We start from the raw sequence: 107262 nt of genomic DNA, 5'->3' as shown, positions 1-107262 counted from the left end.
ACTTCGATGACGCTATACGTGACATTTGACAGAATTGTTATGATGAGCCTTTTAATAGGCAATACATGAACAATTAGATGAAAGATTTTACAGATATACTCCAGTTTGATCATTATGAGATGGTTACTAGGTTCCTAATAGTCTAGTAATGTTAATATTAACCAGTCTCGTATAATGCCAGTCATTGAGGTTAACAGCAGATTTGTTTTCAACCATTAATGTATATTTCAGGTGTTCCCTGCAGAAGTGCTGTTATATATTACAATGTAGGAGCCCGGTGTCCAAATCAAGCAGTGTGTCGTGTGTTTGCAGGCAGCAACTACAGTGAGAAATGTGACGTGTTCAGCTGGGGGATCATACTTTGGGAGGTTATCACCCGTAAGAAGCCCTTTGATGAGATCGGTGGCCCCGCCTTCCGCATCATTGTGGGCAAGTTCACAATGGTGAGATTCAGGTGTTTAATTATTTGGCATTTTTATATTTGTAGGCACCAACATTGCAGATCTTTGAAAGCTCAAACATTGAAGTCTTCAAAGCTCAACTTCTTGGGTCAGATTCAAATTCAGGAATCAAATTCAAAAGCCCTGGAATGAACCCCAGGAATGGGTGGAGAGCTTTCATGTGCTGCAAATGATTCTCAAGTAATCTCACTCAGGTACAAGGCCTCCCTTGATCAAGAATCTCCCAAACCCATTGAGAGTCTGATGACACGTTGTTGGTCAAAAGACCCATCGCAGCGCCCTGCCATGGAGGAGATTGTGAAGATCATGATCCACCTAATGAAGGTAGCATCACTGAATCAAGCGGTATAAATTGATAAGCTTTGAAATATGGATTCTGTTTGTCATGTATCTGGTGGGAAAATTTAAGCACAGATAGTTTGGCAGTTGTTGGAGGGGTAACTGTTTTTCCTTTTGTTCAAGTACTTTCAGGATCTGATGAACCCCTACAGTACCCATACCAGTATTCAGATGAGGGACAGTGTAATTCAGCCACCAGCACAGGTATGTATGAGGAATCTTCAGTTAAACATTGTACATATTTCAGCTTTCTTTTTCATCATTAATATATTTGTCAATTGTTTCGGAACATCCTCTTTAATCCCTGAAGGTATCGCCCCATTTCTTGACACAAGCTTGAAACTGACATACCCGAAATAGAATGGTTACTATTCTTTAACCGTTTTGACTACAGGCATAATCCTGGTGTTCTTCTAAAAGGTAACCCTTTGGAGCTTGTTTTCTAAGAGGCAGAATTACTCTGCATATTACTGAAGCATTGTTACAGAGGCCCAAACACAGTGAAAGAGGGAAGCTTTTATTCTCACCTGAACGTTTTTTCTGTTTTTGAATGGATACAGATAATTGTGGCTCTGGCTGATGTGGTTAGAAACACAATGGAGCCACAGCCACAACACTAGCCAAATCCTGTTTTAAATCTGATGACAAATTTCACCAAAAATGTTTTTCGAAGCTATGTCTAGGTAGTTTTACAAAAAAAAAAGGAGACTCATGGAAACTAAATTGTAAACTACATTTTGCTGACTAACGATACACAAAAAAGTGTTCACACTTCCCCCTTTGCCTGTCACCTCACCCTATCTCTCAGGCTCAACTTCCCCTCTCCTTGCACTCTCATCAGACAGCATCAGGTCGAGAAGATCATAAAAATAAGTGCAATAATAACAGACAATAATATCATGCTACTAACATATTCATTCATTCATACTATACGTCCATTGATTGAAGTTTTTGTCAAATTCCAGCCCCCATCGAAAAAGTCAAACACTTTCCGCAATTTCACATGCGATTTATTATTCAGAGCAGGCTCACTCAGCAAGCTTACTGAATAATACTCAAATATTTTGAGAATGTATTAGATTGCTCTATGTAAAATGGGTTCACATCACTGAAAATGCCCTCTTTTGTGGAGTCAATGGTGTTTACACTGTCTTCCTCAGAAACATTCACTCAGACGAGACAGTCCTTAGCAAGTCCTTTATTTAGACATAGGCACCGCAAAATAATTTGTATGTGGTAAAACGTCAACCTTTTTGGCATACAATCTCAAGGAACTGTTGTTGCCAAATCGTAATAGTCTCCGTTTGCGTATTGAAATTGCTACAATGTTGTTACCCAGGCAGAAAGAATGTTGTGTGTTTATGCACATTGGACAGTAGCTAAAATGGTTTTCAGTTGTCACTTCAGTAACATGCACATAGTCAGTTCTTTACTTGACAGAAGCGTTATACTGTAGTTGATTACGCATGGATGGTGAGAACGCCTATACTCAGCATTACGGTTACTGGTTAGAGAAGCTTGTATGTGAGCTCACGGTGCTCCAGAACACCTATATAAAATCTAGATAATACATTATTTACATTTGTACATTTGTTGAACTATGCAACAGCGAAACGGACAACCGTCATAATAAGTAAACAATGTATATTCTATCTAGAAACTATTATGCATTTGGTTCGCTGCCTTGCCATGAAAAGGACACTGACATTAACATATTTATTGTAGTGTGGATTTCCAAATTGCAGAGAAGGCAATTTCCCCCCACACTTGTTTTGCCACCCTCATGTTACAAAATAAGGTTCTGCTGTCGCTAAAACAATGGTGTGAGTTTTAACACTTTCAAACGGTTTATCCTGTTACCATTGTGATTGAAAATTTCACCGTGAAAAAAGGAATGAATACAAAAAAACCTGCCCCAGCCCAGCCCAGAGCTGGTGAGACTTGAGGGGTTAAGAACGACTGGAAGTGACAAGAGGGACCATTATAGTTACTGTGTTCTGTATTTAAAGTACTACATATCTGCCATGTTCATGTCTGTTGCTCTACTTCGTTAGTTTTAACTTTCCTATTTTATCGAACCACTACCAAACATTTTGCAGAGAGCTCCATGTAATGGGTTCCCTTTCACAGGTTCCTACTTGGACTACACCTGCAACAGCAACAAAAGTGATGGAAACCTGGACCAGGGGAGAAATGACACCATCAAGACCATTGAGACTAAGTTTGCACCTCACTTCAAACCGAAGGTACAACCACTTATGTAGCTTCTATTTCCAAGGCCACATGTCCGGCCGTGAAAGTGATACTCTTGACATAGGTCAACCAGCTGAAATCTTTTAATTATTAAAAGAGACCTGCAATTCATCTCAGTCTGGCAAAAGTTTTTTCTTTGTTTCAATGGCACTTAAAGGCAATCTAAGGCTAAGTGCTAAAAAATTTTTTACTAAATGCAGCGGATAATAGATAAGTTGGAAAAGAAAAGGACAAAAATGTATAGTAAAAAAAATGAGCAGCAAGAGTTTGATGACTTCCCCCTGACCCCATTATGGATAAAGGTTCACTGTGCTGGCAATCACTGATCTACAGGAATCAATCATCATTGCTCTCCATAGAGAAATATGTGAAAGCCCAGAAATTAGCAATATGCCATAGACTGGGCTGCGACTTGTGCATTAGACCTGGGTTGAGCAGGCGGGTGGCAAAAGGGTGAAATGCGGACCTGTCTGACGGGAAAATTGCATGAAGCTGAACCAGAATGGAAACGGAGCTGCTCACTCTTGACTGACACTCCCCGAGCAGCGGCTCTCCTCCCACTTCGGTGCATGTCAATTCCCAAATTCCCAAATGGCATCTGGATCGTCCAGAAAATTCTAAAGTAACAGCTTGCCAGCTCGCGACATGCCAGACGCGACCGGAAAATAGGGCCCAATGAGTCGATTCCCGTTTTAATAATGGAGGCTCTTCCATTGCAGCTTCCGAGCATTATTCTGTCATTTGCAGGGGGAAACAGTGCGTGCAGGCCTCCCTTTGTCCAGAGGGAGTAGTGTGGAGAGCCTGTCGGCACGGACGCTGGTCCTGGCCCCTTGTGAGGGCAAGCGGATGAGTGCTGATCTGTCGGAGCTGGAGTACCGGGGCACCTTAGGACCCGCAGGTAACACTAGGGCAACCTTTGAATGCACACACACCAACACAACAGGGATGGTTAGGTCATGTCTAATGACCCACAGGTAACACTAGGGCAACCTTAGAATGCACATGCACCAACACAACAGGGATGGTTAGGTCATGTCTAATGACCTGCAGGTAACAATAGGGCAACCTTATATATGGAGGAGTAGGGCATCTTTACGACCCATAGGTACAGTAACACTTTCAGGAGGATTAGAGCATCTTTACAGATAACACTATGGAGAGGATTAGGGCATTTATACAACCTACAGATATCACTACAGAGGATTATGGCATTTTAACAACTCACAAGTACCACTTCTGGGAGGATTAGGGTATCTTCAGGACAGGCAAATAACACCATAGAGAGCATTAGGGCATTTACACAAGAGAGGATTAGGACATCTTTAGGACCCACATGTAACAGTATAGACAGGATTAGGGAATCTTTAGGACCCACAGATAACACTACAGAGAGAATTAGGGCATCTTTACAACTCACAAGTAACACTACAGAGAGAATTAGGGCATCTTTTGGACCCACAAGTAACACTAGAGAGGTTTAGAGCGTCTTTCGGATTCACAGTCAGCTCAACATTTTCCTTCCTTTCACTGTGGTCAATCTTTAATGTTATAAAGTTCAAATTAGATGGAGAACTGAGAGAACATCTAAGGTTTACATTACTGTGACCACAACTGCTCTGCTCGACCGCCAACACAGTTGTGCCTGCTGTACGGGGCTGACACGATTAGATTACGTTCAGCTTGCCCGCGCATTTCCGGCAGTTCCGTCCTCATGCTGTAGTACGAGAGGAGCGCCCTCCTGTGGACATCCTTATAAGCCACCTCTGCGTCCTGCTTTAATTGAACGTACTGTAGCCGCCTTTAGCCCACTACAGACTGCATGTGTGTTTTCCACAGCACGACCCCCAAACAAACAGGGGCATCGTAAAACCGCCTCGTTTGGCACCATACCTGAGGTCCCCAAGTTCCTGTTCACAGGTACCAGTGCTGGCAGGCGGTATCGGTGCTGGAGGGTGGTATCCATGCTGTTTGCTGGCTGCTCTGCTTCTGCTAAGTTCTGGCATGCAACTCTCCTGTCTGATGCTCGAGGTCTCCAACATTTGGCACTCCTTAATGTAGAGAACATCCAGTAACCTCCTCAGTGTGTACCTGTAGTACTTAATGTCATGACACAGAGTAAGATGATGATGTCTTGATATTCCGTACTCCTTCCTCTAACAATGACATTTGGCTCTCTGAAGCCCCCCCCCCCCCCTACCGCAAACAAGCTATGTGACAGAATCTATTCATATAGTTGGAGTGGTCAGTATCAGTGCGAATACTGTGTGTCTGCTGGTCTCTGTATGTAAAGGTGTGTGGACTTCAGCTGGTGTTTCTGGGCATTTTTTGGTGTGCGTGTGTGTGCATGCGTGTGTGCATGTGGCTACATAATTGTTTTGGATTCAAATACTTTTCTGTGCTTGATCGGTCTTGCCTAGTGCAGTCGAGCCAAGAAAGAAGACCAGAAGGCTGGGTTTGCAACTTTTTAGGAGTATTCCATAGGTTTGAATACACCGGACAAGCCTTGTAATGCGTTCAGAATTACATGAATTCAGAACAATTACATATTTGACCCAGGTGTGGTGTGCTTGCTCGTGTGTGGGTTGCGTGTGTGGGTGCGCACGCGTGTGCGGGTGTGTGTGTGCGGCACATGTTGACATGCCTGTGAGTTTTGAGTTTTGACTGAAAACTCTGCAGCTGTCCCTCTGCCCCCCGTCCCTCTCCCCTCCAGCAGTGCCACTCTTACCCCTGTGCTCTCTCTTCCTCAGGGGGCTGTGAGAGGCGCAGATCTGTGCAGGATCTGCCAGGGCTCGGGGCCGAATCCAGTCAGGTACGGTATGCGCGCGCGTGTGTGTATGCATGTATGCATGCGGCTTCGTGTGTGTGTGTGGTGTGCACTCGTGTGGCGTGCGCTCGTGTGGCTTTCTGCTTGCGTGTTGTATGCATGTGCATGTATGTTTGTGTGTCTGTATATACATCAGCAGTTCACCCAAATCGGAGCTGCTTCCTCCTTTCATTTCTGCTTGTTGGCATGTAGCGCCATTTGTAACAAATGGCAGCACGTGGTCACTTGGTCTGCTTCCATAAATAGGTTTGAATGAGCATTAAGAGGATACCGATTCTGAATCTCTGTATAACATGCAGTAAGTTCTTTGACAGAAATATATTGCGTAAAGGTATGTTATTTTTTCTCTATAGACCCTTGGAGGCACCTGTGTGAGACAGTTTTAAGCTCAGTTAAATTTTCTTTGTCTCTATCATTGATAAACAAATTCTATTTCGTCATCAAAACTGAACACGTGTCTGCTTTCCATGGCACCCCCAATGAAGTTGTGCTGCTGTTTTGGTTGTGGTTGCTTTGGCTGAGATGTGGTCTGCTCCCCACACCCATGTGCTTTACAGCATTCCTGAGGGTGTGTGTCACCCAGCTGTCTTTACAGGGTTGTCACCCCCCTGTTGTCCTCAGAGTGACACAAGCGTCTCGGCATGTGCATGACAAATGGGGTCATGGCAAGTTCGGCAAGACACAAAGGAAGTAGAACCTTTGCTACAATTTGTGGAAATGGGTGTATTTGTCGGAATGGTGATATGCCAAACATTCCATGGCGAAATAACGAGCAGGTTCTTGAAAGAGCGTGTTTGCTTCCACGACTTGTTCATTGAATAGACAGGGATCAGACTAGGTTAGGAAAGGTTATAGTCCCAGTAAGGAAATGCATCACATTTGATAGAATGTGTATTACATACAAAGAAATATGTAGCATTTCATATTGGTTCCTATATGGCATATTGACATTAAATATTATAATAATATTTAAATAATTACATTTGACTGTTGAGATTTTGTGACATCAGATGCAGCTCCTGAGCTTCATCTGGGTACTTTAGCATTTTGCTCCTTTTTCACTGTTTTCTGAGAATACCAATAGCTTCTACTTAATAATAAATTATGTTGAATCTTATTCCAACCTTCAGTAGGAAAGACCGCAAATCTCCCATGGCCCCTGCAAAACCTATGAAATACAGATAAATATGAGTATTGCAAGTATTGGTGGCGGTCTCAAAAAAGCTACAGTACTTTTTGAAGTGTTCATAATTACTGAAGAACACAGCTGAGGCTTATTTTGAAATTGTAAACAGGGGTGCAATCTAGTCGCCTTTCAGAAAAATCTGCCATTTTGAAACCAATATATTGTATGTACGTGAATTGTGTAGCTCCAATGAAAGAAGTTTTGAGGATAATCGGGCAGGCCATGGTTTGGAGAGGGAGAAGGAAAACTGACCATTATGGGAGGATTTGGTTTTGGTCTTTGTGTAAGACCATGTTGCTTACACAAGCCAGTTTTTACCAGTCTATGATGATCTCTGTGGGCTGCCAATGAGAAGTGAACTTGAAGTGAATATGTTTGCAGTTACCACATGTCAGATCACGTTTAGAAGCGACACACGTTATTGAAATGATTTTTTCCCCCCCGCTTATACATTTTAAAAGAATGCATTCATATTTAACTTTTAGCTTAACCGACACTTTAAATATCTGTCTCCTTCATCACCCTCCATGAGTTTGGTTCCTTGGTTATACAGTGTAAGGCAGTCATCATCAAATTACGGTCCTTGAGGGCTGAGAGCTACTGGTTTTCCGCCCTCCATTTACCTTGGAGTCAGGTGAAGAGACTGTAGCACTAATTGTTCAGTTAATTACCCGGGAGTAAAGAAAACCAGGGCTGGATCTGGAGTGATTTGATGATCTCTGGTGTAATCCTCTTTTCTCTCTCAGGGAAGCAGAGGCAGCAGCAGGTCCTCCAGCCCGAGTTCCAGGATGATCGCTGCAGACAAGGCCGGCCGTGGCTACAGCTTCTCCCCAGACGACCCCACAGGTAGGGCCTGTAGCTCGCGAGAGGGAGAGGACTGCATTAGGTATTATTTTGTGGTAGAAAAAGCCAATCCGTCATTATGTTATGTTGTGTAAATTGATAGGAGAATTAAGTCCATGCGTGGATCCATTGTAGTCATACAGTATTCTCCAGAATTATTGGCTCAAGTAATCTGAGCAAAAAATGCTGAATAAGAGTCTTTTCTTATAAGCAAAGCAAGGACTCTGTCACCTCTGATTCATTTGGCAGACGCTCTTATCCAGAGCGACATACAGTCGATTAGACTAAGCAGGAGACAATCATCCCCTGGAGCAATGGGTTAAGGGCCTTGCTCAAGGGCCCAACGGCTGTGCGGGTCTTATTGTGGCTACACCGGGATTAGAACCACCGACCTTGCGTGTCCCAGTCCTTTACCTTAACCACTACACTACAAGCCGCCCCATGCAGAGATGGAACCCTCTCAGTATGTAGCCTAACGTTTTACAAGAAGTAGGTACATGTACTGCCTGTTGGAATGGAATGGCTCAGCCTATTACCGTATTGGGAGTGTTGGTTCTAGTCCTCTTGTGCCACTGTTGAACCTCTTGTTTGTCTGCCTCCAGATACCAGTGGTTCAGACAACTCTATTCCCATGGCTTACCTGACCCTTGACCACCAGCTGCAGGTAAGTGAGCTCTTGGCCCTCTCTGTCCCTCAAAATCAAGGCTTTAGGAAATAAGCTCATTGGTCCTCAATCCTCATCTTAGAGAGCGACATGGTCTGCTGGATTTTGTTGTTGCTTGGGATTTAATGGATCCATTAAAGAAGTTTATTGCACAGGTAACTCACCTCAGTCGGTTTCTTGGACTTGAATTGTTTGCTGATTTAATAAAAATGAGCTGACCCTCCAAGACCACTACTGAGGAAAAGTACTGCAGAGCACTGGGTCACAGCCCATCCTGATTTCTGTGGCAGAGTGACTTCATGCACAAGCATTACACCGGCCATTACCTAGAGTGTAGCCTGCTTCTGGGTACTGGGGATACACACAGCTGTGCTGGGCAGTGAATACAGGGGCAGCCTGTAGCGTAGTGGTTAAGGTACTGGTGCATGCAAGGTCGGTGGTTCTAATCCCAGTGTAGCCACAGTAAGATCCACTCAGCCGTTGGGCCCTTGAGCAAGGCCCTTAACCCTGCATTGCTCCAGGGGAGGATTGTCTCCTGCTTAGTCTAATCAACTGTACGTCGCTCTGGATAAGAGCGTCTGCCAAAATGCCAATATGTACATTCACCACCTTTTGGACTTCAGTGTTAATTGATTTTCTTGCATCCTCACAAAAATCCTACAGAACCGTAACAGTTTTTTTAAATCTATGATTGACATATTGCTTAGTATATAAGTATGTCTTTCCTCATGCATTTGTGTTCCTGAAGGTTTGTTTGGCTGTTGAATAGGGGTAAACTAAATCTATAGTGCTCCCAACGAACCAACTACCAAACTCGAGGTGGTGTTTCTCACTCACTTGAGCAACGTAGCTGTGATTTAGCTATAAGCTCGCCGTAACGTCACCTGTGTAAATCACTGGATTTTTTATTTAAGGCAATGCGATTTTAACTGATCTTTGTATTTCTTGTATTATATGGCATAAAATAAAAATAGCCAATATGTTATTGTGTTATTTGACGCACTTTTAAAAAGAACTGCCTATTGCTAAATCATGGATAGACATAAAATGACTTTTTAAAGTAATCAAAACAAACCAAATGCATGCAAACTTAACTTAAAAATAAAAAATAAAAAAAATAATATGAAAATACATTTCAGTAAATCTGCCGGAAGGTGAATGCATCGCAGCACAATATATCAACAGATTTACTTGACATGGATTATAGCTGCAAATGGATTATAGCTGTTTTGTATAAATCAGATTTTTTTCAGTTATGTCGGTCTCAAAGCTGTCTTTTCCGCTTGTGTAAAAGATTCTTCTCAGATTTATCTTAATTAAACGCTCAAAAGTGTTTTTTGTTATTTTGTTGCTATGGGGACCATGAACTTGTGCAGTAATTGCGTTCACACTTCGCCTTTTTCTGGCAGACTTGCAAATGACTCCTCAAAATTGTTGATCTGTTTTATGCAGTTCTGTGTGTTTTTAAACAATACATTTAATTTTCTCAGCCCATCATCACAATTTCTACTTGAAAATGCCTTTTTTATATTAGTTTTTGTAATCACAAACAATGTAATGTAATGAGGTATTAATGTCTAATTAATGGTATCAGAGGTATAATTGTAATGTCATTCATGTAATAATGTTTTGTAATGTAATTATAATGTATGGAATGTTTGACAAACTATTTTTTAGCCCCTAGCTCCCTGTCCCAACTCCAAAGAGTCCATGGCTGTGTTTGAACAGCACTGCAAAATGGCACAGGAGTACCTGAAAGTACAGACTGAAATCGCCTTGCTCTTCCAGAGAAAGTAAGTGAGGAAACAAGCCTCCAAAGGCTCTGCTCTTTCCTCTCCTTATTGTAAGTGTTCTGGGAAGAAAATATATTTTTCTTGGAAGCATTTTAATATCCGTCTGTGTCCCCTGGTGAAAGGAAGGAGGGATAATGACGGTAATCAGGAGGGTGGATTCGTGAAATGCTTTTCAGACAAATCAAGCCCCTGTCTTCTGTTTTTTTTCGCCCTCAATCTGTGATACTTTCTCTGTTGTAATTGTCCCTCTCTCCCTCTCATTTTCTACAGACCGTCCCTCTCTCCTGATCTCCTCTCCTCTAGTCTTCCCTGTCTGTCCCTCTCCCTTTTGTTATATCCTTTCCCTTATCCCTCCTTCTTTCTATATTCTCCCCTTCTCCCTTCATCCTCTTCACCACCTGCGTCCATCATCTCCCTCTCTCTTTCCACTCCCCCTCCCACTTCAATCATGCTTTATTGGATGACTGTATATGACAGCATTTCCAAAGCATTACATTCAAATTAGACCAGTGAAATTGCAGTTAAATAAATGAATAACTTATGGGAGGTCAATTGGCAAGTTATATGTAACAATAATAATAATTATAATTATAATTATAATAATAAACAAATGATAATACCAATAAATTATCTGCATGACTTGTTGTTTCTCACCTTGTGACAGGAGGACACATCACCTCCCCCACTATGTATTTTAGGAGTTCTGTAATTCTGAAACTCAGGGAAGCTGGCTTCAGTTTTTGAATGTAATCTCCCTGTCTCTCATTCCTTCCCTCCCTCCCTCCTGCATCTGCAGGAAAGAGCTGATCGCAGAGTTGGACCGGGACGAGAAGGACCAGCAGAACACATCCCGCCTGGTTCAGGAGCACAAGAAACTGACGGAGGAGAACAAAAGCCTGTCCACCTGCTTCCACGAGTGCAAGAAACGGCTGGAGCTGATCCGCACCCAACAGCAGAAGAGACAGGGCACCTCCTGATGGAGATGGGGCACCTCCTCACAGTGGTGTGGGTGTGATAGGGCACCTCACAATCAGGCCAGGCCTGCAGACCTGCAAGCCATGCCCACGTCTGTTTATGAATCTCACAAAACTATGCCAGTAACTCCTGCCTATTTCCTTTTTTATTTTACACCACCCAGTCTCTTGACAGAAACTTATTTAGGTGCACTATTGGTCCTGTATTTTCGAGGTTTTATTGGGCACAGACATGGCAAATTGAGGATGGAATGGTTGGCAGCGGGGGGTGGGGTTTTGATTGCTATTGCTTGGGGCTGTAATGCACAAAAGACACACCTGTCAAAATTTGAGGGTTTTTTGGGTCCACCGCCCCATGTCTCCTTTTGCCTTCACTGTTCCCAAAAATCCTGTGCGACGTACCAGGTAAGTCTCTGTTTCTCTGAAAAGTTGGTGTAAGATGCTCTTTAATTCTATGGTATTTTTTAAAGAATTGTTAGGCCTTGGAAAATTCAAGAACCGCAACCTTTGTAGTGGCACCACTGACATCCATAAGTAGCCAGCTTTGTAATGTGGCCAAAACTACCAAATTTGTATTCAGGCTGCTTAACGTGTGATTAAGAGGGATGCATTTTTAAACTTGCCTTATGTGTGTATGTGTCCACTAGGAAGAAATGGACTGTAACTTGTATGCTAACCTGGCGAATAATCCCAGTTGAAGATGCAGTATTCATTATTCATTTCAATTCCATTACGTATTGGCATACCATTGAAATCGTAAAGTTGTTCAGGTCAATTGCTTAAGACCCCTCTGGTTACCTTTTTTGCTTTCTTATTTCTTGTTTATCTTTTTCCATTATTCCATTCATATTGTTGTATTTATTTGGTATTTTTAATTGCATTTATATTACGTGACTCTGTATGCACAGTTGTAATATGAGTGTTGACTCATATGGGAAGCTGAAATGGAAAATGCTGTTGATATTTCCTGCCGTTCTTTGCATTTGGTTTTCTTTTTACACACTGTTCGCAGTATTGGGCCATTCATTTATTGTATTCACTTTGATGCTGTAGTACAAAAAACTTTAGGTTGTTATGTAATAATATTTGAAAATATCACTCCAGAACATGATGTTTGCTAATATTTTGGTTGTCGCCGGTACTGTAATATTCTAGGTATTATTATTATTATTATTATTATTATTATTATTATTATTATTGGGCGAATAGCCACAGGTGCATAGGCATCCTGTTTGTCCTGATTTTATTTTTATGTTTGGACATAAAGGGATATAATATCATCAAACATTGACAAAAGTTCACCAAGTCCGGAAATGACCTCTATTGCTCAAAAATGGGAATGTTTTATTCTTTTACACTAATACGATTGCTCACTTACTTTTTTAAAATAAATATAATATTTCATATGGATGAATATACTGAGTTGTCTTCTGTAATGTTTATAAGATTGGGAAATGTATTGGGGGGGACCTTTGGCCATTCCTTTATCCAGTGTTTTTCAACATACTTAAGAAGATGCTTTGCTAGTGGACGGCTACCCGGTTAAACCCGCAAATTATCAACCAGTCTTTTCTGGAGCTCAAGATTATAATGACTATAACAAGAACAAAACAACCACATAACATTAAAAACCAATAACCATATTTCACCATAAACATCAAACACAAATGTCCTCCTTCCATTAAATTCACAACTGAGCTGTAGTTTTATATCATCTGATCATAACAGCCAGTTCCAACTGGCTTCATTGTGGCTATGACAGCTGAGCCCAGTTATTGCCTGTTTGCCCTCAATCAACAGAAAAACCTTTTGCCCCAAACACCTCCCCCTATTATTTTATTTTATGACATCTGCAATCTAGTCCAATGAGATTCTAAAGTGGGTATGATGTAACCAACTTTATTTCAGGTAGCAGCATGGCAGGATCACATGGCCAAGTGAAAGTCATTTGTTGCCAGTTTAGATGAAAATAACAATATGTTATTTAAATATGCATATTTTTTGTTTAGCTATATATTGGAAAAAGGCAGTTGGCAGCCATAATTGTCTCAGAGGTACTGTAGGTTGTGCAGCGAGGGGTACCTATCAGGTATCAGGGCAAATGTCAGAAAGGGGAAGAAATGTGATCTAAGTGACTTTGACTGTGGAATGATTGTTGGTACCAGACAGGGTGGTTTGAGTATCTCAGATACTGCTGACCTCTTGGGAATTTGGGAACAGTCTCTACAGTTCGCAGAGAATGGCGCAACAAACAAAAACCATCCAGTGAGCAGCAGTTCTGCGGGCACAAACGCATTGTTAAAGAGAGATCAGAGGAGAAGGGCCAGACTGACAGCAACGCAAATAACCACACAGTCGTATGCAGAAGAGCATCTCTGAACACGCAACACATAAAACCTCAAAGTGGATAGGCTACAGCAGCAGAAGACTTAATAAGTCTAAAAAAGAAGTATAATAAATACCTAATAAAGTAGTCACTGTTTATCTTTAGGGCAGGGAGGACATGCCTAAATCAAAAAATCATGAATCTTCTAAATGCAGGAACGAAGCAGGGAACACAATCCTGCATAGTATGCCTTTAACAAACACAAAGGAATCTATGGGTTTTGAGCATGGTGCCCCTTTTCAAGAAGTTGGTTTCAAATGGGTAGTTCTTCTAACCAGATGTTCAGCCCTTGGATTTCTTCTGTGCTTACTCTCTTAAAACTTGGTCAATCACATACATTGTGTGTGTCGGGAAAAAAGTACTGTGCCCTGTTGTGTTAAGTTTAATGAAGAGTCATACCCAAAGAGAATGCCAGTCACCCATGTCCCCATGCTAAGTATTTACGGTACTGTATAGACCTAGAGAAATAAAATTGGGTTTTCACCAGATACTCTTGAGAAAAGCCTTGTGTTGCAAGAACATTTAGAAAATAAAATATGTTTTTTTTGCAAGAGCTTCCTACTACATTCTGTCTCATTTGCTGATAGAATTTTCAGTTTTAAGAATGCAAAGCTAGCCACCTGTTTTGTCTCTAGGGAAAATGTAGTGTTGCTTTTTTTCCCGCACATACAACCCACACTTTAGCACTTGGCAATTAGTGGTCCAAGCTGCACTAGGTCCAGTTGGCGTATTGCATATGAGGAAATATACTTTTCAAAATTATCTGACACCTTTTCACATATTTTGTGTAAAGTGCTGCATGTGAACTACGTATTATGTGATATTATTTTGTCATATTATTTTCAGGTCCATGTGGCACAGAAAATGTGCCTATGCTTATTTTCTCACAATAAAAACATAGCATGAATTAATGCATATTACATTAATTCATATAAAATATACATATGCATATTTTTTCATTAAGTTGGTAGGTAGGTAGTTTCAGCTGAGGTTTACTGACTGGCAGTTTCAACTCAATCCCACAAGGTGATTAATGATCAAAGCATATGTGGGCCACTAGGTGGCGATCATGGAACATTTCATATGCTCCTGAAGTCAAAACAAAAACACAGCCACAGTTGGAAAAACTGCTCCCTGTGGGACATGTTTGCACATTGTGTATACCTGTGATATGGAAACTGCATATCACAGGTATATACCTGGTAAATTACTGAGCTTGACAATTTTGTCTCAGAACAGGTGTGGGTGCCCCAAACGTTTCCTCTTTTCAAATGTATGTTAAATGTAATATTTATCCATTTTGTTTGCATATAAAACATTCCTGGATCATCACATAAGTATTGGCCTGACTGTAATTTATTTATTTTTGTTGAACTCATTTTCCCAAGTTGATATCGCACCCTGCATTTATTTTTGCCTTGATGACGAATGCCAGCTTTTTTGTCTGTTGTCTGGAAATGACAGCTGAAAGTGAATTATTTTTGTCTGTGGTAGGTGATATCATTGGATCCGTATGTAAGACAGGAGTTGTCTTTGCTCACTGCAGTGTGTAGTGTCCTGGGCTTATTGTTGGACTCACTGTCAGCTGTGATCCTTTGCTATTTTGCTCTGAATGAGCTCAGACTGTTCTGGTCTGACGCAGTGATGACAGAAAGGATGACTTCAGCAGGCTTTGCCTAAGGGTTGTGTCTTCTTACTCACACTGTCTGTGTGTACTTGTGTGCATGCTCGCATGATTGCGTGTGCGTGTAGGCACAAGAGTGTGTCAAGAGTGTGACAATTTTTTATCAATTTTTGTTTTACCAGTGTGTGTCCATGTGATGTGTTCAGATCTTGTTGCCTTGCATGTTGCTTCAAAAAATGACGCATTTACAGAACATTATGAGGACAAATATTTTAATAGGTAAAATGCTGTTATTGATAAGTACAAGCCTTGCCTATTATGTGAGCCAAAGAAATATCTAAAATTTTCAACATTATTACTTTAATACTGTAGATGGAAGTATCTTTGCCAATGAGAAGTCTTTAACAACACATCATAGCTGATTCCCATCCAATCAAATACTTCAAATTAAATAACAATTTTTTTTAAACTTGAGTAGTGATGATATATCTATTGATCTTTGAGGAAGTCAAAGATTGATACAGTATTACAGGTTAATAGCGGTGGTGTCTATTAAAAGTTTCACAATTTGGATTTCTGTTTTGTGAAACAATTCAAGATTGTTGTAATGATTGAAAATTGGGTACTAATTTGGAACATCAAAACATGTTAAAGTCAACTGTTCAAATTCATTTTGAGAGAGAGAGACACTGCAGTACAAACAGAGATTACCCCAGTTTTGCTCTGACTACAGTTTTGATAATTTGTCATATTTAAAATAATTGCATAACTACTCTGCCACATCAGACATCACTTTCACTTTTGTTGAAGAAAATGATAAAGCACAATGAATTAAACTACTTGAACCTGGAATTCCGTAGTATAATTGAGTGGAGACCTTCCCACCTGTCTTCTGAACTTTTGACTTGTATGGTTGACATACCTGTCGAAATGACAAATTCCTCATAATATTATCTTCAGTGTGCTGACTTTCCCTATTTCTTCATTGCTGTAACATGATATCACAGACATACAATAGACATTGGTGACCCTTTCTGGGGGAAAAACAGTGGTGTCGAGTTTGTGACCAACTCTTGAACCCAGGTTCTTTACAGCTTCTTTCTTTCACTCAGGAAATTGTGAGGTCCAATTGATTACAACAAATATGTGTTAATTTCAAGGACCGAGAGGAACAAAGCTTACAAGAACAACCTTAAGGTAAATGAGTCTTAAAATAACATTAAAATGGCTACCTCACTCTTCAATGAGTAGATCAGGTGCATTGGCAGACAGAACACTGAACACTAGTCACTTGATTTTAGCTGTACAGGATGTATGCACTATGGAAAAAAGATAATTTTGTATAATATATACAGAAAGAGAAAACAATATTAGAACCTATGTAAGCACTTTCTCCCATATTCAAAAACGAAGTACAAGGGATTCACAAGTTTTTCATTCCAGGTAAGGATGGCTCGGCTGCAGAGTTGTAATTCATATAAAATGTACTGAGAAAGACATATAAGTTATGTGGATACTTGTAACCAAGCCAGACAGTAAATGTCAGAGAAATATATTACACAGTAGACAAACACATAACTGATGTGGATACCGGTAACCAAGCTAGACAGTAAATGGCAGATAAATATACTCAGCAGTAATTACCAGTGTGCAGTGCACTAGTGTAATGCAATCATAAGGGTGGTGAGCTTGTAAAGATGTTGCTGTGTCAACTTCCATTGGGGGCACTGCTGTTATACTTTGAATTTACATAGGTATCATAAACCTTTTCTAGAAGCAAGGTATTTATGTAGAATTCAATGCTTTAAGGGCTACATACTGCACCACAACAATGCCATAAGCCTAGGCCTACAGCACATATTAAATATTAATATGTATGGTATTCATGGGATATTACATTACATTATTGGCATTTGGCAGACACTCTTATCCAGAGCAACGTACAGTTGATTAGACTAAGCAGGAGACAATCCTACCCTGGAGCAATGCAGGGTTAAGGGCCTTGCTCAAGGGCCCAATGGCTGTGCGGATCTTATTGTGGCTACACCGGGATTAGGACCACCGACCTTTCAAGTCCCAGTCATTTACCTTAACCACTACGCCACAGGCCACCCATATATATATATATATATATAAATATTAAATATTAAAACCACAAATGGTATTCATGGGATGTGTCAGTAATGTCTTTATGGTCCTATTCATGTGCTTCATAGCCTTAGGTCCACGGGTATAAGCTAGCCCTAATATTTATGTCTGAATAATGACATGGGTTATGGCCTTTACTCAGGGCTTGTCATGATACTTTTTGAAGAGTAACAACTCACTTCACGAACAATATTGCCAACTAAACAGACTGTATAAACATTCAACTATGTAAGTGGACAATGGCTGTAAAAAATGCTTTGTAAATGTACACAATCCTCAATAAATATGCCAACCAAATAGCACATGGTATAATATAATTGGAAAGGCCAGCTTCAGTAGCATGAGGCTACTGAGACAAATGGCTTGTCCTTCCACATGCACACAAGAGGCTTGACGACAGCTAATAAATTAATACAATAATTCCAGCAGTGTTGTGCTGTATTCTCTTGCGACAGAGGGGTTCCTTTTGAAGTGATTCATTGTCAGTGTAAAATAAAAACTCAATGGCGGCAAAGGGTTTTGGCGAGACGGAATTATTAATATAAACCGTATGAGCCAAAAGCTCTAAATATGGTAAAAATTTAAATAAAAGAATTTCCCTAAAAATAATTTAAATACGGTATGTATTTAGCATACCCTGGTATGATAGCAACTAGCAAGATTAGGTGATTATCCCTTCTAGGAATGGAAACTGATCATTACAATACAAAATAGGAGTAAAAATGCTCACGGTGCCTTGCAGCTTAGCTAAAATAAAGTAGCATTTACTGCAGCTTGTTGTAGGTTAAGAGGAAATGTGTGTATGGCTGAAGGAAATGGGAAGGGCGAGGTTCTGGTGACCACAGCCAGTCAACTGGGTTGTGGCAGTTGCTGACAGTTAAAAACACAAATTGCTCCTACCCTGATGTGCATCTTCCCTGTAACAGGAGCTTTAAACAAAACCATTTTAATTTAATTAATTTCAATGTCAACAAATGTATGAGTTAATATTGAGTTCAAGAATAAATGGATATTTCAGCTGTCTACAGATGGTGCTGCAGTACAGTCTTGCATATGATCATTATGGACCACAAAGTAAAAAACCTTGGAAATGGAGCTACAAACTGCAGGAAGTGATGTAAAGATAAAACACAAATTTAATTCAAAATGATGGTTATGTCACAATAACATAGTCTCTCACCTTTGCATTGAACCAGTATAAACAGGAAGCCATTTCCCCTTTTAAACAGGCTTATGACACGTATGTCACTGATGGAGCATATGGCAATTGCAATACTATGCAAGGTGCCCATCAAGCTGTTTATTATTATGAGGTTGTAGATTGACTGTATGTGGGTGAAAGGTAATAAATGCCAAACGCTTTAAGGAACAGTAGGTGTCAAGAAAAGGGAAGTATGTTAGACTGACCAGCTAAGAATGACTCATAAAACTTTTTAATTCACTTTTGTTTCCAGTTTCAGGTTGAAGAAGTAAAATCAGTTTAAGGCATTATGCTGCTTTTTCTTCTTTTTTACAAGGTCTCATATTCATATGTTAATTTGTCTCAAATATTGAAATGGAGAACTAGATATAAAAAGTACTGTAATTACTACATGATGAAACAAAAATGTATAAAAAATACTCTTTAATAAAAGCTCTGAGTCTGCGCTTTGACCACATATGAATGGTTTGATTGCAAACACACAAAGTAAAATATTAAATCAAAAAAAGACATGGCAACCCCAAACCTTTGAACGGTACTGTATGTATTAATGTTTATGGACATTATTGGGAAAGACGCCCATTGAGCATTTTATTAGGAACACCCATACACCTACTTATTCATGCAATTATCTATCCAATCATGTGGCAGCAGTGCAATGCATAACATCATGCAGATATGGGTCAGGAGCTTCAGTTACTGTTCACATCAACCATCAGAATGGGGAGAAAATTAGATCTCAGTGATTTCAACTGTGGCATGATTGTTGGAGTCTGATGGCCTGGTTTGAGTATTTCTGTAACTACTGATCTTCTGGGATTTTCACACACAACAGTCTCTAGAGTTTACTCAGAATGGTGTGAAAAACAAAAAAACATCCAGTGAGTTGAATTTCTGCTGGCAGAAAGGCCTTGTTAATGAGAGAGGTGCAGTGCCAGATTAGTCAAAGCTGATAGGAAGGTGAGAGTAAAGCAAATAACCATGCAATACAACAGTGGCATGCAGAAAAGCATCTCAGAATGCACAACATGTCAAACCATGAGTTGGATGGGCTACAACAGCAGAAGACCACACTAACCTGCATTGTGTCAACAGTCGAGACTGGTGGCGGTGGGGTAATGGTGTGGGGAATGTTTTCTTGGCACCCTTTGTTGCTTGAATGCCACAGCCTATTTGAGTATTGTTCCTCACCATGGCCATCCTTTCATGGCCACAATGTACCCATTTTCTAATGGCTACTTCCAACATGATAATGCACCATGTCACAAAGGAAAAGTCATCTCAAACTAGTTTCATGAACATGACAATGAGTCAAATGTTCTTCAATTGCCTTCCTGCTCACTGGATCTGAATCCAATAGAATACCTTTGGGATGTGGTAGGACAGGAGATTTGCAGCATGAATGTGCAGCTGTTAAATCTGCAGAAATTGTGTGATGCATTCAACATGGAACAAAAGAATGTTTTGACATCTTGTGGAATCCATGCTATGAAGAATTGAGGCTATTTTGAGAGCAACGGGAGGCACTACCCAGTGTTAGTATAGTGTTCCTAATAAAGTGCTCAGTGAGCATATGTAGTAAGTATTAGTAGTAGTCCCAAGGAAATGTTTAGTTGGACATACCAAGAGCATGCCACTTATTTGATGCAGGTGGAAAACTATAACATACCTACAAAGTACAAGATACCCTTCCTGAAATGTGGAGGTAATATTTGCATACTTATTTTATAACTTAATTTTATAGTTGTTATGATCAAACTAGAAAGTACAACACATTCTTGAACTGTATTTTCTCACATTCATGATGTACTATTGTTTACGATGTTGCACTTCCCACGGTTGAATGCGGGAATTCATCTTTTGTGCATTCTTCGTTCTTACAAGTCCTTTTGGCAACTCTTCAGAACCCGCCGCCTCCTCTCCCGTACCTAGTGTGCCAAGAATCTGTGAATTCGGAGTTGAGTCTGTCAACAAACATTCGGCTGCTGTTGTTTGCCCTGTTTAATTCCGTGCATGTTACATGGGTGTGTCCACTGAGTCATGTCATCACTGGCCAGACCAAAACCCAAATTTCAGAGCATGCTGGGAACTTTTGGAAGCTCAAACTGAACACATGCCCACTCCCATGTGCCCGCATGAGCTTGTGTATTTCCAGTAACCAGACCAAGTGCCGGTTAGTATTTCCCCAAGTTCTGGATTGGAGGACAGGACGAGCACATTGGGGGCCTAGATTTCACTGCACGGGTGGAGAGCACTTGTAACACACCTTGATATACAAGTTATTGCATGCCTAGACAAAACCGTGTTATGTTTAATGAGAAAAAAAGCCACCCTTCTGCAGACTGTCCTCTGGCTTTGTCACTCTGCTGTTCCTTGAGAAGATTGAGGCCACCTCTCATTTTGGGCTCCAACTAATCCAGCTGCAATGCGTTCTTTCCTAGAATTTGAAGAAAATACCTTGCTGCAGGTATTACTTACACAATGCTTCAGTGATTCCCAACATCAAATACAAATATTTATGGATGTAATGGAAACAAAATATTTTATTGCTCATTTGTATTTGCCCGTTTTTGGGCGCGTGCAGGTTTTTGGGAGCGAGCATGTGTCCTTGTATCTGCGTATGTCTACGAATCTGTGTGTACATGTTTGTGTGTCTTCATCTATCTGTCATCTACGGTTACATGCTTGTTTGTGTGCCCATACACATTTGTGTATTTTTCTTTGTATGTATGTGTATGTATATGCATGTTTTTGTTAGTTTCTTTCTGAAATGATGTCTGTCTGAAAAGAAATGTGAGAAGGCGAGGCTGTGTCTGAGGAGGGCCAGGTTATGAATGGTGGTTGAAACCGTCCCCAAGGCACTGTCAACACCGGGATAATTGACGCGACTGAACCGTTTGGCGTTCTCCCACGCTGACGGTCATCGAAGCGGAGGAACGCACTCGCATCTGTGCACTCCTGCCCGGGCTTGTCTGCTTAGACATTCGGCAGACTATCTCTGCCGCAAATGGGATGAATGACTGTGGAGTGAGTCACCCCTGCACAGGTGCAGACTTTAACTCTCGGCGCTCGGCTCTCTGGTGATGACTCATGCACTGTAGGGAAAGCAGCGCTGTGATTACCTCGTTACTTCGTTACTTAAGAAAGGATCAATTGGATTTTGGGGCCAAAAATGACAGCTGGAGAGAAGATTGTTGCCCGACAGAGAGCCTTGCCCCATGCAAATAGAGGATCACTAGTGCTGGAAGCAGCCTTCCATACATGGACCTTTCATCCTGTAAGTGGTTGGAAACCAAGTCCACCCCTCACCCTCCCCGTGAAAAAATGCAGTCTGACTTCGTCATTCACCCTGGTTAGCCCCACAAAAAGGTCACAGGGTACAGGAAAGGCATTTTGGCCTGCTTCATTTTGTCTGGCTCTCATGCTGCTAACCAAATCTCCCTGGGGAGTCATCGCTACTCACATGCATGCTGCTTTCTAGACACAGTCTTGAACAAAAGACCTACTACCATAGCTGGCTGTGTTTTTAGAAGACGAAGATATACCAAAATTGTTTTTATTAAATGGTCAATTGATGTGAGTGAATATAAAGGACTCAAGAGATGGATCCCCCCCCCCCCCTTTGGACTATGCCAGTTTTCATGTCTGCGATTCTACAGATGTTATTAACATTTCTAAATGTTCTATTCTTCATCACTGCTTTTACCCAGAGAAGATATTGAAGGTGTTTTTTTACTATAACGGACTGATTAGATAGAAAACTATTTATGTCAAAATTAAGTATTAATTTCTATATTTTTAGCTTGTGTGATCCTGATGTAAACAGCTGCTGCACAGGTATACCTAATAAAGTGCTCAGTGAATGTAGTATGTAACATCTAAAGCACTAATGCAAATTAACTATGTTAAGCAAGAACCAGAATACAAATCCTGAATACATACCACAGATTACATGCATAACAAGCCCTAAAATGAAAATCCTAAAACCATAAAATATGCCATGACCTGAACTAGTACGAAAGGTAGTAGTGTTAGTTGGTGCAGCTAGGACAGTACTCAGTCTTTGGTCTGCATTTGAAGATGGAAAATAATTCTGCTGTCTTGCAAAAGTTATTTTACTTTTCATCTTTGCAGTGAGTTTTAGAGTCGTATAGTATATAGTGGAGTGTATCCATAATTGTGCATGTGCCAGATGGGACAATGCTGTTGATCAAGGTAACTTTATTTTCTTGTAACATGCATGTTAAATATGTAATTAAATTGACATATTTCCTTAGTGTAGCACACTGTTGAATGATATTTACTATTATTAACTCTTGCTATCACTGAATACAGATATCACCATTTTCAACACCAGGAGGAATGTTTTGCGTAGCCTTAATGCAATAAATATAGAGTACATATTTTACCAGTGTAAATGTTTATTATTATAATAATAATAATAATAATTATTATTATTATTATTATTATTAGTAGTAGTAGTAGTAGTAGTAGTAGTAGTAGTAGTAGTAGTAGTAGTCATAATAGTAGTAGCAGTAGTAAGAGTACTGTAGATAAATCAATCATTCATGGGCAAAGCAATAAGAAAAAATGAATAAGCAAAATGTTCAATTGCTTGATGTGTCTTAAGTGTGTGTGTGTGTGTGTGTGTGTGTGTGTGTGTGTGTGTGTGTGTGTGTGTGTGTGCGTGTGTGTGTGCGTGTGTATGTGTGTGTGTATGTGTAAAAGGATCAATGAACCAGACACTGTAGGGGTGAATGAGATTGCAGCTAAAACATGTTCTTGTTTGCTGATATCAGTGCAGATGCCAAGGCTCACTGTGTATAACTTGTCCTGTCATGTCCTGGTGAGAGAGCAGGATTACATTAGAGAATCATCTTGACCAGCAAAGATTTCTGGCCACTGCCAAAAGTTAATTGACTTGTAACAAAACTTCACAGAAGTAGGAAACAAGACATCCGGAATGACTAACAATTATCAATGTGAAATTTGCCAATTACTACAGCATGCGAGATAATCAAGAACCTTAATTTTATTTGTGTATTTATTTGTTTATTTATTTATAGTTATAGGAAGTATGTTTTATTAGTGATGTTTCATAGGTGGCTATATATCAAACAATAACTTTATGCACGTTGCCGAGGTTCACGAATTGGGTGGAACTGCGACCAGTGTGCAAAATAATCAGTGGTCAACATACCATAAAGATCTTGGAATTTGCGCAGATTATGCCAAGAATTGATTCTCGTGAAGTATTTTTGATTCCCGTTAATAAAAACTGACTGCCTCATTACTCATTGCGCGGGCACTTCTGCTCATAGAAAATTCTCCTACCCGCGATGTTGCTATAAAGATTGGTGGTAGCGCGCTGCGCGTACTCGTTATGGCGATTCGCTAACTCCTACTGCGGATATTTCTTTGAGTAAGTGCCGAATCGTTTGGGGGGCCAACGCAATCTACGTCGCGTATTGTTGTGAATGAGAGTTAGAATGACGTCAGTGCTCGAATGTCAACAATGTAGCGATTGAGAGTAGGCGTTCCATTAGACTAGTGTAGCAAACAGCAGAGACCAGCAGCATGCGGCATTGGACCGAAAGGAAACCTGAACAATTACAACAACAAAAATAATAATAATAATACCGACTTTCAGTGTTTGTTTTTTTTTAACGAAAAACATAATAGTGTATTGAGATCTTCCAGCATCATGGAGGCTATGAGGAACTCTGGAAGTCGCTTACCATGTGAAAAAAATCAAATTTGGTAATCACGGACAATAAGGCTGGATTGCACGGGAAAAGCGAAAGTTGAAAGGTAAACCCTACGTAAACTATTTTTCTGAAAATCCTTTGTTCAACAACGTTCATGCTAGCGCGTTTCGTCTTTCCATTGTTTTAAATAGCATTTGAAGCGAAATCTGGCTAGCCAAATGTATGACGGTTTATGCCGTTCAAAAGTAGCTGGTGCTTTGGGTGGGCTCTAAATCTCTAAATGCCAGAGATTGCGTCCGGTGATGAGACAAGACGTCGTGAAATGCATGCATGTAGCTCTGAATTTGCAGTGAGTGTTGTGAGTGCCGATTACCTATTATACTGGCCAACGCTGCTTTAGTCACGTTGAGAGAATTTACTGAATTGACTGAAAGACTGAAAATATTAGGATTCCACATCCTGTCGCGCGGCTAGTTCGGTGGCAGGGCGCTTGGGGTTTGTGTTTTGCTTGTTGTTGGATGCAGCGCGTTGAGAGGGGAGGAGGTGCAGACTGCGTAGGCTAGTACCGGGGGAGGGCAGGCATGGACTCTTGTTTTCGTTGAGAGAAAAGAAGCTGTCAGTTGCAGGCGGCCTTGACCGATCACTCGACCGTGGTTAAGGCAAAGCGCCCCCCACCCCCCGATCGCATTCCCGCCCTCGTCTTCACTGCAAGGGTTTTCTTCGGTGAACTTGGGAAGAAAATTAAATGTGTATCATTATATTAATCACATGAAATAAATAAAATCAATGAAAGTATATTGTGTTCGTGCTTTGAGATACGCTCGGGAATTTAAAATCATTGATGTATTTGTAACCTAGGCTATATATTAGCCACCATTGTTTCATAGCCGCCTTTGATCTTCGTTGCATGTTGGAAAAATAACAAAAACGTTTGTCAGATATGTACAGGCGCCACGTCTTGCTGATGTAAATTGATTGCATTAAATTCACTAACAGTCTAAATTTGATTAGAAAAATATTTGCTCGTAAAGGGCACCGTGTATCCTTGTTTTGAAATTGAGTGAGGTAGCCTATTCTACTAATACGTCTCTTTGGATGTGGCTACTGTTGGATTTTAAAGTGTAATTGTGTAAACTTGTAATGTTTACAGTAGTGTAGCTATAATTAAACGCATGCTTATAAGTTAAGTTGAATCAACGTATTTGGTGCTGTCGTGAAATCGAGATGTATATATGTTTAATGCTTGTTGTGGGCAGGCTATTATAAAATTGTCTGTGCATCAATTGTTCTGCAGCCGCTCTCAGTGCATGGTAGAAATAGAAATTTCATATGAACTCCTATGAATGAGTTTGCACCGTCCTTAACTCTTCTTAGCGTCTGTTTGTGTTGCATCTGCTAAGACACACTGTCATCTGATAAAATTCGCACACGAGCATCAGCCAGAGTCGCTTATAAAGCGATATGTTAGCGCATTTAATGTAAACAGTTTGGAATGTTGGCTAGTTTCATTGTTTCCATGCATTCAGAGACTCGGGCATTAAAGCTACCGGCTACTAAAGCCAATACAATTGATTGTAACGAAGACGGGGTTGAAATGCATAGCTTCATAGAGCCTCGCGGATGACCTAGCGTAATTATCTATTTTTAATTTACTGTTTCATGAATCGTATTTATTTGTTTTCTTCAAATGTAGGGGAGAAGCAGTTTGCGTGGGAATATCAATATAATCTCATATAATTAAAACATCCCTTTGTCTGTACCTGATAGTGTAACTGCATGTGTACGAACACACATAGCTGGATTGTGTCACTGAAAGTGAATGCTGTGGCTTAATTTTCAATCACTATTAAAAGCTGTGGTGGCGGCATCAGGGAGCATATCAAGCTGCCATGAGAGTTTGGAACAAGTAGCCTCTCCTGCACGCTATCCTATTTTAAAATGATAGTGACATGCTTCTAAAAATAAATAGTCACCGAATGCTCTTAGCCTGATTGGAAGAATAAGAAAACGAGGACAAAATCGGATACGAATAGGCTATTTGGGTTTGTGTTCACAGTGGGACATGCCTGAGTGAGCCAATGCTCACACAAATATATATATTTAAAATGTGCAAAACCAATTTTGGCTGCAGTGCCAAACCAAGAATACGTAATATGCTTACTATAGCTATCAGGAATATATAGATCAGTAAGCATGTTTTTTTTGTAGCCTGTTTTCCAAAGATCTATGTGGTTCAAGAATTTATTTTAATAATTTTTCAATGGCATTTCATCTAAGCTATGATAAGACACATTGGATATAGAAAATACTATGTGCTTTTGAATTACAGTTATTCCTGTATCGTAGTGGTTAAGGTACATGACTGGGACCAGCAAGGTCGTTGGTTTGAATTCCAGTGTAACCACAATAAGATCCGCCCAGCCTTTGGGCCCTTGAGCAAGGCCCTTTACCCTACATTGCTCCAGGGGAGGATTGTCTCCTGCTTTGTCTAATCAACTGTACGTCGCTCTGGATAAGAGCGTCTGCCAAATGCCATTAATTTAATGTAATGTATTGCAAATTAATTACAGTATCGTATGGTTAGAGAATGACAATAACAATGACAGAGACACTGACTTGTAGCGTACACATAGTGTAGGAATATCCGTTTTTTCAGTTTAATTTCACATTGCTTACAAATATCCCATGGACACTAATATAGTCTACATTCTAACAACATACAGTGCCCTCCATAATGTTTGGGAAAAAGCCCCATTATGTCTGTATTTGCCACAATTTTATATTTGGAATCACACAACTAACATAAAATTTGGTTTCACCATGTAGAAATGACAGCAGTTTTTTATACATAGTCCCTAAATTTCAGGGCATCATAATGTTTAGGACACATGGCTTCAGAGGTGTTTGTAATTGCTCAGGTATATTCAATTGCCTCCTTAATGCAGCACCTAGTCTCTGGATCACCTTTGGAAACTATTATTGCTGATGGTAGTAGCAAAATTAATTCTGAAGTGTAAAGACACGTTTTCTCCGCTCAAGTTCAAGTGAATGCTTGAAGACTCATTGGCTGGCAGTGCATTTGCCAGCAAGACAATGATCCCGAATATGCTGCTAAAGCAACAGTTTTCAAAGCTAAAAAGATGGTCAGTTCGTGAGTGGCCAAGTCAATCACCCGGTCTGAACGCAATTGAGCATGCCTTTCATATGTTGAAGAGAAAACTTTTTTGGACTAGCCCCCTAAACAAGCATGAGCTGCAATACAGGCCTGCCAGAGCATCACCAGAGACACCCAGCAACTGGTGATGTCCATGAATCGCAAAATACAAAATTATTATTAAAATCTGACAATGTGCAATGTAACCACATGTGATTTTTTGAAAAACATGCTTTTTTCATATCAATAAATAATTTCGCTCAGATGCAATGTTTGTCAAAATAATAATGGCCCAGAAAATATAAACAATTAATGTTGCTCCCCACACAATCACACATGTAAAGTCTATATAAGGAACTTTGTTCAATAATCAAAACAGTTTCAGTAATAGACTCTGCTGAATGAAAACATTCTTTGCTTTCTAAAGTTGAGGTCGGAAGGATGTTATGGAGGATCTTGCTTGGAGACACAAGACGATATTGTAGGTGACTTTCTTATGGTAGTGCTTTCTTTAATGATAATGACAATGCCTTTGATAAGGGCTTTTACTGACTTTCATAATCTTCCTTATGTTTTGACAAAATATTCCTGATGATGAAGCCTAGGTGAGAATTGCTGTTTAACAGAAAAAGTAGGTGAACATTGGCACTCATGTTTTTGACTCCTTATGTTTACAATTTCAAAATCAATCATTTAAACATGCTTGGTTACTTATCCTCTGTCAATAAAGCAATTTGCTTTCCAATACAATGTTCCTGTCTTATACACTTTATCTTGAAAGAGTGTACACAACTATTTCTGTCTTTGTCTATTGTATGAAATGGTGATGAACACTTGATGGGAATTGAAAGACTGGTTTTGCTGTGAGTGACAGTTTTGAAAAAGTAAGTCTTATAACATTATAAAATGAGTTCATCTATCTTTTTCAATTACTACTTTAATGAACATATGTAGCAGAATATTAATTCCTCTGAAAATCCAGTTGTTTTTTCCCCTTTAAAGCACTTTTAAAACAGTATTTTCCTATTGGTTATTACTGTTCTGAAACAGAAATAAATTCTCCATCCAGAAATAGCTTAACGTCATTATTTATAAGCAATCTGGTTTGTCCTATAGCAGCATAGGTAGCCGGTATGGATGTTGCCATTCATTTAAATGCTGCACTAAAGCTGATATTGGTGTTATAGCTAACTTGTGTTTTGTGTTTGTTGGTTTATGTTAGCGAGTTAACATAATGGTTCATTAACAGCACTCAAGCTGACAAACATTTGTCGTCTTATCATGCATATTGGAGTCCAGAATTATTAATAAAAATAGATTAAAAAAAACAATTAATATAATAAACAACATGGATAATATATCTATATATTATATGTTCAAATGCATGGGAAAACTATCAACTTTTATTTCAATATATTTACACTCATGTTTCAATGTTTCTCATTTAGTAATCTATTTTTTTCTGAAAACCACAGGTGCCAAAATTATTGCCACCCGTAACAATTATTGTAAATAAAATCAAACCATACAATTTTATTTTAATTAATTTAAGCTCAGTCTCAAGGAACAATATTGTGTCATTCCATCAATTCCTTTTTCACTTGAACCAGCAGCCATCATGCACCCAGCTGCCAGATGGCTGAAGCTAAGCAGGTGTGGGCTTGGTTAGTACAAACCTAAGTTTCTGCTGAAAGTGGTATTGGTGGGCCAGTAGGGGTGTGATCTTCCCTCTGGTCAAATTATCCCTAATGCCCCAGTGCAGTGATGGGGACACTGTGCTGTAGGAGACGCCAGCCTTCAAATGCAACGTTAAACCAAGGTCCTGACTCACTGTGGTCATTAAAGATCCCATGGCAGTCTTCACAAATAATATGTGGTCCCCCTGGCTAAATTCCCAACCCTGGCTTTTTCAACCTGCCTGCTAGTCATGCCCTGATTCAATTTGCAAAAACATTGTTCTCTTGCAGGTGCCTTCACAAGTTACATTAATATTATATGTACAGTAGTTGAAAGTAAAGCAACTGCCAATTTGTCAGATAAGACGGGCGCCTCTCATACCCTTTAAGTTGCTTGTGTTTTGTTCTTTTTGAAAATGTGATTTTGAAAATACCATCAATCCCTGAGCTGCTATTATGCATTGACTGGCATTTGTCGAGACTTGTGTGGAGAAATTCAGAGATGTAGACTTTAAACATACTCACATTTCCTGACTTGAGTTTCTTGAAAAGCACACCATTCAGGTTACCTCAGTCAAGAGCATCAGTTATAACAGACTAATTCAATGACATTCAATGATTAGTTATTCTTTCCTCTCAAATTAGATTTCCTCCAATGATTAAATAGGAATCGACCACAGCAAGAATACAGTTCACAGAATAATAAAATTAATCTCACCTGCGTATTGAAACAGGTTGTCATTTTTCATTTGTCAAATAGACAGGCCTGCTGTATATAACAAATGTCTAATATGCTGGCTGTTTGTCTGGTACTTCAATGGGATATGTACAGAAATATCCTTTATAGGAATGACCCTACATGCAAACCTCAGCAGTATCAAAACATGTTCTTGTTGCCCTAACACGTCAGCACAGAGGTATGCATGAGGCAGTGTGAGGCATGCGCTCTGAACAGGATTCTGAAATGGAAGAGAGAGTTTGAGAGTAGGACTTTGTCCCCTGTTCATTTACTCTGTGGTTTGTTCAGTTTTCCTCTGTCTGTGAACGAGAATGTCTCTGCCCGATATGATTAGAAAAATGAGGGGGTGTTCCTGGGTCTACGTCCATTCTGCCCACATTTTTGTAAAATGGTGTGGCATGCTCTTACCATTGAGAGTTGGTATGCAAAAATATAACATTGGAGATTCCAAAAGAAGGATAATTCCTATAATTGCAAACAAGTGACCACTTTTAGGTAATAGATAGTAAAGTTGCTGGAAAAATTTAAGAATGGAAGAGTCAGTAGCGCCCTGTTGGCTGGCATTGCCCCCCTCCCCCTAAGCTTTTACTGCACAGCAGAAGGAGTGTGTTGAACAGGGTGCGTCTACCATTTGGACATGGTGTCCCCTCTCTAAAGCCAGCCTGGCTTGGAGATGGTTCACCCACAGGGTTGTCAGGGAAACAGTGTGAATGTGCCACTGCAATGCTGTTGAGACATCTTATGCACAATTTGAGTGTCCCACGTTGTGGTAGAAGAGTATCCCATTAACCGGGAGCCCTCCTGTAGTACCCTTGAGCAAGGTACTTTGCCCGAAGCCAATGGTGCATTTGATCACAGGAAGTGCCACACACAAAACAATTCTGATTATGTCATCTGAATAAAGCTTGCCATAATATTTGTGATATACTGGCCTCAGAAGCCCAGTGCCACTTTTAGTGGAGCGGATGGGCACTTTCTTTTCCTCCTGAAATAAATCAATGAAATGGTGGACGGTAGTACTGATTAAGATGGACTAATTATCTAATTGTTTGTTCCAGTCTCAATGGTAGTTGATTCATCTAATGATTGAATCTTACTTAACCTTTAATGACATTAATGATCTAAATGAAATTCATCAAGGTCATCTTGCACTGGTACACACTGTGGCGAATGTTACAAGAGTATACAGGTTCCAAAGTGTCTCAGCTAGTAAACGATTGGGCCCTACAGTCTCAAAATCTCAAGGGTATGTGATTAGCCAAGTAAGACTAGGGTTCCTCATGTTACAGTTATACTGTGTAAGTGCCTTGTAATTGCTTACAATGTGCTTACATGTTTTGTCAAAGGGAGACAGTGACAACAGTCTGTTTATTGTGTGGAAAACTGTCAGCACCAATGCTTCCACTGCCAAAGATGTATATGGTGGAGCAGTACTGTTAGAGAATAATGTTGTTAATTTGTAATCCAATTAGAAAAAAATGAGGAAACGATTTAAAGCCAAGCCATGAAATATTTGCTTTAAAGTACCATTTCTGACAAATAATAACAATTTTGAAGTTATGTTCCCAAAAATATTTGGATTGGCAGTTTTATGCATTTAAAATCTCTAGTATCCATGTTTGCTTCAGAGCAGATATTCCCATCCTTGAAGGCATCAAATCAATGTTTTTAAAATAACATTTCAGATGGCTTCTTGTTTGTTTAGCTATTGATGGGTATTTCCGACAGGAATAAAGTAAGAATAAAATCTTTAAAACACGAGAAACAACCTCATACTGGGAAATCATAGTTGACCATTTATCATGATACATCCATAATTTTGCCTTACTTCTTAGACCAAGTTAAGATACTCCCATTCGATAAAGTGGTCTTCTGGCTCTTTAATGTGGCACGGACGTGTCAGTATGATCTGTGTGGCTGAAGCCCATGCACATAGCAGCCGCATATTTCAAAATGACTTGGTTGCCATGGGAACAAAATAGCACAAGGATAGCATAGCATAAAATCATTTGTTTGTGTTGGTGAAAGTAGTTGGTGACTTTTCTTCCTCCCAGAATGAACAAATCAAGAGAAAAAAACTTTTAAATGGCATACACGTAAAATTAATTTCCACATCATCAGTTTTATGATTGTCATGTTGTCTCTCACCATCCAAGAGTACACATTTCAGTCATTAGTTAACGTTACTGAAGCTGGCCTCCCTCCACATGATTTTGCAACTACATTCAGTGATCACTTTATTAGTTGACCTGTACACCAGCTTGTTAATGCAACTATTAATTCAGCCAATTATGTGGCTGCAACCAAATGCATAAAAGCATGCAGATGTGGTCAAGATATTCAGCTGTTTTTCAGACCAAATATGTGCTCACTGAGTGTACATTGCTCTGTTGAGTGTTGTTCGGCTGGGCTCCTTTGAAAAGGACTGGCACGATAAACTGTGGGAAATTAAAAATGCAGCACGGAAAATAGTAATAGAAGCAGTACATAGTGTCTAGTCTTCCAATAAACCTTGGACTTTGAGTGGAGCGAAAACTCCAGGGAGTTGTCTGTGCAGACACTGGCATTGAATATGACATTAATAGCTATAGCTCTCATCAGCCAGCTCCAGTCCACCTTAGCTAGGCTCCAGTTCTGCTGTGGAAGATAAGAGAGGCAGTTAAGTGCCACCTGTGCTTCTGTGAGGGGGGAAATCATCTAAAATGGTTAATCCTAAAGAGAATATGAATCCAAGAGAAGGTGTTTGGTTAGATGCAGACCGAAGGAGCACTGTTCCATTTTGTGTTTGGTTTGTCCTGCTAAATTCACTTCTTGGAGTTTTTAAATATTTATGGTATTTTCGCTGAATTCTTTTTTTACATTTAAAATCAAACTTTAGGATGTGTGACAGAAAATATTGCAGCAAACTATGAATAGTTTCTCAGAGATCATGCCCTATAAAGCACAAGAGAACTTTAACAGTGCTTCCTAACCGAGAATCTATGTTTAGATTTTATAACATAGAATCGATGTTTATGTTTTATCTATGAATCTTCAGGTTTAGAGGGCTGGTGTGGGTGACTGCAGGGTCTTTACTTACTTTTGTTGAGGATGGCTGATTCCCTATCTGCATCCATGGCGATCTTAGCCTGACGTATATTTGGACCATTTGGTTTGTGTTAAATTGAGCATTGGAGAAGTGCGTGAGAGTGTGTGTAGGCCACAAGGCTTGTCAGCATTTCATTGCTGAGGACTCATGTAGGTGGCTGGAGTCTAAATGCATCAACAGGAACCGTTCAATCGCTCACTCACCCACTGATGTTTGGTTCACTTGCTCACCCACTCACACTCTCCCAGACTGACCGCCTCTAACTCACTCAAAATTTTGACTGTATTCAATCAACATCTTTCCTTAACTTTGAATTGCAAGCATTAACTTTTCAATTTGGTGTCTTTTTCAATTTTAATTTGGTGTGATAGTCATAGTAATTACTGAGCTTGCCAGTCTCTTTGAGATTTTAAAATCTAACTTTTAATCATTAATGTATGTTAAGGATAAAAGGTCAACTTTAATGCACTTCCTGGTAATGTCAGTTCAGACTCACTTGAAAGCAAGAACGTAGGCAGTAAAACAGGCAATGGCTGAGATTTTAAAAACTACTGGTTTTAACCTACTGTACGGTATCTTAGTCATTTAGTTTGACTCTGTGTGTTTTTCATATTCTTAGCCCAGTTTATAGTGATATGTTTAAATGGAACAAGTAAAATGAGCAGCAAGCATTGAAGTCCTTGGAAGGAATAGAAAACAATTGGCAGATTCCTGGTAGAGAGAAGTGAGGGGTGAGATGAGATCATTGTTTTGAAATGAAAGGAAGAGGGGGGAACTCACATGAACTCAGGGCTTAGTTATTGTTGTCTGTATGCCAGCGCCATTCAGCCTGTATAAGCTGAACTCCCAGATTCCGTACAGTATCCCAGATGTATTGCAGGCAGTGGCCAAGGTTGCAGTCGTTCACGGACTCATTCATTTCCCATGCGGTTTGCATCGGAGCCATTTGCAGAAAACAAAACAATCCTAATGTGTACAGCAGCCAGTGTGCTTTTTATGCAAACTCTGTATTGAATACAGTTTGTCAGTTGCTCGAGGAATAAACAACAAGTTATGCATGCCATTTGTATGCAAGAAATATCCTGGAAATATCCTTGAAAAGGAGAGGGCGGATTAGTAAAACAAGGTCTAAAGTTTAAAAGGTGCCCGATTGCTTTTGTCAGCGTTATTTTTTTTTTTTAAGCTGCAGAATCTGTAGCATTAGTGTATTTAAGATTGTGAAGTAGAGGAATGTGGTGGGTGGGGGGGGAGCTGACACGGTTCAGGCTTTGCATCCTGTGAGACTTGTACAGGTGCTAGCTAAGTGGTAGGTGGTGGTGTTGGGGGGGGGGGGGTTCAAGGGTGTAGCACCAGCTTCCTGTGACACATTCTGCGGTGCTGTGTGACTCAGTGTCCTGGTAACCAGATGCAGAAATTAACAGGAATCGCTCTCGTGGTTTTTTTTTTTTTTTTCATAGCTTCAGACCTGCCTTCTTTTAATCTCCGGTGATGTCATCGCAATTTGCAGCATCTGGGTCTTCTCTTTTGTCTTTCACACTGCAATGCAGGAGCACGACCGTTCAGTCGCAGCGTACATCCTCCTCGATCCCCTGCTTTTACTCAGATAATTGTAAACAGATACTGGAAATCCGAGTGCTTTGCCATTCGCTTTTTTTCAGAACTTTGCTCTTTCACTGCATCTCGAAGCTGAGCAAACAGTTTTCAGTTTAGATCTGCTGATGCAGGCCTAGTTCTTTTCAATAATCATGCTATGGCAATGTGCATAAAACTAAATTTTTCCATTTCTAAAGGTGTTTGATAAAGGTTGGACGCCTTGCATTTGAGAGCCATCTGCTGAAAATACATGTGTCAGTCCTCATGGAAAAATTATTTAGTCATCAAAATGGTTTTTTGCTTAGACACGCATAAGGAAAATATTAATGTGCCAAACATTGATGTTGCTGTACAATAAATCAGGCTTTCATCTGGAATCTACATTCTCCTGAGGAGGACGTTTCTAATTCTGATGCATGAACTCAGATTAACCTGTCTTTGAACTCTGAAAGCTGACTTAAGTCAAAGACATGTAGGAACTATTTGTTGACAAAACTATCCTGAGGTATTCCACAGTACCACAGGATACAGTACTACTTCCTGGCACTGCATGCAAGCAATTTCCCAATATTTTGGTGACATTCGCCACTTGTTTGAACAAGTCTCTTTCTTGTGAGGCTGATGAGTGCTTTCACTGCAAAGTGACATGTCTCAGTTTGCCAATTCTCACATTGTGAATGGTTTGTTTTGTTGACGAATATTGATATGCAATTCAGCAATTTTGTATTTATTTGGACACTTGAAGCATAGTAATTTAGAAAACAAAAATGGTAATCAGTTACAGTGGGGTGCAAAGACTTTGCCACCCCTGGTTTAAGTGTTTGTTGCAATGAACCTGTACGTGATCAAAAGCGAACCTGAACACCATTTTTGTCACATCCGTCTAGTAAAAGAGGAAAGATTATTTGGCGAAAGGGTTATCAGACTGAATGGTTTCTAAAGGAATTCATCGGACATATTATAAGTATACCCCTCCCCCACCAGAAAGTTGGTTTCTAATGGGAAAAAAAGATGTCTGCCTCGCATGATACAGTGAGTGAGTGCTTTTACATTTGGTTACTCACCCGGCAGACTTCCTGGCGACTTACTCTCTGATGCTTGCAGTTTTCTGCTTTACCCTCATGGTGACATGAGGGCCAAAGCTGTACAGCAGCCTCCATCAAGGATTTAAGAGTAGAACCCTACACAGCTTTCCCCGGTTTCAAACTCATGACCTCCGTGTCACCCTAACATTTTTCATTTTAATATTTGTAGAGAAATCTTGATGTACTAGCTAGTTTGCAAATGTAATATTCTTATAGCTTGGTGTGTTTGAATTTACATTACATTACATTATTGACATTTGGCAGACGCTCTTATCCAGAGCGACGTACAGTTGATTAGACTAAGCAGGAGACAATCCTCCCCTAGAGCAATGCAGGGTTAAGGGCCTTGCGCAAGGGCCCAACGGCTGTGCGGATCTTATTGTGGCTACACTGGGATTAGAACCACCAACCTTGCGTGTCCCAGTGAATACTTTTTAATAGAAAGAAAAGCGCTTAAATGATACATTTGGATTACAGAGTGGGCTATATTCCGCCCCAAAAAACATATCACAGTTGGCGTGGATAAGTAATCATCTTTGTGGCAGTTTAAATTTTAAATTTTAAATTGAATTTTAATTGAATTGAAACAAAGGTTTTACCTCAGTCTTAAAGCTTTTCTTAATATATTGAAATCTTTATCTTGAAGTATTAATATTAGCATAGTTATTTCTTCATAATCAGGAAATTCCGGGGCAGGGGGGTTCAAAGGTGAGATATCTCATAGATTAATTCAGTTAATTTATTGCTATGACTTTTTTAAAATTATGTCCTGACATGCCTCATAAATATCATAAATGTAATGGCATATTTTAATTCATATCAAAATTCTACAACATAGGAAAAGTCCAAAAGAAGTCTAAACTGAAGCAATAAACATATGGCATCCAAACTCTGCCATATTTCTTTCTTATAAAAATCTATTTTAATGAAATAGAAAAATATGTGCAAAAAACTAACTTTTTATTTACATAATTCTGATTATACTTTCCTTTTGCAGAGGAAAACCCATAGTTCGTTGTGCGTAAGACCTGAAATGTAGCTGTAAATTCCTATTAATGGCTGTAGATTAGGCTTTACATGTAGAGTAAGTGCATGAAGTCAAAAATAATACCTGCTTACTCTTGGTCTGCTGAGGAAACAAAGAAAGCCTCTGTTTGAACTATTAGTCTCATAGTTTAGGTTGTGGCTTAGGGGTAAGAGCTTAGCAAGTTTGCTTGTGTTTGAAAGGCAGTGGTTCTGAACACAGACCTTCTTTGGACCTCGTGATGATTTAATGCTGTCAGACAGCTAGGCTGTCAGCCTCTGTTGAGACCGATCATCGTCTGATGGAGAACGACTACAGTTCGGAAAGTGTGTCGCGACAGCAGCTGTCATGATGTGGCTGTCTGTTTGTTACCCAAGCCAAGGTGAAAAAGGCCATTGTATCTGTCACTTTGAGGCTGGCTTGATGGAAGTTTGCTAGCCACACCTCAAGATGCCTGAGAAACAAAATTTCTGGTTGTTAAACAACCGGAATGTTCTTTGGAAAATGTGTGGTACTACATGAACCGATAAGCTGTCAGGGTCTTAGCTCACAAGCAGCGCACACACTAAAGGTTCTTCCCTGAAGCGTAGTCAATGACATACTGTATAGCTTGGACTTTGCTAGCTTGTGTTGAGGCTGCAATTAAACCTCTTTTGTTGACTGTGATTAGGAGTCTGCAGCACATAATTGGCTTTGTCCAATGCGATGCATAGGTAATTTCTGCGATAAGATCATCATGTGTTTTTTTTAGCCCCATTTATTTATGCAATGAAACTGCAGCTTCACAGCTTCTTCACAGCTCATTGTGTTTAATAGAGGTGGGGGAGACAGCACCAGGTTTCTCAGCACAAAAGGCTTTCGGTGAGAGACTATGGGCTTTCAATGGGAGGTTTTGTAGTTTCTTTTTCCAGGCTTAGAGGAAGACTCCAAGGTACCATCAGTGAAGAAAGTGCAGTCGGCATGTTATGAACATGATGAAATTGCACCTCACTCTATTTTTTGGAGTAGAAACATTTTTAGCTGTGGGTCGTAGGTCGATTCTACCTGTGTTCAAGTATCAGGAAAAACTTGTTTTATGGTTTTCCAACTTGTACATGCTCTTGTTAGCTGGAATGTGCTGAAGGTACCCATTGGCTCAGGCCACCACTGGTGGGTGCTTCATTATTGAAGCAACCCACAGCTTGCTTTTCCTCACACTACAGAATTGGCTGTTTTGGCAATGGAATAGGGTAAAATGGAATAGAATATATATTTTTTAACAAATGAACAAATTCCGTAACAAGATAATTTTTTATTCTTGTGGTGAAACGGTGGTAGCAGCGGCCTGTAGCGTAGTGGTTAAGGTAAATGACTGGGACACCCAAGATCAGTGGTTCTAATCCTGGTGCAGCCACAATAAGATCCGCACAGCCGTTGGGCCCTTGAGCAAGGCCCTTAACCCTGCTCCAGGGGAGGATTGTCTCCTGCTTAGTCTAATCAACTGTACGTCGCTCTGGATAAGAGCGTCTGCCAAATGCCAATAATGTAATGTAATGTAATGAAACTATATTGATATATAGATTTACTTAGCTTACTTAATTGGAAAATTTATTTAAGGTTTTACTTACATATATTATTTTCTTATTTATGCTTTAATATGCTTAGTTTTTATTGAGCCACCAAAAAAGTGAGAAACTCATGGTCACTGAGCAAAGCAAATCAGTTCATGCCCTACCCGAACTCTGACGCACACCAACGACAGCTCACCCTCTCCAGAACAGTGAGGTGCATTCCTCTGTAATTACAGGAGGTGCTCCGTAGAGACGATTGGAGGTGTTCACTCACCTCCAGGAGTGTTGCTAAAGTTTTATTGGACAAGGAACTGCATAAAAAGTTGCTTATGAGTACTGATCCGAGATCATGCCTCATAATGAACAGCTGTCTCAAGGGTTAAGTATTTAGAATGGTACAGCTGACCTGGAACCAGTGCCTGTTGCGCAGTCTTGTTTAAAGCCTATTGGACCTTTCTCTGACCACTCTCCCATCGCCTGCTGTAGTTGTGCCATGTCTGATGGAAGATAAGGAATCTGATGACTGACTGGAACACCCCACGTGGATCTCTCCATATGTGAAACATATGGTAAAGGGCCAAGAAATATTGTAAAGATAATCCTTTGTGCCAGCCAATTTGCTCATTGTGAAAGAGCACGTCGCCATCTAAAACTGGCAAAGCTGGCTGCCATTTACTACTTGCGAAATTCCATGCAGTTGTGAATTAGAACAGTGGTTTTCAAATGGTGTGCCATGTGGCAAGGTCAAGTGTGCCTTGGAATTTGAATGTCTGTCTAATTTAAATGAGCCTATATCTGCTTGAAAATCTTTGATAGTCTTTGATATAACCTATGTGCAATGTGGGGCAAATCATAATCATAATTTGTGTGATATTCTTCATAATAGATTACTGTGGTTTTAAGTTGGTGTGCCTCGAGGTTCTGGTTGGACATCTGGTGTGCTTTAGGTCCAAAAAGTTTGAAAACCACTGGATTAGAGGAACGTTTGTGGTAATTAGTGAGCTTTCTTTCTTGTTTTGGTCATCTCTCCATCCTAAATCCCCTCCCGCCGCTTCTCATCACAGTGTTTGGTTTTGATTACTGGAATTTTTGGGGGAATTTGTTTGTTTTTAAGGTATCTGGGTGGGGCATGTGACCTCAAAAGAATAGGAAAAGAGAATAGCTCACATCACAAATATTTTTTGGAGGATGGCAGGGTTATGCTTAATTGAGGCAGCTGCTTGGTTCATTCATACAATTTAGCTGGGCCCTCTCTGTCTTTTATGAGAATATGTGAAACCTTATCTGTGTGTGTAATCTGAAATAGTATAAGGGTATCAGGTATCAGTTCTTAGTACTCTCTGCAGAGTCAGATCACCTCTATCCTTTTCTGTATGTTCCAAAACACAGCCGGCTCTGAGCAGATGGATTTGTTGAGTCATGTGACATCATGTATGAGGAAAACACTAGCGAGGCCAAGATGGGTGTTGGGGGAGGGACTGTATTGAGGTGGGGGATGGGGCAAACAGGGGGGGCAGAGGAAATCTGCTCACAGGCTCACTAGACAAAGGAATGCACTTGACAAGGCTTGTATAAGGTCATGTCTAGTGAACTCCTCTGGGAGAGCTGTCGGCATAGATTTATTTTGGCACATTGCTGGCATGCAGATGGAGGGAGACCCTACAGAGAGGAGGCATGCTGTCCCATTATCACAGTCACCCCAGGGAAGGCAATGGGCAAGTAGCCACAACCAAAAGCACACCCTAAAGAGGCAAGCTGAGGTTGGGTCTGTTTGAATTGCGTGTGATACCCTTCGGGCATCACTTGTCTGTGGCCAAGTAACAGGAATGACCTTACAGTTGTAAGCAGAAACAATACATTTAGGTCAAATCTGTAGTGAAATCGTATTTATTTTCTAATCACAATTTTACTGGTGAAGGTTCAAATGGTGACTTTGCTAATCTCTTTAGGATACGCCTCATAGTGTTTCACCTTAAATGACCCAACTCTGGACCCAAATGATGTATCTGCAGTACTCTAATGTTTTCTGGCATGTTAAAATTGAAATGCTTGAAACTGTTGAATATAACAGAGAGGAACGGAAAAGTATACTCTGCGGTATGTGGTTTATTGTAGCAGAGCTGGAAAACTTTTAATGACATATTTAAAAGTTACCCTTTAAATATACATCCTGTTCTTAATAAAAACAGTTTCAGACAAAGGTGAGCCAATGCTATCGAGTTTTACCCACTAAAGTGAGATATTCCTGGTGTGCACTGTTCGTGTAAGCAGACATGTAAAAGTGGCAAAACGGAGCACTCAAAACATGCTCTATTTTTTCAATTGTAACTGGATCGTTGTATGAAGGAGAAAGCCTTGCTAAAAATGCCAGGCTGTGCTGTATAGAAATATTAGCCAGTCTGCCCTAAGATACCACTGTTTGTCAAGCAAAGAGAAAAAAAGAAAGGAACCAAGTATACACTCACTGAGCACTTTATTAGGAACTTATTCATGTGATTATCTAATCAGCCATTGTGTGGCAGCAGCACAATGCATAAAATCATGCATATACTGGTCAGGAGCTTCAGTTAATGTTCACATCAACCATCACAATGTACATTGCACTGGATAAGAGTGTCTGCCAAATGCCAATAATGTAATGTAATGGGAAAAATGTGATGTAAGTGACTTTGATCGGTGCCTGACAGGGTTGTTTGAGTATCTCAGAAACGGCTGATCTCCTTGGATGTTCACGCAGAACAGTGTCTAGAGTTTACTCACCATGGTGTGAAAAATTAAAAAACATCCAGTGAGCTGCAGTTCTGTGGGCATGTCTTGTTAATGAGAGTTCAGAGGAGAAGGGTCAGACTGGTCAAAGCTGACAGGAAGTAACAGAAATAATCACACATCACCACAGTGATGTTGCACCCAAACTGGATAGCATTGGCTCACCTTTGTGTGAAACCGTTAGAACAGGATGTATATTTAAAGAGTGTACTGCAAGCAGAAGAGTATTTCTTAAGTGGATAGCAAAAGCCAAATAAGTCAGAAAAATAAGTCTAATCAATGCCAAATGTGATCAGTGAGTGTACAGTACATTGTACATAATTTGCACTTTTCCATAATGGTTTCTATGAGTCACGCAAGGAGATGATCACTCGGCCATAAGTGATGGAATAAGTATTGTTAAACTCTTCTAATCTATGTTTTTTGGTGCTGAAAATTTTCACCTGGAAAATGTATCCCTGAAAGTGTAAATATGGATGTGGACACAGTAACATAACTATATACCAAACTGGGGGGTCAGATTTGCAGTTTGGTTTATAATTTAAGAACTCTCAGCATGTAAGAATAGTTTATTTATATTTTATAAAACACAGATATTGGTCTCTCAGATTGAATACACACTGGTTCACTCATTCTTTATGTTGCAATCTTATAAATTATGTAATTGAAATACATTTACATTTACATTTTTGTCATTTGGCAGATGCTTTTAATCCAAAGTGACGTACAAGTGCATTGCCATAGAAATATTATACTTCACTCCTGTGACAGGCATGTTAAAACAAGGATGCAAACTAGATGCATGTTCCTTTATCCGTTTTTAACCAAATTATCAGGGAGAAGAGGGTAAACTGTTTGAAGACATTCCAGACTTCAAGGCCACTTTAAATGCTTTTGGGGTTTTCGCTATTTTTCTTCTTTACTCTGCTCTTAATCAATTAGAGCAGTTGATTATTCAGTTAATACACTTCACTTGGTTAATTGGGTCTGAATTTGGTGCTGATTTTAACCCTCTATGATATGACTATTTTTTTCTTTTCATGGCATGAAATAGCTTTTTAGGGGATGCTTTGGGAAACACTGCCATCTTACAGTTTGACATACTCAGAGGCTGTTACAAAATTTTAAAAGTGAGTAACCATGAAGCTAATATGTTTGTTGAACTGATTTATAAAGTGTACATGCCATAAAGTCGTACGCCGCCCCTGGGGGAAAAACTAGAGGTTCCATATGTAGCTGTGTTCTACTGTGTTGCTCTGACTCACAACATGATATGAATACAGCCACATTGCAATTCATTGCACTGTAGTGAACTTATCAATGTTCATCCAGGTGTGCAGTTTCTAAATGTTTATAAAATGTGTATGTCACAGTAAAATGTATTGCATTAGAGTTGACTAAACAACCACTCTACATTTTGCACAACAGATTCAACTTCCATCAGGGCATCTGCTCTACAGTTTGCCTGTTTCCATTCATCTGCTAACTGGATCCCATTTTGTCTCATGTGTAACAGCAATTAAATGAGCATTTGCAATTTGATGACATATTTAATTGGTAAAGCATCATATTAGAACATTTATAAAAATACATATGGTTAAATGCTTTTATAATGCTAGTCGCATTCTGTATTTTTGTATCTACTGTATATCTGGCAGCAGCATGGTGGTATGAGGCTCATTTCGTACCTTGGACCCTTGATGACTTAAAGCCGTTTAGCCAACAAATGTGTTCCATACTGTATCAGTATCAATTACTGAATCTAGTCCCACCCCCCAATACCCATAGGGATTTATTCAAATGCAGAGTATTAGTATCGCCTGTAGGACAACCTGAAAATCATATATCCAGACTCAGGAAGTTATGGCATGCAAAGGATATGCGGCAGAATACTAAACATGACTACTTTCATTTACATAACATTGCTTTGTCCCAAACATTATGGTGCCCTGAAATTACCATGTATGAACTACATGGTGAAACCGAAATCTATAAAAATGCTGACAATGTGTGCTTTAACCACATGTGCCAATGACACTGTAATTATTTATTTATTTTAATGTATTTTTTAAATTAACATATCAGCAAAAACACCATCTGCTCAAAGCCCAGAATGTCATTTAACATGTTTTGATATCACTTTGATCATTTCATTCAGAATAGCATTTTGGTCTGTAAGAGGAAGGATTGAGAAAGGGCAATAACCAAGGATAATTAACTGGTGCCCCACCTTGGGTTTAACAGCTCATTGCTCTTACCAAACTGCTGTCGTAACTTGGCTTGCATTGGTTGGAATTTTCAAATAGTGTTCCCTTGAGCAAGGTACAGTGCCAGGCATTGTGTAAGTCACTCTGGATATTGATTCATGCTAAGCAAATAAAATACAAGTATTTCTTCCTCTTGCTTTCTATTTAAGATCTTGGGTCATATTAAGCTGGTTATCACATCAACAAGACTGCCTGCTAAGTAGGATGTCATCACATCCTGTCTCGACACCTTTACAATTTTTTTCTTTCAACCGGTATTCGAAATTGAATTTGATTGGATAGGGTTTTGGTATGGGGGGAGAGGTTTCAGTCGGTGTTGCAGAGGTGTTTTTTCTCTAATTATCAAGTTCAGTGAAGTGTTCCTTTGAGAACATGCGTCTTTCAAGTGTGAAGGCCTTGTCTGAGCATGCCCACGTGCTCTGTACCCTCAAGACTCTCACTGAAGCCTCCAGGAGGTCTCATTCGCTGACTGCCTTCCGTTTTCTCATTAGGAGGGGATGGAGGGGATTATGGGGGGTTTTCATAATCTTAAATATTAAATCTCCAGAAACCAAGGGAAATAAGACATTAATGAAGAAATATAAATTATTATATATTTAGCTGACTTTTATCCAACGTGGCTTACAGTTGATTTGACTAAGCAGGGGACCATCGCTCCCTGGAACAATTCATTACATTTTATTTAGCATTATTTATTTATTTTTCTTATAAGTACAAAATAAGCGAATTGCTCAAAAAATTTGAATTTGTTTTTTTTTCAAGGCAGGCAATATTTGGTTAAATATCATGTTTTCTGAAAAGATCCATTTGAACTCACCCCAAAATTGCCGAATTGTTTTGTTTTTCAACAGATTGTTTTGCCAGTGAAATTGGATTGTGCGTTATAATGTAATGATGGGCAAAGTGGATTGGGCAAGTGTACATTTAAGTATATCATTTTCCTTGAGTCAGCAAAAGCTTAATAAATAATGAACAGCTCACTCATAGCTGATTTTGCTGATCTGCGCAATTGGTCTTCTTAAAGGTTACTTGGAGCTCTGGTGCCGAGCTAATCTACATCTAATAAACTGAATGTTTATGTACTACACTGGAAACTGACGTTCATTGTTTTTAAAGAAAAATGTTTACTTGGTGGATCCAAACAAACCACGTTTGGTTGCCCTTACAATAAACAAGACTATTGTAAATGAAAATCCCAGAAGATCAGCAGTTTCTGAAATAGAAAATCCCAGAAGATCAGCAGTTTCTGAAATAGTCAAGCCAATCTGTGTGGCACAAATAATCATTTCACAGTCAAAGTCACTTTTCTTCCCGTCTGAAAAACAGCTGAATCTCTTGACCAATTCTGCATGCTTGTATGTCTTTAGTTGCTGCCACATGATTGGCTGATTAAATATTTGCATTAACAAGCTGGTGTCCAGGTCTACCTGGTGCTCACTGAGTATATCCGACCTATATACCTGTTGCTCTGTGTATTGCTTGTTTCAAGTTCAGTTTTAGCTCAAAAACTGAACTTCCCAAGTATTGCTGGGAAAGGGGGCTTATGTAAGTTTATACATGTTTTATAGAAATACATTTTTATACCCCCTTGTGCCTTGATTAAATCGTGTCGCCATACATTTCCTCTCAATGTCTCTCCAACTTCTTGTTATTCACACACACTGCCTACCTCAGTGGAAGTTTGAGATAGCAATTCATTATAAAAAATGAATGAGATGTGTCTGCTGCAGTGTGCTGTATGTGTTAGTGGCATAGCCAGTGTTGTGCTGAAAACAACCCCGTGTGAGGTCTGCTGACCCATCTGGCGTAGGCGATTAGCGACGGACAGGGCAGATGGGGCCACTAGCCGTCTGCGTTTCACCAGCGAGTGTGTAAATCTGCCTGTACTATGGATAAGCTTGATTGGCTCAGACGGCCTGTTTGTTCCATGCGCTGTTAGCATGTGGCTATGCTAAGAGATGAAAGTGGAAACTTCCTGATGTTAGACCGCAAAATAGCTTGGGCGAGTTGCTTTCGACCTGTTTGATTAACACGAGCAGGATAGTGCCTCGTCAGGTGAACTGCTAGAGGGCAGCCTTGGCGAGCGCTCTCTCTGAACCTGAGGCGTCTGAGTGGATTCCTGGAATACCGTTGGAGCTGTGTCTTAGCCCCTTTCACACATGGAACACGCAACATTGCTCGGTTTCATTAACCGGGTTAGGTTGTGGTTTTCTCCACTGACATAAACAGTAGGTCTCCTATTTGGAAAAATGCTGTGTCAAGTCGGTTCAAACAGATGACCGTTCCGGATTGATTGGGCAAAGGATGTCTATCCTTGGTAGAAAATTAATGGCAGTTTCTTCTTTAAAACAGCCCAATATTTTTCTGAATAATAATTTTGGGAGTGATGTAAATCCTACCAATACCATCCAGTTGAAGTGTGATTGTTTTACGATTCTGGTTTAGCCAAGATGGCTCAGTTAGATGATCACAAATAACTATGGTTAGATATTGGAAACGTGGTTTATCAGCTAAAATCAATACTTGAGTTGTCTTTGGTAAAATACAGTAATCCTGTTAGCCAAGTTAGATAGCAAGCTATGTACCATTACCATACCATTGATATGTGGTGCTAGCCAGTTTGCTATAAACTTAAAACTGGAAGAGCCTCACAGCGATGTTTACTAGGGAGAGGACAATTTTGAAATGGTATTCTTACAATATACAAAGCCATATCTTGGATGTGCAGTGTCTCATATTTCTGCCAAAATTGTTGAGAGTGAAAATTCTGTAAGTATTTATGAAATACATTGTGCTAGAAATAAAAGGTCTTGCATAAGACCGTCAGAGCTTTATCTGGGAATGTTGCTGCTTTTGTTCACGCTAGAGCCATGGTGAAAGATTTCTATAAATCTTACTCGGTCCTCACCTGGCAAATCAGGAAAATGTACTCCGGCTCCTGTTCAGAGATGATGCCGACATGGAAAATTGCCGGAACAGTTACAGCTTAAGATGCATGAGTGAAAGGGGCTTTATTAACTTGGATGAACTCACTGAACCTAGACTGACATTCTATGCATTCCATAACTCATTGCTAATGGCAGTCTTGTCTTTTCCTCTCTCTCTTTTTCTCTCTTCCATTGCTTACGCTTTGACTCTCTCATTGGCCACTCTCTTACCTCTCTCTCTCCCATTGGCCGTGCTCTTTATCGCTCTTGGCATCTGCCCTCCCTCACGTACTCACCCACTCTCCTCCCATTGAGAAAGGTCAAGGGGGCAACGTGTTAAGAGAGGGATGATGAAATATTGATACAGTATGAAAATAAAGTAGGTCAGGGCAGGTATAGGGATGGGAACACAACTGATAGAAAACAGATCAACCCTGCTATGTGAAAACAACATAATCTCTTTTATGGATCAAATCCTTTTCTTATACACTCATGTAAGTTTCAAGAGTCATGTATAATAATAACTTTTAGCTCACCGTCTTGTATAATCAGGGGGCAGTTTAATTATTTAATTCGGCCATAGTATGATTTGTGGAAAGAAATAAGCTCAGCTTAAATACAGCTCTACAGTATTAGATAAGTATTAGATATTTCAACAATTTGCACATGCACACAAATCACAAGCTCTAATGCTTTCTTTTGTCTCCAACATTGGCAGTTTTTTTTGTTTTTTTTTAACCATACAAAATGTTTTTTTTTTTAAGCTTTCCTTTGTTCTTTTAATCTGTAGTCTCCCCTGGGTCGGGTGACGTAATGATTTGGTTTCTGGATGAAAAGCAAAAATCCACACACTGAGCGAATGCCTGTTCTCTGCAAACCGTGGTTATTGCATTTGGGGAGGGCACAACCAAATCACAGGGCCTTTATTCTGTGAAAATTAATCGCAGGCTACCGTGTGATGAGTCACCAATGTCCATTGTCATGCGCACACATGCAATATGGAATGAGGGAGATTGTATTTGAGAACTGATTTGAGAATCAGGTGTGGTTCAGATGCACTGGGGAAAGCATACTTCCTGGTAGATTTTGGCCAAAGATGGCCAGATAATACGTGGCTTATTTCCACGGTTTTATTATTATTGGCATTTGGCAGACGCTCTTATCCAGAGCGACGTACAGTTGATTAGACTAAGCAGGAGGCAATCCTCCCCTGGAACAATGCAGGGTTAAGGGCCTTGCTCAAGGGCCCAACGGCTGTGCGGATCTTATTGTGGCTACACCGGGATTAGAACCACCGACTTTACGTGTCCCAGTCATTTACCCTAACCACTGCGCTACCGTTATTATATAACTGCAGCCAATACAATGCCATTTACAGGGGGTATGGTAAGAATATTGCATACATACATTGAATTTATTACAATCACTGCTTTATTATAATCTTATACTGTTGAAGAAATAAATGAAGTTACATTACAGGAGAGCAGAACTCCATATTGTGTGACATGCCAGTGTGGGGAAGACCAATCAGGTGTGAGCAGAACATAACCATATTTGAAACGAGAGAACAGCGAGGGAACGAGACGGAACTGGCCTGCCTTGGGTCACAAATCATGTCATCAGCAGAGCTTGAAGAGAGGGGGGAGCAATTTTAGGTCACAGGTTTTTCATGTGTCACCTCCTGGGAGTGTACGGCAGTTGGAATCGAGGTCACATAGACACCGTTAGTGCAGAGCTGCCATTTCTGTCTCGCAAGGTAATGTAGGCTACAGCACTTTGTAGACTGGAACTTATTATTTTCTGCAATTTTTCATTCTGATCATTGTTTCCCCATTAAACATACTGATTTGTGGGCTGAGAGGGAGACTAATAATCTAGATGTATTTTCTGGATGTAGATTATCTTCAAAGTCTATATATTTTCATGGTGGGTATTTTGTTTTTCGTAATTTATCTCTGAATTTGTTGGTTTACTGCATTTCAGCGTTTATATTTCTGGGGCAGGTGGGGAGTAGCACAAATTGAACCAGTAGCCTTTCAATATTTCTTGATTTGTTCACTTTCAATATTTTGGTCGAGCTATCGAAATCCAGCCACAATGATGCTAATTCTCCACTGTGGAAATATTAAAAGGCATGTCACAGTCTGCCCCAAGCATCTGACTGCAAAATGCTACAGCATGACCCCCACCCCCCCAATGTGCGCTACCTGAAGCTGCCCCGCTCACCCCCTGTAACCCATTTTAAAAATGAGGTGCTTTGACACCTTTGACGCCTGCCCATGGGTGTTGATGACAGTGGAAGTTTAAGTAGCAATCTGCTCGTCGACTACTAGATCCACAAGTCAGCGCTGTGGGCAGTAGTCAACTAGTTGTAGACAATGTGGTTTTAGCCAGCATAACCAGATTTACAATAATTATCATGTTGGTAAAATAGAATTGCCTGAATATATTTATTGAATTTTATCTTTGTTGAAGTATGTAGTGCTACAACATTATCCTGATAGGCTAACTTTAACATTTCCCATTTGGCAACACTGGTTATCAATCACACTGCAAAATGGCAGCTACCACAGCAGCTAACAACCACAGGCTCACCATTCATCAGTAGTCTGGAAATACTTTACAAAAACACATTCCACTGTTAACAGCAAATTGTGTCAGGCTACCCTGATGTACGACAAAAATATGTCTGCTTTGCATAACCACCTCAAAATGAAACATCCACGTGCCTTCTGAAGGTGGAGCTACTACCTCCTTCACTCCTCTCAACCAGCAGAAGATGGATACATGTGTGTTCAGCGGTTATAATTCCAACCGTCTTTTAGACATCTCTGCACGTGTATTTCAAATAGACTTGATTACTTGTGTAAATATGACAGCAGTAAGGTGTATTTCTTCACTTTGATGGAGGTAGGCTAATGACTCCTATAGGCTTCAAGTCTTTATGCTATGCTAAAATATTATGCTAACATGTAAACCGAGCTAATGAATGCACAAAAATTAAAATGAAATTGAATATCTCCTCTAAGTCTGGGTATGTTGGGAAAAAAGGTATATTTCCCAAAATGTTGGTGTATTACTACTACTGTTACTGTGACTACTGTTTGGAAATCCTGGTAACTACTAAAACTCAGTAGTTATCAAACCCCTACCATGGGGTAGATGGTTGCGTCAAAAGGATAAAGTGATAATCTTGTGTTGTAATCTCGTGCCTGCATTTTTGTTAATCAATCATGGCAATTTTTAAAAGAGAGCAGCCTTGTATAGCGAATAGGCAGCTTTGCTGTTGTGGTTAGTGTAGTTGTCATGCTGGAGACCAGGGTTCAAGGCTCTCAGTTTAGAGGGTACCACGGAGTTCGCATCAATAGTAACATCAAGGAAAACATGACCGTCTGTCCCCAGGGTGTTGTTTTGGGTACAAACGGGAACGGCATTGATCGCACTGCACTGCACGATTTTATTTAAAGCAACTGTTTAAAGTCCTGTTAATTGGTGTCCTCAAAGGAACAGTGGCCACTGCGATTCGAAAAACAACATTCTCCTTCGTGGTCACATGTCTAGCTCTCTGGCCACTACATCCTATGGCCTCTCAATGATTTAATCATAAGCATGATGAAGGAAGGGGTGGGTAATGGCTGTACAAGAGTGGGATGGGGTGGGAGGTGGGAGCAAACCCAAACAACTTGTGCAGCTTAATCCAAGGTGCTGAATCCCTCTGGAATTGTATATTTGAACAGGAGTGCAAGACGTCAAGAACGAGATTTGACCCCACGGATATTGTGGCAATTTTTTATTTTACTCTGACATATTTTCATGGATTCATGGTCTGAAAGTGCTTGTCTTTGCTGTGCATTAGCATTTCGCACAAGTCTTTTGGTCAAGTTGGATGAGCTGGTGAATGTAGTTAGCCTAGTCTCACTCCTCACCAGCTGTGCACTGCTTGTTTGACATTCACAAGGAAAACAAAGGGAAATCATTCAGACAGACTCAGTGTTTTCTAATGAACAATAAAAGACTCTTTACAAATCTGCACACAGTCTGCAGAGGGTTTCTCACTGTTTCCCAGTGAATAAACAATGGTAAGTAAGAATGACAAGGCTGAATAAGATTCTGGCACATCCAAGTGAGAGGGCGATAGTACTTTTAATTGACCTACGTCATGACAGTGCTTTCCAAAGGGACTGCTTCTCAAAGTGGAGCTTTTCCATACATGGCTTCAATTCAGACCAAATGACCACTTGGCAGGTCTGTGGTCAAAGTTAAATTTGCAATATATTCCATATTGTGGTTTCATAAAAAGGCAGTAGCCGCCATCACTGCACAACAGCCTGCCAAGTTGCTTATTTTGGTGAATATACAGTACTTCTGAAAATGTCTGAATCTCTCAAGTGTTTTTCAGTTTAGTTCTATAACTAAAGCATATAAACAGACATCAAACTCAAAGGAAAAGTGCTCCATGATACATAGATGAGCTGCATGAAAATTCTCATTCACCAATTCACACACACACACACTCATACACCAACAGCGACTGGCTGCCATGCAAGGCACCAACCTGCTCATCAGGAGCAATTGGGGGTTAGTTGTCTTGCTCAGGCACACTTCGACACACCCATGGCGGGATCGAACCGGCAACCCTCAGACTGCTCTTACATCCTGTTGCCCCCCATCCACAGCCCAAAAAGAAAATCACTTCTAACCTAGAAACAGTCTGCAACTCTTACCATAAACTCAGTAAGCATCTAATTCAGTGGTTCCCAATCCTGGGGGACTCCCTGTGTATGCTGGTTTTCGTTACAAGCATAGTTTCAATTCCAGAATTTCAACAAGCTGTTATTTTTTCTTAATTAGGTGCTTTTCATGTCTAGAGGGATTATTTGCCCTCTTAAGCCACATTATGTCTGAAATAGCTAAGAAAGAATAACAGTCATATGTCTATGTTGTACTTATTATGCTATATTGCGCAACAACTACATACTTATTTTAACTAATCAAAATGAGATTATTAAACTGATCAAATTGTAGACTGGGGTGAATCAATAGGCTCCTGGTGAAAGTGTGGACACATGGCCACTAAAACTAACCATTTGGTAGATAATAAATAATTCAAAGGCAAAAAAGTGATAGCAAGCCAAACCTCTATTTTGTTCATAAGTTTAAGGAAAGAATTATGAATCAACTGAACAATGTGACAATGTGCTGAAAACCTAATTATGAGCCTATTGACTCACCTAATTTGATCAATGTAGGCATTTTTCTGTTTGCAACACAGCACAATAAACACAATGTGAATATATGACTTTGACTCTTCATGCCATGCAATTATTTCTGTCATAATATGGCTTAAGGGGGTAAATAATTAATCTAAAGATGGAACTGATGGAACACCTAATTAACAAAGAATCAAAGTTTGTTAACTTCTGGGATTGCAACTCTGGTTAGAACAAAACCAGCATACACAAAGGGTCCCCAGGACCGAGGTTGGCAGCCACCTAATTGATTTGACCATAAGGTAGATTCTCCTTACTGCTTGCTAAAGATATAAGAAAGATACATTGCAGGTACTACATATACATAGTGCAAGGTAACCTGATTTGAGACCATTGCAAACATGATGAAACTTTTTTGAGATATAAGAAAGATACATTGCATGTCCTACATACAGTGCAAGGTAACCTGATTTGAGGCCATTGCAAACGCGATGAAACTTTTTTTGTGAGAACCCCTTTCGAGAGCTGGCAGTTGTAGCCGACTCGGGCGGGCGGGTAACCAGCGGTTCTAAATGTGGGTGGCAATTTGGCGAGAAAGGTGTTGCCTGACCAGTGAGATCTGTGTCACCTGGCATTCGCCCCTGGATGTCTGACCGGCAACTGCCTGCGCTGCACAGTTATATTTGGAGTTTGAATCACTCCTCGTGTCTGCATCACGCAGTCGAGCTGTGGTGGTAGGATGATCACAGCCGAGCTATCCAATCACATTGCAATAGAAATCAGCCTATCGGGGCACAGGCTGCGTGCTCATTTTACACCTAGTGCAAAATCATTTCTCTCTGCATTTTGAACTGATGGCAAATAATTATCCTTACACTGGCCGTTATTGAGTCTGGTTCGTTTGGTGCTCTGTTAATGCATTCATTAATTCAGATTTTGTTTATTTGTTCCTCTGTTGCACTGTATATCTACTGTAGTGTACTATTTTTGACATGCATAGTAATTTACCACTATATGAGTAAAAGGCTCTATTTTCCAGCCGGTTGCCTGGCCTGTTGTGAGTTGTCTCACCGGAGAAGTGGTATTCTCATCATGGATTTCGATGCGCCTGAGCCCTTCGATCATTTATCACCTCACCATTGACCGTGACCATGCCCTCTGTGACAATAATTCCAGAAATGGAGCCTTACGACACTATATATCAGTTTCACGTCTTGTATTGATTTTCTGTTACTAATTGCACACTCCACACTCCACAATATCCTTTTCCGTTACCATATATTGAAGTAATTAACCAAGCATCACATTTTCTTTAATTTTAGAATGGACATAAATCAAAACAGGAGCAACAAACAGGCATAAAAACCATGTTGAAAATGTAAATGTGTATTTTTTTAATGAAATGTGAGATAAAAATCTGCTGTGAGGTTAAATATAGGCTCTAATCAGACAGAAAAAAAAATGGTCTGTGCAAGGTGGTATTGGTGGGGGGTGTATCCAGGGCACTCAATACCTAGGAGAAAAGCCATCTGGAGAAACTGCAAACGGATAACCAGGCCATCCATTATGACTGTACTGTAACATCCTCAGGAGCCTTAGATCCATTACCATTCCAGTCTGTATGTGTGTCTGTTTGTTGGTTGGGGGGGGGGGAGCAGTAGGCATTCTATTTTGAGAGGCTTGATGTAATATACCATCTGGCAGTTATCTATGTGCCGTACCAAACACTTGTTCCATCGTCTGTAACACCAATTCAATTCTTGCAGGCAATGGCTTCGGCTTAAAAAATGTGACCTTTTTAAAATAAAAACGTGGAATATTTGTGGGTGCACATGCGGCACGACACATGAATCATACTTTTCCCCTTTCGAGAGTTTTGTTGAATACTTCGAAGGTTGAATGGTTCTCTTGCGCTACAGGCATTTACCATTAATTGCTTTCAGTAAATTGTTGTTGTACTTCGTTGTTACTACAGCGTAGTTAACATAAATAATTGTGTTGTTTTCATTTTGCAGGGAGATCATATTCTCAGGCTTGTGCTTGTATGTATATGCCAGAGAAAACAAATGTATATTCATGTACAGTAAATACACAATAAAAATTGGTAGGTGGACCAAGCTTCAAATACCTAAAATGGCTGACGTGTGTATTGACCAACAACAGCCCTGGCTGTTTTTCTTGCACTGAAAAAGAACTGTCTGGAGCTGTGGTCACCATGTTAGTCTCCCTTCCCATCCTTCCGCCTCCCAAAACCTCATGTTTTTTGGAGGGAGGGTTTTTGTAATATTGGGTCGCTGGCTGGTGTCTGATGCTGTAATGAAAGACAAGACTTGCCTCAGACTCATTGGCAGGGAGCAAAGATGTTTTAGTGAATAATCTCTGTGGTTCACTGAATGGCAGATTTGCTTTACATTTTAAACAAACAATCTCATATTTTATTTTATTTCCTTAAGAAGGGAGCTAACTGACACATAAAATATGTTAAAAATGGCATCAAGTGCACAAAATGGAAGAGGGAGGGGAGAATCAATTCGATCATACACAAACTAACCATATTGGGCCATACACAAGGACAACATTACAAGCAAGGTTTACACACAAACAGCATATATACAATAATGAGTCCTCTTATTGATAATTAATCCTGCGGTGTGACACAATTTTCCAGGATGTACAACTTCTATGTACAAGTTATATTTCTTTTCTAGATGGACCATCTTAGACATGCCCAGAGAGGGCTACAGAGTCATGACCTTGGACTCATTAAATCCGTTCTTGTACCTGGTCCACATCAAGAGGATTAATTCCCAGTGAAGCCAGTTCAAAGTTTCAATTGAACTGCCACTGGAATATTCGGTGATATTATGCCTTGGTAATGCTACAGCTTTCTTAATATCATCACACATTCAACAATACAAATTTTCATAACAGTATCAACATTCAGCGTCAATCTCTAATGCACCAGACCAATTTTTATATACTGGGCTATGTCTGTTCCATAGGTTTTAATTATCTGGTTGACGTGCTATATTTAGTTTTTTTGTAATGCTTAAAGTGTGTTTTTGTTCTCGTGTTTGTGATTCAGTTCACTCTGGTTGTCTGGTGGATGTTGTGAATGTACTACAGTCGTGATTGAGCTATCACACTTAACTGAAGACAATTTAGCAGTGGCTGTGTAGCTCAGATTAAGAAGGTATGACTGTAACATCAGACATTGTAAGTTCAAGTCCACGATGGACATGATGAAACCGGTACTTGACAATTGTTCCCTGAAATGGTAGCTCAATTGCTTCAGTAAATATCCGTATCTATGAATGGATTATGTGATGAAAAGGAATACAATATTAGGTTTGGTAAAAAGCCCTGAATAAGGCCATCTGCTAGGCAGCAGAGTAAAGAAAGCATCTGATTTGACTGCAGTTCAAAGTGTTTTTCATCTTATTTTAGATACTGAAGCAAAATAACGGTTCTCTTAAATCGACAGAAATGCTTAAACCTTAAACGCACAGTGCAGTTAGATTTAAAGCGGACATCGTGGTTGCTAGATGTGAGAGGTTATTCCACAAATGAGGGTATTAAATACAGGAAACCATCAGATTAAAAATGAATGAATTTTCATATTGGAGTTATTTGAAGAATGTGAAGAACTTTCTAAGCATCTGGTCTCACATCTGGCCATTAATACTTCCAGTTTCACTAATTCATTGGCTGAGTGGAACAAAAAAGATTTAATTGCCGCTTGTTCTGCCTTGGTCTTTGGCAGACCATGGAGAATCTAGCCCAGTCTGTACAAAGGATATTATTACGCTTGCAGAAGACACATAATTAATGATATTAATAAGACACCACCCCCAGCAGCTGATACAATTTGCACAGCCTGCATAAATTGCGTTTATGTGTCATGAGCCAGAAGTCATGCTGCTGAGTTCACACAGTGCATAATTCAACTTGCCAGGTGCAGATTAAGACATTGCAAACGAACATCTTAATATAGGGCCTGCAAGCGCACATTGCCACAAGGTTTTAGCTCCTTGAACATTTGGTTGTAAATTAAATAAGCCTTTTGAGACTGATTTAGAAAAGGTCACATGCCTGGGCAGTAAGGACATCAAGTAAAAAAATATGATTTTGAATGATGGAAATAGGCCAATTAATTTAACTGAATTTTAGTTTTTAGTTTTTTCCTGTAATTTCTTGGCCGTCGTGACCGGATACATGCCCTGGATACATGTGATTTTTTTTTCTCCCCCAGAAGCATTTCACTGATGTTTTAAGGTGTTTTAAGTATGATAAGAGACGAAAGGAAGGATCGAAACCTACAGCCACCTGCCATATATAGTTCTTATTGCGCTAAAAAAACTATTCGAAGTACCGCGATAGCTATATCACGCAGCTCTTCTATCTATACATAATAAACATTGATTATGCCACACAGTATTGTACTTTAGATTTTCATATATTTATGAATGAATTGCAGAACCAGGTCTGGTGGCCTGAAACAAGAAGTAACGGGGAAGCCGATCACTAAAGGTGCTAGGGCGGTGTAGCCGGAGCTACCACGGATCTGGGGTTTCAGGGGGCTCGGTGGGCAGACACAACCATGGACCGGGGGTGGGGGACTAGTTGGTGATCATGGACCGGGTAACTGCCACAAGAACAATAGCATCACTTTTGCTCACTGAATACAGACACTTTCACCCTGTTACCATAGTGATTGAAAATTGCACCCTGAAAAAAATGAATGAATGCAAACAAAAAAAATAATTAAGGGGTAAACATATTAATTATGAATCCACACCTGTAATCAGCAGCTAAAAATATGTGACAGGAGGGGTTTTTTATGTTGCTTAAAGCATATATGCAAACAGAGGTTCATTATTCTAACCCACTCCCAAATGTTTTGACGATGTAATTTATTGTTTCCTGGAATAAAGGGTGAAAAACATCAGAAAAATTCTGTGTTGTTTTGAGGGTAGTGTACTGGTGAGAGGTTTCAGTTGTTTTGCCTAGACGAGGCGGCGGCATGGAATAAAATGCTTTCAATGCAGGAGCGTGCACCCTGGGAGGGCGCATCAATCACTATTTCCAGCAACTGCTCAGAATGGAACTCGACCGCCATCATTTAAAGCGAGCGCGCCCTTTGGACTTCAAGCAAAACTGCTCTGTCTATGTGCCACTTTGCTAGTCTTGCGCTCTCTCATAATCAGTTGTCTGGGTGATTGGCTCTTCAGTATCATCTACCATGAATTGTCACTGCACTTTAGCGCATTTGACTTTTCATAGAAGATGTCCATGTATGAACAATATATTTAATTATTTTTCTTCATTTCATTCAGGTAAAAAAAAAACCTGACAATGTACAAAGTTCCATTTGCAGATAATGGCAAATTTAAATGTTTTTTATGTAAATGATAATTGTATCCGCAACAGCCAGCGGAAGAACTGCATTTAGCCATCCCAGTAAACCATATTAGTCTGCTGGTCAAATGGTTATGATAGGGAAAGTTCTTTGAATGTGCTACTTTTGTAAATGTTGACGGCTTTCATCACCTCTTGCACATAGTAATGTAAATATGGATCGATATTTGTTATACACTCAGTCACCAATTTATTAGGTAGACCTGTACACCAGCTTAATGCAAATTTCTAATCAGCCAAACATGTTCAGAAATTGCTGATGTCTTGAGTTTGTCGAGACAGGTCAGAGGTGAATGGCCTGGCTGGTTCAAGTTGACAGGAATGGTAAATGGTTGGCATTTATATAGCGCCTTTATCCAAAGCACTGTACAATTGATGCTTCTCATTCACCCATTCATACACACAGTCACACACACCAACGGCAATTGGCTGCCATGCAAGGCGCCGACCAGCTCATCAGGAGCATTTGGGGGTTAGGTGTCTTGCTCAGGGACACTTTGACACAGCCCGGGCGGGTGATCGAACCGGCAACCCTCTGACTGCCGGACGACTGCTCTTACTTCCTGAGCCATGTCCATGAGCCAAAAATAAGTCTAGTCTTTAATAAAGTTGTCACTGAGTGTATATTATCCATATTTGGAATGAACTCGGCAACACCCACATGCATTTGTAAGTGTGGTCTTCCCCCATGGCATATGCCAGTGTTTACCTTGTTCTCTTTGGCAATAGCTTGTTTTCTCATTTGTATTCCTATTTGCATTTGTGTAACGATGACCTGTAGTTAGCCCTGTAGTCAGTCTCCCTACCTTGGGTGGGAATTGCCATGGGCTGGGTTTCCTTAAAAATGTTATGTCAAGCTGCTTCCTCTTTTCACACTGTAGTCTAAGGCTACACAATAAAATCACATTGTTTTAATTGTAATGAGAATAACCACCGCCATGGGGCGTATAAGCAACCTTTCTCTTTTTTTCTTGAATCATTCCCAATGCAGTAGTAAACGTCAGCGGGCATGAGAAAAGCGTCCAGGAAAAAACATCACTGATATGTTCTGGGTGTTGCTAAGACAGCAGCAAGGTTGTGATCATGTGATTTGTTTTTTCAATTCCATGGAGGGTACAAGGCCTTGGTGCTGATTGACTGTGCAAATGGCACTAATTTCTGTGCTCCCGGGTAGTTTAACACGTGTTTCAGTTAGTCCATATTTAGAATAAATTCAACTTATTAACAAAATGCAGGTTTGTCATGTTATCATTTGCTTTAGCATATTACCAAATGGTTCGGTTTAGTGGTCATGGGTCGCCTCGTTCATTGATTAACAACTTGTTCACCACAGTCTTGGTGAACAAAGATGTGTTCCATTTTTTAATGTAATAAATCAGGGTTTTCACTTGGTTAGTTTTGACACCAGGGCTCATCGATGCTGTGGAAAGAAGCCTTAACACCCAGCATTTGCAGCAAGATCTTGATTGTGGGATGGGACCTGCTACATGCTTTTGAACCCACAAACTTCTGGTCCCATAGTTGGGAGTGTCTGCCTGCAAAACATTTATTGACATCTGACCTTGCAACTGCCCACACAAACCATAAAAGCACATATCCTGTTATGTTCCAGAATTAAAAGATTTTCAAAAATGTGTATTTATTTTGTTGTAGCATTGACTGGCATAGATTTTCTGGGCTGCTGAATTTGATTGTAAAAAAACACATTATGTCACGAGGAAAAATTGTGCCCTTATTATTGGGGATATTTGCTGAGCATAAGGCTGAATTCTTGTTCATGCCACAGGAATGAATAAGGCCTGTGGTGTATAATTAAACTAATGAATAGAGGCTTGCTTTGCATTCAGCTGAATGACTGAGTCATTGAAAGTCCCAGACAATGATTAATACTTTCCAAGACTGTATTTGGGAATGCAATGACTGAGAACTTCAGTTTTCTTGTTATTCTTCATATATGCAGTGGCTTTTCTTGTTGTTGGTTTTAGTGAGCCAATAATTCACTTAATTGTACATTTGCAGTTTATTGATCTCAACTGTACTGTATATGCTCAAGGAAATTGCATCCAAGGAACATTAATGTGGCGGCATTAATGGTTGTTGTTACTGCAACAAGCCAGCCAACAAGAAGCTGGACTTCCTTACTTCAAAAACATGCATAATTTCTTCCATACAGATTTTTAGCGTCCAAGTTTTGACACTTTTTGTTTCTTGAATATGTAGGAGGTATGTATGAGGTGTATTTGGACTGGTTTTCTTCTGTGTGATTGTCTACTTGTGTTTTGTGGTTTATATTTTTTATATGTTTGGATGGAGTATTATGCTCTGGGCAAATCAATAATAACAGATAGTGTATTATTTCTCAGAACTGAGACTGGTCCTACTTTCCTGAAATGAAAACCCATTTCCACCTACAATCTGGCATTGTACATGCAAGGAGCATGCATGTGTGTGTGTGTCGTGCTGGGTTATTCCATATCAACTCCAGGAGGTTGCACCACAGCATCTCTTGGATCTTTCTCTCTTTCTGTGTGTTGATAGACAATTATCTAGATCAAAAATTCCTGAAAACTTGAAATTTATACTCCATTTCGTTTTCCGGGTAGAGCCATTTAAACCTGGGTGTCACAATGAAAAATGGCACAATAGGTCCATAACTGAGTAAGGAAAAGAGAGAACTGTCTCAATGTATAAAAATAAGCATGATATTAATTACATTAGCTGAGATATGACCCATGGAAATGCCACAACACTTCCTACCTTCCTATCTTTACATACCTGTAACACACCTTCCACTTTTTAAATGGGAGTGTTACTGCATACAGTGTAAACAAAACCGTCAGTTAATTGGGTCACATTTATTTATCGTATTTGAATTTATTGTGAATCACTTTGTGTTACACTAAGGTGTATGAAATGAGTTGATTGATTGATTGATTGATTGATGTTTACACTTGCTGCATATGTTTTATAATGCAAGTCATTTCTTGATTCTCTGATTTCATATTAGGCACATCCTCTGTACAATTTCAAATCAATAAACGTTAGTTAACTTAAATTAACAGTTATTTTTTTTAAGTTGATCCAGGATGCAGTAATAGTTAAGTGTATGCAGGGTAATTTTAAACCCAGTTTAAAAAGTGGAATTGTCCACAGTGGCTACACTGGTAATGGCAGTTGGACATTATAGGAGTGTTACAGGTATGTAAAGATTTATGAAGTTAGTTAAATGAAAGGTTAAATAAACAAATCTCACTGAGTACCAAAGCTCAGTCTTTCTAGAAAAGTTGACTGAGGATCTAACTTCAATATATCTGAAGTAGAGGGTCAGGTGACATTTCTGATACTGGTTTCTGGGCGGGTTCATAGACCCCTTTCCTTCAAATCCATTGTTAGAATCTCTTACACTCTATATTGTTTTAACTGTATTTACATTGTACTATCTGTATCTATACAGTTCACAGTAAAGACTGTGTACATGATAGAACGTCTAATATCTATGTTATAAACAATCTTTTCTGAGAGTCTGCATTCCCAATGCACAGTGAGGTAAATTTTTAATTGGTGGTGAGTAATAATTGGGCAATTGGGCTTGGAACTGGAATAGAAATATGCTTTGCTTTATTAATGTCAGATAATCTCAATTTCAGCCTAATCCATCTGAAGAATGTGGTTGCACCCATATTGTCATACCTCATTAATAATATGCATATTTGGTTTGAGGGGAGTGCATGGGAAAGAGGATTATACAACGGAAAAAGACACACCTCTGTCAATTACACAGCCGTCATCACTGGCCTTATTCAGCACTGCACACAGACCGGCGTGATGACACTGCAAAGACACACCACAGGTTTGATCAGTTTCAGGTCAGAGAACGTTGCGGTTTGTTTTGCACACGTCTGAGCTTGATTCACTTTAGTCCTCAGACGCCCTAGTAGTCTTCAACTTTCAGTAAAATACAACTCAGAAAAAAAATATATTGTATAATAATAATTATATCTATCTAATCCAAAAGGCAATGCTGGCCACCTCTTTCACCCATGACTGAGGTTATTAGGCCACGAAGACGTGACGTTAGTGTTTTTAGAGTGTAATAACGATTATCACCACCTATAGATGTATAGGATTTCTCTCAGTCTCGGACCTTTCAGTCTGAAAGTAGGGACTCGTGACTCTTGCAGTCTACATTCAAGAGAGCCTGAAAATAACCTGGCCACTGCCACTCCACACCCTTAAATTTCCATGAAAAAAACTTTTCCGGCAGGTTTTTTTCATGGAACGCCTCATATGCAGCAACCATTCAGTGAAATACTATTTTCATCCCCTTTAAGTGAAGTATAGAGTGGATTCACTAATTGTCTGTGATGGTGTTTTTTGTTCAAACATTCCAGACAGTGTTGCCAATCTTGTTGAATAACTGTTACCTTGCACTCCAGTAGGTCATGCTTCTTTAAACAAATTCAGGAATTTTCAAATGTTGGAAATGTTCCATCATTTATAGTGTGTAGTAAGTCAACTCAGGTCATTCCAGAGTATTGTTGCTCTGAAGAGCAAACCATATGACAGATGTTTCTGACAGGAAGTAGAGTGAACTAACCTAGCTTCAACAGCCGGTGCAACACTAGTGTGCTGTACAGTACATACTGTAAACTCATCACCAAATGTTTCATTTTCAAACTGAGCCAGATTGCTTGTAAACCTGAAAATAGAATTATGATAACTTATCATGCTGGCATGTACTATTGTGTGCTTCTGCCATAATTCAGTCTGCATGTTTAGGACTTGTTATCATTTTATCCAGGGGTGTGTGCATTATAACACAGACACATTTCATAAATATTCATATATGTTTTGATCTTTCAAGTTCAAAAGCTCAGTCATAAATTAATGTGATTAATAATAAATAAAATGAATGTATGAATGGTTTCTTGACCAAGTACATTGCATTATTTATTTTCCTACCATATATCCTTAAACAGGCCAAGTCACATAAGCATGCTTGTTAAGCAAGATCACTTTATACAACTGGATGTTCATTTCGAAATTCAGTTATAGAAGTTATTTTCTCAAAGGGGCACCCTAAAATGGAAATTCACAGTTCCAATGTGCTGGACTACGGAGCCAATACAACAGAATTTGACTGATCAGATGATTATGGACTGCAGGATATGCCCTACCCAACAAGTGATCACAGTTAACCACATACTGTAGATACAGCATCAATATAGCTTTCTATTTATATATAATACATATAAACTCCTGACTATATTTAGTGTACTATGCAATGGACCGGGCGGCACGGATGGTGCAGTGGATAGCACTGCCGCCTCACAGCAAGGAGGTCCTGGGTTCGAATCCCCGTCGGCCGGGGCCTCTCTGTGCGGAGTTTGCATGTTCTCCCCGTGTCTGCGTGGGTTTCCTCCGGGTACTCCTCCCACAGTCCAAAGACATGCAGGTTAGGCTGATTGGAGAGTCTAAATTGCCCGTAGGTATGAGTGTGTGAGTGAATGGTGTGTGTGCCCTGCGATGGACTGGCGACCTGTCCAGGGTGTATTCCTGCCTTTCGCCCAATGTATGCTGGGATTGGCTCCAGCCCCCCTGCGACCCTGTTCAGGATAAGCGGGTTCAGATAATGGATGGATGGATGGATGCAATGGACCATAAATATAAGTAGAACACTAATCTATGGTGTTATCTATGTCTATGGAATGAACAATCTTTTCTGAGACTGCATACCCAATGCAGAGTGATACCTCTTTGTGAGGTGAATTTTAAAGTGGTGTTAATAATTTAGAACTGTGCTTGTAACCCTGAGGTGCATGTTTGATTCCCAGGTAGGTTGCATTTGATATACCCTTGTGCTTGGTATTTAACATTAATTGCTTCAGTATAAAAGCATAGTGTACACTCAGTGAGTACATTTATTAGGTAGACCTGTACACCTGCTTGTTAATGCAACTATTTAATCAGCCAGTCATGTGGCAGCAACCAAATGCATACATGCAAGCAGACATGGTCAAGAGATTCAGCTGTTTTTCAGACTAAATGTCAGAATGGGGAAGAAATGTGACCAAAGTGACTTTGACCATGGAATGATTGTTGGTGTCAGAAAGGGTTGTTTGAATATCTCAGGGATTTCCTGCTGATCTCCTGGGATTTTCAACAGTCTCTAGAGTTTGCAGAGAATGGTGCGAAAAACAAAAAGCATCCAGTGAGTAGCAGCTCTGCATGCAGAAACACATTGATAATGAGAGAGGTCCATGGAGAAGGGCCAGACTGTTCGAAGGTGACAGTAACACAAATGACCACACATTACAGCAGTGGTTTGCTGAAGAGCATCTCTGAATACGTCAAACCTGGAAGTGGATAGGATACAGCAGCAGAAGACTTATTAGACTATTTATAAGTCTAATAAATACCTAATAGAGTGCTCACTGAGTGTATGTATAAATGGATACCATGTAGAATGTAAGCTTTGTAAGACACTCTGGGTGAGAGATTCTTCTAAAATGCTAAAATTGAATAAAGTGAACTGGTAAACATTGGTTTTTTTATTGGATTACATCGCACATGTGCATTGGCAACTTCCCTTACTTTTTTCTGCAGTTTCCTGGCCCCATTCCTTTTCTTTTTTCCGATTCAACATGTTTTTGAGAAACTTTGACAAACTACGACACTAAATTCCTTTTTTTCCATCACCCCAACCCCTCAGAATTTATACTAAAGCTCAGGTTCTACATCTGTACAGAGAGTTGCTTAGCAAATAGGTCTCACTCACAAATGGCAGATTTTCACTCGCTGACCAAAGATATGACACTGTATGTCTGCATTTATGTAGACAGCAGTCTCTAATTTCAGCCCGGAAGGTCATTCACACAAAGGAGTTACTTTTAAAAACATACAGTATTTGTCATCAAATTCATCTATGTTTTAACCTGTCTGACCTAAGATCATTCCCCCACAGTATTCTATTTCACTAGTCCAAAGCACATGGAGCAGTGGGTAGCACTGCTGCCTCACAGCAAGGAGGTCCTGGGTTCGAATCCCCGTCGGCCGGGGCCTCTCTTTGCGGAGTTTGCATGTTCTCCCTGTGTCTGCGTGGGTTTCCTCCGGGTACTCCGGTTTCCTCCCACAGTCCAAAGACATGCACGTTAGGCTGATTGGAGAGTCTAAATTGCCCGTAGGTATGAGTGTGTGAGTGAATGGTGTGTGAGTGAATGGTGTGTGTGCCCTGCGATGGACTGGCGACCTGCCCAGGGTGTATTCCTGCCTTTCGCCCAATGTATGCTGGGATAGGCTCCAGCCCCCCTGCGACCCTGATCAGGATAAGCGGGTTCAGATAATGGATGGATGGATGGAAAGCACATGGAATAGTGAAATAGAAAGCACTTTGGTCTTTTCACTGATAACTCCCTTATTCATTAAAACCACAATTTATGCCCTGTGTTTTTCATGGTATTGTTACATTAAATTACATGTCATTTGGCTGGCGTGTTTATCCAAAGTGACTTACAGTTGATTTAGACTAAGCAGGAGACAATCCTCCCCTGGATCAATGCAGGGTTAAGGGCCTCGCTCAAGGGCCCAATCGCTGTGTAGATCTTATTGTGGCTACACCGGGGATCAAACCACCGACCTTGCGGGTCCCAGTCATGTACCTTAACCACTATGCTACAGGCTGCCCGGTATCATTTAATCAATCTCTTTTGCAGCGTGGAATGTACACATTCCTCGGAAGAATGTACACACTCATAAAAAGAATGTACACATTACTCCGGGAAAAAATGTTGGATGTAAATTTGAGAGTTTTGTATATTGTAGCACCCATGGAAGCAAAGTGATTTCGAAGGTGTAAACTTTTGAAGGTGTAAAATTATAAACCTGGACTCAGGCCCAGATATTATAATATGGCACACTAATAAATGTGACATGCGTGGAAAGTGGGACTACTCCCAGTCAAACAGAAAAAGTGATATGCAAGGGGTCATTCCATGCCAACTCCAGGAGGTTGCACCACTGCACCTTGGATTTTTCTATTTTACTGTGTATTGGTAGACAATTGTGAGATATAGAATTCCTGAAAACTTGAGCTTCGTACCCCATTTTGTTTTCCCAGTAGAGCCATTTGAAGTTTGCCGGGTGTCACAATGAAAAACGTGTCGTGGCACGAAATGTGATGTGTGAAAGTGTAAAGTGTGTAAAGCAGATGCATGTTTGTGTCTTATGTCATTTCTCAGCTCACCATGAATTCTACATAGAAAACTATCCCAACATACAAATGTGTAAATATTTAGCGCTTTTCTTTACAGAGTTATGGCCTTTAAATATCACATTTCGTTCCGCGGCACGTTTTTAATTGCAATACCCGGTAAACTTTTAATGGTTCTACCGAGAAAACAAGTAAAAGTTTTCAGGAATTTTGTCTACCAACACACAGAAAAAGAGAAAAATCCAAGAGGTGCTGTGGTGCAACCTCCTGGAGTTGACTCGGAATGACCCACTTGTATATCACTTTTTCTGTTTGACATATTCCACGCATGTCACATTTAATGGTGTGCCATATTATAATATCTAGGCGTGAGTCCAGGTTTATAACATGATATTATTATACTACAAAAGTGAAATGGAGCTTGCTGTAATCTGTTGGTAGGTGTCTGGGGGAAATGAATCCCGTCTCATTAGACAATCTTTGAAGTGAGAGATATTAGAGAGAAGCCTGGCCTCTAGCCCTTGTATTGACATCTAACCATACTGTGCAGGATGTGACCAGGCTTCATATTTGCCATGTCATACAGTGTGGATGATTATTGGGGCATTTCAAATATGGTGCCATGTGTACGGCTGTAATACTAGCCACTTGCTAAACAATTTTGGATTTCCCAAACTGCTACAACACATTGCTCTTTTCGGCGTTGTGCTCTGAAATCTGAAATCAACTTTGTATCTTTGGAAGTGACACATTAAACAACACAACACTGTTAGAATAAGAACAGTCATCTGTTTGTGCAACAGCTGCAAAGAAGATAAATATCCTCCTGAATTAAATATGAAATACCATTTACCAAGAGTACTATCTATATGTTTAATGATGGATAATATCTCAGCCTAATCCGTCTCAAGATTATGGGTGCATCCATATTGTTTTCCTCATTAATAATGTCGTTTTTGGGGGGAAGAAGTGGGGGAAGAAGATCGCAAAATGGAAAAAAACACACCTTCGACACAGCATTCAGCTCTACAAAGGCTAGTGTAATGACAGCGAAGACACACTACTCCCAGTTTATGTTCAGAGAACTGTTTTGCTGATTTGCACACGTCAGAGTTTTGTGTGAGTCACTTTTGTCCTTAGACGCCCTCGTAGTCTTCGACATATAGTAAAATACCGCTCATAAAACCATTACATACTGTATCTAATAATCCAAAAGTGCTGGCCACTTCTACCACCCAGTGACTGAGGTTATTCGGCCAACAAAAGCATGAAGTTACTGTTTTTAGAATGCAACAACAATCATCACCGCATATAGACGTATAGGATTTCTTTCTGTCTCAGACCTGCAGTAGGAAGTCATGACTCATGCAGGCTACATTCAAGGACCCTGAAAATAGCCTGGAACACCATTCTAGTTTAGATCAGTCTGCTGAAAAAACCTTTTCTTGGAATACCTCTTTTTTGTTGCCATTTGCCTCTGGGAAAGAACTCCTATTTGCCCATTTCTGTGAAATTTTGTTTTGGAGTGTTTTCCATAAATTCCAGACCATAAATTGATCACATTTTTCATTTGAACACAGTTTTGCAGGTGGGTAAATACTTTGTTTTTACTAATCATCCTAATTAATATGAAAAAACCGAAAGTATCATTTTAGAATTGTGTATTTGTAAATTAACCTGCTTGCATAATTTAAGAAAGGTTAGAGACAGAGATAATATTGAGTGGTATAAACTGAATATGGCACACTGGATGAGGCCATAATGCTAAACATCTGAATAAATATGAAATAAACTGCATTATTTATTTGCTTACCTGGTACCCTTAACCAGGCCAACTCACATAGCATGTGTGTCAAGCATTAGCACTTATACAGCTGGATGTTAATTTGAGAAATTGAGGTTAAGTCATTTTCTCGCGGGCATAGAAGCAATAGGTCACAATGGAGTCGAGCCCATAACCATCTGGCTGCCTGCCCAGTTCCCTAACCCTAGGGTTCCCAAATTTTAAAACCTTGTGGCTGCCTCAAATGGCTTTGGACCCTCATCTCAACAAAGCAAGCCTTTATCCAGGCTGCAATGTACTGCCTATTTAATACGTACTAGAGCCTGTTCAAATGCATCGCATACTGTGGATCTAAAGAATTATTGGCCCCCTTGATAAAAATGAACAAAAAAGGCTGCATATCTACACAGATAATAATCTATATGTTTTGTTCAAACATTTGGGAAAACTAAATACTCTTACTATATCCTATTTACTCTTACGTTTCAGTGATTTTAATTAAGTAATCAAATTTTTTCTAAAGACGATATCTGTCAAAAATATTGTAAATAAAACTAAAAAGTACACCCCGTAATTCTGATTTTTTTTTTTTACGGTGCAATTTTCAGTCTATGATAACAGGATATACCATTTTTCAAAACACTCACGGTTCTATTAATACAACCTATTTAAGATGCCATTGCTTTAGCAACAACAGTTCCTTATTTTGTAACATGTGGCTGGCATTTTGGAAATCCACTTACCTCCTTTTCACAAGAAAAACTCAGAGAAACCGATAGCATGTCCATTGTTTACTTGGAATATTTCTCAGGAGGACTTTTTGTCTGTTTTGCTGTTGCATACTTCTACAAAAGTACTTGTGCATAGGAATTCTATTATCTACGTTGCTATGTTGCTTGCTTTCAAACAGTATATTGCGTTACCATAGTGATTGAAAATTGCACTGTGAAAAAAGAAATGAATGTAAAAATACTCCTCACCATCCGGTGAGACTCAAATTAAATTAATTAATTTAATTTAAATTTAAATGAAGTGTTTCCATTCTCATTTCTACAATGCTTTCAGGCAGATGTTCCTCTTCCCCTGCCTCCCACGGCAGTAAAAGCCGCTAGCTTTATCCAGCTCTGAGATTATTCATTTCCTTCTATGGTCTGCAAATTCACATACAGGTTGTATGTAATGCTTACTTGTGTATTCTGTTTAAAGTGGCATTGTTACTTGGTTAAAAAAATTCTGTTTTCTTCACAGTTTTCTATACACATTCCTGTCTGTTCATTCATTACCAGGAAGGCTACCATTTTCTTTTATGTTAAACTCTCTCTCCCTCTCTCTCTCTCACTCTCTCTCTCTCTCTCTCTCTCTCTCTCTCTCTCTGACCTAGGGTAGAAGTCTCGTGTATCAGTGTCAGTGAAAGAGAGAGAGAGTAAGGTGTAAACCACACCACTGTAGCAGGTACCAAGGGAATCTCTCTCTCTCTGTCTGAGGCACTCTTCTCAGTTTCACTGTCCATTTTCCAGTTCCCTTATTGGCATAGCTCACTTGTCAGAGGTAGGATCAAATCCAGTTCAGTTCATTCCTTTTTAAGGAAATTCATTATAATTATATAATTATATAATTATAATTTTAATTGTACTAACTGAAAGATCGCAATTCCTTTTGTGATTTGAAATGGAACCCTGCCATTTCCTTTTTTTCCTTTTTTTTTTATCCCTTCTTTTTCAATTAGGGTCTGGTCACACATGAACACTCAAGCCACACAGCCCCACAAACAATTTTCTTACAAATATGTCATGCAGTCTGCAGTCATGTAGGATCAGACCACAGAACGATGCTCTTACAAATTTCTGTTTGAGTTTATATCTTCACCCCTGGGGTTAAAGTTTAAACACCAGACACAAGTATGATTCAATTCACTGCATCCAGCTCTTGTTTGAATTGTGAGTATTGGCACTCCTTGTTTTTACGACCAGGTGCTTTGAGAATAGGAGAAAACGCCTTGCAGATTGCATCCCCTGACAATCTCACCAATATTTAACATTTCAGTAAAAATGTTCAGGTTTCACATGGTAGTCTTGGTCTGCCAAAATCTGTGGTCTGCCAAAAATGCTCAGGGGAATTTTCATGTCCATCAACATGTCTAATGCCCTAATACATAACAACACATATGAATGAACAGTTTTTATAATTTGAATATGTTTTGCATAAAAGCTCAGTAAAAATATAATTCTCAATCACCTAAGTCGTATGCAGTGATAGAAATGAAACAGACGTAGGCTGGTGGGTTCCCTTTATTCATACAAATCAATGTCCCATTTAAAAATGAAAAATCCTGCTCTTGTCATATTCAATTTGATGACTTTCAGATAGAAAGAGTGAGCATGGCTACATCACTGTTTAAAATAAATATGTGACATTTTATTTACCTGATTTTTCTGCACCGCAGAGCTCACAACGGAAAAATGTGTAGCATTCCTTTGTGGGAATGTTTTCACTTGGACATACAGTATAGTCACAAATAGTCAATAGATCCTTACAAGCCAAATTTGTAATACAGATATGTCAAACTAAACACTTCCCTAGATTTTCTTCCCCAGATGCCTTGTTAAAAAGCACCTTATGGATAGTTAATTAGATAATTAGCCTAAGCACTTCAACTAAAGGGGTTGCACAGATCTACTTTCCGGGTTTGTGGCACCAGGGTTTAGGTAGACACGCTGCAAAGAGCTCTGGTTTAGGTATTAACCAAAGCTCATCCGGTCTTGCATCAGGCCACCACTTAATAAGGACAAAGGTTACCAAGCATGACTTGATCCGGATCTGCGCTCTAAAGTAAACAGATTCCCTTGGTAGATTTTTAGGGATTATTTGACTTTCTTGTGGAATTTGAGGTACACCTGTCCTTTTTTGTAGTCCCATCTCAGTTACCTCACGAACGTGAGTATGCATGACCTCATTAGAGCCGTGCACAAAGAGCCGTGTTTAAAGCTGCATTGTGATGTCATGCACAGATTGTGTCTTCTGCTCCAGATTGTGAGCAAGAAAGCCTCCTGCATGACTCAGGGAGAATAAACAAAAGAGTACAGCTGCCTCACAGTCTGAAATTATTAAGAGATATTCACACCCACCATTCAGGGCACATTTCCTGTTCCTTCAAAGGGCCCTCTAAGACTACCGGGATAGGATAAAAAACACCAATTAAATTTGCATGTGGAAAAAGAAGACATAATTAGGTCAGTTGGAAGGCCCAGGAAAAGATATGATGCACACCACCTTGGGATGAATCGATGCTTAAGAAAGACACTAAAACATTATTATTATTTTTTAATTAGCGCATGTTCACAGCCCCGAGGAATGCAGATGCCTTTTTTCATGGCCTGTGATGTATTATTTACAGGCCACACTGCAAGGTTTTGGCTGAAAGCTGGGATTCATTGTAGACGTGGGCACCGTTTCAACACAGGAAATGCCAAGCACACGCCTCTTTGGTGAATCGGAGCTTCTCCAGAGCCCAGCTGTTCTGCTCGGCGAGGCGGGGAGTTGAGTGATCACCGGGCTGCATGTGTTTTCGCAAGTTCTGCTCAAAGATCATGTCAACAGAACATAAAAATATGCACCCCCAACTCCTGGGCCAAATTCATTAATCCGAAAGCCTGCCTCGTTCTCGGGCCTGGCGAAGCTGGCTACTATCCCAGAGCCTTGGGAAATCTGATACTCAGATACTCCTGTTCGCTAACTGGATGTCCACCTGTCCGACAATGACCCAGTGCGCTCTTAAAAAAGAAAACAAAAAAATAAAAAAATAAATGAAAGTCAAACTGCATGGCACAAGAAACACCCTCCAGATAGCATTAAAGGGCATCCAATGCTGGCTGTCCTCTGAAAAAACAACCCGTGATTAATGTTTACCGCTATCGTATACATATCATCATATCATTTGACGTGGGTATATATAGATGTTGGGGCATATTGATTTCCAGATGTATAAATGTGCATCACATCTAACCAAATATTTTCCATTCGTTTCTCTTCTTCTTATGGATGACGAAAAATACCCTTACAAGCAACCCACTGTTGTTCATAGACAACTCATTGCTTATCAAACGGCGAGGTTTTAGTTACTGTACTGTACTATATTTCTGATGCTTTTCAGCTATTCATTTAGATCAGATAATAATTTTCTACAGCAATCTAAGCACATTTGTGTCTGGGTGCAATCCCCAAAAATAGCCATTTCGCAACCTTTCTAATTGAAGGCTTCTGGATGGAATCCTTCTCTTCCCTGAGGTCCCTACTATATACGCAGATTACACATCATACCGTATGACAAGACGTATGCCTACATTAGTGTTTCATGCACCACAGGTCTGTACCATCATGGTGTCCTTGGAGGTGAAGCTAGAGCCGTGTTGTCAGAGGCATAGCATATCACAGGAAAATATTAATTGGCTGATATGGACCTTCATCTCAGCCTTTTGATGAGTGGGTGTAAGAGCCTGTGAGCCTCCTCGTAAATGAGCAATGTCCCTGATGTGAGTGGCTTTGAGATCACCCCAGCTGAATGCTAGGAAAGAGGATGACGCAGGAATGTGTAAATGCAGCCACCATGTTGGCTCTGTTACATCACTCATCGGAGCTGAGAATATTGCAGCTATCCACTTCGAAAATTCTCGACATTTTCACACCAGACTGGGTCACTGCCGGACTGAGTTTCTATTTGTGTTTATTGAAATTCTTTCTCAGATGTTTCCCCCTCAACAAAAGTCAATTAAACCACATTCATTGTGCTAATATGCTTATCCTTACGCTCTCTGTTTATTAGACAAAATCCTTGAGTTTGGTGTGAATTTATATATAGTTTCTCTAAATACAGAAGCCATTAGACTGGCCTCCATTACATCCTTTGAGTCTGTGCCAGACAAAATGCCAGACAATAAGCTTTTCTTGTCTGACACATGGGTCTCACCTCTTTTATATATAATTTGGTGTCTTCAGTCCCACTTGTATTTGGAATGTACTGTTCTCTATGTACAAGCATGCTCATATACCACCTCTGCTCCCACCTTGGGAGAGTGAAGATAACTTGTGATTCTCCTCTGAAACACTGCAGCCTCAAACCGTGTACACGTGGGGTGGGAGGAGAGGAGACCGAATGACATGCATGCACAGAGAGACTCATGGCCGCATGGATGGCCAACGGGAGTCACTCGAGCATTGAAGACTACTATCCCCACCAACTGAATCCCTCCCATACATTGCTTGAGCGATGCGAAGCCAATTGTCTGCATTCCCTGTGGAGCTGCTGGCTATAGTCGGTACTGGCACGTCAGATTTGACCGTGGATCTCATGCACGGCAAGTGGAGCTTTTACCGAGTGACCTACCCAGCAGCCCCGTCCTCACCTCTTTTCATAAACAGGAACAGGAACATGTTGGTTTATCAAGGTGAACCTTATTTAAGTGTACAGCACTAAAAGCTAACAACAAAGAACCATAAATATACAAAGTTTCAGGCTGTAGGGCCTGTGCTGTACCGAACAATGCAATGCATATCCACTGACCCTGGATCAGTATCAGATTATCAGATCATGGATGTGGGAAGGATCAGGGTGAATCCACACCTTAACGGGATGTGTTGTGTTGTTTTACACTGGGGCATATTCATCATTATCTGGGCCCCACAGATCCGAGAACAGCTGCACATGAACGTGCCTACAGGACCCCCAAGGGCTTGAGCTGCTGAAGGTTGTCGACAGGGGTGGAGGGGCGGACCGGGGGTGGGCTGTCAGTAATGCACAGCAAGGCTTCGGATTCCTGTAGGAGTTATGTTCACAAGGCCTGTTAGCTGTGGCGGTTGCCAAGGGCTGAAACGCATCCCTCAAAATGTCTGAGAAAATCACATTAAAAATGTGAGAAAAAGTGAAACAATGGCAGCGGGGTTCTTGGTATGCACCATGCTGAGAATTGTTCCTTACGTACCCTCAGACAAATACCACATAGACGGGATATGTGAGATGTGGAAGGTGAGGATATGTGAGTCAGACATAAGGGATGATGATTACGGTATTGCATTTGTGTTCTCTAAATGGACATGTTTCTAAAAACCTTATTTTAATAACTCATACTTTATTTGCTCAGAAGTATCATACAAGAGAGACCATGCCGGCAGTGTTCTGGTATCCTATTTTGAAACATTGCTGGCCTTGTGTGAGGTGTGTAAATATGTCATTCTGAACCTTAGCATCTTAGCCCAGTGGTTATCCCATTTGTCCTGACAGTTAGTGACAGTTATTGTTCACTATCAGCTGTGGGATTTACCTCACACTAGACCTCAAGCATAAAGTGACTTGAATGGAACTTGTCATTAGATGGATGGTCTGGAATCTAAACTTCAAAATGGGGTGAAACCGATAGTGCAACTGAATGTATTGACCTGAACTGTGATTTATTGCTTGGATGAATCACTGCCAGTTCTGGGGTGGGGGCAGTGGCAGTTTTAACAAAATGAAATAAATGAAGCCTTCATGATTGTGTACATTTGGGTGCAGATGTGCAGGTATGTGTGTCTGGGCATGTGGTGCGTGATTGCACTTGGTTTGGTTTGAGTGTGTGTGTATTCCTGCATGTTGCACCATGCTATATTTGAAGAGAGGTGATTCTATACCATTTTTAATGTTACAAGCAGGCTGTTCAACCCATCTAGAATACTAACTTTGCTTACTGGGTGCATGCAGCACAGTGTCAAGTCTGGTGTTGAGTTTATATTACATGTCTTGTTATCCTGCCCATCTGATCATCTTCTGATGAAGGCTGACCTTGTCAGATTGCACCTTGGCTCCCCTTACCTCCTTTAGCTAACCTTACCTTTTAGCTTTCTTTTGCATATTTTTTTTCCTTTTGGGTAATGTCATACAGTAGCTATAGCTGTATAATGATATGTTGACTGGTACTTTCTTTAGTTGTATATGAATGGTTATTTGTTAGTGTTATGGGGATGCCGGTAAAGGATCCAAGTGCAGACCAGAAATGGGGCGCAAAAACAGGGTTTATTAAGTCCTCAAAAATAGACCATGCACAACAGCCGACCACAGGAATAAAAAGTAAAACACAAAAATCCAAAGCTCAGAGGTTACAGGAAACGTGGAACAAAAATATTCTCCAAAAATCAGAACTAGTAAAACACAAAAATCCAAAGCTCAGAAGTTACAGGGAACGTGAACAAAAATATTCTTCAAAAATCAGAACTAGTAAAACACAAAAAATCCAAAGCTCAGAAGTTACAGGGAACGTGAACAAAAATATTCTCCAAAAATCAGAACTAGTAAAACACAAAAAATCCAAAGCTCAGAAGTTACAGGGAATGTGAACAAAAATATTCTACAAACAGAACAGCGCAAAGGTAAGCAGAGCAAAGATTTGACAGCGTTTCTCACCAGCCTTACGGGCAGATACTGGTACGATCTGACAAAGACTGAACCGAAGGGAAGAACTTAAATTTGGCTCCTGAGTAAAATATCAGAGAATGCATAAGACTGTTTTTATATTGTGTTATATTGTGTATTGTGTATATCTGTGGAATATGTGTTGATTTTATAATGTGCTATGAGTAGCCTATGTGCTACTTCGTATTCCTGCCTGCCTTCCAGCCAAGTCTTCAGGAACGCAATTTATTGCGATATCCTGATAGGTTCAGTAATACCGTAAATCCTCAAATTGTGGCCGGGGTCTTTTATTTACTTAGGCTGCACAAAGCACAGGCCTTTATTTGGGGCAGGCTTGTATTCGAGGCAGGCCTTTATTTCTTATTAGGCTTTTGTTGTAGAATTTTATTCTTAGAAATAAAGTAAAAGGCTACACTTAAAGTGGGCCAACACTGTTCAACACTTCCTGTAACCTTTCAGAAACGCAACTTGAGTAGCTAAACCATTAATGAAAGCCAAAACAGATGCATCTTCATAAAATACCAACTTGCCAGACACGCCTTCATGAACAATAACAAATGAGCATAGATAACAGCAAGTTAAGGATCTTTTTTTCCTAAAGTGCGTTTTATTGTGAGAGAGGTTTTATGTAGTTGAAAGAGTGTCAGGATTTCCACCCCTCTGTTTATTGCGAGTCAAGGCAGCCGCTTTCATTCATTCATTGAACGTGCGCTGTGCTGTAAATACATGGAAACCTTATTGCGTACCAATTAGCCTAAATTGAGTTAATTTTTAATTTTGCCTGATTTACTTTTTATTAAATTTGTAGGCTGGAATGTCTCGCGGCAACAATTGTGTTTAAATGTATACTGCTTCAGCTTTTGGCAAGCTACTCAGAAGGGGCGGCAAGCGACTGGTAGCTTGAGAACAACGTGTTCGAGACCCATGGTGTAGGACAACGACTTTTCATTGGCAACAGTATTAAACCAACCAACAATATAAAATATTAAGAAGAGCTCTTTCATTTCATTGAGTTAAATCGAAACAATGTCTTCTAGTGCTCATGGACTGATAGCCCTACTGGTAGGCAATATTACCCCGGCTTGTATTTGGGGGCCGGCCTTTATTTGTCCGAATCGACCACGCCCCCGGCTATTATCTGAGGCCCGGCTTCAAATAGAATCCCGGACACAATTTGAGGATTTACTGTATACGCATATCTGTGTATTCTATTTTCATTTATCAAATAAAATCAATCAATGAATTGCCCCACAAACCAGTCCCCTCTTTGTTGTGCCCCATGTGTGCAGGCTGTGAGCGGGATGTCCGTTGATGAGAAGCCTGGAGCCCCCATGTACGTGTATGAGTCGACAGTCCACTGCACCAACATCCTCCTGTGGCTGAACGACCAGCGGAGGCGGGACATCCTGTGTGATGTCACCGTCCGTGTGGAGGGCAAGGAGTTCCGTGGCCACCGGGCCGTTCTGGCCGCCTGCAGCGAGTATTTCCTGCAGGCGCTGCTGGGACAACCTGAACGTGAGCTCACCATCAGCTTGCCTGAGGAGGTACGTCCCATCCCAACCAGCCGGACAGCACCCTACATGCCCATAGGTGGAAATAACACTCCTAATAAACAGCAGTTTGTCCTTTTACTAGAAACAGGTTAGAGCACTGTAGGCAGAGCTTGTTGTTAGCTACTGTTTAGTACCTCTTCTTAGGTAACATTCCTCAAGCAAAACCTGAAACTGCTTTGGATATAGGGAGTACTGTTTTGCATCACTGACCATTATTTGCAACTTTCAATTCTTAATTTAATGGAATAACATTAAATCTGGATGGTGCACAGTATATCCCAGTCGTCTACAATGTGGCTATTATAGTTAATTACTTAAATGCACAGGGTGCTAACATGCTAACCTGCTAACATGTTTATACTGTACCTGTAATGGCCCATATGCTGGCACACAGACACACACCAGTACTCACCTCCAACCTCTGTAATTACAAAGGAAAGACAAAGCAATGCCAATATTCAAATAAATGTTTTTGTATATAGTTAACAACAATCTTAATTGGAGGCTTAATAAACTTTATAGAGTTAATATAACAATGAAATAAAAAAACATGTTGTCCCAATTAGCTTACTTGAGGCCTGATGTTGGTAGTACATAATAGAAAGGCTTCCATAAAAATAAATTACTTAAAATTAATATGATGTCATCATCTCCCCTTGAAACATTTCATAAGTTTCAGTCTTGGGAGCATGGATTTGTTTGTTGGACAAAGTGAAAAGATTAATTAATTAAAATGACCCAAGATGGCGAGAGGCTTTAGAGGGCAGATATGAAGGATATTGTAATATACATTTCAACTCAGCTTCTCTTTATAGGGAAGCAAAACAAAAGATTAGAGAAAAAACATAAAGCCTGCAACTCAAACAGCGGACCCTCCATTTAAACCGAAGGGAATTCCTTCACAGTGCGAAAACTGATCTTAAAAAAAAGCATGTCTACAACTCTGACCAACAGATATAATATATTAGATAAAGAAACATGGATGTATGTAAATAAACCGATAAACAAGGAATCACAAACCATGGCAAATTGTTCTCATTCTGAACACATTAACACATAGACACAATAAGACCAAATCCCTCAAATGAGGAAGTTAATAATTTTATCATGAACTGTGCAACTGTGAATAGACTACGTTCAACCTGCTGATTAGGATGATGCCTGTTTGGTTCCTTGTCAGCAAAACATTGTAATACAACAAAAGATGCTCACAAATTGTGGACATTTTTCTCTTACATCCATGGAAGACATTTTACATCTAATTATAATTTCGGAAAGGATACGCTGAATTACAAGTTAACTGGTTAAATCTTAAAACCTTAGATGTTACTTAGTCATAGTTACTTAGATGTTGTGTAGTTACGTGTTACGTAGAATTTAAATAGTAATTCATCATTAAGTGAATTAGTTGTTCATTTTGTATATGGCTCTTCTGGTGGATTTTAGAGCCTGCATCAAAATTGTATATATTTGTATATAAAATAAATATATTTATATTTATCCATACATTTTGTTGACTGGAAAATGCTCTCCATTTCAATTTGTAATCTCTATTGACAATGATACCTTACTCATGCAGCAATTACATTCTCTCGTGTCCCTATTCTTGTGGGCATGCACAAAAATCCACATGCCTTAATTCTGTGTAGCCCCCTTCCTCCCCACACCCACCCACCATCATCAAGTTTTATGTCTTTTAAATCCATGTGAGCCAGTTTAGTAAATATGCCAATCTATTGCAGTTACATTGTTATATTGCTTTGCATGTAAACCTGGCCAGTAAGGATAGAGTGTAAGCATCTCTCTGGTCTGTTTCCAACCCCACATAAACCCCTCAACATTCTTACGCTTATCTCATGCCATTCTCAAAACACAGAATCCTCTCCTTCCTTTTCATTCTACATCATCTCCCTGATTAGAATGTGTTGCTGGAGAACATTTGAATGAATTTCCACCCCACATCAAGATGAAAGGCAGATGCAAAAGCACAGATTTCCTCTGTGTGGGGGGATGGTGCGTTTGGAAGCGTGTGGAGCTGGGGGGGGGGGGGGGGGGGTGATATTGTGTGAATGATATCATTCCACGGTTTTGTGGAGGACTTCCTGGTATAGCTCCTGAAAACAGTGTGTGAATTTCAGAACAGTCAAAAAAGTTTTCAATTCTGCTCTCGCTCACCTGTTTCCTTCCTTTTTGTTTTCTGCTCTTCACAACCTTATGGGTCTTCTTTGCCATGTGCCTTCTCTGCCAAAGAGAGGTCTTGTTGCTGGGTGGAGCTGGAGTTCTCTCACTGGAGGTCTCTTTATGGGCCTTAGACCATGGTCACTTAAATCTGGGATTCCCAAGCTGAGATCCTGAGACGCCCAGATATTAAGTCTATGTAGAAGTATTAAGGGGTCCACAGAAAAATGGAAGAATATATTATTGTAATCATTAAAATGATCAAATATGCATATTTTACTGAATAGTAACATTGTATATCCATGACAGCACATGATGACGCGTGCTTCCTTGTATTTGTGTGATAAATGGCCAAAGCATTGCAGACTGTAGTGTATCCGTGGACCTCAGCATAGTTTATCAATGGATGTTATTTCATCTAGGCCTAAAAATGGAAAATGCAAAGATGCAGGGCTACAAAGAGAAATACATATTCAGCTCCTTCTTGTGTTGCTCATGAGCTTCCCTGTAGTGCAGTTGCACGAGTATTTAGTGAACAGGGAGCTTGTTTTTCATTCTTCATTGCTTCAAATGTGCCAGCTAGTTTTTTGGGTTTTTTTGCTGTGAAAAAAGACCTAGCTGGCACACCACTGATGTTTTTCTCTGTTGGTTTTGTGGAGGTAATATGATCGCGTTTTACCAGAAGGATGTTTGGATTCCCGTATCTGAGTGGCTGTGGCCACGTGGCTGAGTCAGACCTTCATCCCAGCCAAGGGAATTTAGTCTTGTAGTTTTCTCCTCGACAGCAGAAAGAAATCAAACCTCCCTGCCCATTAAAAACACATTATTCCAGGCAGGCTTCTTATACTTAAGGTCCATTCACTCATGTTTTTGAGGACTTACGTCATTCAATTGCAAAAAAAAAATTATCTCTTCCCAGAACTATTTTATTTGCATTCTCTTCCCCCTTCCCCCTGCCCATCAAAGTTTAAGTCCGTGTAATGCAATTGTGCTGCTCTGGGTGAGTGCTTCCTGTCTTATGTTTTTTGTCACTTCAGTCCCAGCTGCTTCCTGTTCTCCTTGTAGAAATGTAACTAGAAAGCAGAAGCACTAGCTGTCTTCAAGGAGCATGCTACTGAAAGGGTCAGTTGGAGGTTTATGGATTAGGAAAGTGCGTTCATTCAGCTGGAAGATAAGCTTTTCCCAGGTGAGCTGTTGAGCGGATGGATCGGTTGGCACCCGGTCATCCTGAACTATGCCAGAACTATGACGCTCAAGGATCGATATGGAAAATAGGAAACTGTAAATGTAGGGACCCTAGTGGAACTGATGGATCCAAGCAAATGCATACATTACATCATTCCATAGGTGTTAATTGAATGAAAAAAGTCAGGCTTTGCAGCATGGCGAATTGACACAGATTTTCATGGAACCATTATGTCAGGGGAACAGATCAGCTGCTACCCACCAGCAAACTGAGTGCCAGGCTTTTTTTTCTTCTTTTTATCTTGTTTCAGGCTTCTAGAAAGTCCAGTCATACCATGATAAAGGAAAAGCAACATGTCGATGCTGAATGAAGATCATAGCACTTCTTCTTAACATTAATTGAAATGAAATTAAATGAGAATGAATGTTTAACATGAACACTTTGAAAAATGAATCATGGTGAAGCAAAATAAAGTAAAAATATGCTCAACAAGTTGAAATTGAAATTTAATATTCAGAGGTCTCAGCTGTTATATATTGTCCAAAGGTGACTGTATCGGTTTATTCATTTAAGCATAGGCTACTTTACTCACTTCTGAGTAAGTGCACGGTTCTTCTTTTTTTTTAGCAGCTAAGGCACTCTACTATAATGGTTGTTACTTACTGACAATTAATTTGAGGAATGTGTTCATCTCTTCTATTGGCCTATCCTTTTAAGGATCTTAGCAAGCATCTCAAAACTAAGTCAAAACTAAAATAAAGTCAAACACCTCTCAAAACTTGGCATGCATTCCGTACTTCCCTGTACCTGCACATGCTTATATGATACAAGTTATACCAATGCTTTCGAATTGTCTCACTACACTGCCAACAGTGGATAACAACAGACAGTGACAGCACTAATAGTAATGATGCCACATTTCTATTTTTACATTATTGGCATTTGGCAGATGCTCTTATCCAGAGCGACATACAGTTGATTAGCAGGAGACAATCCTCCCCTGGAGCAATGCAGGGTTAAGGGCCTTGCTCAAGGGCCCAACGGCTGTGCGGGTCTTATTGTGGCTACACTGGGATTCAAACCACCAACCTTGCCTGTCCCAGTCATTTACCTTAACCACTACTCTACAGGCCGCCCCATTACTGCAGTACATTATTTGAGTGCATGTGTACCATTTGAGCCACCCTTGTTTTCAGTGCATGTTTCCTTTTTTCCTTTTACACAGGTCACTGCCAAGGGATTCGCCCCATTACTGCAGTTTGCCTACACCGCCAAGCTGCTGCTCTGCAGGGAGAACATCCAGGAGGTGATCCGCTGTGCCGAGATCCTGCGCATGCACAACCTGGAGGACTCCTGCTTCCGCTTCCTGGAGGCACAGCTGCGGAGCGAGGAGGACGGCGTGCTGCTCTGCCGCAAGACGCCGTCCTCGACGGGAGACGACGACGAGGGTGCGCGACCTGAAGCTGTCTCGGTCTCCCCCTCCTCCTCCAACCCCCCGCAGTCCGCACCGGACGACCTCCTGGGGACAGACTTTCAGAAACACGTCTCCTCTGACCTCCCCCGCTGCCCCAAGTACAGGAAGTACCAATGGGCCTGCACCAAGCAGAACAACGACACCTCTACATGCACCAGTACCTCAGGTTTCGAGGAGGCCACGGACCGGTCTGACGGCGGGTCGCCGAGAGTGGCGGTACTGCAAGTCAAGTCGGAACCGGGCACCGAAGACGAGATGGCCCCGGCATGTCTGTCCGTCGATGAACTGGAGCCCGCCGACAGGGACGGCGTGTCTGCAATGGACACGGACGATGGGCGGTGTAGCCCCTCCTTGGTGGACCTGCCCAAGGGCCCCAAGTTGGCCCCCTGCCTCCGCTCCTTCTTCAGGAGGGGCGTCGACCTAGCGGGTCTGCCTGGCACGCGACAGCTGTTCGCCGACAGCAGGCTCCCCCGACATCAGGGCAAAGCTGCGTCTCAGGGCGACTGCAAAAACGGACGCGGGCCTTTCTCTGATGCCGAACTGGAGCTGCCGCCGGTATCTCTCGGAGAGACAGGCGACCCGGCCTGGAAGCAAGACGTGGACCCGGACCGGCGGAGCGTCATCTTCGCCCCGGGGGGTTGCGAACCAGCAAACTCCTACCACGGCCGGAACTCGCTGGAAAAGGAGCACACAGCCAAAGGCTTGTGGGCCAGCAGCAGCCAGTCCCTGCCCTGCTCCCAGGCCTACTCGCCCGCAGAAGCTTCGTTGGTGTGCCGGCCGCGTCCCAACACCAGCTGCCCCGTGCCCATCAAGGTGTGCCCCCGCTCCCCGCCCTCGGAAGCTCGGACCAGGACCTCCAGCTCGTGCTCCTCCTACTCCTACGCGGAGGACGGGAGCGGGGGCTCGCCCTGCAGCCTGCCTCAGTTTGAGTTCTCCTCTTCCCCCTGCTCCAACCCCGCCCGCTGCCTGGCTGCCGACCCACAGGATCAGGGGGCCGGGGGCGACGGCGTCTTCACCACGGCGCACGCCAAAATTAAGTGCGAGCGGTCGTACGGCATGAACTCCAGCGATGAGTCGGGGTCTTTCTCTGAGGGGGATAGCGAGTCGTGCCACCTCCAGGGGCAAGCGCCAGAGGTGAGTGTTTTTCGTGTTTCAACACGGTACGCTGTGACCACTCGCCTCTCTCATTTCTGTTGTATTTTTTACTTTCATGTCTGCTGAAGCACAGGTTTGTACGGTATGTCCAACATAGGATAAAATCTTTTCTTCCTAAATTAGAATTGCCAATTGTGCTTTCTAGTTAACATTATGCAGCATGCACCTGTATACCACTGAACAACCTTCAACCCAGTTACCTATCACTTGTGACACCTGGTGGCCTGTGATTACCTGGGAGTTGTCTCTGGGAGTTGCTTATATACAAATGTACTATAAAGGAGATGACCCTGGATGACTTAACTACCCAGGTAGGATGAGGCCATTAGTGCCTGAAGAAAATTTTTTAATAGGAACTGCGTTTAACTTTTGTATGTTTTAAATAACTGGAATCTGGTTTTCAGCTAACTGCCCCTTTTTACATTAGATGAAATGTTGCCACATTAAATAACAAATCCTTGTTATTAGTTTTGCCTTGACTGACAAAACCAAACCAAATACAATGTGCATTCATAGTCAGTCTTTTCATTCACAATATGTCTGTATTATCAAACAGATTTAATAGACTTAATTCAGATTTCTTGTCACCCATGTTGTTTATTTTGCTCTATAAATAAGATTGTTGACATAGTCCAGGCAGCATGGAATTTCCATTTTGCTGTCTCCACGCTGAAAGTGTGTGTGTGTCTGTATATGTTTGTGTGTGTATTTAAGCATAGATTAATGACTCCCCCTTGTATTATTTACAAGTAAGGAGAAAGCTCTCTGGCCCTGAAGAGTGAGGAGTGAATTATGCACAGAGCTATCTGAGAGGAACTAGTGCATTTCCACGGTAGTCTTTATTACTCAACTGTTCAGATTTTGCAACCAAAGGAGAAAGTCACATTGCAAAATTGGTACTATGTCTACGGAAGAAATCTGGTCATTCTACATCGAGGAACGGCTGGACATACAAACTCTGCTCTAATGTGTAACCGTTACCTACATTCAACCTGATACTGTACTTGATTTTTGTTGGGGGGTTTTTTTCAAACCCCTGGTTGTTGAAAGGTGGCTTTATGTGGAACTGATCTGTCACAGGAAACCAAGATAACTAGTCTTTGTACTGCCCTTTAGGCTTTTTGCATGAGTACAATGAACCTGACATTTGGATCAGAGGCAGGTCTTTCCCTAACTTCCCTAAAAATTTAAACTTTACAATGTTTCCAATACTAATGCACAATTGACAATTTGGAACATTCAACTGAAATGTTCTTAAAGACGATCTGCACCGTGCTTAGATGAACGTAGGTCAGCCCTGTTTTCCCAGTCCTGTTCTGTCAGTTGGCATCATGCACCAGCAGTGATGATTCCATACATTATGAATGACTCTCTACTTATTCAGTTCATGCACTCTACTAGTTGGCCCTATGACTCCTTTCTGTGTTGAGGCTGAAGAGAGTCCACTTTCCAGAAGTTTCTGGCACCTTTCTGATATGACAAATGGACTCACAGAGCCATTTCCCCAAATATCATCTGTCGTATGAAGTATGGATTTCCTTTAGGTGAACTGCAAGAACTCTTTGTTCCATGTTTTCCTGGATTTTTTCAGCAGGCTACTGAAAATATAAAATATTTTATCATGTTTGAAGCCTTGGTAAACTGTTTACTTGGACTTGTTGCATATAGCGTTCATGAGGAATGGGCTCTCTGGTTGGACGGGCAAAATTTGTTGTTTGTGCCCATCCAATCAGACACTTCCCTGGGTTTCACTGTGGGTTTCAAAGTTCCCTTTCCAGTAGATCCTTGGTCCTTGAAATCCCATGCAATCCATTATCTTCAATTTAAAGCATTACTTTAGCCATGCAATAGATGTATTCTTCCTGTTTGTATGAACTCTTTTATTTTAATTGCCAGACCAGTAAATGGACTTACTGGCATAATGATTTTGTTTGTGCAGGGCACCTGTGTGCGCATGTGTGCGGTGCATGTGTGAGAGAGATAGGACTCGTTATAAATAGCAGAGGCCAAGAACTGGAAGCAATGAATTTTGTAGGGGAAGGAAGCTGTTAAACTGGAGGCTAACTTTACCAATGCAGTTGAAGTCAATGCAACACTTTCTGCCACCAAAGAAGCCCATCCCTGATGATGCTCACCCAGAATAGGATATCACTCTCCATGCTATCTGTTGTAGAAAAAGGCAAAAAAGTGCGAGCTAGTCACTAAGGAAACACAAATGTGACTGTTTATGCAAAGGAATATGTCCATCTTCCTGTTTTAATCAAACTTTTTTTTAATTGGAATGAAAGTCAGTGTTAAATCAGTCCATCCACTCCTTATGTAACTTTTTTTTTTTTACAACCCATACTGTCTGTAACAGTGTAAATGCACATACTTCACATAAATGTAAATAAATCTAGAGCATAAATACATGTAAAGCCAAGGACAAATTAAGCTATTGTGCTGCTTTTGACACCTTATGTCTACAGTGTCATTATTTTAATGTGATCATAATTTCATGTGAATAATTTGCTGCCAGTTGCATAGCAGTTGTGTGGGGCATAATATATATATATACGCCTTCGGCAGCAGAATTAATTAATTATGCCATAGGCATTTATGTAGTTTATTATCAGAGACCAATTATGGTTACAGTGATCAGCAGCAGTTTGTGCTACCCCTTTTACACAGTCTATGTAACCATGTAACAGACCATTAAAATCTATTACTCGGATCAACATTGCTGTTTTGATGGCTACAGTATTACTTTATCTGGTATATTTTTTTCAATGATATTCAGAAAACGAGAGCGGTCAAGTGCGCCCCCAAGGCTGGTATATTGTTTGATTGAGGTAGACTGACCTAGTAAATTGCATCTGGAACTGGTGAAAATAAAAATGACCTTGGTATTGAGGTGAAGGGTGTTTTGTATTCTGTGGGTTCATGTGTGTGTATGTGCATGTGTGAGGGCACACCTGCTTTACCTTGGTTCTCATAAGGGATAGTTCCTCTTAAATATTGCATATTACGAACCACCCTACACTGCAAAATTATTCAATTTCAGAATAGTTCATTCCCACCCTAGAAATTCTGCTGTGAACATTTCCATTGAAGGCAATTCATTCTGCAGGGCAGGAATAGTCCAATTTGGCTCTCGTAGCCAATAGTACTGCTGGTTTTCTTTTCTACCCGAGAGTTAATTGATCAATTGATGCCATGGATTGGATAGAGCTCTGACCCAGTGTCCGAGGTTTAAATCAGTCCTTAAAAAATCAAATTTAAAGGGAATAAAAACCAGCAGTACTGTACTGCTGACCTTGAGGTGTTCCTGCTGCATGGAGACTAACTACCCCATCAGGAATTGGCATGAATACTTCATAACCAATTCCATAGTCAAATCCAAATTGCAACAATTACATTTACATGAGTTATTTAGCTGCCGCTTTTATCCAAAGCGACTAAAAGTTGATTCGATTAAGCAGGGTCACCCCCTGGAGCAATGAGGGGCTAAGGACCTTGCTCAAGGGCCCAACAGCTACACAAGTCTCATCGTGGCTACGCTGGGACTTGAACCATCAACCCTCCAGGTCCCTGTCATGCACCTTAACCACTCGGCTACATGCTGCCTGACTTACTATATTCCCGCACCATCCAGCCCAAGAGATTCTCTCCCACAAGAATGCTACCTCCTTGCTTAACAGATGAGCTCTACTTTTCACACAAGGGATGGACAATTTATTTATGGCTTCTGTGGAGAACACTTTGTCAAACCAAACTTATTACTGTCTAAGCCAGCCCTCCTCTTGACACGGCCTATATATGGATTCCGCTCCTACCCTAAAGAAAAATACCCACAAAGCCACTTTGGAAAGAGGGCATCAGTCCTAACCAATCACAGCAGGCCAGAAATCTAGTACTCTAGTACCTTTTCATGTTAGTGATCATTATAGGATGATGGGCTTCCCTCTCTCTCCTACATATGCTTTCAGACATTCAAATATGTCTGGAATCTAATAATGGTTCTTCAAAAACCTAATTCATATTATTCAGTGTGGGTTTATTTTGCATTCATTCTGTTTTTAACATCACTATCATAACAGGATACAGAGATGGAGAGGGAGAGCTAGGGTGAGAGGCTGGGGGAAGTGCAAACACTTTTCTTTCAGAATAAAAGGTGTTGTATACTTTAGTAAGCAAAATACAGTACTTTACACGTCATGAGACACATACTATCACTTAGCTTCCATGCGTCCTTTTGGAGTCTCCAAATATCCTTTTTGGAAAACTGCCTAGACATAGCTTAGAAAAAAAAGAATGCAGAATGGTCATTTTTGGTGATACTGCTATGAAATTTGTCCAGCGTTTTGACTGGCTCCATTGTGTTTCTAAGTGCACCGGGCACCGCCACAATAATCTGTATCCACTCAAATACAGAAAATGTTTTCAGTGAGAAAAAAATCTTCCACTTCCACTGAACTTCTGTAACTTTTCTAATTCTAACTCTAACAAAACATTCTGACAGAAAAGGGGTGATACTGAAGGGGTTAAAGTACAGCGAGTCGGTTGGTTCTCTCCTCTACAAACGGTGGAAAGAACATCTACCCCTCCATTATCTATCTGTCTGTTTGTCGGTCTAAGGTATAAAAAGTAATGTATATTTAGTTTTTGGCATAATTTCAGAAGTAACTGCCTTCTTTACTCAGAGGAAAGCATCAGATTTGGTGAGTCACTGTATAGAAAAAAGGCTGGGGCCTTTTAGGGGCGACATGGCTCAGGCAGTAAGAGCAGTCGTCTGGCAGTCGGAGGGTTTGCTGGTTCGATCCCCCACCCAGGCTGTGTCGAAGTGTCCCTGAGCAAGACACCTAACCCCTAAATGCTCCTGACGAGCTGGTCGGTGCCTTGCATGGCAGCCAATCGCCGTTGGTGTGTGTGAGTGTGTGTATGAATGGGTGAATGAGAAGCATAAATTGTACAGCGCTTTGGATAAAGGCGCTATATAAATGCCAACCATTCAACGATGCCAACAGCTATAGCCATGTCAATGCAGCTTACGAATAGTGGTAGTCATGCACTCTTAGGCGATACTGTTTGTTACTGTATCTAGTGTAGTTAGCAAACACTGACACTGTTTAATCTGTGATTACATGCAGTGCATTGTATTATAATAGTTCAGTAGCTATATAGATTTGTTTGACTGTGTTTTTGTACTGATAGCTCTCCCCAGTTGCACAGCTGTGAATACATTTTCTAGCATGTTTAGTAGCTGATTAGCCAGTTCAATAGCTTCTCCCTACTCTCTTTTTGTTCTGAATATGAATATTGGAAATACCAAAATGTATTATGTTAAGAATAAATAATAATAGACTTTTGTGGTTTCTATTTCTGAAGCTGTTTCTGCTTCTGGAGATGGTTTTGAAAACACAGAAATAGATAAGACCTGTTTCTGAAACAACCGTCTCCCGGTAAAATCCCCAGTCTGGCTCTGTCATTCTTTCTTTTCTTTAATCATCCCCCATTGGTTGAATTAATGAATTGCTTTCCACCTTAACTGAAGTGTGTGTTGAGTGTTCTGTCACAAAAAAAATTGCTGCCATATGTCACTTAGCACATCTGTTGTGGTTTAGGTGGAAATATATATTTTTTATCCTTGAAAGTCTGGATATATATATTTTATTCTGTATTATTATCATTATTATTATTAAAAATATAGAAATAGCAGCAAACAATTTGTATGCTGGAAAGAATACAAATTGTGTCCCTTGTGTTGTATTACAAGCGATACCAAAGCTGAATTATGAGAGTTGTCTTGCCTGGTAGCTCACATAGGTTTCCGCTATTGATGATGTTGTGTAACTACCATGACTGTCACTGTCAGAGTGCTACTTTTCTGAAGCACAGGGTTTTGAGCCACCTGAGCTCTCTTCTGTTAATTACTTTCCAGGCTTCTGCGACCAATAGATTTCTGAGTCATGCTTTCCTTTTATTACTTGTTGCTTCTCGAAGAGGTGCAAATATTAAATCTGGCAGTTGCGAGACTGTAGTTGGATTCCCAGTCATGGAGTGTGGTCAGGGCGCCATCTTGCGGAATAGACATGTTATTGCCAGCAGCCATTGATAGGTCTGTTAATTTAGATGGTGTTGAAGTTGTTACTTTTTAGTATGCATGCTTTAAGTATATTTTCCTTCAAAATGTGAATAGCATTTTTTTTTTTTAATCTAAACATTTTTGAAGACTTGAGTCTTTGTCGTGTTAAACTCCTCATCTTACACGTTTTTTTTTCCCCCCAGGTCAAACTTCCTTTCCCAGTTGATCAAATCACAAATCTTCCACGGAACGACTTCCAAATGATGGTAAAAATGCACAAACTGACCTCAGAACAGCTGGAGTTCATCCACGATGTGAGGCGGCGCAGCAAGAACCGAATCGCAGCGCAGCGTTGCCGGAAGAGGAAGCTGGACTGCATCCAGAACCTGGAGTTTGAGATCCGCAAACTGGTACATTATCACCCCGATCTATACTCATTCATTCATATATTTGCCAGGCCAGGATTCAGATAATTGTCTATGCTTTACTCAGTTTTTTGGTGTATTGGAACCGTGTGAAATACACTCAGAAAGTGTGAGCTCTTCTGGTCCTCTTGGTTGGCTCAATTGCACCAGGCAAGATTACTCGAGCACAGAAAAGTTTTTAAATCCAAGACAATTATGTATTCGACTCAGGCCTGATATGTGATCCGTCATTCGGATGAGACATTAAACCGAGACCTGCTGTACAAATCATGATTACACATTTGTGGGAAAGACTGTACATGATAATGATGCGCATAAGTTATATATAATGTGAATGAACAACACAATAAGTGACAATAAAACAACACTATTTTGAAAGATTAACAATATGTAATGTGATAATCTTAACCAGTGTAGGGAAGTAACGCAGCTGTCTGGCAAAGTACTGCTCTCTTCATCTCCGCAACTTTCTGGTCTTAGCAAGGATCCTCGCCTGCAGCCCATCTTTCCTTTTCACTGGAAATCACACACCATAACTCATAGCCACACGCATTACTGGCTCCATTTTGAACTTACTTGTAGCCAGAATAACTGCATAGCCTACCAAGCACCCAGCTCCTAAACAGCACAAAAATAATGAAGATAGACAGTCGCTCACAAGGCAGTCTCTAGCTGCAATTAATCATTGCCCCCACTGACCTGGCTTCTTCAACACTAGCAAAAGGAATTCAACTGAAGCAGTTAGCTAGACCAGGGGGTTCCCAAACTGTTTGCCAGGTCCCCATGTTGGGTCGCCCGAAAATCTTTAAAAAGATTAAATGTAATTTTTCTCTTTAAAATATGTGAATGTAGGCCACTACATGTTTAACATTACAACAACCCAAATATAATACAGCATTGAGGCAGGAGAGGTTGTGGTATGGCTAAAGGGTGTTGTTAGGCACAAGATGTGGGTGGGGTGTTGGGATTGTGTACGTTTGCAAACATTCACTTGGGGTCACATCAGAAAGATGGGAATGGGAACCCCTGAGTGTACATATAGCTATCCGTCTATTTCAGTTGTGTATCTTGTACAGCACATTCATTAGATGTATTTACTAAGTGCAATTTAAATGCCATCGGCATTTGTTAGATAGTTACGGTTGAAGTAAGTTAGTCAGAGGTTGAAGGTAACGGGTAACTATCTATCCATCTATCTATCTGTCTATCTATGTGAATATGAATATACTCCTATACAGACTCACATATGCTTATTTATGTATGCGTGCATGCTCTTAAGCCTGATTTTTAGTCAACACAAGTATGCACATTATAGCAGAAGTGTGTAGCACTCATCCTAGCATAGTTATTGCATACAAATGTACAAATATGCGATGGCAGCATCATTAGTGGCACATTATCCAAGCTGGTTAGTGGTCACACACCATGTCAACACTGTAAAACCTTTAAATGCAATTACACCACAGTTCAGCACTGTCTATAGTGTGTAGACTACTTACATTCAAACACTCAAATACAACTGTGTACACATATATATACATCTACACACACATGCACTGAAATACATGCTTGCACAGAATGTACACTCACTGTATACACAGACACTGATGCACACACTCATACACACTATTTTAAGCACATCCATTTGCCGTTTTGAATATTAGAAGTAGGAATCTAAAAAGTGGCAAATTTACATTTTAATGGGGCACTTATTTTCAATGGGTCTGTATCTGAGACAACACTGGTCCCACATTTACAACTGACTTTCAACCACAAGGTGGTGCAGTTTGGCTGCAGTCCTTTCAGTGTTAGATTTAAGTTAGACTGGTTGAGGCTTGGCCTCCTCCCATTTCCCCAGCTCCTGTTTATCACTTGCCACCACAGGTCTCCATATTGTTTCCTAGAACTGATAGAAATGTTATTAATCATATTGTAAGAATCACAGACACAACACCAACACAAATCTATTCAGTGACCTTTTGGGTGTTTCTCTGTCTTAAAAACTATACCAAGTTATGTTCTTCCAAAGCTCTGTATGGATTTAGTCAAGGCTCTATGACTTCTATCTAATGATGCCTGGTAGCTCTGCAGTGTCATTGCAATTTTTCAACTGGAATCTTTTTCTGTATTCATTTGCAGGAAACACATTCCCATCCTCTTCTCTCTTGCAATTCTATATTTCCCCTTTTTCCAGATTGTGGTAGCTTAACCTTTGCTTTTTCAGGGTCTTTTATAATCTTATCTCTTTTTTGGATTAAATAACAATTGAATTAGCTTTGTTGCTGGGGTGTGTATTGTAGTGTTGCAATGTATGTTTCCTGTTTGAAATGATTTGTGGCTTGTTAGCAGTGCTAGCCTGAGGATACTGCAGGGCAATTGAGGTGGTGCTCCATTTTGGGCATTAGACAGCATTTATGCTTCTGTAATTTGCAAATCATCTGATACTGTTTTCAGGAATAATGAATTAAATGGCAAATGGATGCCTGTGTACTGTCTGAAGCTCATTTTTGCCCTCCCTACATGAAGTTAACAAACTTTATAATATATTGCTTGTAACATTACATCCCTGTCTGACTTTAGAAGCAAATATCAACAGCTAACATCGGCTAGCAAAGTTGTATATTTGACAAACATTTGTTTACTGAATGTTAAGTTAATGTTTGTAGCTACTGATGAGCTAATGTTACAACATCTTCATTTCTATAACACTACTAATTCTGAATACATTGTATTACGGGCTTTAAATTTCAGTCTGGACCAGCTCCACCCTGCACCACACCTTTACAATTTCATATGACTTTCGGAAAGAGGGTCGGGTAACTCATAACCAGTACCAGCTCTCTTGTGGCATGTAGTGAAGTGGTAAACAGAGAAATGGAGTTGTTAGCTGATACTGAGACGATTTTTCAACGAGAAACGGCTTGGCTGCATCGAGATGGCAAAGTATCTCTTTGAATTATACTCAAGGTTATCTGCATATTGCAGTAAGTGCTGGGTAGATTTTTGTGATAGAAAGGAATTGTGAATGTATTTGGTGAACCTTATGGTAACCTCACTGACATGCTCATCAAAGACTTAAACCTTGCCGACCATAACAAACTTTTGATTTCCCCTCCTCTGTTGTTCAGTTTGCTACTGAATAGTGGATCAGACACATTCCCACTCAGATTAGCAATACTTATTGTCAAAGGGATGTTTTCAACATCTTGTGGAATCCATGCCACTAACAATTGAGGCTGTTTTGAAAGCAGGGGGAGGCCCTACCCAGTATTAGTATAGTACTAATAAAGTGCTCAGTGAGTGTTAAATGTGATATATTTGAACAATTACAATAAACAAACTAATCAAACTAATCAGTTTGACTGTCATTCAGTAGGTGTCTGGCATCTCGGGGGATTCTATCAGAAATCTGACTACAGATTTAAGATTTTTTTATACATATATATTATGTTACTATTTATATATGTTAATAACCTATACGAGAGAGTGCTAGAATGTGGTTTGACTAATCAGAATGACTAGCCTCAGATTTGACCCATATTGGACCCCCCATCCTACATGCACACACCGGTATCTTCTGTTGGCAGGCAGTACTGACTTTGCAAACAAGAAATTCTGACTTGTGTTCACTGAAGAACTGAAGGCTAGTAGCACTTCTCTGTATGGAATGTAAGATTAAGGGCTTGTGTAAGGGCCTTGCTGTTTTCTGGCCATTCAATAAAGGACTCTCTTTCTCTTTTCTCTCTTCTCTCTATCGCTCTCTCAGGTGTGTGAGAAGGACAAGCTCCTAACAGAGCGAAACCAGCTGAAGGCATGTATGGGGGAACTCTGGGAGAACTTCTCCTGCCTCTCCCAGGAGGTGTGCCGGGATGTCCGACTGAGCCCAGAACAGGTTCAGTCCCTGAACCGTTACTGCCCTGCCCTGCGTCCCGTTCACGTGGCCTCCAGCCCTGCCCCTGCCACAAGCATCGACCTCACCATCAACCCTGACTCCCCCACACCTGAACCTACCGATACCCCCAGTTCCCCCCACCCTCCAGAGACCGAGTCTGGTTCTGCCCACTGGGGGCCAGGTATTGGGGCCAATGGGCTTGAGGAGACAGGGTCAGGGGAGGGGCAGGACCCAGGCCCCGCCCACTCAGAAGCAGGGCCACCTATAGAACAAAGCAGTTCCACAGTAACGGTGGATTTCTGCCAGGAAATGACTAATAAATGCACGACTGAGGAGCAGCCTAGACAGGACTATGCCTAGTAATGTCGGGAAATATTTAATTTCCTCAGTTGTTTTCTGTATGTTCGTTACTCCTCTGCCTAGCAGTTGAGTTAGGCAGCTTCTACCAGTGTTCTTCTTCTTTTTTCAAATGATTTTTATTTTTTAAAGTTGACACTACCATTGTCTTAACAGCAGCAATACCCCAGGTGTTTTCTTTCACCCTGGGACAGTGGGGGGAAAAACTCTTAAAATGGTGCTACTCTCTCACTATGTCCCAGGGCTCCTTTCACAGTGAAAATTCTGGGCTTTCGGTTTTTGTTTTGTTTTTGTTTTGTTTTCCCTGTGTTGTATTCACTTCTGAATGGTAATGGCAAGAAGGCCACATGTCATATTTTCAGACCTCCTGCAGCTATGCTGTCTTCAGCTCTCTCTCTCTCTTTCTATCTCTCTCAGTAATGAAATCTCAGGAAATCCTCTGAATGTTCAGTATTCTTCATGAAAACACACTGACAATGCATTACACAGCAGATAAACTGAGCAGGTTCATATGCAATTTTTAATTCTTTTTTTATAATTCTTTTGCATTAATTTACTCAAAAAACTTACATTTATTGTGCAGATTTTCACATTTAAACATTCCTATTTTGCGCTGATGTGAAAGAAAGAACAGTAAAAGAAAAGATAAGTAATCATTATAATGTTGTTGAAAGCTTCCCCACATAAAATGTTTTTTGTTTTTTTTACATAAAGTATTCAAGAGCTTTTTGCTAGATGTTGTTTGGTAAATGTATATGTTGTGACATGGTGGAGTGATCTTCTTGCATGGTGACCTCTGTTACACAAAATTATTTTTCCCCTTGCTCCCCAAATGGGCAACACCTTGCAGGGATTTAAAATTATTTTAAAATTATTTTTCCCCAATCTACATTTTTAGTAAATGTAATATAAGGCATTTGTTTCTCTATGATTATTTCCTACTCTCAGGATCAGCATTTTTACACTTACTCCATACTCCAATGATTTTTGCACATCTCACTAGGATACCATAGATATTCACTGGCAAAGTTACTGTTGGAGGCAAAAGCAGAAGCAAAAGCAGTTGTATAGATAAGATTTTTACCAACAATTACAGAAAGTGTCATTTAAACTGTCTTATTCTACATTGTGTCACTTTTGTGTCAATGTGAAAACTTTGAGGATCTGTGAAGGTGGTTGAGTGTTTCTAAACATAGCTCTGAAAAGCAATCTTGTTGGAGGGAAATATGTATTTAGAAAGAAAAGTTACCATACTGAAATTGTCTCCTTTTCTGACCATTTTAAAATAGGGGAGATATTTCCGGATAGGAAGAGGAGGATTAAACCGAAGGAAGCTATGGAAAAACTTTTTCATGAGAAAAACTTTTGCAAAACCAGATGTACCCATGGAAAAATAGTCGCCTGTTGACTTTAATGGGCATTTGTTGCTTCCCCTTCCAGTAGCACTCCTGCCGCTAGATTAGCACTTCAAAACAGGTTGATTTGGGGCTCCCAGGTGGCTTAGTTGGTAAAGGCACTTGAGTTTTAGGTTTGCTCTACAGTCCCAGGCTTGGTCTTTGCTATGTCGACTATAAAGGAATAGGAATCCACAGCAGCAGGGTACAACTGGCTTCGTCCCCCCAGGGGTCATCTGACTTTAAGTCAGCAAGGGTTCCTTGGGTTACCACTCCATTAGTTCCTCCTAAAAACACCCCAAACACATATGTCACTGAGGATTACAAATCTCTTCTAATCAGCACTGACTCAATTGTACTATGTACTGTACATTGTAAGGTGGAAAACAGTCCCTGGTTTGTAAGCACATGTACCGGAGGAGGTCACGCAGTTCAGCTGTAGTGCTCCTTGTGTGTGATCGCTTGCGGCATATTGGAAACACGGGAGGTACAGTTGCCAATTCAAAGTTTGGGAGATAAAGAAAAAAGGGAAACATTGTTCATTTTAGATATGGTAACCGTACAGTCTGAAATGAAAAGCACTGAAGCAGGCACTTAAAAGCTCCCAGTAATCAACTGTTCAATCCAAATGAAGAAAAAATTGTAGATATTGTTTGAATATCTGTCGCACAGTGATAACTTGCCATAATTGGAAACATTGTGAAAATATGTTGGCCATTTTTGCGGTACTTGTGGCTCATGTGTTCTTCTGTTTTTTTGTGATTATAACTGTCCACAGCAGAATTATTTGAAATTAGTCCATTTGAAAGTATAATTCCCTACTTCCTTAGAATTTTAACTCAAATAATTTGATATGCAAGATTTATTCCCATCCATTATTAGGAATGTGAAGCGTTAGTTACCCCATAGGTGTCAACAGCTAAGCAATATCAGAGATAACTACAACTGAAACTGAAATTAATTGTAAATCAAACTTAAATACATTAATATCTTATTTCATTCTGTATTCAAAAAGGAATCATCCCTTGTTAAAATATGATTTTGCTTGTAGTGCAATGAACAAAACTTTTAGAGGCGTTGTTGGAATTGTAGTCAATACATCCTGATGTTGAAGTTTTTGGAGTATGTGAGAGTTTGGTTAAATTTGATTAACGGTTGCAAAAACTCTGAAAGCCCATACATTAACTGAGGCTACACTGTGCGGGTGTGTGCGTGTGCGGGTGCATGTGCGTATGCAATGGAATTCTTCTTAATACCATATGTCCTCACAGGAAATTAATTTTGTTCCAAGCTGCTACATGCACATATGTCTGAGCTTTGCCTCTGATGTACAGTGATTTGGCTCTGTACTCCACAATTTTAGATTCATATTCAAACAGTTCACATGTGGTTCACTTTCTCATCTTTTATTTACGGTTATTATACACTCAGTGAGCACTTTATTAGGTTTTATTTTTCTTCTTCTTTTCTTCTGCTGCAGCCGATCCACTTAAGAGGTTTGACACATTGTGTCTTCAGATATGCTCTTCTGCATACAACTGTTGTAATGTAATGTGTGGTTATTTACGTTACTGTCACCTTCCTGCCAGTTTTGACCAGTCTGACCCTTCTCTGAACTTTCTCATTAACAACGTGTTTTTGCCTGCAAAACTGCTGCTCACTGGATGTTTCTTTTTCCATACCATTCTCTGCAAACTCTAAAGACTGTTGTGTGTAAAAATCCCAGCAGTTTCTGAGGTGCTTAAACCACCCTGTCTGGCACTAACAATCATTCCATGGTCAGAGTCACTTAGATCACATTTCTTCCCCATTCTGACATTTGGTCTGAAAAACATCTGAACCTCTTGACCATGTCTGCATGCTTGTATGTATTTAGTTGCTGCCATATGATTGGCTGATTAAATATTTGTACTAAGAAGCTGATATATAGGTCTACCTAATGAAGTGCTTAGTGAGTGTATACACTTTGGTTTCACCATGTAGAAATTACAACATTGTTTATGCATAGTCCTCCAATTTCAAGGCAACATTATGTTAGCTCAATAAATTGTTCTTCATGTGAATTTTGGTCCCATCTGTCCACTAGATATTTTTCCAGAATACTGCAGGCACTTCTAGGTATGTCTTAGCAAGCTGAAACCTGGCCATCCTATTTTTGCAGCTAGCTAGTGGTAGTTCTGCTAATGTTCTGTCAGTGTAAGATCCACATGTTTGCTTTGGTGAAATTTTGGTTATGGAAAATGAGGAGACAAAGAAATATGAATCTAAGAAAAAACAACTCAGCCAGCATATGCTGGTCATGCCTGTTAATTTGCTTTTTGTTTTTGAAATGCGCCTGAGACATAATCTTCCACCTTAAAAGCACATAGCTAAAATGTAAATAAGAATATAAAGAAGGCTACCAAAAACTTTTTCATTGAATTTGAGAGACTCCTGTATTCAGAAATGATAAGCTTCATTTTTATAAATATAACTACTGGTATTACGACAGAATGGCAATGGGTGCGACACTTTTTTGTGGAGGGGGGATTTAGGCCTACTTATTAAATTGAGAATCAGCTTTGCTCTAACAGTTGCCAGATTCACATTGTGCTGCTTGCCGCATGTCACACCCACAATGCTGAGTCACTATGTCATTCTTCTGGCAGCAACTGCTATTGTTATTATTTGAACCACCATTAGAGTTTTGCAGCATGTGTTCCAGAAAACACAGAATGATTGTGCTTGCACATTACAGTGTCATTGTTGTCTTTAAAAAAAATAAAGCTGTGTTCTCAGCACAGCAAGGCATTGAAAACCAGATCCTAAGCTAACTGAGATACCATAATCACTCTCTTGTTCTAGCTCTGATGATGAGTGATGTCATCATCTGATGTATTGCCTCCTGTTTTTCCTTTCTGCTGCTTTAGCCATTCAAAATTGAATATCCTCTTGCTAGTATAACGTGGAAGTCAGAACTTAGTGATGGTGAGTGCGTTAGGATGAGATGGATAGAAGGTGTAGTTATTGGAACTTATGTTTTTTGCAAAGAATCCAAAGTGCAATCACAATTTTCCTTCAGCTGTTGGCATGTTAGCCAGCTAGCTAGCATAGATAGCTATTGAAAACTGGTATAGTGCAAATAGTGGGCTTCAAGCACACCTGAAGTAAAGAAGCAGAAGTGTATGTAAAGTGCATTCTAAAGGGTGATACCTTTAAGAAATATGAAGAACTGAGAACTTCATTTATCTGGCCAAGTAGTGCAGTACTGTTTTGTTCTACTGGCGAATTGCATGTTAAACATATTCAAAATATGACACATTCAGGGTTTTGTTTATGAGAGATGGTAAATAGACTGATGCTTCCTGAGTGTCTGGTTAAGGTCCGGTAAGTTGGAGGAATGGTCACTGAGCCTTATCCAGAATTTAATTTCCCCCTTCTGCTTCCCAGGCCTTGCTTTGCGGAACAGATTTTCTACCTACTGAAATTGAGATTTTTTGCTCATTAGGGGCAACACTCTCTGCATTTCTTGAAGCTAAATACTGTTTGGCTTCTTGTCTTGTTGTGAAAATTCATAACAGGGCATGGGAGAACATAGACCACTCCCAGCAGCACCGCACTGGAACTTCATGTTACCAATCTGAACCTGAAGTAGAATTGAGGTGTGGGAATTCAGGAGCTGGATGGCTGATCTGTAAATAGAATATCTATGTATATTGAATACTGTATACATGCTAAAGCCGCCCCAATAAAGGAAAAGAAAAGAAAGGTCTCTCAGGTCTCCCCAAGTCCACAGGCTTCCCTTATATCCCAAATAAGCACGCACTCCCATGCAAAGATAACACATTGAGGCAAATCATGTTCCTGTTGAGTAGCAGTCATACTGTATGCTCTCTAAAATATTCTCAGGGTGCCAATGGTACTGTATACAGTATACTTGTATCAATCGCTTGTTCTGTAACAGACTTTTCTACTGTTGATTGCTTGCCATTTTTTATTTTGAAAAACCGATCCTCCTCCTCCTCTACTTCCTGCATTTTGTAATACCTGAACTGGTCATCACCTGAACATGCGAGAAGATTAGATTTGCACAGTGTAGATAAATCCCAATTAAGGGCTACAATGAGCACTCTTCTTTTTATATATTTGATTTTAAATCGCATAAGAAATTGTCATCGGGAAGGTATTCCTAAACAGAAGGCTATGTATGGCTCTCTTGATCTCCATAATTTTTACAAACCAAACATATTCACAACAATGTGAATTTCTTTCCAGGCCATGCTAATTTAATGATGAACTATGTATTGTGTTGTGAAGGCCACAGAGCCACTTTGACTGAATGCAAGGGTCACTCACCCTCACCAACAAGATTTCTGTTTTGTTTTTCATTTTGTTTGTTTGTTCAGTTTTCCTACAGTTACTGGTTTCATATAGGGGCAGGGGTTTGAAAGAACACAATGCCTTTAAAAAACAGTTGCAGAACTTTATAATTTAGCTGCCTGTGTTCTGGCCGTACACATGACATCAGATCATTCAGTGGAGGATGAATGTTTACATACAGTATACTGTATTGGTGTCATGTTGTTTTGTGTTAATACTGATGTTTTCCATGTACTGTAAATGGACATCACTAGATTTGGTTCTGTGAGGTGTTATTGAATCATGTATGAAACTGAAAGGAAAAAGTCCATTGCATTATTATGCATTTCACAGCCTGTCTGATAATGGGACTAGTCGTCTCGGAAGGACATGACAGCACCTCCACTTTTTTGCCTTAGAACTCCCAGAGGCCATATTCACATTCAGGTGAAATGAGTGTATGCAGGGGCATGTGCCCCCATCTCAGAGTCAATGGAACAGACTTTTCCTCACAAGTATCTACCTGTAAAATCCATCATACCTCTCATTACTGATCAATGACTGTATCAAGAAACTGCATCAGGTGTTTTTTCTATATTCGTTTTACACAGACTATGGCATTTAGTGGATTTTGGTGAGTCATTTTTTACCGTACTGGTTCTTAAGCTTGTAGGCAAAATATGTTTTTCTTTTTTTCTTCTTGTATGAACTGTATTTTGTGTTACTTTACTCAAACTGAGATAGCTGTTATTTGCATATTCTGTTACTAGGAATTTCTACCTTTTTTAATCTTTAATTGTCACATGAACCTAATGAATAATGATTTCCTGTACCCATTGTAAATAGAGTATTGTGCAAAAAAACATAAAAAAACAACCTTTGTATTTGAATTGCAAGTGTTATAAAATGAAAATACAGACTTTTTTTGTTGCGACACCATTTCTGTTCATGAAATAAAGAACATATCATCTACATGCTTTGTAGCTGTTTTGGTATTGTATCAGCCCTACTGCCTATACATCCACAATGCACAGTAATTGTTTTATGGCACGGGCAGATGTGGCTTTTTATTTTATTGTAATATTAACGATTAATTATTTTTGCAGCTTTCTGGTTTCTGCACCCTTAAAGACCTGAGATTATGAAATTGTATGCTACATTCTCATTTCTAAAGTATTACGTTTTTATTGCGAATTAAGGAGACCAAAAAGATGAAGGAACACTTGCTTACATATTGCACAGCACTGATTATTTAAACACAACTCCCCCTCTCCTTGCTTCAGCAACAACCCTTTCCCCCCTCCCCTGTCGCCACTTCAGCAGCCTGAAAAATATCTATTTTATCCATTTAAAACACCTAAATGAAACATATTCTTAGCTGGAAATTTGAGAAGGACTTGGCAACCTGGTGTACAGGGACCTAAATCTTACCGGCAAAACATCACAAAACATTAGTAACGTTATAAAATAGCTAACATTCAGTGACTGGAATCAGCAAGCTGTTGCTAACATTAGATGGAGCTAGCTGGGTGCATACACCGCACATCTGGGTGTACTTACACCGATCAGCCACATCATTAAAAGCACCTGCTTCTTAAAAATGCTTTGTAAAAACTGTATAAACTGTATTGAACACTTAATATTTAATGATATGATGTGCGTACTTATATAAGCAGATAATCATATGTGAATTGCATTCAGAAGTTTCATTTTTAAATGAAAATGGAAATGTTGTAGGCTTATTGGGAGGAGGGGGGTGCATTGTTTTGTTATTGAAATGTCTCGGTATGACTGGTATTCATGATCACGTCTATCTTAACAGATGCTCCAGGACCTGTAGAATTTTTTTTTATGAAAATGAATGAAAAATGATAATGAACATATATCCTTTTAGCTAAAAAACAAACCAGTTGATACTTCTTAATGGTATTTGGCCCCACCGAAATGCTACTCGGCCCACCCTGACTCAGACAGCTGGAGCCGGGCCTGGCCTATTGGCATCATAGGCTAGATGTTCTCACAAAATGAAACTTGTGATTACATAGGTGAAGGGCGAGCCTCATCTTGCTATTGCTGTAAAAAAACGACTGCTTTTGTTGTGTTGCATGTTTGCATGTTGTGACTCGTGTACAGCTTTAGATATTCGAAAAGATTCATGCTCGCCAAGGCAATAGGTGTAATGACTGTGTGTCTTCTAAATAAATGTTATTGTCCAAATATTTATACCCACATTTGAGTCACTGTAGACTATGGGAAAATGCTGACCAATCAGTCCTTCCCGACAATAAATAGTTTTTTTGTGCAGGCAGGGCAACATGAGCCAGAGATGTGACATATGACATTTTTTTTTATTTGTGCAAATAAAATACAAAATAAAAGTGAAAGTGAAAGGATAACAATATATTTCTGACCATTGGAAAGGTAATATTATATTTCTGCAGTTCCTGGTTAGCAGAATGCTACTAAGCTGGCAATGGCTTTGAATGGAACGTTTCTCAGGTGCGCGTTGTCCGATGCAATGCATCGTCATATAGTATATGAGTATATTCCACAGAAGTAGTTAGTTTAGTTCTCCAGTGGTAGTTTTTATCCACTCGACTATCCCATACACTAAAACATTTTGATTGATGTGAATTGGATCAATATTTATAGAGAAAATGACAAATAACTGCACAACGTCCCTGTGTTGGGAACACCATGTTAGATCACGATGGTCCAAACACCTATTCACGGTGTTCCAAACAGCACCAGCACAGTTGTACTGTAATGTTACTTGGTTCATTTTATATTTCTTTGAGGCTCATGGGGGTTTGTATATGAAAAATGTTTATGCATATTGATCATGAAATCTGCGTTGGTGTTGTGATTTAAAAAACTTGACATAAATTTGACATGAATGTGTTTACCTCTAAGCAAGTTTGAGACCATGCATATGAACCAGTCTGCGTATTGCAGGTATAATATTTTTCTATCTTTGCTTTCTGTCATTTTCAGTTGCTTTTTCTACCTTGTAATTGCTAAATGATTTATACAAGAAAATATACTTAGTAAGCCAGCAAATAAATCAACATCTGTACCTGAAGGGGTTCACTGGGTGGAACAATTAAGCTTGTTCACTTGTGCAAAATGTCATAGTCTTTGTTGATTTATAGATTAGAAGTGTCTGCTCCAGAGGTATGAATCTTTATTCATGCATGCAAATGTTAATAAATAAATCATGTTGTTAGATTTGAGCATACAATCTAATTACTATAGTATCAAAGCAAATTCCAGAAACGAGGCCCCTGGTCAGAGTAAAATATGTTGCTGTCTACCTGCCATCACCATACCTGTTAGTTTTGTCCACTTCCAGTTTTAGCTACAGCAAACATATTTGTACATAATGAGAGAAAGTGTTGAGCTTGGAATATGTCAGATTTGTCATTTTAGTCATGGATGGTTCTCCCCCTCCTTTACACCAATTTCCTTCCCTCTGCCAGCTTATCTGCCGACACTGTGCATCCCTAATGACACTTAATAGTTTACTGAATAGCACTGCCCACTCCTGCCTGACTGATGTGCTGTGCTTTCCAAAAAACGTTTGACAACGTTGTGAATATTTTACATATAAATATATATTTATTTATACTGAATATATATATATATATATATATATATATATATATATATATTCTCCCTCAATTGAGAGCACAGCATTTAATTAAAAAAAAAATATATATATATATAGAGAGAGAGAGAGAGAGATAGAAAATATAAAATAAAAATATAATTTAATAATTAATTATTAATAAATGAATATTAACAATCATAAATCTCTATGAGGTATTTGATATGTAATTCACTTGAACAAAAAAAATAACTAAGACAGGTTCAAGAGAGATCTGTTACAACAAATAGATATTTCAAAAATCAACAGACAAAGATACATCTCAAACACACATTACCCAGCACAAACAGAAAAGGCAAGAAAGTCAAATAAAACGTACAAACGTGTCACTAAGGAAATAAAAAGAATTGTCGATTTAAAATCATTGAATGAAATGAGTGTATCCAATTTCAGAGACGATTGAATACAATGTTTAAAAGAGATTAGGGAGAAAGGATAATCAGATACTTTGCCTAGTAAGGCTTTATAAATGAATAAAAACACAAGTTGTTAGGGAGGGACAACCAACTTTTTCATATAAAGTGGTGAGTTTGATATTTATAATTTGTGATAAAACGTAAAGCATTGTGGCAGACTGCATCTAATGGCTTCAGGGCTTGAGGGGCATAGCAGGGAACAGTATATCCATAGTCCAGCGCAAGTATAATTGTTGTTTGGACAATATGTTTTAAACGGCCAATGAAAAACAAGCCTTGTTTCTATGCAGAAAACCAACTTTAACATTAAGTTTATGGATGAGATTAGCATAAATGGTAAATGATTGAGGAACCCTCTCAGGACATCATTCATCGGGGCCTGAAAAACATCTGGGTGAGGCCAAAGGGCATCATCAAGTATTTGCAGTGCCCATTATGTGTATTGGATGTGGAGGTGGATTTCCATTCCTTTTTACTCACAAAAAAGAATCACACACCTGCAGTTCAAGTAGAGGGACTGTGTAATGTGCCCACTGGCCAGAGCATTTTCAATGTATTTATCCATGGTCTGAAGCTTGGGAATGGACAGGGCGCATATACAACCATGGAGAGGAAGAGTTCCCAGCATGAGGTCGATTGCATAGTCATACAACTGGCAGCAGAGTCGTACTGAGGTTTTTACTGAAGACCGGGCTCAGATCTCAATATTTGTGAGGCACAAATATTGGGATGTGCAAATATTCTGGTAAGATCTGAATATTACGTGTACAATATCTGCATACAATTACATACTGTCTACCAAATTAATTATACAGGACTATATAATAATAATACAATTCAAAAATTGTAAAGGCCTCTTTCCCTTCCACCCTCTGAACTAGGAGGTGACAGGGATTGGTTCTGAAAATTATTATTTATTTTATTTTTATTTTTTTCTGGCTGTAATTAAAGTCCTTCTAGGAAGATCACAGAGCAGAAGGGTATACAGCAAGAAAACAAAAAAATATTGTGTATCCAAAATTCAGTGGATTCCATAGTAGGTGCTTCTGTTTTGGAGCAAGTCTATCTTGCCAGCCGTCTTTTCAATCCCCTGAGTCAAAATGAATTAGCAGTTTGGTTAAGGTATTCACTGAGCCAATCCCTTGAACAGTCCCAATGTACACCACTGGATGTCAACATTGTACTGCCAACTCTAGCATGATGTTAGGGAAGGGGAAAAGTGATCCAAGTGTCATGGGAAGTCGTTCCTTGGGTTCAATGGTGTAAATATACTCCCCCTTTTAATTTTTTTCATATTACACAAATTAACGTTGCCACAGGAGAATAGTGAAAAAAGGATTATTTTATTCCAATCAAAATTAAATGTTAGATTTCGATTGTGGACACAAATGCAATGTTTTTTTTATTATTATAACTTTTAGTTTATATGAACATATGCAAATGTTCAAGAGCTAATGAATAATGAAAAAGAATACATTTACATATTTGTCAGAACATATTTTACTCAAACACTTTCCACAGCTCCAAACCTGAAGTGTTACCTTGGAGAGGAAGAGAACAATTGTGGAACATTTTTAATCACGTTACAATTTCCTTGACGACGAGCCATGTTGGAAGACAAGCGGCCATAACAACCAGTAGCAACACGTTCATTTTAGTGGCCAAACATAGGAGTCCAAAATAGTTTGTTGTTATATAGTTCATGAACAATCATGAACAACTCATTAATAAAACATGTAAATGATTAGTAAACAATAGGTACAATGAGAATTTTATTCAGTGCTTCTCCTTGTTATATAAGATCTGGAAATGTATTAATAAATCATTTACTAGTAATTTATAAAGCTTTTTGCAGTCCGTAATCTAAAGTGTGAACTATTTGTCATGTACACATGTTTTTTTTAAGTTCATAATCCATTTGTGGACTACCCTTTTCAGTGCTTCCCATCCGTTATACATGATCTGTTAATGTATTAATGAATCATTTACTAGACATTTACAAAGCTTTCTGCAACCCATAATCTCCAGTAAAGTGTAAACTATTCATCACGTACAAATGTTTTCAAGCCATTACATTTATAAGCCTTTTGTAGATTACCTTTTTCAGTGCTTCTCACCATTTAACCATATGTGATGTCTTTTATTCCAAATTTTATTACTAGTACAGGTTCTAATAAATTAATGATGGGCCTTTGTCTGAAACATTATGGAGGGCACTATATCTGTATAGTTTTCAGTGTCATGAATGAGTTGTCATAGGAGCATGTTAGGATGTATTTTTATAAGCCATTGATACCATTTAATTACTGCCAGGTGGTCTACCTGTAACTTCCCTGTCCGGTTAATATTTTCCTGTATGTAGCACTCCTGTTTCCAAGAACAAGAGATCCTATGCATCCCCTCCAAAAACATTACAAAAGCAAGGTCAATTCCTTAGTTTTCGCTGTACACTAAAGACTATACACTATTACAATAAGTTTGAGGTCATGAGATGACAGATATGAATTTCACGTTTTATTTTCTGGTATTTTTATCTAGATTTGTTAAACAACTTAGATCATATCATCCTTTGTATCAGACCACCCAATTTTTTGGTGAGCAAAAGTATTGGAACATGTGATGGACAGGTGTTTCTTGTTGCCCAGATGTGTCCTGTAAGATTGATTGGTTAAACAATAAATAGTTCTGAATGTCTGCTATTGGTTTTAGCCTTGGGTCTTGTCTGTAAAGACTGCATTTGTGTTTGAAAAGATAAATGTATTGCGGCCATACACACATTAGCACTCTGGTGGGGGTGGGGTGGATGAAGACAAATTATGAAGCAAACTGGGAATGGAGGGTGCACTATCTGCCAGCATTTGCTTCAACCGTGTGCTACACCACCTGCCTAATTCACTAATGAGCTTATTATCTGAAGCAAGCAGGTAAAATAATTAGTGAAATCAAGTGGTGTAGCGCACGGTAAGAGCAAATACCTGCAGACGCTGCAGCCAACATTTAATGATGTGAGACAACATGGCCCTCTATAGTCATAGCAAAGACAAATATATTTTTTCTGGGTGAAAGATACTTGCTCCAATATGTGTATATATTTTTTTAGTAACTGAATGACAGAGAATGGGAAATCAAAGAAAGAGCTGCATGTTTTAGAACTACAAACATAGCTTGTGTCGTTACATTTAAGTGTGGAAAAAAAATCTGTTTTTTTCAAAGTATATATCTCAAAGAAATCCCAAAGAATAATGCACTTTTAAAGTTTAAATTGTTTAATAATACAAAAAAATTAAATCTGAGTTATAATATCCATTCACTTCATCCATATTTCAGTGAAGATGAATCATAATGTGTTACGGTTCTAGGCTGTTTCTTAGTCTTTTCCAGGCACTACCTTTTTCACGCCACTGGAGGTATTGGCATACTTTTGCCAATGTGATGATTAGTTCACTTTGGTAATCAGATAATCAATACCCTTGTGCTTCTAATTGTCAGCCGCATGTGGTCTGATTGCTGATCTAGGTCAGCTGTGTGTATTTAAATACTGTGTCTTGGTTAACCAGTGTTTGTTTGTCGTCTCATCATTGTTTAGTGCCGTTTATTGTACAGACCACACACTGTCAAAGGTTACATCCCTATGAGAGAGAATGGTTCATACCTTTGGTAACTGGGAATCTAAGTAGGAGGTCTTCATGGTGGGTTGTGTAGTTAGGATACTTCCGCATGGTCCTCCCGGCTGGGATTTTTATGTGTTTCATATCCTTTTTTATTTGTAACACTAGGCTAAATTTACGTGGAGCGCTGCTTATCCCTGTAGTAGTGTTGCATATCTCTGATAGCCTAGCATTCTATCTCCCTCCCTTTAGGTTTGGCGCACTGGTGGTTGAGCTTTGAAGCATTTGTGTAGCTGTGTCAATACTAATGTAATGATGTTTTGTGTATTCTGGCCTTTTTAGAGGTGTTTTGCTTCGGTTGTTGAAGCAAGTCTAATATAATGTTGTTTCATGTATTCTAGCCTCGGTTTGGGTGTTCTGCTTTGGTCGATGAAGTAAGGTTAATGCGTCTCATGGGTTCTAGTCTTTTTTTTGAATGAATCCTGTTTTATCAGGGAATTTGGTTATAAAGGTTGTTTTGTGTATGCTAGGGCAAGGGCTAGTATTCCTGCTGTGGAATCAGAGATGGGATGTCTTGTATGTCTTTCGTTATTATGATACCGTTCCGGTCCTAGGTAGGCTGTAACACTGTTGGCAGCTTGAGCCTCCCTTGCGCTATAGGCATACCTAGGTTCTACTTGCCTCATCTTATGACCACCATAATCTATAGGATGTAAGGTTGAGTTTCCCTACCATTTGTTTCCTCACTCAACTCAGATTAAAGTTTTTGATTGTTTTGAGGGGTCACTTTATTGGTTGGCTAATCGGCGGGGAATTATTTAATCCCTTTCTTGTTTAGCCCTTCCTCCTCTGGGGTCTATCAAATCTTCCTATGGTCTTGGAGCAGTGCTGCTGCAGTAGCAGAAGGAGGATGGGGAGTGGAAACCAGTCTTTATCTCTAGAGGACTGACAGAGGCGGCGAAGCCATATGGCCAAATCGAAAAGGAGGCTTTGGCAGCCACATGGGCCCGTGAACGATTCTCATCTTACCTGCTGGGTCTGAAGTTTATCTTGGAGACAGATCACAAGCCATTGGTGGCGGTCTGCTGGGCACAAGGGCACTGGATGAGCTCCCCCCAAGAGTCCTAAGATTCATTGATGCCATCAGAGCCAGCCTCCCAGCCACAGAAAACAGACTGGAATACCAAGTAACACACATTACCAGCAGCCCAAAATACCCACAAT

General features: G+C 40.0%; 2 protein-coding genes across 2 annotated transcripts in view; both read left to right on the top strand.

The window, feature by feature from the left end:
* The window catches only part of LOC133123128 (mitogen-activated protein kinase kinase kinase 7-like), a 17948-nt gene extending 5193 nt beyond the window's left edge, over positions 1 to 12755 (top strand). The window contains exons 6-15 of the mRNA XM_061233458.1: positions 313 to 429; positions 822 to 1004; positions 2931 to 3046; positions 3801 to 3951; positions 4890 to 4970; positions 5801 to 5862; positions 7810 to 7909; positions 8509 to 8570; positions 10248 to 10363; positions 11160 to 12755. Coding sequence (XP_061089442.1) covers positions 313 to 429; positions 822 to 1004; positions 2931 to 3046; positions 3801 to 3951; positions 4890 to 4970; positions 5801 to 5862; positions 7810 to 7909; positions 8509 to 8570; positions 10248 to 10363; positions 11160 to 11340 — 1169 coding nt within the window. The 3' untranslated portion in view covers positions 11341 to 12755. The remainder of the gene's footprint in view (positions 1 to 312; positions 430 to 821; positions 1005 to 2930; positions 3047 to 3800; positions 3952 to 4889; positions 4971 to 5800; positions 5863 to 7809; positions 7910 to 8508; positions 8571 to 10247; positions 10364 to 11159) is intronic.
* An 11537-nt stretch (positions 12756 to 24292) lies between these two features.
* Positions 24293 to 99319, top strand: LOC133132750 (transcription regulator protein BACH2-like). The gene is made up of 5 exons (XM_061248859.1): positions 24293 to 24507; positions 75621 to 75875; positions 80474 to 81856; positions 88145 to 88351; positions 92133 to 99319. Exons 2-5 carry the CDS (start codon positions 75633 to 75635, stop codon positions 92616 to 92618), a joined length of 2319 nt encoding a protein of 772 aa, XP_061104843.1. The 5' UTR covers positions 24293 to 24507; positions 75621 to 75632; the 3' UTR covers positions 92619 to 99319.
* Positions 99320 to 107262: the final 7943 nt, after the last annotated feature.

This window comes from Conger conger, chromosome 1, assembly GCF_963514075.1.
Source record: "Conger conger chromosome 1, fConCon1.1, whole genome shotgun sequence".
NCBI classification, from domain to species: domain Eukaryota; kingdom Metazoa; phylum Chordata; class Actinopteri; order Anguilliformes; family Congridae; genus Conger; species Conger conger.
Note: the sequence above shows the minus strand (reverse complement) of the source record. Positions and strands in the feature narration are given on the sequence as shown.

Excerpts from the sequence above, each read along its gene's own strand:
- LOC133132750 (XM_061248859.1), top strand. The coding sequence starts at position 75,633 with ATGTCCGTTGATGAGAAGCCTGGAGCCCCCATGTACGTGTATGAGTCG. Across the intron at positions 75,876-80,473 it reads CCATCAGCTTGCCTGAGGAG|GTCACTGCCAAGGGATTCGC; the intron begins GTACGTCCCATC and ends CCTTTTACACAG. Across the intron at positions 81,857-88,144 it reads TCCAGGGGCAAGCGCCAGAG|GTCAAACTTCCTTTCCCAGT; the intron begins GTGAGTGTTTTT and ends TTTTCCCCCCAG.